This window comes from Nerophis lumbriciformis, linkage group LG28, assembly GCF_033978685.3.
Source record: "Nerophis lumbriciformis linkage group LG28, RoL_Nlum_v2.1, whole genome shotgun sequence".
In the NCBI taxonomy this organism is placed as follows: domain Eukaryota; kingdom Metazoa; phylum Chordata; class Actinopteri; order Syngnathiformes; family Syngnathidae; genus Nerophis; species Nerophis lumbriciformis.
This window is the reverse complement of record NC_084575.2, coordinates 15273656-15397456: the sequence shown is the minus strand read 5'-3', so window position 1 is coordinate 15397456 and position 123801 is coordinate 15273656. Positions and strand designations below refer to the sequence as shown.

The following is a 123801-nucleotide window of genomic DNA, read 5'->3' as shown; positions in this document are numbered from 1 at the left end:
GTGTCGATAAAGCCGGATGCATTCGGAGTCCGTTTGAGTCTTTTGCGAGTCAGTAAAAGGTTGAATGGAGGCAATCTCAAGAAGAAGAGGCATTCATGTGTTCATTTCCGGCTTGGAAGAAGCCATCTATGTCAAACTAGAAAGGTATCCTACCAAGTCAGTCCTACACTGTTCCAATGTCCATTTCTCTGGTGATGCAATTGTTGATGACTGAAGTGTTGGGGGGGGGTTTGGTGGTAGCAGGGGGTGTATTTTGTAGCGTCCCGGAAGAGTTAGTGCTGCAAAGGGCTCTGGGTATTTGTTCTGTTGTGTTACGGTGCGTATGTTCTCCCAAAATGTGTTTGTCATTCTTGTTTGGTGTGGATTCACATTGTGTCATATTTCTAACAGTGTTAAAGTTGTTTATACGGCCACCCTCAGTGTAACCTGTATCGCTGTTGATGAAGTATGCGTTGCATTCACGTGTGTGTGTGCGTACAGGTGCCGCTCATATCTTGTGACTGGGCCGGCACGTTGTTAGAATGGATGAAAAGCGGACGTGACGACAGCTCGTAGAGGACGTTAAAGGCAGTGTCTTTAAGGCACGCCCCCAAGACTGTGGTCTACCAGATATAATGACTGATGAACACCTTCGTTCGATAATAAAGGTTGCCTCAGCTCAAAGCCTGAGCCCCGACATTAATGAACTAGCATCCAAGAAAAGATGGCAGGTATCTGGCTTGGGCACATCAGATTAGATAAGTGTGTTGCAAACTGAGCAGTTTAAAGTCCTGAATGGTTGTTTTATTCATTGTTATTTTATTTTCTAATTTATTAGCCTGTGGAAAAAGTTAATGTTGATATTTGCCTCAGAAGGCTGCAAATAGAAAAGAGGCATTCAATTTTTATTTAAATTGTATTTGATATGCCATTGATATTTTGTAATTATTATTATTATTATTATTATTATTATTTCAAACTCGATGTCACTATAAAGTTATATAAGCCTTGCTTGTTCAATATTCAATGCAAAACTTGTTTGGGTCCCTATTAAAAGGTTAATTTGTTCAACATTGGCCCGCGGCTTTGTTCAGTTTTAAATTTTGGGCAACTCTGTATTTGAGTTTGACACCCCTGCTCAAGATTGTCACTGAAGGCATCAAAACTATGAATGAACACATGTGGAGTTTTGTACTTAACAAAAAAAGGTGAAGTAACTGGAAACATGTTTTATATTCTAGTTTCTTCAAAATAGCCACCCTTTGCAACACGGAACGAAACAGGAGGTCCTTCATACCGACAGCCATCAGACTGTATAATGCATATGTTCCTTCCTGACTGCACTTAAATGTAGAATATATGTATACCGTATTTTTCGGACTATAAGTCGCAGTTTTTTTCATAGTTTTTTCATACGACTTATTTTTCAGGTTTATGGTATTTTTAATTTTTATTTATTTTTTTGTCATAAAAAAATACAATCATGTGTGCTTACGGACTGTATCCCTGCAGACTGTATTGATCTATATTGATATATAATGTATATACTGTGTTTTTTATGTTGATTTAATAAATAAAAAACTTAAAACATTTTTTTTATTTTATTTCTTGTGTCCAATCGGTCCACAGTGGTTGGGGACCCCTGATATAACGTACACTTATTCAGCCTGTTGTTCACTATTCGTTATTTATTTTAAATTGCCTTTCAAATGTCTATTCTTGGTGTTGGGTTTTATCAAATAAATTTCCACAAAAAATGCGACTTACACACCAGTGCGACTTATATATGTTTTTTTCTTTCTTTAGTATGCATTTTCGGCCGGTGCGACTTATACTGCAAAAAATAGGGTAATATATTTATATTATTCACATGTGATTAATATTGTATAGTATTTATTGTCTATTGTGAGTGAACTGTGGTGCTGAATTTCCCCCAGGGATCCATAAAGTACTTTCTATTCTATTCTACTGCTCTGATTACTTTTTCGCACACTCTTGGCATTCTCTCGATGAGTCACCTGAAATGGTTTTCACTTCACAGGTGTGCTTGACGCTCATCGAGAGAATGCCAAGAGTGTGCGAAGCAGAAATCAGAGCAAAGGGTGGCTATTTTGAAGAAACTGGAATATAAAACATGTTTTCAGTTATTTCCCCTTTTTTTTTTTTGTTAAGTACATAACTCCACATGTGTTCATTCATAGTTGTGATGCCTTCAGTGACAATCTACAATGTAAATAGTCATGAAAATAAAGAAAACGCCTTGAGTGTCCAAACTTTTTGGCCTGTTTTAATCGGTACAATACCCTTATTCATATTCTTTATCGATACCGGTATTTGTCAGTACTATATGTAATTTGTGGGAATAAAGATGTGAGAAAAAAAGCATTTTAATTAGCATTTCTATTAGCACAAATTAAACCATAAGACCTCCAACAAGATGAACTGTAACATCTCAGAGCAGGGAAGTCTTTGATTAACGCCTGTTTTTTTTAAAGTCTTAAACAAGTCAACAAGGTGAAATGCAGCTAGAAATAATAATAATGTGCAGAGAACATACCTTTTCACATGATACATCATATCAAGTATATGATATAAATCAATACAATGTAATGTGGGTGTGCACTTTGTAACAATAGGAATTGTTATTAGTGTTTATGTTGCACACGGACGTATTTGAGAAGCCATACTGAGTGTAGACAGCTCCCGATGTACGTATGTGTGTGTGTAGTGTGTGTTATGCACATAAAATGACTCAGTAAAAAAGTGTAATGCTCCATCGTCCAGTTTGTAGTCAGAACTAAGGTGTGTTGATTGACAGGCACACGTGGTGCAATGGAGTGACGTCAGATGGCAACCAGACACCTGTCAGTCACAGCGGATGCTACTTTGCTTTAAAGCAGGGGTGTCAAACGTACGAACAGGTTTTATCCGGCCCGCGGGATGAGTTTGCTAAGTATAAAAATGAGCCGAAATTCTTCGAATGAAAGAAACTGCTGTTCTAAATGTGTCCACTGGATGTCACAATAGCAATTCTTTGTATCTTTGTAGAGGATGCTATATATGTCCAAAATAAACCACATGATGTTAGTGCACCAGTCGAGGAAAATTAACAAACTACATAAATAACATCCTGTAATTTGATTTTGATATTCTTTTTTTATCTTGATAGATTGAAAATTAACACCAATGAGTTGACTGATGAATATTATCACATAATTTATTCAGAAAATATAAATAACAACAAATAAAGGTAGAATACTATTAACAGCAATATTTAAGTGTAAAAAAAACCCCAACAACATTATGATTTGTACATTTTCAGAATGTGCTTGTTCTATTTTTAAACAAAGAAAACAATAAGAAGTTGTCTTTATTTTTAAGTTATCGTGCCGTGATTTCACCAGTCCGGCCCACTTGGGAGTAGATTTTTCTCCATGTGGCCCCCCATCTAAAATGAGTTTGACACCCCTGCTTTAAATCAACTTCATGTATTATTATATGACCTCAATTTTTAACTTTTTTGAGTAGATTAATATTGGCCTGTGCATTAATGCATCGCTAGTAGAGATGTCCGATAATGGCTTTTTTGCCGATATTCGATATCCCGATATTGTCCAACTCTTAATTACAGATTCCGATACCAACCGATACCGATATATACAGTCGTGGAATTAACACATTATTATGCCTAATTTTGTTGTGATGCCCCGCAGGATGCATTAAACAATGTAACAAGGTTTTCCAACATAAATCAACTCAAGTTAAGGAAAAAAATGCCAACATGGCACTGCCATATTTATTATTGAAGTCACAAAGTGCATTATTTTTTTAAAACATGCCTCAAAACAGCAGCTTGGAATTTGGGACATGCTCTCCCTGAGAGAGCATGAGGAGGTTGAGGTTGGGGGGGGGGGGGGGGGGGGGTGAGGGGGGTGTATATTGTAGCGTCCCGGAAGAGTTAGTGCTTCAAGGGGTTCTGGGTATTTGTTCTGTTGTGTTTATGTTGTGTTACGGTGCGGATGTTCTCCCGAAATGTGTTTGTCAGTCTTGTTTGGTGTGGGCTCACAGTGTGGCGCATATTTGTAACAGTGTTAAAGTTGTTTATACGGCCACCCTCAGTGTGACCTGTATGACTGTTGACCAAGTATGCGTGGCATTCACTTGTGTGTGTGAAAAGCCGTAGACATTATGTGATTGGGCCGGCACGCAAAGGCAGTGCCTTTAAGGTTTATTGGCGCTCTGTACTTCTCCCTACGTCTGTGTACACAGTGGGGTTTTAAAAAGTCATACATTTTACTTTTTGAAACCGATACCGATCATTTTGAAACTGATACCGATAATTTCTGATATTACATTTTAAAGCATTTATCGACATCCCTAATCCCTAGGAGGACGGCTAACAAAACGCGGTCGTGAGTAAAGTGCGTTCCCTTCAAACTGACTTTGAGGAGGAAACATCGTGGTTACCAACTTGTGTGGTGTTGCTTCCTTATTTGTCATTATTCAAAGCTGATTTTAATGTGTAGCAGCGCCAGCTGAACTGAACGTGACAGCGTGTCATAACTACGTCAGTCAGCTGGATAAAAAAAATACCGATAGCAGTATTGTTAGTCCGGAATCTTCACGGTCCTCATGGACCTGACCTAATAAGGAACTACCAGTACTCGGTACACATCTTGATGAAAGGTAAAACATCTCACAACAAACTAAAAGACTGAAGTTGCCTCAATTCAACCTTTGCTGATTTCCGTGACGTGGATGACTGAGAATCCGCATTATTTTCATCTTTCACTGCAGAAAATAACATCCAGCGCGCGTCACCAGAGCAGCTTTGGTTGCACAAATGAAGGACGCAGCGCAAGGCAGAGTGCAACGAGAACAGGAAGAGAAGCGTAGCGACGGACGGGCTGACAGTCCTGACAATCCTGCAGGACACAACAACACTAGCATGAAACCTTCCTTGCACGGTCACGTGCTGAAAGACACTTTTCCACTGCACACTGATGATGTTTGTGATGTAAACAGAAGCCATATCATGTCCTCCTGAGAACCAGCTCCTGTTTTTTGTCTATTTCTCCTGTCAGAGTAAACATTTTGGATAAACTCTTGTTGTGCAAAACACAAATGTCCACTGCAGAGGACGTTTATGTGTTTTTTTTTTAGGAAGAAAAGACTGCTACTCAGTCACAGCTCAGGACTATTTAGCAAAATAGAAAACAATTGCTGTGTCTTTGCTGTGGACACTGCAGTGTTCAACAACGTCCACTAGGAGTGGGTCAAAATATCACTTAAATTAGTTTAAAATTTTATTTTTATTTTTTTTAAAGTTACATTATTGAAAAACACAAATACACCCAATCAGAGCCGGACTCTAATGTCCATACATCATACATGTATGATATATATTTTTCTCCCACTATATTGATAACAAAATATCTAGTTAGTATATAGTTACTACGCAATTTTCACTCTTTGACACAACAGACCTTTAATTTGCTGCCCTCAATCTCCTTTTGAATAAAACATGTAACACATCAGGGGAAAAAACGTTTTACCCAATGATACGACACAAGTCAATCGTCAATTCCCACCCTGAGAGTCCAATTTGATTCAGCGGCTATTTCTCTTGCTGCCCTCAATCTCCTTTGGAATAAAATGTGTAATGTATCAATCAAAAAACATCCTTGTCAATATTAGAACACAGGTTATTATGCAATCCCCACTCTTCCTGTCCACTCTGTTGCCTTTACCTTCCTGCCCTCAACCTCCTTTTGAATAAAATATGTAATATATCAGCAATAAATTATATTTACCACTAATACCATACAAGTAACGACGTCATTCCCACGATCCGCCCTTTCCATTCCTGCCCTCAACCTCCTTTTGAATAAAATATGTAATATATCAGCAATAAATTATATTTACCACTAATACCATACAAGTAACAACGTCATTCCCACGACCCACCCTTTCTCTTGCTGCCCTCAACCTCCTCAATCTCCTTTTAAATAAAACACATCTTAGCCAATGATACAACACAAGCTAAGATGCAATTCCCAACATGAGTGTCCACTTTGATGTAACGGCCATTTCTCTTGCTGCCCTCAGTCTCCTTTTGAATAAAATGTGTCACAACTCCGACAAATCAGCTTAGCCAATGATACAAGTTCCTATGCAATTCCCACTTTTAGCGTTCACTTTGATGCAGACAGTAGCCCGTGCTCGTGCTGCCCTCAACCTCCCTTTGAATAAAATGCGTATTATATCGATGAGAAATGACTCCCACACTTTATGTCAATTTTGATGCAGTGACCTTTTCTCTTCTGAATAAAACGTGTAATATATCAAGGGGAAAATATATTTGCCACTAATTCAATACAAATTACAACTTGATTCCTGCCCTTAGTGTCTACTTTGTTAGACAGTGGCCCTTTCTCTTTCTGCCCTCAATATCCTATTGAACAATATCTGAAAAATCATCTTAGCCAATAATACAACATAAGTTACAAAGCAATAACCACCCTGAGTGTCCACTTTTATGTAGCGGCCTTTTCTTTTGCTGCCCTCAGTCTCCTTTTGAATAAAGCAAGTAATTTATCAAAGAGGAAAACATGTCAGCCAATGATACATGTTATTATTGAATTACCACCCTCGCTCTCTTTGTTGCCCTCAATCTCCCTCTGAATAAAATGTGTAGTATATCTCTGAGAAGATGTATTTGCAAATGATACAGCACAAGTTACAATGCGATCCCCACCCTTAGTGTCCACAGTGGCCCTTTCAGTTGTAGCCCTCGTCTCTTTTTGAATGAAACATGTAACACGTAAATGAAAAAACATCTTTGCCAATGGTACAATGCAAGTTAGTCTGTGATCCCCACCCCAAGTGTGCACTTTCACTTGCTGCCCACAGTCTCTTTTGCATAAAACAAGTCAATGTTTTAATTAAAAACATACTTGCTTATGATACATGTTTTGCAGCAATTTACTTGTACAAGGATATTTCACATGCCTTTACTGTGTATATAATTGAACTGTGTTTATGTTGTGTATAATTTGTATTTATAATATGTTGTACAAAGGACATTTCATAATTTTCAGAAGTTCGTCTTGTACTTGACATTGTTTATAGGGTTAGGCGCAATACGTGTTCAACTTCAGCCTAAACCCTTTCGGTCTGCAACATTTTCAATCTATGAATGTACAACTGTTTGTTTATTTTGTTGTCGATTGACCGAAGAATAATAAACTATAAACTTGATACAGAGGCCCTTTCTCTTGCTGCCCTCAGTCTCCTTTTGAATAAAACACATACTATGCCAATGATACAAAACAAGTTACTATTATTATCATGCGAGTCCCATCCTCTCTTTGCCCTCAATCTCCTCTGAATAAAAATGTGTCTCCTTCATTGTTTGTCAGTGTTATGTTCAATTTTTTAAAGCTTCCTGTGGTCTTATTTTGAAGGGGCAAACCTAAAATGCAAGTGCAGTGTGCAATGGACAAGCGTCACAAATATCCTCTCTTGTCAGCCATCTTTGTGAAGCCCGCGTGAACTTTAGCGACAACACCTGTGCAGCGTCAGTATGAATGTTGCGCATCAGCACTAAACGATTTGGTTCAGCTTTCCACTTTAAAGGGCTTTTGTTTTTTTTCCCCTCTTTTTTTTTAAATTTTTTTTTTTATACAAAAAGGCTCAACGGCACAACAACATCGATACAAAAAGAGACGCGAGGTTTGGAACGGAGATTGGTGCGAATCAAAACAAGAGAAAAGCCTACAAACTAGCATCTACAGCTATTTCTCCACAGCTTCTACGTCATCTACTTCAAAGGCAATCCAAAAATAAAGCAAGGTAGCTTAAAAAAAAAGGCTTTCAAGTGACAGCAAAAAAGGAAAAACTTTATACAAAAAAGAAAAAAAATCGATGACTTAAACTCAGGTGACAACAACAGCATTGAGAAAGACTTCCAGCGACTCCAAAAAGAACGTTTAAGTCTTCCATGTGACTTCCCTCATGTCTTTGCTAGCTCCGTGTGCTGAGTGGCTGTGTCTCAATTGGCGCACTCCTGTACTTACACTTTTGAGTGCACACTGAGCAGTGCACTTGATGTTGCGCACTAAACGATCATAATGTTCAGTGCACCATCTATGCTATTTTGTCCAGAATTGGGGGTAAAAAATGGCGATCCATATGTTGACAATAACGCTGCATCAAGTGGTTGTAATTCACCTTTAAATAGGAAATAAGATGAGGAAACGGGTAAATATTCTGATTGTCATACCCGGTAAGTGCTTAACGACTGTATTGGATTTGGGACCAAACTACATTGTCAAAGATTCACGCACTCAGGACCTAAGTATACTTACTGAAGTGTACTGGTGAAAGCGATCCATCTGAGACACAGCCAATGCATTCATTTCACTGATCCAGGTCGATCGAAATTATACCAGAAAAGTTGCTTCAACAAAACCGCCTAAAACCACTTCTCAACATGGCGACTGGGAGCGTGAAAAGTGTCCGTTTGATTTACGTCACATTGACACCCGTCATTCTCCTGTCGTCCAATCGTAACAATAAAAATAATATCAATAGACCCTTTTCACATTTCATCTCTTTCGCTACTCGTTTTTGCTCATGTTTATTTTATTTACATAGCGCCAGTTCCCCCCCCAAAAAATGTTAGCTCAAGGCACTGGAACAACACACCTTACACTCTACGTTAAAGAGAACGGAAGCAAACATTGTGGCGACGATGGAAAACCACTAATAGATAATAGAATAGTGGAATGAGTCTGTGTGTAGGTAAATAAACAAAAATATCAGTTTTATGTGATTACCGTAAATTCCAGATTATAACTTGCTACTGTTTTCCTACAGTTTGACGGTGCGGCTAATTTTTGTATTTTCTTCGCTGACGGCCATAATAAAAATTGTTAAAAAACAAAAAAGGAAATACATTGAAAAGTTGTTTTATTGTTTGTGCTATAGCGCTATCAGATGCTGCAGTGTCCTTCCATTTAGTGCCTTCAACCGGAAGTGGCGTGCCATTCAGAATTCAAGCCGTTCATCGTTTCTACTCATATGGATTCTTCATTCATAACTCCAAGCAACGTTTGTAAGTTTTACAATATAACTACAACGGTTTGTACTTACTAAACCGTCCAATGTGTGATGTCCGTAGGAGTGTTTTCATGCATATTTGTACGTGCTATCGTAATGTAATGACGCTAGCGTCGTTAGCATTAGCTAATATGTTAACACATTCATGAGTGTCTGTGGTGGTATTAATAACTTACGACGACATTGTTTTTGTATATTTTTACAAATTTCTCAGTAAATTCACCAAGACGTCACTGTAGATTTATCGAGTCTGTTTAGCTGATTGGAGAGCTAGCTTCCGCAGCTAGTGTGTCCACGACAATGACTTCTGTTTTGTTTGATCAGCCGTTTAACTGCAGTGTTAAAGGCACCGTATGGAAACAATTAAGGTATGTAAATAAAAATGTCCAGAATATTTCTGTTTAAATACCTCATTTTGCAACGCATATATCTGCAGCTAATACATGTTCTCAAAAATTTAGTGGGTGCTATACAGTCCGGAAAATACGGTATATCTTCCTGAAGAAAACTTTAATTCGCCAAACTTTCTTTGCTCTAAAACTTAAAGACATCATATGAGTACTTCACCCACATGTGGCGTGACTACAACTTTCCTCAACTATTTAGCTTGTTAGCCTCCTTCGCCGCGAGCATACGATGGTCATTAATCAAATCAAAACTTTATTTATAAAGCGCTTTTTATACATTAGGGAGAAAATGGGAGTGTATTGCAGCTGGAACTAATGAATAATTTTCAACAGTCACTTTTATTGCAAATGTTGATCTGAAATCAGAGAAGGAATTATTAATGCGTTAAACTGCTGCATTGCGGCCATCTTTGTGTCTAAATATTTACTGCATTGTGAATAATAAAACAATTATTAATGTAGTCACTTATAAGTTAACTTTTAGGAAATGCAGGCAGAGTATAAAAAGAGTGTGAAAAGGGTCTATTTTACACGTCCCAAATATCAGCTTATTACTGTGTGGCTTCTTTATCATCTTAACAGACTCCACTGTTAAATAACTTCTTTTTTAATTATAAATGTATGTGTTAATGGTCTAAAAACTCCGGAAAAATAGAAAAATAAGTCAAATATAAATAGAAATAATTGATTGTCTTTTGTTCACTTAATTCACAATTGGAAAAAAAACATAAATAAAAGTTTCTATCATGTGTGCATGAATAGAAATATCTGCAGCAGTTAAGAGGAAGAAGTAGCTTTAAACGGCGCGGTTGACTTGACAAGTCCAGCAAGTGTTTTTCTTTTCATTTTTTTTCCCTAACCTGTACAAAGTGTTGTCCCACTGCTGCAAATAGAATGTCAAACAACAGACATCAGGAAAGTAAAAACATTTGCATATTTCACGGACACACAAACAAACAACTAAAAGACACATTGTGTTTCAACTCTTTCAACTTGAGTCACTCTGAAACATCCAGAATGCAATTTTCATTAAAAAATAAGGATTTGTTATATAACGTGCATAAAAATAACGCTCTGGTCTTTTCCTCCTTAGTAATTTGATTTTTTTTTTTTTTTTTTTTACATATATGTGTTGTTGTGTTCCTTGGTTTGAGTTATCAAAATAGATGAGATCTTCTCTGGGGAAGATTACCTCCTTTGGTAGTTTGGTAACAGAACAATCCAATGACGTAAGTGTTGTCCTGGTTCTTTACAACTGAAACACACATGCACGCACACACTTTCTCTCACACACGCATACGTTCCTTTTGTCATCCATGTTCAAGTCCGGCTGCTTGGTGACGGTACGAAGCAAGGTTTTCTTTTAGCTGAACCCTGACTGGTTGGATTCATCACATGGCCTCAGCCCCGCTCCCATGGAGCTGGAAGACATGACCCAGAAGTGTGGCATGACTGCAAGAGTTACGAGTGAATAGGATCTACTTTTTGTTGTTCACACGCACACTGATATTCTCAAGAATGCAATATTTCCCACACTGGTGTTAAAATAATTTTTGGGGCAAAAAACAGTGTCAGTTCTACTTTCAATAGCGGCTTAGGCCATTTGAACACCCCAGATTGAGTGAGCAACCTTCTAACAACCTTTCTAGCTGTTCAATTTACTTTTTTGCTTCCTGTGACGCGGCGCTGCTTTTATGTGTTGTGTTAGACTTTTATCATGTCCGACTGTGTACAGACAGTAATATGATGAGAATATTGTTTACAAGAACGAAAACCTACATTTGCATGTGGATGAAATGCAAAAACGCATATTTTTTATGCTTTTAAAAGATATATGTATCTGTGGTTACCGGTGTAATTCATTAAAGTATATACAGTATTAGTGAAACCCAGTGAAAGATCATCAAGTGTGCTGTAGGAAATTATTTAATGTCACGTAATTGGCGGAACAATTATTAATTGACAACAAATAGTGTAAAAACAATGTGTATCAGGGAGTGAGTAGAACAGTTATTTGATCCGATATGTAATTAACCTGAGCATCCATCTGCTGCAATTCATACAACATAACTTTTTCTGATATTTCACTTTTTTATATTAATTTGATATTTTTCCTAAAGTAAAGTACAATGGCACTTCAACTCAATAGTGCCCCAATTTAAGAGTGTTTTGAGATAAGAGCTGTCTCTCGGCTAGTTGTTATGCTGTAGAGGTGTCATATTACGATTTTTTTCTACATTTAATACACTTCCTTGTAGTCTACATAACATATAAAGGTAATTCTTTGGTCAACATTTTGCATGGATTATGTTTTACAGACTGTTTTTAAGTCTCTCCAGGATGCACCGTTTTGTGGTTATATGGCTCCACTTCGACAGCGTCTTCTCCCCGTCAGTCATGTTGTAGTTGTAGTGCTTCCATATGGAGTCTACTGACAGATATAAGTTGGAACTATACGCTACTTTGTATTACAAAAGGCAAACGCAGAGGAAGCATGTGCAAGTACGAGCCAGTCTGCCCCACAACAAGAGGATAGCAAAAAAGAAAAAGCCTATTGACGACAGTGTAAACTAAAATGGCGGACTCACACTGAGCTCTCTGGGTAAAACGTTACCATATATGGATATGTCCGCAGGAGATAGGGCAGAAAATGTTACAAATTGGATATATTCCAAACGGCTCGTTTGTGGGAAGGATGAAAGAAAGCAAGATTGTTTTACAAATATATCTGCAATGCCTCCATGGTTTGATTTAACATTTTTGGGACTTATGGGGATCCAAGTACACATAAGCAAGTACCATCAGGATAGAAAAGTTGGTTTTGCATAATAAGTCCACTTTAAGTTGCAAGCAAAATTAGAATTCAGCATCCCAAAATAACTGGCCTCGCCAGCATTATATGTAATTTTGTCATGCTCTTATGTTTATTGAGAATAAAGTGTTCTATTATATAGCTCAAGAACAGCATAACTTTAAGGTTAACTTAAGGTTTACTGTAGTTGTTTGTAGAACATTCTTTTGTATTATTTTTGACGTTTTATACAGTAATTGTTATCTCAAAGTTGGGTTTTTCTTTCTACAAGGCATGTTACCGTACATGTTAAAATGTTGCTGTTATTGAGAGGCAAGCACCAATTAAATCAATTTCAATGGGAGACGCTGATTTGAGACACAAGTGTTTTGAGTCAAGAACACGTCACAGAACCAACTGAACTCATAAATTGAGGTATGACTGTATGTGCCTTGTGCGTTACCATATATACTTATTTTTGCTGCACCGTTTCTAACTTTTTTGGGCCACTTTGGAGCAGCAGATCAAGTCGTTATCATGTTTCCATCATCTATCATGTTGACATACCTTACCTTCACTTGGTGTGTTGGTACGAGTAGTTGGTGTGTTCTGCGGGGGTTTCCATGGCAACCTGTTGCTGTTGACCACCGTTCTCCTGACAAAAGGACATAATAAGGAAATAATTCTCTACTTGTAATGTCACAATATTTATTCACAGTCATCTGAATCTGTGGGACAGAGTGTCTTCTCATTCATAAATGCTCATTGACTGTGTTGCACATCCTGCAGGCTGCCACCAGTAAGCAAACCATGAATTAGATCAGAGACAACACCCCCCGGGAACGTACTGCTGCCTGCAAAATGCTTTGCCAGGATACTTTGAACTCCTTTATAAAATGTTCTATTACAATCTTTTAAGAAATACACATATCTTAATAAATGTGTTGAAAGTTGTTAAGGGGGTAGAAACTCAGTCACAATACAGAAATCTAATGTGCTACATGACTACAATTTACATTTTAGTTCCCCATGAAACCAGTTTTCGTTTTTTTATAGCTGATATTAAGTTGTTGTTCTTTACTTTACAAACTAGTTGGGACTGAATGAAGAGCGCCTCTGCTGGTTACAATTGGGTTTGCGCGATATAAATGATATAAATTTGGGCAACGACAGAGCTTTTAATCCGATCGTTACATCATGACAATGCATGTTGATATCACATTCTAGCTGTGTCCCGCAAATTTTACAGCGACAAGAGAACAAACGTGTCCTCAACGCAATGTAGCCTCGTCACTAGGAGGCTGTACACTATACACCGTAGGAGGATATGCTAACTGCTAAGCTAGAGCCCTTAAGTCTAAATAGAGGTGGGCGGAACGATACAAAGTAACGATACCAGGTACAATACCAGCGGTATATGCTCGATACTGCAGTGATTAGATCCATCCATCCATTTTCTACCGCTTATTCCCTTCGGGGTCGCGGGGGGCGCTGGAGCCTATCTCAGCTACAATCGATATTTTCTATTATCACAAAATATTTTGTCACTTTTGTTATTGCTTACAATCTCAGAAAATAAGTCCCTGGACACAGGAGGGCTTTAATGGTAAAAACCAAATAATTAAAATCAGAGCCAATAGTAGGAAATAATTGTAATATTTAATTGATATTCTTACACCGACATCCTGTGTTTTTGTCTGATTATAATTGTGATTAAAAATGTACAGGTAATCATTTAAGGATCTTGACAATTTGAAGTATCAGCATCAGCATAGGTATAATAAAAATAATGCCCCAGTAACTACTTGGTATTGGATCGATACCCAAATTTGTAGTATCACCCCAAACTCATGTAAAGTATCCAAACAACAGAAGCATAAGGGCTAATTACATTTTAACAGAAGTGTAGATACCATGGTACAACAGAAAGTAACCAGAATAATAGTTTTGACAAAATAATACAACCGGAAATGACACAATATGTTACCCCATATGTCAGCAACCAAAATTAGCAGTCTTTGTAACCCATTATAAAATTATTGTATTATCATTTATATGTATATATATTAGGGGTGTAACGGTACACAAACATTTCGGTTCGGTACGTACCTCGGTTTGGAGGTCACGGTTCGGTTCATTTTCGGTACAGTAAGAAAACAACAAAATATAAATTTTGGGGTTATTTATTTACCAAATTTGCAAAATCTTTCACCAAAAATATTTTTTTTAGTGGAATATTTGATGTGAAGTAATCGGAAAATTGGATAGGTCAATAATTAATAACAACATTGATTTTGATTCAATATTATGTTTTGAGCAATGACAGTTTGAAAGAAAAAAAAAAACAGCTTTGTTTTATTAGTCATCATTGCAACTTTTCCTAAATTACATTTAACCTTTAAGCTTTTCTATTTCACTTTTGTTATGTTTTTGTTTATTTTAATAGTATTTTTAGAATGTGCCGTGGGCCTTTAAAACATTAGCTGCGGGCCGCAAATGGCCTCAGGGGCACACTTTTGACACCCTTGCTATAGATAATAAAAAATAAAATCTGATAAATCTATGGATAAAAAGCAGAGCCTGGCGACGCATGCGCGTTTATCATAACTCTCTTGCTCTCTCTGTCTCTGCCCCTCAACGTGTGTTACGCTACTTAATATGTCCGTGTGAAAACTCGTTCGGTACACCTCCGAACCGAACGGGACCCCCGTACCGAAACGGTTCAATACAAATACACGTACCGTTACACCCCTAATATATATACCAAATAATATATTGTGATATACTGTATATACATACAGTATATATATTAATATTAATATATATATATATATCGTTATTGCAGGAGGCTGCAATTTTTATCGTGATATAGATTTTAGGCCGTATCGCCCACCTCTAGTTGCAAATAAGTAGCGTACCTCAATTTGCCTCAATTTATTGTAAAACATCAAATTGATAACGATAACTATGCCAATTCTTAACTATCTGATGTACATGAATGTAGATGAGAATGACAAATTGCACACCTCTACTTGGACACTGGAGGGAGGCACTGGGGTGTATTGGGGGATGTATGTCCCCTGCATAGTTGTGTTGGCCGGAATATACTGTGGGAAAGAGGAGAGGAGTACACAACTTTGTGTTACTACTTATCAGTACAATGTGCAGCGTCATAAAAGCCATCTTAAGCGTGCACTGACTGTGCCCGTGCTGCCCAGGGACAGGTGGCTTAGCTGCTGGGCGAGAGGTCCCATCATGGACGTGGGCTGGATGGACATGGCGTGATCCATTGTTGGAGTAAGAACTGTACCCTGCGGATACATTAAAACAGAACCTGATCCCTGGTGACGCTTAACAGAACCCACACAAGCCCACATGAATGAACATTGGCAGGTAAAGGACAGCTACTCACAGCTGGCTGCATGAGGTATGACTGATGGTGCATCCAGGACGGGCTGTGTACCTTTACGTCACACAGTGTATTACACATTAGTGCAATATATCTCTGAGTAGTATAGTGTGCATTTTAGTTATCAGAATCATTTTGTCCATTTAGTAAAATACATTACCTGGTAGGACGAGACAGGAGAATGCATGTAAGGGGACAAAGACGTCTGGGCGATCATTCTGTTTGGAGCCAGACTGTACGGCGAGGAGTAGAAGCTGCCAAATATACAGAAGCCAACAAATCAACACCATTTATGTAAGTCAGGGGACTTCAAAGTGAGCTTGTTTCTTGGCACACTCCACAAATATAAGGACGAAAATACAGCAAAAAGAGAAAAAAAAAGCCAAGAAAAAGTTTAAACGTTGATACTATTAACACGTGTCATATGGCGGTATTCTCTATGAGGCGCCACACATATGAGGGGGAAAAATTGCTTCATATTTAATATTCATATTTATTAACTACACAAAGTATATTAAAAAAAACGTAAAAAATTTAAAAACAGCAAAAGGTAAAAAAAAATTAAAAAAAGGTCATACTAATACTACTTCACCAATAGTATAAAACTGAGATGCAAGCATTTTATATAACTTCTTAGCATATGTTGGATTAGCCTTTTTAGATCTTATCCAGAAGCCTCGGTGTCCTTTATTCACATATTACGTACAGTAATAAGTCTTATGCATCTGTACCAAACACATTTTAAATGTATATTTATTTCAATATTACAGAATATCACAACTGTTTTACAGATATAACAATGTATATATTACTGATGATCGGGGTACCATATTTAATTCGTAATTTTCTTCAATGTATTTATTATCTATTACATATACATCAACACAGCCAAAAAGGTCCTGGTCTGAGATCTGACAATCAATATATTTATTATTTAAAATGTGTTTTTGACGGATTAACAATATGTATTATTTACTATAATTTGCACATACTTTATTATTGAATATTGCTCAAATTCTGGTATCGTGATAACCCTATTACTATTGTAAACTCAATCCAAATATTTTTTTAAAAACCTATTTTCCTTTATTTTATTTAAAATATATGCAATATTTATTGTTTCATTTTCATTGCTTTTATTTTAATTTTATGTATGTAGCTTCACCTATTTCTTTAAGTATCCTTTAATATTGTCAATGTATTAAGAACTAAAACCAGGCAAAAACTAACCCGACCTCATCATAACAGGACTATCCAGGAGAGGGCAGCCTTCAACCAGAGTTACTACTACTACTTTCTATTCCCTGTGCTGGGACTGTTTTCATGCATACCACTCACCCATTTTGTAAGGCTGTGGGGTCATAGGCAAGCGTCATTCCTCCCTGAAAAAACAATACAGGATTCATAACCAGTGAGGTCATGCAAACAGCGCCGCATTCAGCTCACAAACGCACAAGCTTTCTAGTTAAGGCGGGGGAAGGGAGTTACTTACAGTCTCTCCGTCTCTCGCCCAGGGCCTTCCGTTGGGGAGGTACTTCCCCTGGTTCTGCCTCTTTTTCTGACCTCCGTCTGCAAACTTACATAATAAGGGCTCTGTGGGCACTGGGAAAGCAGAAGATCAAATAGGAAAAGAGAATTTAGCGATCACTGTGATCCAAAGTACATGTGAATGACAATACCGAGGTCCTGTAATACAAAAACAAACATTCCACACACCTGGCACTCCCGGTGGAGTCTTGATGAATTTGCCATTGAAATGCTGAATTATGGCCTCGCACTTCTCTGTAGACTCCATCCTGGAATGAATAAAACTTTGGCTTATGCTCTGCTTCAACCGAAACACATTGGTTAAGAGCAAATTTCGGCTTTAGAGTTTTTTTCCCTCCTACCTGGCAAATCCCACGCCGCGGCTGGTCCCGTTGGCATCTCGCAGAATGCGCGTAGAAATGACCTGGCCGAAGGACTTTAGCATGCTTTCCAGTTCCTGCTCGTCCATGGACACTGGCAGGTTGGAGATGTACAGGTTGGTGGGGTCCTGTTCTTGTTGCTATGCAGAAATGGGGGTTTAAAAGAATCACATTGAGTTCACATGCTTCAGAAGTGTCCTTAAAAATTCACCCTAAAACTCCATTCCAAACGTTGACTGTCAACAAAAGTGATGTGCGTTCATTTGTTTAATCATATGTTAGTAGGCTACTTCCTGGTTTATGGATAATAACACAAACATGACAATACCACCAAAATATGAATTTCTTATATAAAAGTGAAAAAATGTGGAGAACTGTTGTTGGGTTTGTACTGTTTTCTGTTGAGTAAGCAGGCTACTCTCTGGTTTGTGAAGAATAACGTTAATATGCAGAGGTGGGTAGAGTAGCCAGAAATTGTACTCAAGTAAGAGTACTGTTACTTTAGAGATTTATTACTCAAGTAAAAGTAATGAGTAGTCACCCAAATATTTACTTGAGTAAAAGTAAAAAGTATGTTGTGAAAAAACTACTCAAGTACTGAGTAACTGATGAGTAACATACACACACATATCATATATATATATATATATATATATATATATACACATATATATATATATATACATATATACACATACATTGATATATACAGTATATCATTTATATTTATTTATTTTGCCGTTTTTGTTTACATGTTAAAGGTGTTTTAATGAATATACATGCATGTTTAACACATATAGATTCCTTTCTTTCATGTTGACAAGAATATAAGTTGGTGTATTACCTGATTCTGATGACTTGCATTGATTGTAATCAGACAGCAGTGCTTAACGTCCACGTTTTCAAATGCAGTAGAAAAAAAGTTCCTCCTTTCTGTCTAATACCACATGAAAGTGGTTGGTTTTTGGTATCTTATTTGTCCAGCTTCCATATTCGTTTTCACACACTTTACAAGAAATACATTGGCGGCAAATTCCGTAGCTTGCTAGCTTGTTTGCGCTGGCTTTCGGAGACTCTTATTTTGAAAGCGCAGGCGCGATGGAGCAGCACTTTTATTGTGAAGACAGGAACTGTGCAGTCAGTCTTTAGGCTTGTGACGGGATGTACGTTTGAAATAAAAAAGTGCCTTTTTTCCTTCACACTTTTGATTGATTGATTGAAACTTGTATTAGTAGATTGCACAGTACAGTACATATTCTGTACAATTGACCACTAAATGGTAACACCCCAATAAGTTTTTCAACTTGTTTAAGTCAGGTCATGTGACTGCCTGGCTCTGTTTGATTGGTCCAACGTCACCAGTGACTGCATCTGATTGGTGGAACGGAGTCAAACGTCACTAGTGACTGCATTTTATTGGTGGAACGGAGTGAAACGTCACCAGTAACGCAGGCACTTTGAAGGTCTGTCTGACAGACCAAAACAAACAAAGCGTGCATTAACAGATCGATAAAAATTAGTAGCGAGCTGAATGTAGATAAAAGTAGCGGAGTAAAAGTAGCGTTTCTTCTCTATAAATATACTCAAGTAAAAGTAAAAGTATGTTGCATTAAAACTACTCTTAAAAGTACAATTTATCCCAAAAGTTACTCAAGTAGATGTAACGGAGTAAATGTAGCGTGTTACTACCCACCTCTGTTAATATGCGAGATTATATGACAAACTAACAGGAGTCTAAATATCGCATTCGAGAACGGAAGTGACTCAAACCACAAATGAAAATAAATACCTATTTCAACAATTTCATCCAGATTTTCCCAAATGTAATGAGCCATTATTTCACCAGGTTTTGAGAAAATTGGTTCAGTAGTTTTGTTAGTTAGCTAACAGTGAGGCAATGTTTTGATCACTGTTAGCTAGCTAGATAACACAGTGATCCAAACTTGCTCTTCTGTATGTCTGATGTAGTTAATGACATTGATTGCAACTGCTTTGCTAACAAGGCATCCAATCAGACAGTAATGTCAATAACGATACAAACCAGTGCTATTTCAAACCGTGGTCACAATTCTGGGACAGAATCTAGCAGCCCTAAAATTAGCAAATTTGTCAAATTACTGAAGTCACTAGTAACTCTTGTTAGTGTTAAAAGACGACATTACACGTGTTACATTTATTAGACAGTACTTTAATAGTCTGGTAACAAATGAATTTGGCTTGTTTAGATCAATTAACGCCAAGTTTGTATTTGTGATATCTAAATGCCAAAATATCTTCAGTATGTCACATTTTAGCAAGTATTATTTTGACAGAACATTTTTCCAGGGGGACAATATTAAAGGAGGGAATCTTTGGGGACCTCATGATTCGATTATGATTACGGCGCTACGACTCAATTACACTTAGACATACTTTTTAATGATCCACAAGGGAAATTGTTATTATAAATTCTTAATTATAAATCGGTTATTAATGCATCTATAATATTATACAGTATATTGTTATTATATTGCATATAGTTGATATATTGTTTATTATTATATATTCTTAATAAATTACATCTAATGAATAATAATAATCATTTGTCGACAAGATTCCTCCTTTGTCTACTGATGTTTGAGTAATGTGTCATTTCCGGTTTTTTTTATGTAGTGCGCGCAGCATGAATATGAAAGACTAAAATACGTGAGACCTGCAGTAACGTGGTAATTTAAAATATAAATAAAATACCCTAAAGGCAAGCAGGCATCCTTGATTTAATTGTTGTGCTTTTAAAACCACAGAATGTTCAGACACTCTGGCCTCAGTCGCCATAAACCTGCGGCTCAAAGACGTGTTTCGTCTAATGTATGGTATGTATTGTTATTATTGTCTTTACTGACTTATTAAACTACTTGCCAATGTTCTCTTTTTGTCTGGTTACTCTCTGCTGTAACGTAGTTCCTATAAGCCTTCTACTGAAGTGTACAACGCATGCATTCTTGATTCACTACTTCACATTCAAGATAGCTTTAGCGCCGCGGCTAGCATAGCTTGTCCACTCTCCTCCGTGTGTGTCTGCACTAACTCAGTGAACACATCCTGTTAAAATAATGTTAGCTAATAGTTCTCCCATGGTTAGACCTAGAACTAACGTTTAGAGCAGTGTTTTTCAACCTTTTTTGAGCCAAGGCACATTTTTTCCGTTGAAAAAATCCGGAGGCACACCACCAGCAGAAATCATTAAAAAACAAAACTCAGTTGACAGTAAAAAGTCGTTGTCACAATTGTTGGATATGACTTTAAACCATAACCAACCATGCATCACTGTAGCTCTTGTCTCAAAGTAGGTGTACTGTCACGACCTGTCACATCGCACCGTGACTTATTTGGAGTTTTTTTTGTGTTTTCCTGTGTGTAGTGTTTTAGTTCTTGTCTTGCGCTCTTATTTTGGTGGCTTTTTCTCTTTTTTTGGTATTTTCCTGCAGCAGTTTCATGTCTTACTTTGAGCGATATGTCCCACATCTACTTTGTTTTAGCAATCAGGAATATTTCAGTTGTTTTTATCATTCTTTGTGGGGACATTGTTGATTGTCATGTCATGTTCGGATGTACATTGTGGACACCGTCTTTGCTCCACAGTAAGTCTTTGCTGTCGTCCAGCATTCTGATTTTGTTTACTTAGTAGCCAGTTCAGTTTTTGGCAAGATAAATCTAGAACAATAGCAACCTTCCTCTGGAACACTATCAGTCGGGGCACGAACAGTCTTTAGCTTCGGATTTAAAACTTCTTTCATCAATCCACAGAGCCTTTTGAATGAAGACATTCAAACGTTTTGTTTCCAGAATTTTGGTCCAAAAATGTATTTGAAAAAAACTCTTCTGCCGCCTTTCTTGCATCCGACCCAATACATTCTTGGTAGTAGCGTCATGACTGTAGTGCAATCCAAGATAATTTCTTGATGATGTCTGCTAATTAACATCAGCATAGCCATTAAAGACGTAATATTTGTAATCTGTCCCAATATTACAGCGGATATCAGTGAAAACAAGTTGCAAGGATCCGCAAATTCGAGTGTGACGTCATAGGTCAACCGGTAAAGTATTTCAGTTATCCGCGCTAAAATTAAATAAGCGCTCCCCAGTGAACGGGAGGCACATAGCGTATGACCAACAGTCGTGTTTGAGAGTGTACATGGACTTCACACGTCGGTGGGAAAATACAGAAAAACAAACTATTTGAGAAATCAGACTAATTTGGTGCATGGAAACGTAGTGACTAATCACGGCACCCACACACCACCGCTCTTGTGTGCGTATATTGCGGCAGCCATGTAGAAACTATGTCCGCATTTTTTAATTTCCTGGCACTCCACGCTGTCCGGTTTTTCTCAATTTTAATAGTTACACTCATTAAAAGATTAATCGAAGCAACAGATAATAAATCAAAGTTTTTTCTAAACAAATAATCAATTAGTCAATTACTCGGTGCAGCCCTACTGGCAACTAAATTGATTAGCGAGATAATTGTGTCTTGCCAACAGTCAAGCATAGTGTTGGGTTGCATGAGTGCCGTCGGGGAGATGCGGTTCATTGAAAGAAACATGAATTCTATAGTATTGTTACTCCAGATGATATAACAAAAATGCTTACTGGAAAGTGAATGGCGTTGTGAGACATTATTTGTAGCACCCTTATTTCCATCAGGGTGCTTACTGTCAAGTCATATTAAAACTTTGCCCTATCAAGCTTATTTAGCAATAAAACCCAAAATGCAACAACATTTATCAGCATTCTGTGTTTGATAAAAAACCGAGAATAATTTGTCACTCATGTTAGTGCTGCCTCACTGTCTTGACTTAGGCCGTCTGTCACTTTGAAAACTCCACACTCATTAATGTACTCACACATGCAAATAAGAATCTGTCAAGTTGCACACTGCGGAAAAACCTTATCTAATTATGAAATCTTGACAGCTTCGTGCGCATTAAAGCGCGGCGATTATCCGCAGCCGCGCAAGTTTTGAGACTTAATTTTTGTTGTGCTCGTCTTGAAAAGTGAAACCGTGTGAGACGGCAGAGGCAGACAGGAAGTCAGGCATGAAGTTAAAGAGTTCACGGAGCAGCAACAGAAGCCTGGCAAGCGGGAGCAAAGAGGCTGGGCTAAAAAGGAGGAAGGGAAAACATGCAGAGAGGAAGGAGGAGGGAGGGATGAATGAGGTGGCTTCCAATGATATCTTGCACTGGAGGAGGAAATGACAGGAGGGGAAGCAGTGGGAGTCTTGACTAATGTCAAAGCAGGATAACAGAAAGGAGGATAAATGAGTCTGCTGATTAACCAGCTCTTCTCCATCATCCAAATATATTATTTATCTTGTCATTCCCATCCGCCTAATGACTACGCCTATTATGTAAAGCTGTGAATCACACAAAACATCATGTTTCTAATCACCATGTCAGATTAATACATTTACAAAACTAAGTCACTCTTGTCCAGGCACCAAAACCCAAGAGAGCACAGCAGCTACTCAGATGTTTTTTAAATTTGATTTAACGTTTGTACTTTCTCATTAATTAGATCCTAGGCCAACAATTGGTTTCTCAATGCTACATGCTAGTGGCTAACGGTTACTGGTAAAAGCCACCTGGTCAAATGGATAACTTCCTGCATGTGTATTTAAATGATATCTGCTTCGGCTCTAGTGGTTATGCTGATTCGGCGTACGACAGTGCATGACAATATGTAGGCCTCTTAGTAGCTCCTTCAGCAACAGACTCTTACATCCACTGTGCAGGAAGGTGCACGACAGTACTGCCATACCATACTTTATAACACACAATCGTAAATACAGTGGTACAGTGGTACCTCGGGTTAGGAGTACCACAGCTTACGGATTTTCCCGATACAAGCGATTTCTCGTCTAATTGTATTCTGTCACGTTACTTCTTCCCGGAAGAGAAAACCAGTGGAGGTCAACAAAGCCAACATGGCTGTTGTACAGCAAACAGCACGCAAACTCAAAAAGAGGCTTAACGCTTCCTAAAAAAAAGCAGATAACGTATGAGCAAAACAATCCAATTATGCAATGGAAAAGATCCCTATACTTTGTCAAAAAAAGATTTGTCGAGTGATATCAAGGATTATACGTCGGTCGCATTCCCAGACATGTCAAACTATCGTGTGCTCCCGACGCCATTCTACACAACAAAACAAATGAAAACGTATAAAAGCACGGAGGCCTAAAACTTCTTTGTGTGTGGCGGGGTCAAGGGAATTGAGATCAAGACTCTCCCGTATAAATATGGATCGTTTTTGCTCAGGTAAGGTTGCATTTCATGATTTAACTTTGCGTCAACAGCCATGTTTGTTGTTGCTATTGCACGCGCCGTTCACAAGTATGTGTGATTTTTTTATTTAAACTTGCCGAGTTGGTGCTTTACGGAACACTCGTAGCAAAAATGTGTCCTAAGAAATACAAATAATATCAAGATAACATTTAAATGGGAAACACTCAACATTAAAAGTATATCAAACAAACCTTTAACGGAGTGGTCACTGCAAACTTTTTGCATTCTTAGACTCTGCTCCCTTGGACTGGAGTATGAGCTGCTTTTTCTTGTTGTTGTTTCGTAAAATCTTGCACTCTTCCGCCTTTTTTGATTACATCCCGAGAAACCCTGAAGAAACGTTTATCCTTTTTCTGATTTGAACGATTCGTACATCCCAAAACAACACAAGCATATGGCAGTTTTTCTTTGAAAATGGCTAAATGGCGCCTAGTAGCCATTGAGAACAGAGCTAGCTTGACCACCACGCATATTTAATCTGCGGGACGTGAGCCGGACGCGACATCAGTAAAATCCAAGCAATTGTTATGCTTCAATTAGGCATTAAACGAAATAACGGAAGAAATTACCAACGCAATAGATCAGTGGTTCTCGCACTTTTTTCACTAAGCACCACCTCAGAAAAAACTTGGCTCTCCAAATACCACCATGATGACCAAAAAAAAGAATATTTAATATGTTTTGCCACTGTAACATTACACACAGTTTGAACAGTAACACTGTGTTTGAGTATAGGAATATAAACCACTGTACTTTAATTTAGTGATTATTTGGCGTACCACTAGATGGCGCCTGTGTACCACAGTTTGAGAATCGCTGCAATAAATGGTAAACAGTGTGCAGGAGCAGAAGTGTTTATGGATCTAAAAAAATCATTTGACACAATTAATTTTAATATCGTAATTAACAAATTAGTACGGTATTGCTTCAGAGGGTTAGTCCTGATATGGGTGAGAAGTAGGGCTGCAACAACTAATCGATTGAATTGATTATAAAAATAGTTGGCGATTAATTTAGTCATTGATTCGTTGAATCTATGCTATGCGCATGTGCAGAGGCTACTTTTTTATTTATTTATTTTAATTTTTTCTAAACCTTTATTTATAAACTGCAACATTTACAAACAGCTGAGAAACAATAATCAAAATAAGTATGGTGCCAGTATGCTGGGGTTTTTTTTCAATAAAATACTGGAAAGGATAGAAATGTAGTTTGTCTCTTTTATCCGATTATTAATCGATTAATCGAAGTTATAATCAACAGATTAATCGATTATCAAATTAGTTGTTGGTTGCAGCCTTAGTGAGAAGCTATTTAACTAACAGGAAGCAATACGTGAAGCTAGGCGAACATTTGCTAAATATATCTTGTGGCGTACTCCAGGGATCAATACTGTGACCAAATTTGTTCAATCTCTATATAAATGACATTTGTAAAGTTACAAAGTTACTCAGGCTGCGTTTTGTTCAGGAGAAAACACCAAGGGGCTACCGGTTATAGAAATAGTAACAGAAGAAATGAACAAATTGAAAAAATGGTTTGACAAAAACGGACCATCTTTGAATCTCAAAAAAAATGCTATTTGGTAACAGTGAAAGAGAAAGTCAAACACAAATACAACAAGACGGAGTAGATGTTGACATAGTGAAAGAAACCACATTTGTTGGTGTTATGATAGACAATAAAATTAACTGGAAATCTTATATAAAGTATACAATATAAAGTAAGAAGAAAATATTGCGCGCACCCACACTGGAGGAAAATGATGTAAACCTTTGTAAGTCCAAAAATTATTTATTAGCGCCCACTTTCATGTTTCTGGCCGACGTCAAAAGTTTGTTTCAGTTTCGGTTTTGTCGACAACCTATTATGTGGACACAGCCAGTCAGAGGTGTGTTGACTCAATATAACAGCTACAAGGTTTACATGGATGATCTTGCTATCAAAGTCAAGCAGACATTTGGTGGCATTCAAATGTTATTTACATTTCTATGCTGCTGGGTGAGTGTAATGTTTTAGCAGTTTTACCGGTTTAGGAACAATACTCGTGGCAATGCATGGGCTAAGTGTTAGCTTTCAAACGGTGACAAAAAAAACAAAACGTGTTATCAGTTATTGTGACCTATAATGCTGATAAGGGAAGCGTCTGATCTCTGCCGAGAGACACCTGGCAGAGAACAGGCATATTTTCTCCCGGTGATTCTCTTCACATTGCGGGCGCGGCTATAAGCAGATTACCTAACGCGCGGTGGCAGACTGCTGGAGGTCATTGGCAAAGTTTCATTTTTTTGAAGGCTGTGTGAGGAGCATAACAAACAAAGATCACTTCTATTTTCATATTATATTTACTCATGGGCTGAGCGAATGTCAGGCGCACAAATATTGAACCTGATGCAGACAATGCGGTTGGCGCCGTTCCAATTTTCGTGTGAATGCGGGTTTGTGTAGGAGTGACAGGTGAGTGCGAGTGTCTGCTAGGGTGTGTCGCTTTGTGGTTGGCTTATTTGTGTGTGTGTGTGCGTGTGTGTGTGTGTGTGTCGAGTCACTTGTGGCCTGAGTTAGAGCAGGGAGGAGCAAGGAAGTAAGTAGGCTTTCATTTTTAATTGTGCCATTGTTGCCGTGGGTCTAAGCACGTGTCTCACCCGAGAGGCAACGGAAAGCCATTAGGGGACTGAGTGCAGGACATTTAGTCTAAGGTGTGGTCTATTATCCGACACAACAAGCCACAGTGAAGTTTAAAATGCATCTGTAAGGATTCACAGAGTTTTTAAATATTTTTCTGTTAGAGATCTATTGAAAAATGTCATTATTTTTCCCCCCTTAAAATTCCGTAAACAATACCCAATAATGACAACATTTCTTACAAAAAACCCTAAGGAATCCACATCTAGTCATCTGTTCCTCAGCTAACGCCAGGTGTAAGGCGGGGTACACCCTGGACTGGTCACATATTATAAACAACCATTTACACTCACATTCATAGCAATGGACAATTTAGTGTTTCCAACTAACCGAAACTTAACCCAGTGGTTCTCAATTATTTTCTGTCTTATAGTCAACTTTTGGTAAATCCCGTTGCCTGGATATGATTTGAAAGAATACACACCTGTCTCCAGTATACTCGTATTCATTACAACCTGTTCTTATGACCTGAAGTAACCCCTTCGCTCGGCGCCAGCTGGGTATATTTAGGCTTTCATTGTGGTTATTGACACCACTGACTGAGTGCAGGCAGTCTGGGTGAGTCACAACGTGGTGTCCTGTTGCACTCGTCTGGTATCGAGATGCACAACATAGCGTGCTGAAGGTGCAGTGAAGTCAGGGTTTGGTTGCAGTGATGGATCGGTTACAGTTTTCTGGGGCAGAGCGGAGGGATACCCTGGTGTTACATTGCAGCGGACTCACAGTGAGGGGAGGGACTGCGGGGTGAAGTGCATTAAGTGCGGGTGCCAGCCCCAGGCCTTGGGCCCAGACGATGGACAATGCCAAGCCATTGTATGTGCCCTATTGACAGTGCGTGTAGTGGCACCCTCCTCTGGGCTCGCTCAATGGGGAGCCCGAGAGCCAGGGGGATCAGCTTAATGGGCCGACAAGAGCTGCTTTGACTGCAGACGCCCGCACAAAGAGCTCTGAACAAGCACAACAACAGCAGCAGGTTAGCAACGTACACGAGCAAAGCGGGGAAACGAGAGAGGAGGTTGTGAGGATGCAAATGAAGACAACCAATCCTGCACCTTTGACATGGCAGCAAGGGGCGTGTGCTACCGTAAAATACCACACTGGTGTTAGCGTGTACATTTTGAAGATACAGTCCCAACATTCGTAAAGTATGTTTTAAAGTGGTGGTGGAATTGTTTTGTTTTTTTTAAATAAAAAGCAAATGAAATCTTACTTTGGCCATCTGTGCCTGGACGCCACTCGATTTCAGAGCTGTAACAGCTTTCTGAGCTGCTGACGGACTGTCAAAGTCCACAAAGCCATAGCCTGTCAAAAACACACAAATATATTAACAGATCACTTCCATATTCTTCTTCATACTTCAAGTATGGTTGCAGCTCAATAGCATCAAGACTGCAGCCAGAGATGCAACAAATCTAAACCAAACATGTTTACTTATTCTGGAGATGGGACTCATTAATCACTTACAAATAATTGAACCTAAGAATGTTATAGCTTATGTAGTTAGCATGAGATGAGGTTATGCTGTCCATTAAGCTACTTCAATGTAGGCTAAAAGTCTAAACGGGCTTAACTTAAAAAAACTAAACTTGAAAAAAGGTGGCAGTGTCTCTCAAACGTGAGTACAGGTTTCACATTTCAGCAACCATTTTTGTGAAAGTATGAGGTCTGTCAGAAAAGTTCCAGGACGTTGATCGCATTCTTCGATGTGAGGGACATCGAGTTATTGCCACAGGGCCTGAGGATTAACAGACACATGGACAAAGAAAGTTTGCGGTGTTTGTTTCAATAAGCGCGCAAGAAGAGGCGAGACTTGTGGCAGACCATTTTGTGGCTGCTCACAATGCTTAGAGCATCCAAAAGTTCCTGGCTGAGAGGAACATTGGCGTGACGGAGCAACCTACAGTACTTACACAACTTGGCTCTGAGTGGTTGCTTTCTCCAATACAAAGCTGAAAGTAGTGATGGTCACTACACGATCAGTCCATGCATGCGCAAAGACTATGCGACTTCCTGTGCTCGCAATTTTTGCGACGGAGCTTCTGCAACATCATGTGGTGTGAGATTTCAAGGTTTTAGTGAACAATAACATGAACATGCACAAGGTGTAGATTTAGAATGAAAACCCTAACGTAATTCCAACAAGTAAATTTGTATATATTTTTCAAATTACTGAAACTTACTGAAAATCTAAATCTGTGGCCTAACACAAAAATAAAAATTTTCAATTAACAGTATTGTGAATTGGTGTATTTGATGTAAATAAAGAAGATCTATCACTTTTTTAATGTGTTGAATAATACTTTCCTTACGTATTTGGCTGCTAGTGACAGTTGGTTGTCACCATTGTGACATTGTCCTTTATGGGATACTGTAATCTTGACATATGTTTGTTTTGTATGTAATAATTTATATTATAATGTTATTGAAATAAAAATGAAATAAATAAAACCGTTTGACTGCCATAAAATAAGCCGACAGGAAGATATACCGGTAATAAAAATGGTAGCAGAAATGGTAGCAGAAATGTAAGAGACTTTTATGAGATATTGGATTGGATTATCATATTTTAGCTAGACTCCTAAAAAATAGATAGAGTAAGGTTCCCCAAACAGCAAATTTAGCGCATCAATTACTTTGCATCTGTTTATGTAACTTAAGAGCTGCTGTTTGAAAGTCACTAGGCTATGTTCACATTCTTTCAATTCCTTAAAATGACGATCCTCCCTTGACTTGAAGTGTCTGTAATGTGCAAAATGCTGAAACTTGCCAGAAGCTGAGAAAGTAAAGCATCAAAGTAAATGCACTTTGTCAACTCACTCACCTTTACATTTGTTGGTGGTTTTATCCAAGATGGCTTTGGTTGACACAATCTTGCCATACCTTTGAGGAGAACAAAAAAAACCTCCTGTCAGTGACAGATGAAAAGGAATCTGCTCCTTCCACATGCGTTGCACACTTCTTCACACTACAAGCACATACCATCAGTCTTTACGTCACGGACAATATGTCTATCCCCACCCTTCCTCATGGAGGAGGATTTTTCTGTTTTTTGACAAGTGACAATTTGTTTGATGTATTTGTGTTTGACACACACATTTCACTAAGACTATGTCAACACAAACATGTATATTTTGAAAAATACACACTTTTTACACAAACACTGAAGTTTTTAAAAACCCTATCCGGAGTTTGCCAAACGCTTGGTTTTTACGGACAAAACCAATGCTTGTGGAGGAAAAGCAGGGCAAAAAGCATAGAGAAATATGCCTCTAAAAATATTTGTGTTTGTGCAGTCATGGCCTTAGAGACAGCTTTGCTCGTAGGTATTGTCACCATCAGACTGAACTCTCAAGTGACCTTTTTAAATCAACACAATAGCAATTAGATAGAACAGGTAATTTCTTGGTTCAGGCATTCCCCTGAATGTAATTGATGGTGGCGCACCGCCACGGTAAAACACATGCTGCCACACCTATACACTGAAACATTCATTCAGGTGCCGCTGCAAAGCATAAAAAAAGACACGGCAAAATAGCCAATCGGAGTCGACCTTTTACCGCCCCTCTTCCGGGTACGAGGAAGTACACTGAATCATAGATTTACGTTTGATCGGATGGAATCAATGTTTGCTAAAAACAGAATCTAAATGCGGAATGTTGCGTAAATTGTCGTAATGTGACTGAGATGCCGAGAGGAAAACGGGAAACATATTTACAGTGTACTTGACAAACACTCACATACATGCAGCTGTGCCAGCCAAGGGGCACAGCCCCTGCGGGCCTTTTCTGTGCTGGCCTCCAGGACACACCGCCACCTCAAAGTACCAAACTAACTCTAAAATACAGAGCCAAACATTTCCCAAATGACTTCTACGTGTCAGGGGATTTATGTTTATTTTGCAAATATGATGACTAATTAAAACCCATTTTTATTCACTGGCTTTTAACCCAGCATGAGACTTTAAACTGTTTTTAGCTTTTAACTTTTTTTAAATTTTTAAACTGTTTTTTATCTAACAAATTGTTCTTAGGGTAATTTGCATTTGCTTTTTCAATGTGTATTTTTATTTCTGTTTTAAATGTTATTTTTTAGTCTGTCCTTTGCCTCTATTTCTTTGTGGTGTACAGCCCTTTGTTCTTCAACTGTGCTTGTTTTTAAAGGGCTACTGCAGCCAGTTGTGGACGTGACCACCGATTAAAAATTCATCATTGGTAAGTTGACGATAACTTGATAACTTCTAGTACTCTTGTTGGTCCATGAGTGTTGAAATAACTGATGCATCCTTATTTTACTTGGAAATTACTTTTACATGTAAACTCTATTTTATTGGTACATTCACTATGTTTCCATGCACTAAATTACCGGTAGTCTGATTTCTCAAATAGTTTTTTTTTTTTTGTATTTTAACACCTACATGTGAAGTCCAAGTCTATGCGCTCTCTTTAATGCGACTTTTGGTCATATGCCGTGTGCCTCCCGTATTGTATGTGATGTCCACTGTAATATTGACGCAGATTACAAATATGTACGTAAAAAAATAATCTTGGATTGCGCTACGAACATGACCTTACTACCATGAATGTAACAGAGCAGATGCAGGTCCGAAGCAAAGAAAGAAAGGCAGGAACGTTTTTTCAAATACATTTTCGAACGGAGAATCATGGAAACTTTTGAATGTCTCGGAGCCCATTCATAAGGCTCTGTAGATTGACGGAAAGAGTTTTAAATCCGAAGGAGTTTGTACCCCGGCAGATACTGTTTAGATAAAGGTTGCTATTGTTCTGGACAAACTCGCCAGTTGTGCGGAATACAGAGTTATTGCGAATCAGTTTGGAGTGCACAAATGCAGCTTGAAACATTTTGTGTACTTTTTATTATCTGCCTTTAATATACCTGCTTCATTCTCTTTCATCTCATTCATATTTTGTTCGGGGGTTCGAATGACTAAATTACAGTTTGTACATTACCTTAGCTACCTTCTTAAATAAATCTTTTTTTCTTTTTTCGATTCACTTTAAAATGTTCAGTTCTATTAATTTGTAAAGCAAATAAACAGTCCATGGATTGATCCTTGTGGTACTCCACAACTAATATTATGTAAGGCATACTTCCAATTGTTAACTTCCACAAACTGTTTTCTGTCCTTCAAGTAACTTTTGACCCACTCATGAGGCACTCCTCTTATTTCATCTTTGTACAGTTTGTCCAATAATCACTTATGATCGAGCGTATCAAACGCTTTTTGAAGGTCTACAAAAATATTTACTAAATATTGTTGAAATATCTATTGCAGTTGAAATGTCTTCTACCAAATCAATTGTTGCTGTTTTTGTTGAGTGATTGGGATGAAACCCATATTGACTTTTACTTCAAATATATCTATTAATAAATGTATTCAACCTGAAAGCAAACAATTTATCTTAAGATCTTTGAGAACTGTGGCAGCAGTGATATTGGTCTGTAATTTGAGTGCTCATGTTTGTTTTCACCTTTGTAAAGTGATATGACTTTAGCAATTTTCATATGGTCTGGAAAAATCACTTTTATGAATGATAAATTACAAATGTATATAAATGGTCCAATACATAAATCTATGATACTCTTTATAAATGTCATATTCATGTCTACATAATTGTTTGATGTCTTATTGAGACACTGCTTCACAGTTTGTAATATTTCAATCTTGTCTACTTTATCAAGAAAAATACTGTTCATATCATCTATTATAGATTCTCCAATTTCATTATCAACTTAAACTTTTGGTATTCGTTTAGCCAAGGTAGGGCCGATGTCTAAAAACTATGCTAACAGCTGATCGTCGTGATCAAACTCAAAGTAAACGTGATCAACGATCACGATCACGATCATATAACCCAGCTCTACCTCAAGTTATTTTTTCATTTTTAATGCAAAGGTCTGTTTACGGTGTATATTTGGCAAACTAAATTGCAACATTCAAGGAGGGCAAAATATAGTGTAGTCTGTGTTACATTTTACAATAAGTAGCAACAATTGAAATTACATTAAAGAAAAAGAGCACAGTCTACCAAGTCAAATTCCTTATGTGTTAAACATACCTGGCCAATAAAGCTGATTCTGATAATATAAGAAACAATATGTTATTATTAATAACTAATAACACATATTTTTTAAATATTCATAAAACATTTGTTTAGCCTTTTTAAAGAAAATATATGCATCATTGCAAATCTAAATTCTCATGACGTCATATATATGATGTCATTGACCACGCTCCTACCGCCGCATATATAATGGAAATTTAGTAGTTAAAAATGACACAGTACACTGACAAGCATCGTTCATATTTCTCACAATGAAATCATAACATTAAGAAATAAGGAGGCTAAGAAAGAGTGCATCCACACTACAGGATAATAGATTTTCCCTCACTGATGTATTTAGCCGAAACAGGAGGCTTGGTCTTTCCTCTGTTTGGGCGACATGGCGTCTGGGCGGATTGTAACCTGATGCTTCACCCCTCTAGTTGGCCTTCCTTCCCACCACATCCCTCTGGTTTTTTTTCCACCCTCACATCACATTGCACCGCTGGGTCTTACATGCCCGCCTCATTTTGGGAGAGGGATGATTTGGATGTGACTCGTGACACCTCAGTATGGCATGTTTGTGTAATACTCTCATGGGTCTGTCGCAAGGGGACGACGGAATGGCACAAAATCTTGCAATTTGGCCAAAAACAGTAAATTTGCTCCGCTTCTTCATACTCCTTCTCGGCCATGTCCGAGTGTTAATCTGTGATGTACTTCAATAAAACGTTAAGCTTGTTGGGAATAAACTGTGCCAAACAACAATAATAAACAATACAGACTTTCCCTAATGTTAGAACACAAAAGAAACATGGAGGCATTGCAGCAAGTTTATGTGAATTAGACATGTTAAAAAATAAAATAAAATCATATCACAGTTATTGTGACCAAAATATCACGTTTATCATAAATTATCACGAAATTGTCAAATGTGCTAAAAAATAACTAATACCTTGAAATATTTTAACAAAGTGTTATTTAAAATAAATAAATGTATAAAAAATTAGCAACACACCTATATAATATATTTTCCTGAGCAGAACAAACATTATAAATATTGTTCTACTATTATTTGAGTTTTAAAATATGTTTTCTTTATCTGTTTTAATTTGTAAAGGTTTTGGAGTGTTTATTGTTAAAGGCAAAACGGGTGTTGTTTGTAAGACATTAATGTGTTTTGTATTCCTGATGGATTCCTGAAGCGAGCTAATAGCTAACTAACTACAGTGAGATGATGTTGAGTAAAAAAAAAGCTTTTAGTCAAAGTCTGCCAGCTAATTTTGTCTATATACATATGTGCGGCTTTCTTAACACATCATCATCAAAAAAATAAAACTTTAGTGTTGTTTTGTTTGTATTTATTGCTGCTATTTTGACTGTCCTCTGTTTACATACACATTGATTACTGTTTTTTTATTAGCACTTTGCCTGTCCTTTCTATAAAATGGACAAAACTTTAATAGAGTTATTAGTATTCATGTAACAGCGTAATGAACAGCACATTTACGGTATGAATAAATATTTCTGAACAAAGTTGCCATCTTTATTGTTAGTTGGCACTGGGGATGTAACAATAAAGGATATAATTAATAACCAGGGTAAAACTTCCAATGGTTAGTATTACCGTTTTAAATGAAAATTATTAAAAAAAAACATGATTGATAACTGCACTTTGATAAACTCACGTAATGACTGGTGCCAGCACACTACCTGAAATGCTAACATGAAAACAAGACACATTAACGTCTTTATCCATAAAGAAACAACATACCCCAATCTATAATTATACAAACACATTGCTGTCTAAGCAATTAAGCTACTTAATTGTGCACATTGACCCTACAAACTGTGCTCTCTTGGAATAGAAGGAATATTCTATATTAGAAGAAGTGGTTTTACGGTGCGTTCAAGGACCGCTGAACGGAGTAGAATGCCACAACGTCCGCCAGAAATAATGAATAATAATAGATTGCATTTGTCATACATTTCTCATTTAAATGCATTTTAAAGTGTTACAGTACAAACCAATATCTAAAACAATAAAAGCTTAGCCATTAAAACAAATAAAATACTAAATCTGCATCAGTGAAGCATAAGGAACACAAAACATGCAAAATACTGGGTTTTTATTTATTTCATTATTTAAAAGATTGTTCAAAAGATTTCAGTGTGTGTATAAGTACTTTTTACGCACAATCAACAATACAGCGATAATAATGATAAATGTGATCATTTTGGTCACCATAACTATTATATGAAATTGCCATATTGTTAGATCCCTACTTAGCACATGCCTAAAAATATCTCAAGCTGAATTAGTGCCACTGAAAAGGTGTATGTTTCATAATTTGATTATTCGACTAAGATTGTTGATGACTAGTCAACTATCGATATAGTAGTTAGTTGCAGCCCTAAAGTTAAGTGGAAAAAGATGATCCCCAACAAATAGACAGCATCTGATAACTGTCTTTGTTTGAGGTACGACAAAGAAAAACAAAAGCAGTGTGTTCATGTATTATGTTTGCCCCGTCGGGGACAGCATGCATCAGTTCAAAGGTCTAAAGGCAGCGCTTGTGTGACCTCCCACTTACCTCAGCGCCTCTACAAAAGCCCTAAAACCCTGTTGAGGCCACACACACACTTAAAAGTCAGCCATGACACACATACAGCTGCTTGACATTCTTTCCCAGCAGGCGATGCTACTCTTTTCCAACTCATTCATGTTTCGCCTTCAAGAGAAGCCCTCCCACTCGCGTCCGTCCCTCTCTCCACATCTCTGACGCCACACAATGGCTCCTCTGTCAACCGACTGCTTTTACAATCAAGTTCCTGTGTTTCACATACCAACCCCAGATTTCTGCTCGGCTTTGATTGCTACGGCTTTGACAACACAGTGCGCACATGCTGCGTTTAAAATGGCTCGCAGGATTGGAGGCCTTCTTTGTGAAGCACTGGCGCGTCAAAATCAGGTAGACTGTGGCACTGAGGTATTAGTTGTTATAAGACAATAGCATAATAGAATTGTGGAAGTCTGTCAATGTGATGGACCCATGCATTACAGGTATATTAAACAGATTTCTGAAATAATTTGGTTTCTTCTATTTTCACTTGTGATGTCCCAATTTTCATACTTTCTCTAATTCGACTGTTGGGTGCCCACGTGCGCTCAGGGGCAACTATGGTTCTTTCAGCTCGTTTAGCGGCGTGGGATTGTGGGTAAAGGGAGAGAATGCTATGTGCTCACATCATAGAGATTGTAGTTGTCACTAGCAGGAACTCTCAGATCTAACAGATAACAATAACTTTCCACAGCAATTTTGTGTTGTTAGTAATGTTTTCATGTGTTTGAATTAGGGCTGCAACAACTAATCGATTAAATCGATTAAAAATGATTATAAAAATAGTTGGCGATTAATTTAGTCATCGATTCGTTGGATCTATGCTATGCGCAGAGGCTACTTTTTATTTTTTATAAACCTTTATTTATAAATTGCAGCATTTACAAACAGCTGAGAAACAATAATCAAAATAAGTATGGTGCCAGTATGCTGTTTTTTCCCCAAATAAAATACTGGAAAGGATAGAAATGTAGTTTGTCTCTTTTATCTGATTATTAATTGATTAATCGAAGTAATAATCGACAGATTAATCAATTATCAAATTAGTTGTTAGTTGCAGCCCTAGTTTGAATGATATATGCTTTGGTTCTTGTGGTTATGGTGACCATCAGAGACATAACAAAAGATTGCTTTGACTAGGGCTGGGCGATATGGACGAAAAAGTATATCTCGATATATTTTTACTTAAACTCGATATTCGATATATATCTCAATATATTTTCTGGTGAAAGTATACATACAAAGATATTCAATTTTTTAGCGTCATTCACTGAAATTGAAGTGAATGATAACTGTACTGTAAACAGTCAGTGGCACTTTTATTAACCCGGTAAGTCAATTAAGACGGGTATAAACAGCACAGAAAATAAACAGTTTAAGTAGCACAGAATTACATAACATAAATAAAATACAAAAATATTATTTCTACGTAAAATAAATAACATAGCTGTGCAAATAATACATTTTTGTCAGCATTTCTCGTGCGAAATATGCTCGGCTTGGCAACTCGAGAACAGTTTTGATTTGGGCTTACATGGTAAACAACTCAAATGAATGATATATCCAGACCAAATGTGGGTTTCCTGGACGTGGTCTACATTGCTAAAAGAAAAATCTAAAGAAGAGAATCCCTCTGCCATCTTCCACTAGTTTTTTAATATATAAATCGCTCTTCTCTTCTACAACTCTCTCGCCGTCATTTGGGATGTCTGTTGTGATTTCCCTTCCTGGTTCGATGACCCACCCTATCTTGCCTCTGATTGGCCTAATCTCAACCAATCGTGACTCATTTCATTCATTTTCATTTTTCATTTATTTATTTATTTCAGGCAATGACATAAAAAAAAAGTACAACGTTGACAACACATAATAATATAAATTAATATAGTGCAAAAGGTAATGTACAGTATGTAAGCATGATTGTCCAGTTTTGCCTGAAAGGGAGTGGGAAGAAGATAATTCATTTAATCCCACCCCCAGTTCTCCATTCAGTGATTATTCCATTGAGTTTCACTGTTACTTTATTTAAGGATTATAATACAAATGTTGTATCATAGTAAAAAAACAACCAATCATGGATATTCTTATACATGCAAGCACGTCTTGGAAGGAGGAAGGGGAGGGGTTTAGTAGCCCATGAGAGGGAGTGAGGAGCGGTGTAGAACAAGGAACAAAACAAATAAATGGCGTTTGGTCATTTTAACGTGAAATAAATTATATCGATATTACGATATTTTCTTAATTCATATCTTGTTTTAAAATATATCGATATATCTTACAAACTTGATATATCGCCCAGCCCTAGCTTTGACTATATAAATACAAACTACGCAGTGAATTATTTTACATTTCAATGATGCTGTTGGCTATGTAGATAAATGATTACATTTGTTTACAATTATAATCAGAAAAAAACAGGAAGACGGAGTAACAATATTCATCCATCCATTTTCTACCGCTTGTCCGTCTCGGGATTGCGGGGGGCTGAATGCAATCACATTGAATCTTAAAATGATTTATTTCTATTGGCTCCAATGTTGTAATTTCCTTGGTTTTTGCCCTTAAAGTTCTCCTGTGTCCAGGGACTTAACTCCTGAGTTTGTAAACAGGTCAAAATATGTTTTTGATAATAAAAAATAGTGATTTAACCACAGTTAAATAGACCATATACTGTTATTATACTTGGTGCGTCATTACTGTCTATATTTGTATCTATCTGCCAACATTTGTTTACATTAAAGAGCTCTTGCTTGTGGTTTGCGGTTAGCATATCCTGCGACAGTGTGTAGTGTAGCATGTTTAGCTAATCCTCATCCTCAAATGATAATGATATTTTTAAGAAACGTTGTTTATTTGCCACCATGGACTTAGAAGTGGCTTTGCACTGTGAAGGGACATTAGCAGCTAGTGAGAATGTTACAGTACGTTAAGGATGTGTTCGTTCACTTGCCGCTGTTAAATTTGCGGGACAAGGTTAGAATGTGTCATCAACATGCATTTTCATAATATAACGATAATATTGACAGTTCTATTGTCGGCCAAATTGATATCATTTATATATAAATATCGTCTATATCATGCAACCCTAGTTCCTACCCATCAGGATGTGCTCAGGTGTCACTTATTAAAACTTATTTGAAACAATGACACTATTTGAAGACACCCATGTCACATGTATGTATATATGCTCACATATTTGTCAAGTCATTTTGAGCACAACCCATATGGGGTCCCACAAATGTCATTTACAATGATGGGAAATATATATTGTCAGGTACAACTTTACAGCCATTTTGTGCAAAAGTTTAGTTGCAACGAAACAAGTTTAACCAACAACAGCAAAGGACACCAGGGTCCCCTGAATTTTATTCGAGAGGAGACTGAGGGCAGCAAGACTCATGAGCAGTCAACGTGATCCATGTTATTTTGACTCGGCATGGCTTGGGTCATATGCTTTTGACAATGGAAAAGCACCAGTAGCGAGTCGAGCAGTGTTGCGTTACCAAGACATTAAGGACCAGTATACTTTATACTCTTCCCCAGTGCACAATGCAACATTTATAGAGGTATGCTTGGATGATATTGACGTAGAATAACTTGGGCAACCCTATCACATTTGGAATAAACTAGTTAGTGACCTCTGACCAGAAAAAAAACTCACACACCAAGGAGGGAACAATTCCACATCCACCTACCCATTAGGAATCTTCTTGCTAACTAACCACTGGAACACTTTGCTGCTCACCATGTTTATTGTCCTAGTACTTTTGCTCATATGGTGTGCAAGATTCAGTATGTGCTAAGAGCCATTTGACGCAATTACAGTCAATTAGTCAGAGTTGATTGGGTGCACTAAGTAAGAATTGGGGTTTCATCATTTATCACTGTATATTGATCAAATCATAGTTGACAACACATGATAAAATCTTGCAAAATGCATCCAATTTTCTGTAGACAGAAAATCTGGACTAAAAGGCATGCAGAGAGAAGATGTCTTGTGAGTTGATAACTCACGCCCTGTTCTTTATCTGTTGAGCACATGCAATTCAGCTGTTTAGGGCCATACTTTTAGTTTGAGAAAATGATTAAAAACAAATAAAGCCGGTTTGATTAAGTCTTAACAATAACAGCAACTCAATGGATTGACTGTAAAGTGTTAGATTTTCAGTGTTAAGAACAGGAAGGAGTGAACTTAAGTCTTATAAAGTCAGGAAGAAAAGGGAAACAGGGTTGAAAAAGCAGAGCAGGAGGCCTCTGAAGGGTACGGCATGTTGCCGACTGTCCTCAACTAACCCTCCACTTTCTGTAAGATTGGACTGGCTCAGTGGCAATGAACTGGAACACAAATGAATGGGAGGTATAACAAATACACACACTTTGTCATACGGTCAGATAGTACTACACAACAAAAAAAGATTTCCAAAAAATAAAACAATATTACGCAAATATGCGATCTGATTTTGCATATGAAAACTAACTGTTTAAATTTTACTTAATGAGCTGCAACACAAGCAAATGCGGCCACTGCACTCCAGGACTCAATAGCCTGAATGTCAACACATCTTCCTCACTTTGGAAGCCTCGGCGCCCAGGGTGAAAAGGGTCTTCTTCAACTTGTTGCCAAAAATTGGAAGCATATAATTCAGGGTTTCTGCAGGTATCATCAAATCTAATGTAATAGTTTTTAATGCCATTTTTAATGCCACTTGGGAAAAAAATTAATGCCCACGTCCGACTGCATATGGTTATTATATAAAGTCAGTAATAATGTGTGAATATATATTTACACTATATATCTTCATTTATTTATGTTTCTGTAGTAGCATCCAGTATTCTGACTTTGTGTACTAGCCGTAGACAATAGCCATTTAAAAGGTTCTGTCTGTCAACCATCACACTGTACCTTTAATCACAATTATTAAAGGTAAACTGCACTTAAGCTGCACTATTTATATAAACATCCAATTCTTAATTAGTTGATCAATATAATAAACCCAGTAGTTATTTAAAAATGTTATCTGTTTAAAACGTGCTGTAAAATTGCAGATCCTTTGAAAATATGCCTAAGTTATAATATCCTAAAACTGGAGGATACGTTTTTTTAATCAGAACACAATTAAAAAAAATAGTTAAACGGTTTTATGGAATAATTTTGGACTATAAGGCGCACTTAAAATCCTTTCATTTTCTCAAAAATCGACAGTGCGCCTTACAACCCTGTGTGCCTAATGTACGGAATAATTCTGGTTGTGCTTTCCGACCTCAAAGCAATTTTATTGGGTAAATGGTGTAATAAGTGTGACCAGTAGACGGCGATCACACATGAGAGATATGTGTAGACTGCAATATGACGGCAGTAAACAACACCAAACTTTAAATGTTCTATTGAGAATATAAAACATTACACACGGCACTCATAAATCGGACAAAATGTTTTAGTACGACTTTGGTAAACTATGAAGCCGCATTGCTTGGTGGATTGTCGAAGCATTACGACTACCGTAGTCAGACGTACTGTGCTTCAACCTACGGGTATTATTATGATGTGTGTATAAGAACCGCAAAATGAAAACTATTAGCAGGCATATTACCTGGCGGTTTGTTTCGCAATATTATGCAAAACTAACTTTTCTTACTGTCTGGTACCTGCTGATGTGTATTTGGGATCTGCATAAGTCCTGAAAATTTGCGCACATCTGCCATTGTAGTCCGTGTCGACACCGTAGTCGATAAGCTTCTTCTTTTTCTCTATTCTTTTGTTATGGGGCATTCATCCTTCGCTGTTGCCATTTCTAATATAAAGTAGCGTAAAGTTCCAACTTATATATGTCAGTAGACTCGCTATGGAAGCGCTAAAAACTACCGGTGTAGTGGGTTTACATAATTCACACACAAAACTTTACTTATTAGAGCTTTCCGGTCATACGTTTTTTTACGGGACACATTTCCGTCGTTGTTGTTGCACGAGTGAGGAGATGCTGCTCCGTTGTTGATTTAAGTAAAGTCTAAATGTCATTAAAACAGTTAGCTCCATCTTCTTCGACTGCCGTCCTTGCACGCTAAACCGGTACAACAAAAATGACGGGGAAAAGATAACGTCGAAGTGGAGCCGCGCATACGTCACATACTGTCACGCGTGTAACGTCATACGCCCTCGCCCGGCAGAGAGGTAGCAGCATGGCTAACGTTAGCTGAGGCAGGTGGTACAAGCGGAGCGGTGCGAGTGACAATACAAGAGAAGGTGCAAAACTGATCACAAATGGAGGAAGAACAATTAATGCCCAAAAATACAGCACGGGGTCCATCATCTGGCGGTAGTTTGGCTTCAAGCGGGAAGATATTCAGCAGACAACAGTAATATGCAAAGTATGCAGCAGAAGCGTTGCTACAAAAGGTAGCAGCCAACGTTCCCTCGAAGATGCGCGCCTGCGCAATTGCGCACTGCTCAAGTGTCCTCTGCGCACAGCAAATATATGCCGCGCACCAAATCAAATCCCGTCTGAATTGTAAACAAAAATAAACACATTTATTCTGTATAATTTTGCAATGCAACTCTGAGTGACAGTGACAACAAGCGGCCCTAACGGTGTTCGTCAACACCGTTCAATTATTGTAACGTCTATCGAGATGCTTCGAGGACAGGGATTATATCGATCACTTTATTGAGCAAAACTGTTTATATTGGGCCATAACCACACCAAAAACATGAGTAAAAACTTATATCTCGAAAAACTAGTCATTTTCTGCCGTACAAACCAGGCCAAAACCAACTTGTCATCTGTCACCAACACGCATACCACTAAGCCACTGGTGCGTTTTTGGCCACACAAAAAGTCGGACAACTCAAACCACACAAAGTTACACTATGACTCTTCAGTCATACGTGTGCTTATTCTACTGCCATTTATTATTAATGTTAATTTATTTATATTAATCATGGAATGCTGTTACTAGAGAAAGTTACAAGAATGCACACTTCATCTTATGCTTACATTTCATTGTGCAACATGAGGATGTTTAAGGGGAACTAAATGTGATCTCTGAAAGGGGTACAAATGATTTCCAAAGCAGGACCCCCACCCAGACATATTGTACAATACTAATCCATAGCTTGTGAAAAACAAGATTTCTTTTATTTTCATTACAAGTGGGCCAAATCACTAATATTACAAAATAATCTCATGAAAATGACTCCTCTCATTTGAGTGTTATTATAAAAGAGTTGTTTGAGACAGGTGTGCTGCTCGTATTGCCACGTGTGATGTTGCTCATATGTGCTCCACTAAATGCTCAGGGAGTTTTTGTGTTTGCTCACACACATGAACAATTAGAGGGAACATTGGTAGCAGCACTACTAATTTGTTCTTTCATTTAAAAAGTCACCCGCGAGAGAATGAAGAGTGCTTGAAACTCCGCACGTTAACATCTCCGGCCGGTGCCACACCCAAAAAAAATGCCGAAAGAACCTGCACTGACAAATGAGCCTGACGTCTTCCATTTACAGATCAACACCATATGAAAAATATAGTCACAAACACAAGGAGATAACGTCCGCAGTAACTTATTACATAGCGAAGGACTTGGCCCCATAAACATCATCTATGCAACATTTTGACCAGAGAACCACCATTACATGTTATGTAGACAACAAGGAAGTGTTTTCAATTTAGAAAAATAATAATAATATGACTCCTTTAATGCACACTATTATATGCATCAAGTGTTCATTCAAGGCTAAGGCAAAATATCGAGATATACATCGTATATCGCGATATGGCCTAAAAATATTGAGATATTAATAAAAGCCAATATCGCCCAGCCCTACGTTGACATATTCATTTGCTTAGCTGGAACAGTAATCAACTGCTTCATATTGTAGCGTTGCTACATTGTTAAAGACTTCCCATTAGGGCTGGGCGATATATCGATATACTCGATATATCGCGGGTTTGTCTCTGTGCGATATAGAAAATGACTATATCGTGATATTCGAGTATACGTTCTCACGCAGTTGCTTTTAGCTGCGGGCATTACACTGCATGCATTTCCCACTCTTTCTTGTCTCTCCTTCTCACAGAGACTTAAAACAAGCGCACCTTCTTACACACGTCACGTGTGCAACGTCACACGCTCCCGCGGAGCAGACAGGTAGCGACTTGGTAACGTTAGCTGTGATGCTAACGGTGCGGTGCGGGTGGTAATACGAGAGAGAGAAGGTGCGAATCTGGTAACAAACGAAAGAAGAATTAATTCCCAAGAAAAACAGCACGGAGTCCATCGTCTGGCGGTGGTTTGGCTTCAAGCGGGAAGATGTTGAACAATTATGCGGCAAAAGCGTTGCTACATAAAGTAGCACCACTGCTAATGTAGCATCATTTGAAAAGTCACTCGCGAGAGTGCCACACCCACAAAATGCAGAAGCAACCATTTCCACATCAACACCGTATGAAAAAAAATAGTCAACAGAAGGAGATAACGTCCGCAGGAACCTACCGCATAGCGAAGGACATACACTATTTGATTTCCTATTATGCAGCTCATGACTTCATGCACTTTATTTGTTTTAAACTATTGTAGTAGCGTTCTGTACAAAAAGTGCACTTTAATTTAGTGTTGTTTTGATATGTCATCTTAGTGACATCATGCACAAAAGTGCACTAATAGCTTGTTTTAAAATGTCTCTGACAATCTTGCACTTCCTGTTTTGGAAATGACATGAATGTTTGTGCCACTGCTTAATAACTGTTTAATAACTACAGTTTTGGTAAATTGACTTAGTTGTGATTTCCCTCTCTGCATGAAAGTTTAAAATAAGCATATATTAATGTAGTATGAACAAGAATGTTTTAATGTAGACACATAGAATCATCATACTGCTGTGATTATATGCATCAAGTGTTCATTCAAGGCTAAATCAAATCAAATCAAATCAACTTTATTTATAAAGCACATTTAAAATTTACCACAGGGGTAGCCAAAGTGCTGTACAATGGACAGGTTAAAAGATAAAACGCGTACCGAGCAAACACAACACAACACAAACAGAACACGATAAAAAATAAATAAATAAAATAGAATAAATAAAAACATAAAAACAGGTTCACAGCAGGTGTATTATGGGGCGCCATTGCAGGATGGATATCACTCAGTGTTAAAAGCCATGGAATAAAAGTATGTTTTTAAGAGAGATTTAAAAACAGGAAGAGAGGAGGCTTGTCTAACACTCAGGGGTAGGTCGTTCCAGAGCTTGGGAGCAGCAACGGCGAAAGCTCTGTCACCTCTAAGCTTCAGCCTTGTGTCAGGGACCGTCAGTAGCAGCTGATCGGCTGATCTTAAGGATCGGGTGGGGCAGTAAGGCTGAAGGAGGTCTGAGAGATAGGTTGGCGCGAGGTTGTTTAGACATTTAAAAACAAATAAAAGGAGTTTAAAATGTATTCGATAACGCACAGGGAGCCAGTGAAGGGACGCTAAAATAGGGGTGATGTGCTCACGTCTGCGGGTCTGTGTTAGCAGACGAGCAGCAGAGTTCTGCACGAGCTGCAGGCGGGCGAGGGAGGCCTGGCTAATGCCTACATACAGGGCATTACAGTAGTCAAAACGAGTCGAGATAAAGGCGTGGATTAATTTCTCAAGATCATGTCCTGATAGAAGCGGTTTCACTTTCGCTATTTGGCGTAATTGATAAAAGCTTTTTTGTACGACGCTGCTGATTTGTTTTTAAGGCAAAATGTCGAGATATATATCATGTATCGTGACATGGCCCAAAAATATTGAGATATTAATAAAAGGCAGTGTTTCCCACACATTCATTTATTTGTAACGGCCCGCCACGAAAGAATTACGTCCGCCACAAATGGATTTTTCGGCTTTTGACTCGCTCGACCGCTCATAAAAGCAATGGGACTCTGTCTGTGAATGTTGCTTGTAGTTACAACTCCGGTGCAGTAGGTGGCGGTAGCCTACTATGCATTGTAACCCCGCCAATAGCACTTAATTCACCTGGTGGGCCGGAAGAAGAAAAAGAAGAAGAAGAAGAAGAAGACGAAGACGAAGACGAAGACGGACGGACGGACGGGATCAAAATAGGAGGGTAATATAGGTTATAGGTAGATAGGTTATAGCTGCATCGCTCGCGGTTCGTCATATATTTAACGTTAATCCGCGATTTCACCGAGCGTTTCACTGGCGGTGAGCAGCCTGACGCTGCTTCATTAACACCGCCGCTGTTTGACTCGGGGGCCGGGCAGACGCACGTAGTAACAGTCACCTGTTGCCATACCGATGAGCTAACGTGTCCAGGTTATAACCCTGTTGTCAATAAACACACATGGACTGAAGCTAAATTGTCCACTGTCCACTGCAGCATGTGAATGCAATGAAAAGAATAAAATCTGTGCCAACCAGCTGTTAAAATGTTGTCCAGGTTAATGTTTTGGCCATTAAAGGCCCTTCATTTCAAGATTTGAACTGTGATCGGGCTTTAAACAGGTGGCTGACCTGTTCAGATGAGTGTAACTGTGTCATGTCTGTATTATCATGTTTTGTTTTAAGTCATGTTTTGTTTAGTTTCTGTCTTTTTCACTCCCTTGTCTGGTCACCATAGCAACCATTAGTTTTCACCTGTCACGTCACGCACCTGTTTCACGTTTTGACTCACACACACCTGTCACCAATCATGTCACTGTTATTTAAGCATACCTTGTTCATCACTCGTCCTGCCTGCATTGTCGTTATGTCACTCCGGTTCAGGTCTCGTTTTGACAAAGTAAGTTCCCATGTCCATGTCCTAGTTTTTGTTTAAGATTAGCCTCACTTGCGTTTTAGGCACGCTTGCCTCTTTTTTTTGTTGTTGTTGTTGTATTGTTTATGTTCGCGGTAGAGCGTGATTTATGTTAAATAAATCCTAGCCTACCTTCACGCTGTTGTCCGGAGCCGTCTATCTTGCGTTGGAAGAACAACCCCGCAGCAAGCTGCGACCCCCACGTGACAGAATGCAGGCAGCCGACGTTCTTCCGCAGACCGGCCACGAGGAGGTGATGGAGACGCGCTGGCAAAGCTGGAAGCCAACCAGAAAGGCTTTTTCTCGCCAGCATGATGCGTCGTTCCCCCAAAACCCTCCCACGGACAACAAGATTCCTCAACCAGCCCATTCTTCCTTCCCGCCGCAGGAGACCCGTGCTGATGACGTCATCCCGCCCACTGGTGATGACGTCAGAAACCAAGTTTTTTTTTTGGAGTCTATTTACACCCTCTGTCAGCCGCCCACTATGGACTTTGTTTCAAAGAAAAATCCTTTTGAGAAAATTGTCTCTAAATTTAGATTTTTTCAGACCCAGTCTAAAGTGGGGGTAGGGAATAGACAATTTGGACAATTTAATGGGGAAGTTTCTGCCCTCCTCCGCCCACCCCTACAGAGAGTTCCAGACCGCAGGGAGCGCGTCTGGTATCCGCCCCTTGAGGGGGGGGCTGGGGTCGGGAGCTGTGTTGGTGGGGTGACTCAGCTTAACCATGTCAAGCCACAGCCTCCCTCACGGCCGCCACCACCAGTCTTTTACCATGCCAAGCAGCAACCCCCAGCTAGACCACCTCCACCTGCACCAGTAGCTCCACGACGCCAAGCTCCGGTACCAGCTCCACGACGCCAAGCTCCGGTACCAGCTCCACGACGCCAAGCTCCGGTACCAGCTCCACGACGCCAAGCTCCGGTACCAGCTCAACGACGCCAAGCTCCGGTACCAGCTCCACGACGCCAAGCTCCGGTACCAGCTCCACGACGCCAAGCTCCGGTACCAGCTCAACAAGTCCAAGACCAAGACCCTCCACGCCAAGACCAAGACCCGCCATGCGAAGACCAAGACCAAGACCCGCCATGCCAAGACCAAGACCAAGACCCGCCATGCCAAGACCAAGACCAAGACCCGCCATGCCAAGACCAAGACCAAGACCCGCCATGCCAAGACCTAGACCAAGACCAAGACCCGCCATGCCAAGACCTAGACCCGCCATGCCAAGACCAAGACCCGCCATGCCAAGACCAAGACCCACGCCAAGACCAAGACCTATACCAAGACCCACACCAAGACCAAGACCCGCCATGCCAAGACCAAGACCAAGACCCGCCATGCCAAGACCAAGACCAAGACCCGCCATGCCAAGACCAAGACCCGCCATGCCAAGACCTAGACCAAGACCAAGACCCGCCATGCCAAGACCAAGACCCGCCATGCCAAGACCAAGACCTGCCATGCCAAGACCAAGACCCACGCCAAGACCAAGACCTATACCAAGACCCACGCCGAGCTTCGCCGCCTGACGCGCCACGCCGAGCTTCGCCGCCTGACGCGCCACGCCGAGCTTCGCCGCCTGACTCACCACGCCAAGCCACACCTGCCACGATGACGACGCGCCTGCCTCCTCGTCGGCCACGGATATGGCCGCTACCTGGTCGCCCGCCACGCCAAGTGCGCCCACCTCCCAGTCGGCCACGAATGTGGCCAATCCCTGGGCGCCCGCCTCGCCTGCTGCAGCGGCGTTCCACTCGCCGCCGCCACTTGCCGCCGCCACTTGACTTTGCCTCGGTGGATTCGGGGCCACTTGGGCTGGCGACCCACCGCCATGTCCCCCTCCCGCCCTCCCATGACTTTTGTTAAGTTTTTTTCTTGGACATCTGGTATCTGTCCTTAAGGGAGGGGCTCTGTCATGTCTGTATTATCATGTTTTGTTTTAAGTCATGTTTTGTTTAGTTTCTGTCTTTTTCACTCCCTTGTCTGGTCACCATAGCAACCATTAGTTTTCACCTGTCACGTCACGCACCTGTTTCACGTTTTGACTCACACACACCTGTCACCAATCATGTCACTGTTATTTAAGCATACCTTGTTCATCACTCGTCCTGCCTGCATTGTCGTTATGTCACTCCGGTTCAGGTCTCGTTTTGACAAAGTAAGTTCCCATGTCCATGTCCTAGTTTTTGTTTAAGATTAGCCTCACTTGCGTTTTAGGCACGCTTGCCTCTTTTTTTTGTTGTTGTTGTTGTATTGTTTATGTTCGCGGTAGTGCGTGATTTATGTTAAATAAATCCTAGCCTACCTTCACGCTGTTGTCCGGAGCCGTCTATCTTGCGTTGGAAGAACAACCCCGCAGCAAGCTGCGACCCCCACGTGACAAATTGCTACTGGTCAAATAATGTGAAATAGCATTTAATTGTATATGTATGCAATGCCATTTAAATGTAATTATAGATAATAATAATAATAATAATAATAATAATAAATACTGTGTAGTGTTGTAAATAGTCAACGGGAAGGATTTTAGTAAGATATAAGCCATGAGCACTACACAGCCAGAAAAAAACCTAGGCAGGACAAGTAAAAATATTGGGGCAAGTAGATTTGAGAAGTCGGGCAAGTAGAAAAAAAACCTTAACGTTGAACCCTGCATGTGTTGAGCTGCTGCCGCTTAAGGTTAGACGGCACTGTACATAGAGCGGTTCTGCTCGTTAGTAATAAATTCTAATGTTGGATGTTCACTCCTTCATACAGATGAGTATAGAAAAATATTTTCAACGGCCGAAAAGGGCTCGACTTGGAGAGGAGGTAGGCCTACAGTCCGGACCACAGGTGCGACCTGTTCAGCAGCAGCAGGAGGAGGAGGAGGAGGAGGTTGACTGACTGTGGCAGGACACCTCTGCCTCTGTTTCACTTCATGTTGCTGGTAAATAATATGGTTGTAGTAGTAGGCTAAAGTTAAATTATTTAGTATTCACTAATTAAAGGGGCAGAGCTTTAAGAGACATTTTAGCTTTTATATTTTATAAGATATATTTTTTGTAAGAACCACAATTAATAAATATATTTCAGTGAATCACTAATTGTTCAAATCTGTATATAAATATGTACATAAAATGTTGTAATTATATTCCAACTCCGCGTTCTTCTTGGTCATCGCCGCTGCCGCCGCCACCCCCCGACCACACCACCACAAATAGATGCCTGTCCTGTGGGAAACACTGAAAGGCCATATCGCACAACCCTACTTCCCATCATGCCTTGTGGCACTTTCTTCATAAATAGTTGTTGTTTACGAATCCTTATAGTAGTAGTAATTGCCGTTTGTGTGTGTTTAGATGCCTGTTGTGCTAAGGTAGTGCTTCTCAAATATTTTCTATCACGCCCCCCCTTAAAAGAAGAAAATATTTTGGGCCTGCCCCCCACTCTCCAGCATAACTCTATAAATAGTATAATTAGCCTTTAAAATTGTTATAACTATAACCCTGCATAACATTGTAAGCTTATTAACATTAAAGGAAACAACACACTGGCCTTTCCTCGTCTCCCACCGTGGTTACAGTGAAGCCAAGTGCTACATGCGCTTCTTCATATTCTGGTACGGCAAAAAAAGCATGTTCCCCGAGGTCACACCCATGGCATCGACCCAACTATTTGAAAAGGACTTCAGCTAAGGAATGTAACGATTACCGGCACCAATGATAAACCGGGTTAAAACTTCTGACGGTTAGTATTACTTTCTAAAATTAAATGATCGGAATTCTGTGATAGCTTACAGTACTTTGATAAACTCACTACTCCTTTACTGGAGAAGCAATAGTAAGCATGCTTACGACTGGCTAGCTTAAATGCTAACGTAAATACAAGCGACATTAGCGTCTTTCCCAATTACAAACATCATACCCCAATCTAAACTTGTATAAACGCTTGCTTAAGCAAAGCTTTAATTCCTCTGACAATCTCTTGGTTGTTCAAAATTGCCAAAATATAGACTGTGCAGCGATCAACATTAAATTATTTCTTGAAACTATATGTTGTTACACCTGTTTCCCAACAGATGTAAAAGAAAGGGCATCTCTATCCTCCTTCAAAACCTCACTAAAAGAACACCTCCAGGCAACTACAACCCTAAACTAACACCCTCCTTTCCACATAATACCTCTTCGGATAGTAAATAATCAAATGTAAACAATCAAACAATCAAATGTAGACACTTTTTCTTATACTTTCTGATCCCTCTCTCTATGTCCACTACTTGCTGTACATATCCTACCAAGTCAGTCCTACACTGTTTCTATATCCATTTCTCTGATGATGCAATTGTTGATGCTGATTGTTGATCACTGAAGTGTTGATACCAACCAAACCGAACCCCCCGCATATCCCACACCCCGTATTGTAAATAATGTAAATAATTCAACGGATATACTCTGATGATGATTATCTTGTGTGATGACTGTATTATGATGTTAGTATATATTTGATAGTATATATCTGTATCATGTATCAATTTAAGTGGACCCAGGCTTAAAAAAGTTGAAAAACTTATTCGGGTGCTACCATTTAGTGGTCAATTGCACGGAATATGTACTTCACTGTGCAATCTACTAATAAAAGTTTCAATCAATCAATCAAAAAAGAAACTCACGGTTGGCAGAGCTTGACCAGGTCTTGGTCCATAGTCCCAGGATGAAGGCCACGGATATACAGGTTCGTTTTACTCAGCTGTTCACCTCCACTGCTGCTGTTGCTGCTACTGTTGTTGTTGGGACTGGGGGGAGCCATCTGGTGGCCGGAGGACACATAGGCCTGCTGTGACAAAACAGAAATGTCAGAATTAGCACCAGTACAGCAAAGACGTTCTGACAAGAGGTGGGAATCTTTGGGCACCTCACAATTTCATTACGATTCAGCAGCTACTATTCGATTAAAAATCGATTATTGGATGCCTGTCTTGGTTGGGGCCTGCTGGGTCTAGTCCCTGCATCTATCGTGGCAGCTCAGTGCACTGCAGGGGTGCAAGGCGGCCAAACTGCAGGGTAGTGACCTTGTGTGTCAGCGTGTCTGTGATGTCTTTTTTATTTTTTCTATTTTGTCTCTTTCCCTTCCCTCAGTTCCTGGATGTTACGTATCCATCGTTGGGGTCCCTGCAGGTGCGGTGGGTGGTTTCCATGGCCCCCTGGCGGGGCAGTCTTCCCGTCCCTGCTGCAGGGAGGCTTTGGGCCCCTCAGGGCGGGGTGTTTCGTCTTTCTGCCTGCATTGGGTGTGGTCTCTTGCTAGCTTGGGGGATGGCTGTCCCCTGCCTTGTCCTCTGCTGGGCGCGTCTGTCTGTGGCCTGCCGCTGGCCCTGCTGGGCGGCACCGTGGCCCGGCTCTAGGGTTCCTGTCGCTGGCCGGACTGGCTGCAAGTTCCCTGGGCACCGCACCTGCTGTTTTGGGTTGGGCTCTCTGGGTGGCTGGGGCTGTACTTTGGCTCCCGCACACAATGGTAAACAAATATATTGTACATACAAATTCACATACATACAAATATTCATACATATATACACACATTCGTACATTCATTCATTAATACATACATATGCGCACACATTGGAACTTACCCACATACATAGGTACATACTCTCGCACATACACAAATACAGTACTAACATACACACACACACAGTACATACATCCGCACGCACATTCCCTGTACAAACATACATATACTGTACATATACAAGCACATAAGCATACATACACTCATGCATGTAATCAAGTTTCATCAAACATATATTAACATATATATTTCCACTGACAAAGCTTAACCTAAAGTTACTATAACAATCTACAAGGTTAATACATTTCGCTTCTCTTTCTTCCCCTCCATTTATCTGCTATCTTTTGTACTAAAGTTATCATTACATATATGTACCGTTGCATTTAAAACATCTGTATTGCTGATAATAGAGGTAATTATTGTTATTATTTATTATCAATAGTGCTATTTCAGTTGCTATTTTTATTGCTCCATTTGTAGTGCAATAATGTTCATTGTCATTTATGTGTTATTAATATTTACTTCACTAACTGCTTATTTTGCATCATATTTGTACATATTGTATTTGCTGATGCTGTTCTGCTGTTGTTGTGGTTGTTATTGCTGTTGTCTCTCTGTCTTATGCCCCTGTTGTCCCTGTAATTTCCCCTCCGTGTTCCTTTTTTTCTCTTTCTATCCCCTCCTGCTCCGATCCGGCTTCGCCAAACATGAATATAAATCCTAATATAAAGTAAAATACAAATAAGGAAACAAGAGAAGTATCCCACACTTCTCTTTTGTAAAGTAAATCTGTGCAGCAAATATGGGCATCTACATCAACAATATTATTCGCCTAAGTAGCTGGACAGGACAAAAAAAGAAAAAAAAAGATTATTGATGCATCTTTAATTTATGTATATTATTGCAGTTTTACTAACTTGCAACTTTTAGAAACAGGGCTTTTGTAATAAGAAACAAGTAAATGAATTCCCATCACATTTATTAAAGTTATGGAAATGTGTGCAAAACTGGAACATAAGTGCCCTATAATGAAGGAGCTGGTTGGATCTCTCGGTGAGGTGGCTCGCTGCAGTCAGTTAAAGTTTGGAACCGTCTACATTACTTTATTTACAATAAATAAATCGATTATCGATTATTGACGTTTACTAAACATTTTTTGTAATGTTTAGTTTTTAATCGTCCATGTCCAAATTGCAATGCATCTAAAAATTGATTATTCCCCCCTGTCGTGCCAACGTGCCAACTCTAGTTCTGACAAACAGATCTCGGTTCTGCTTTGACAAATGCTACTTTTACATGTTGTTTAGTTAATTAATTCAAAACAAACAAGAAAAATCTACCTCTTAGCTAATCTGCCACCAGTTGTTATAGTTTAATTTGTTTTGCAACAGAAAACCCTGATTGAGGTACATAGAAAAAACTAAAGTTTGCTGAAAATACATAGAACTACCCTAAATTTAAGTTAAGGTTTACTAGCTTGCTAACCACGCATTTATCTGAATGGAAAAGTCATAAAGTGCGATAAACATGTCATTTCCTGTTGTATAATGTATGTGTTTGGTATATTCTCCCTTATCCTCTGCATTATCTTGCACAATTTCTGCCAGAAAGGGCTACTGTGACAAAGAATAACTGCTTTCGTGTGCAAAAATAATCAGTCTATTTGTTTCTATCACTTGAAGACACGGCATTAAGAAAAATAGAGAGAGACCATTTTAAAATGCAACAAAATACCAACATTATCTCAAAACAACAAATAAAAACACCAAACGAGCCCGGCAGACTTATTGTCCAAAGGCACGGTCTATGACAAACAGCCGCAGATGTTAAGAAATTCATGTCATGCCATCTCTAATTGTGTAGACATGACCTAGTACACACTGCCGAAAAGAAGGGCTGGTACTAAAAATACTTTGTATTGTTTTTTTTTATAGTCTTGTGTTTGTTATACAAACCCCAAAACCAGTGAAGTTGGCACGTTGTGTAAATTGTAAATAAAAAGAGAATACAATGATTTGCAAATCCAACCTATATTCAATTGAATAGACTGCAAAGACAAGATACTGAAATTTTCGAACTGGAAAACTTTGTTATTTTTTGCAAATATTAGCTCATTTGAAATTTGATGTCTGCAACATGTTTAAAAAAAGCTGGCACAAGTGGCAAAAAGGACTGAGAAAGTTGAGGAATGCTCATCAAACACTTATTTGGAACATCCCACAGGTGAACAGGTTAATTGGGAACAGGTGGGTGCCATGATTGGGTATAAAAGCAGCTTCCATGAAATGCTCAGTCATTCACAAACAAGGATGGGGCGAGGGTCACCACTTTGTGAACAAATGTGTGAGCAAATTGCCGTACAGTTTAAGAACAACATTTCTCAACAAGCTATTGCAAGGAATTTAGGGATTTTACCATCCAAGGTCTGTAATATCATCAAAAGGTTCAGAGAATCTGGAGAAAAATCACTGCACATAACATTGAATACTGCATCAAAAACCAACATCAGTGTGTAAAGGATATCACCACATGGCCGTAGGAACACTTCAGAAAACCACTGTCAGTAACTACAGTTGGTCGCTACATCTGTAAGTGCGAGTTAAAACTGTACTATGCAAAGCGAAAGCCTTTTATCAACAACACCCAGAAACGCCGCCGGCTTCGCTTGGCCCGAGCTCATCTAAGATGGACTGATGCTAAGTGTAAACGTGTTCTGTGGTCTGACGAGTCCACATTTAAAATTGTTTTTGGAAACTGTGGACGTTGTGTCCTCCGGAACAAAGAGGAAAAGAACCATGTGGATTGTTATAGGCGCAAAGTTCAAAAAGCCAGCATCTGTGATGGTATGGGGGTGTATTAGTGCACAAGGCATGGGTAACTTACACATCTGTGAAGGCACCATTAATGCTGAAAGGTACATACAGGTTTTGAAGCAACATATGTTGCTATCCAAGCAACGTTATCATGGACGCTCCTGCTTATTTCAGCAAGACAATGCCAAGCCACGTGTTACATCAACGTAGCTTCATAGTAAAAGAGTGCTGGTACTAGACTGGCCTGCCTGTAGTCCAGACCTGTCTCCCATTGAAAATGTATGGCGCATTATGAAGCCTAAAATACCACAACGGAGACCCTGGACTGTTGAACAACTTAAGCTGTACATCAAGCAAGAATGGGAAAGAATTCCACCTGAAAAGCTTCACAAATTGGTCTCCTCAGTTCCCAAACGTTAACTGAATGTTGTTAAAAGGAAAGGCCATGTAACACAGTGGTAAAAATGCACCTGTGCCAACTTTTTTGCAATGTGTTGCTGTCATTAAATTCTAAGTTAATGATTATTTGCAAAAAAAAATGTACGTTTCTCAGTTTAAACATTAAGTATCTTGTCTTTGCAGTCTATTCAATTGAATATAAGTTGAAAAGGATTTGCAAATCATTGTATTCTGTTTTTATTTACAATTTACAAAACGTGCCAACTTCACTGGTTTTGGGTTTCGTATACAAAAATATGTGTTTCATAAATAAAATGAGAAAAAATAGGCAAAAGTGGCATTTATTATATGTGTGCATATGTAATTAAAAAAAATAATTCTTACTGCACTACCTGAGTTACACAAAACGTCATGTCTGGTCGCAAACATGGCATCAGTTTAAGCCCTTGGCAGGCAAACAGGCGTATTCGTAATGGACTGTCTCTACATTTCAACAAAGCAAAGCACGCCTGATTGAAAGCACTCAAAGGTAAGGCTCCTCCTTTCAAGCGAGTTAGCTCATTTACATGGTACTGATATGAATTGGCAGTTCCAACACCTCCAAAACTGAACTAAGAGCAATGTTACAATCAAACAGCTGAGTACAATACTTACTGTACAAACACTTTGTAGAGCTCAGCAAGACAAGACGGGCACATTTAACCTAATGGCGAAAGAATACTTTCTGACTACGGCAACAAACGGAAATTAATACATACTTTCAAATGAAACTCAGGAGTGTAAGAAACTGGACAGCACCGTTATCATTATCAGCTCTGTGTTAAATAATGATAAAGAAATAATTGTATTTTATTATTAGACAAATGGTCATTTATTACCACATGAACACACACAAAAGCACCAAAAATGTATCCCATTGAGTACGGGTACTGATTCCAGGTACCGGGAATATTTCTCAGTACAAATCAAATCAGTTCAAATGTGAAAGGTACCCATCCCTACTGGTATGTTCCATTTTCTTGCAATTCCATTATAACACGGAAGACAGAACTCTTACTAGACAACTAATTACTAACAGCCCCTTTCTGCACTAGCCTGCCAACCTTGTTCCAACAAGTACCTGAGCAACTCTAACAAAAAAAATATGTATGACTTTTTTGACACACATATATCAAACAAAAATGTGGGCATTACCAATGCCAAAGCATACAGTGAGAACAAGGGAAAGTGCTTTTATGGAGGATATAAAAAGTGAGTCTGTGGGAGACGAACGTGGACGCACCTCAGTGAAAAATAATATCACACAGCGCCCGTGTCAACACTCACCAATAATGCTCTCTGAGGGGAATGCTGGGCCTCTTGGCCGCCTGCTCCATATAGGGGGGAAAGGGGCCTCTTTGGCTTTCTCCATGTTGGGTAACTTCTTTTTCACTTTTGCAACCGCAAAAAATATCTTGCGGTGCATACCAAAACCAGAAACTGGTTGACCGAAGACAAACATTTGGGTAGGTCGACTGTGCAGAATTAAATAATACCTTTAGTGGTGCGTCCTTTCTCATCTTTTGATTTTTTTAAAAAGATCATAACTGTTTAATTTTTCTCTTGTGTCTCTTCTACTCCTAAATATGCTTCATGAGAGCAGGAACACATTTAAAGAGATTGAAATCTCGAGTACACACCAGGGATTCATTGTGGCGACCATCTGTAAAGGCCTGATCAATCCTTCCTGTTGTTCCTAACAACATACGCCACCACAACTGACATTAATGTCGCTAGTTACGAACTACAGCAGCCGACTCGTCGTGAGTCATTGCTAGGAATGTGATGGGCTATTACGCAACAATCAGTGAATCATGGATTGTGGTTCTCCATGGAGACATTACTCCATATTCCGTACTAAGATTGTGCAATCATTCAGCCAAATCTATTGAGGTGAGTAAGGTTTCATAATCCCTGTCGAGAAGCTGAGAAAAATGTTCTGCCTCTCGAGGAATAGATCTATTGACGCTTTTATGACTGGAGCAATAAAAAGAAACAAGAGGGCTCACCACAACTGGCAAATATTTATACAAGCCAAATATATGAATATATATAAGTTGGTGTGGTAGGTAACAATTGTGGTTTCTTACTGTGCTCGCTGTGGGGTGCAGAGAGATTTGTGCCTTGTTTGCGAGACCAATTGGACGTTGGCGACAAGACAACAATGGGTTCATTTTAGAGGAGTGAACGGGTCACTGATTAAATTGTCATTCTTTAGGAAAAGCCCAGCAGGGTGGCGTAGTAACACCAGCTACATCGACCAATCACGCTAATTTGATGATCCAAAAGGCACTACAGCCCTTGAAGATGACCACCTCTGCCAACCTTTGCTTAACAAGCCGCAAGGTTAGGGAAAAAGCCCTAATCTTGGCAAATAAAATGTCTGAGTATAACGTCTTCATTAAAACTATTTATACTATGATGCACTGTTTGTTATATTATCTAGCGTATTAAAAGGTATATCCTACATTTAAACCTTAGTCTCTCCATTAGTTGCAGGCTAAAGAGGAGTAAAACCAAAACAGTTATCCGCTAAAGGGTCAGTATTTCTGTTTCAACATTACGCTTGCTGCTACCGAGTTCTAGCATCTGAGAGTCTAGTGTGCGACCAACAAAGACAACAAGAGAGCACAACAAAGAAGAAGCAGCACCAAAATCAAACAATGTCATGCAGATCAAAATATTTTTGCACCAACATAAAGTGCTGAGTGAAGTGTGCCCATATTTAAAGTTTTTTCAGTGTGTCGATAGAAATTTTACTCGGGAGGAATTCCATGACTGCAAACAACTGTCAAGTAGCTAAGAAACATATACTTTATATTATACTTTATATACCTTTTTGCAACCTACCTATTGTTATTTCACTGATATTGAAAACACAGTAAAAAAAAATATGGTTTGTCTTTTTGTTTGGAAAAATCTGTTATTAAAAACAGTTCTTGAAAAAGAGGGGGTCGTCTTATATTTGTGTCAACATGGGATATGTTATGGGGGCTTCACTTTCTAATCTCTTAAACAAAAACAAATCAAAATGTATTTCAATTTCCATTAACTCAGAAAGCTTCATTAAGTAAAACTAATCCATCAAATGAGATAGGTGATATTTTTTTGAAGATGTGAAATAAAAAAATGTAGCCAATAGTCGAGTGGAAAAAAAAAACTGTCAATATAATTCGATTACAATTTACGCATCTTTATAGTCTGCTGTAAAGACATTCCAGTTAAGACTTCAATTGAAATGTACAACGCACCTGTTTTGTTGTTTCACGACTTCACATTTAAGCTCGCTTAGCAATTAGCAGGACTTTACCCCTCTTTTTGCCTGTGTTTTGCGCTCTGTGTGTCTGTGCTGGTTCCACATTTTAGAAGCAACCGTCTGTATTACTTGATATAAAATGCTTAAATAATTGATATTTGAAAGTTTGTCGATGATTCATATCGCTCAAGTCCAAATCGTGATGCATCCAGGATTTAATAAATTATTTCACCTCTATTGGTCAACATAAACATACTTTGGTTATTTTATATTGCTTTTTACTTTTAAAGCACCAATGTACTTAGAAGTTCTGAAAGTAAAATTAGATGTGAAAGAAAAGAAAATCGAAAGCTCTCGATGCTTCAAAATAATTGTTTAGTTCAGCCTATTATCTTCTTCGGCTCGAAGGCTGGCAAATGACAGAGAAGTCGCTCAAAATATCCTGTGCATATTTTTAGGATTCAGCTAAAGATAAAAACTCAACACCATTTCCATAAATAAAAAGCCTTAACAGTATCTTGGTGCAAGTGTTGTCCTTATCAAACATCAATACTCATCAGAGTTAGTCCATCATCCACACATACAAAAATATGCATGCTCATCGGCCAAAACAATGAGCTTAACCAGAGATATAATAAACATACTGCTTTTCCAATGAAAACAAATACAGTGATACCTCAATTTACGAGCTTAATTGGTTATGTGTGTGTGTGTGTATGTATATATATATATATATATATATATATATATATAATGTAGGTATGTATCCATCATCCATCCATATATAAACCATCCATATAAAAACCCCGGCTGATATTTTTCAATTACTTTTTTTTTTCCTGCCTGGGATCGCTGCGATTAATTGATTTATATTATTCTCAATGTTGAGAATAATTGAAATTAAATTAAATTAAATGAGCTCCGTGACATATATATATATATATATATATATATATATATATATATATATATATATATATATATATATATATATATATATTACGTGTATTTGTATTGAACCATTTCAGTACGGGGGTTTCGGTTCGGTTCGGAGGTGTACCGAACGAGTTTCCACACGAACATATTAAGTAGCCGCCTAAGCTAAAGTCTTAACAAGCTGCTCTGCTTCGTTCTGCCTCTTCTCTGTCAGTACTCTACACAGCACCCAGCATTGTCCCACCCGCACAACCATCTGATTGGTTACACGCAGAGCGGTAACAGCCAATCAGCAGTGCGTATTCAGAGTGCATGGTGTCAGTGCTCGTGATGAGCAGGTAGGTGTTTAGCAGGTAAGCATTAGGCAGCGGACTCTCCCCAAATTATAATAAACACCTCCCAGTCAACTACTAGTAACATCACTATGAGCCCGTTCACGTTCTAGAAACATAAACGGCAGCAGAGTTTGCTCGCAGTCCTGGCTTGAGGTGAAGGCTAATTAGCTTTTAGCGTAACGTTACCTAATTTTGCGGCGTGTGTGTGTGTGTGTGTGTGTGTGTGTGTGTGTGTGAGTGTGGTACGGACAGCAAAGCCCTGTCTGTCTGTTATTTCCCTTTACCTTTTTCTGTGTTGATTGAGCTGTGTTGAAGCAGCAAAAAAGACATTATGTTAAATGAAGAGTTTTTGTCTCTGATAGTTGATATAATAATGTAAGTGCATCATTAAGCCTACATGAACTCCATGGTGTTCATGGATGAATAGTCTCTCCTATTGCTATTGTACTATTTTTTCAGCTATATTTACATTAATCATTAGTAATGGAGCAGCCTAGTTTTGAATGGCAGGGTCCCTGCTATCACATGTTGATAAAAATATAACATTTACATACAAAAAATCAACTTCAGGCTTCCCAAATGCTGTAATAAATTAAGCATGATGAGTTGACTTGAAACTGTTTAATGTGTAGAAGAAAAGTTTTGTCATTTTATTTAATCTGAGCAACAACTTGAGGCAGTTTAATGTTGATAAACGTGGGCAGAATTATTATAGTGTTCCCAATGTTAAAAGGATAAAGACATTGTTTACAAATTTGGTAAATAAATAACCAAAAAATGTATATTTTGTTGTTTTCTTACTGTACCGAAAATGAACCGAACCGTGACCTCTAAACCGAGGTACGTACCGAAGCGAAATTTTTGTGTACCGTTACACCCCTAACATATATATATATATATATATATATATATATATATATATATATATATATATATATATATATATATATATATATATATATATATATATATACATGCACCTGGGGATAGGTTGATTGGCAACACTAAATTAGCCCTAGTGTGTGAATGTGAGTGTGAATGTTGTCTGTCTATCTGTGTTGGCCCTGCGATGAGGTGGCGACTTGTCCATGGTGTAACCCGCCTTCCGCCCGATTGTAGCTGAGATAGGCTCCAGCGCCCCCCGCGACCCCAAAGGGAATAAGCGGTAGAAAATGGATGGATGGATGGATATATATATATATATATATATATATATATATATATATATATATATATATATATATATATATATATATATATATATATATATATATATATATTAGGGCTGCAACAACTAATCGATTAAAATCGATTATAAAAATAGTTGACGATTAATTTAGTCATCGATTCGTTGGAACTATGCTATGCGCATGCGGAGTTTTTTTTGTTGTTTTTTTTAAATAAAACTTTATTTTTAAACTGCAACATTTACAAACAGCTGAGAAACAGGAATCAAAATCAGTACAAAAACAGTACAAAACAGCGCCAGGGCGGCGCTGAGGCTACGCCTCATGAGGTGGAGGTAAGCTAGCCAATAATGTGTCATGTGCAGCTCACGTGACGACGCCGTCTCCTTTGCTGGAACATTCGAAAAATGGCGCAGGAAAACAGTACCGATAGTTCAGCGGAAAAACATCTTGAGGTTATTGCTTCAATGGAGATTATTGCTTCAATGGAGAAAAGTGTACGACCTAAGTCATCAAATGTGTGGGAACACTTTACTTTAAAGACTTCAAAGAAGACCGTTTCCTGCAAAATGGCACAGAAGTACAACATTGCTTCAGGAGCACCTGAAGAGGAAACATGTTGGAGCCATGGATGAAGGGAAGAACTCACGCTACGTAACTTTTTAAGTCCATAGTGGCAACAGACATTCATGAGTTCAGCTTTTTTGTGAGTAACGTTAATGTTATGCCTTTGTTGCAACGCGGGGCTGATAATGTGTCTCTGGCACATTTGACTCCGTTTTGAGAGAGAAAACGCACGGTTACCAATTTCTAAATAAACGTAACGGACAGAAATATCTCAGGTTGGTTTCATAATGGATCAATGTAGCTGGGGCCGATAAAGCTATATAAATATATTTAGATTTGAGTGACGCTTTACTATAACTAAACGTTATGAAGGTGCTGGAAAATTTCATGCTATTATTCAGAGGCAGCCTAAAATGAATCCTTTATTATTCACAATAGAAACATGTACAATATCTGATTCAGTTCTGATGAGTTACATTTCTGTGTTATTATTAGTGTATGCTGCATCCCCAATGTCCAGAACATGGTGCCAGTATGCTGGTTTTTTTCAATAAAATACTGGAAAGGATAGAAATGTAGTTTGTCTCTTTTATCCGATTATTAATCAATTAATCGAAGTAATAATCGACAGATTAATCAATTATCAAATTAATCGTTAGTTGCAGCCCTAATATATATATATATATATTAGGGGTGTAACGGTACACAAAAATGTTGCTTCGGTACGTACCTCGGTTTATATATATATATATATATGTATATATATATATATATATATATATATATATATATATATATACACACACAAAATTTTGGTGTACCGTTACACCCCTTTTAGCAAATGGCTCACATGAGATCATGCAAGTGTACCCAATGAAGTGTCCAGTAAGTTTACCACAGCACTGTTAAGGTTGTTTCAGGCTTTCTATGTGTTTGAATTCACCTCCCAGAGCGGCTTCCACGGTTGACCCTGGCTCGACCCTCACAATTTCATGGTTTTCCTGGCTGTTGGGGAGTTTTCCCGCCCTCCCATGTCATAGTTTCTTCCTCCTAAAGGGACTGCTTGTCTTATCCTCAGGAAGTAAAATACTTTGACTCTCTTACCGGCTGGCTGACTGACGTACATGCTGATGCACAGATTTATAGTCTGTGTGAAAGAGGACCACAGAGGAGAGATACAGAAATGCTATATTTAAGATCCAGTGAGGAAAATTCCATTGACCAGCCTATAAATGAACGATTTGATTGCAGTCTAATATATCTACAGGCACTCTTCTGCTTTGCTAGTGCAAACTAGAACAATGTAGCTTTGCAGGATTTTATTATCACACACCTCTCTTAATTGCTGACCACATTCCCTGTACAATAAAGACAATTAGCATGCCAATTACGAGGACATAAATTACTAGATATTCCTGACACTGCAAAATACAGTTTTAATATGTCGCTAGTAAAGCTGAAGTATGGAGGACGACAGGAAATCCTGTATGTCTGTTCCTGATCTTATCACGCTGCAATTTGTACGAGGCTCTCTGCATTCCAAACAGGTGACAGGGACACGGAACGTGCATCCAGAACGGTTTCTAAATCCTCCTCCCCCCTCCTTTTGCTTTTACAGGCAATGCAGTGCACATATCACTCTTCAATCTGTCTCTTAACGTCGATGGCACCTTGATGCACGTGTGCTTTCAAGTCGTGTCGGGTGGCACAGGCTTAGGAGCTTTGAAACGTATACACCCACAAAAACACTGGCCCGCCGCCCGGATATAGATCCAACAGAGTGAGAGGCAAACAGTGTCTGGCATCGTCGCCGCACTATTTTAGACAACTGGGCTCTATCCCCATCTGGCCCTCGCCTGTGCTTGCTCACCTTGGCTTGATCATTCAGTGGGCATTTTGGACCGGTCCAAAACATCTGACACATTAAACAGAGAAACAGATACACATATACTCGGGCCAGAAGAACAAAGGTGACAGTGCAGGCAAGTCTAGTGAGGGTACAGTCATTTTAGAAACGTAAAGTAGTCCAGCAGACATTAAATTTTATGTAAGCTATTTCCTGTCGTGGATACTTAATATCCATCATGCACTTTTAGAGCAGAGACACAGAACTATGAAAATTGGCTCCCTCAATTGATTTCTTTTCAATGTGCATATGATACAGGTGAGCTATGCTAAAACTCCCATCCACCCACTTTAGGTCTGTCAAGCCGGCTTAAAGGCTCGGTTGTGCTAAAAATGGCCCAAGTGATGTACCGCGTAACTAGATTGGAGGGGACATACATTAAAGAAAGCTATCGAAAAGTGGGTTTGTCACAGACATTTGAAACGCTGCATTTAAAAAGTGACCTACTGTTGTTGTGCAGCATTGTGTGACAGAAAATGTAACATTGTCACCGCTTACGAATGACTATTCAACTTTTACTTCCCTTGGGAAAGATTTAATCCACGCCTTGAACCGGCTTTGAAAGCAGAGCTCAGGATTGCTAAAAATGGGCATAATAAGCACATTTTGTGTCAGGCTCTCTAGAAAAGAACGTATAGAGTTGTAGAGATTGTGCACACATGTTACAGACAAGAATGCAACCTCTGGCAAGATGGAAAATAAACAATCTCAATGGATTTCTGTAACATGTACATAAATTATAGTTGCGGTCAGAAAGTTTACATATACTGCAATGGATTGGATGTCTTAATAATACAAGACTTAGAAAATTGGTTGTGCAAGTATGTATGACGATGCAGTATTTTGATGATCCTATAAATTTACACAGTACTTTTTCATCTCCCCCAGCCGCTTTTTGTAGGCATATATAAGCCTCCAGCATATTACATACTACCTTTGATATAACTCGCAGAGTGCAGACATAGCTACAGATTGTCCTCTAAAACGGAATATCTAAATTACAAGTAAATACTAACAGTGCTCCATTTTCAACTGATATTGATCTGCAAGGGTGACTCGTAAACAGCTGTTTATGTGATGAGGTCGTTTAAGTCTGTTGATTATTTTAAAGGACAGCAAACACCAAAAATGACGCAGAACACCGTGTGTAGATCAATGACAGAGAAAAATAAGCAGACAGCTGCCAAAACATGTCCTAATATGACTTTCGACCTCAGCTTCCGGCAACACCTTAGATAAGATAAGAACAGTTGGTATCTTGCTAGAAAACAGAAACACATTAAAATAATAAAAGATCCATCCATCCATCCATTTTCTACCGCTTATTCCCTTTTTGGGGTCGCGGGGGGCGTTGGAGCCTATCTCAGCTACAATCGGGCGGAAGGCGGGGTACACCCTGGACAAGTCGCCACCTCATCGCAGGGCATAATAAAAGATTTACTTTTATAAGACAACACGCACAAAACATTCAGATGCAATAGAAAAATCAATAGATTTTAATGTTATTTTTATGCATTTGTAAATAATGTTGAATTAAAAAAAGCAAATCCATTTTGGAAAAAATAAGGGACGCCCAATATTTTTTTTCAAGCTGAGAGAAATACAGATAACTTCCTGCTTCTTTTGGCTGATACGATAACCTATTTATATCAGTTTTTGTATTTTTGTTTTGTGTCAACTGTTGTTTGCGCACACCTCAAAGTATGAAAGACTCAAACAAAGGTGGATTTAAAGGGGAACATTATCACAATTTCAGAATGGTTAAAACCATTAAAAATCAGTTCCCAGTGGCTTATTATATTTTTCGAAGTTTTTTTCAAAATTTTACCCATCACGCAATATCCCTAAAAAAAGCTTCTAAGTGCCTGATTTTAACCATCGTTATAAACACCCGTCCATTTTCCTGTGACGTCACATAGTGAAGCCAACACAAACAAACATGGCGGAAAGAACAGCAAGCTATAGCGACATTAGCTCGGATTCAGACTCGGAATTCAGCGGCTTAAGCGATTCAACAGATTACGAATGTATTGAAACGGATGGTTGTAGTGTGGAGGCAGGTAGCGAAAACGAAATTGAAGAAGAAACTGAAGCTATTGAGCCATATCGGTTTGAACCGTATGCAAGCGAAACCGACGAAAATGACACGACAGCCAGCGACACGGGAGAAAGCGAGGACGAATTTGGCGATCGCCTTCTAACCAACGATTGGTATGTGTTTGTTTGGGATTAAAGGAAACCAACAACTATGAACTAGGTTTACAGCATATGAAATACATTTGGCAACAACATGCACTTTGACAGTGCAGACAGCCCAATTTTCATCAATTAATATATTCTGTAGACATACCCTCATCCGCTCTCTTTTCCTGAAAGCTGATCTGTCCAGTTTTGGAGTTGATGTCAGCAGGCCAGGGAAGCTAGGGTTGATATTCTTCTCTTGATCATCTTCGGTGGCATAAGGGACGGTGTGAGCCAAGACATCCAGTGGGTTTAGCTCGCTCGTCTGCGGGAACAAACTGCCGCCATTGCTTGCCGTGTTACCGAGGTCCTTTGTCCCTGAATTGCTCACACACTCCGGCAGATTCAATGGGGGTCTGGCGGCAGATTTCTTTGACTTTATCGTTGGAAATGCATCTGCTTTGAGTGTCGCAGGATATCCACACATTCTTGCCATCTCTGTCGTAGCATAGCTTTCGTCGGTAAAGTGTGCGGAAAAAACGTCCAATTTCTTGCCCCTTTCGCATCTTTGGGCCACTGGTGCAACTTGAATCCGTCCCTGTTCGTGTTGTTACACCCTCCGACAACACACCGACGAGGCATGATGTCTCCAAGGTACGGAAAACAGTCGAAAAAATGGAAAATAACAGAGCTGATTTGACTCGGTGTTTGAGAAAATGGCGAATTGCTTCCCGATGTGACGTCATCGCTCCGAGAGCGAATATTAGAAAGGCGTTTAATTCGCCAAAATTCACCCATTTAGAGTTCGGAAATCGGTTAAAAAAATATATGGTCTTTTTTCTGCAACATCAAGGTATATATTGACGCTTGCATAGGTCTGGTGATAATGTTCCCCTTTAACAAACTGAACCAGTACATTTGTCCAAACAATAGCCAGTATCTTCAAAGATAGTACATTGATGGTCCTTCAGAACAATAATTTCCATGATGAAATCACAGATCGCTTTAACCCTCCTATCATCTCTGGCAAACTTTTTGCACAATTACGCAGCGAAAAGAGCGACTGACTTTGGGGTAGCTTTTTAAGCAGCAAGCGTCTTCATAGGCTTTCAAAACATTGTCATAGTTACAGTATGTGTTGAAAGGCAATGTTTTTTTAATTTTGCAGAATATTCGGCGCAAATAGCATGCAAAAATTATTCCTTTGAAATAGTGAAGATGTCCCACCGATTGATGCCATGTGTCAAAACTTGGACTATGGTGTGGTTTGTTCTCCCGAGGTGCAAGTGAATTGGACTGGTCACGGCATGAAGGTAAATACATAATTTAATAATAACACTCAAACGAACAAAAGGCGCGCTCAAGGCGGATGTACAAACTTGACTAATGAAAACAAAAGACTTGCACGGGGGCAAAAAAAAACTATGAACAAATAAACAAAACACTAACTGTGGCATGAATCGAAACAAAACTTACTTGGCATGGACATGAAGTGCGCAGCGGAGGACAGAGTGTGACAGGGGGCATAAATGCGGGGTGCGGTATGGGGTGCGAGGTCGTCAGAAAAACAAACTGAAAAACACTGAACTTAAATACTATGGACATGATTAGTGAAAGCAGGTGCGTGACTCAAAACGTGAAACAGGTGCGTGACGTGACAGGTGAAAACTAATGGTTGCTATGGTGACCAGACAAGGGAGTGAAAAGACAGAAACTAAACAAAACATGACTTAAAACAAAACATGATAATACAGACATGACAGAACTCCCCCCTTACGGACAGATCCCAGATGTCCAAGAAAAAACTTAACAAGAGTCATGGGAGGGCGGGAGGGGGACATGGCGGTGGGTCGCCAGCCCAAGTGGCCCCGAATCCATCGAGGCATAGTCATGTGGCGGCGGCGAGTGGAACGCCGCTGCAGCAGGCGAGGTGGGCGACCCGGGACAGGCCACATCCGTGGCCGACTGGGAGGTGGGCGCACTTGGCGTGGCGGGCGACCAGGTAGCGGCCATATCCGTGGCCGACGAGGAGGCAGGCGCGTCGTCAACTTGGCAGGCGTGGCAGCTCGGCGTGGCAAGTCAGGCGGCGAAGCTCGGCGTGGCACGTCAGGCGGCGAAGCTCGGCGTGGGTCTTGGTCTTGGCATGGCGGGTCTTGGTCTTGGCATGGCGGGTCTTGGCATGGCGGGTCTTGGTCTTGGCATGGCGTGTCTTGGTCTTGGCATGGCGTGTCTTGGTCTTGGCATGGCGTGTCTTGGTCTTGGCATGGCGTGTCTTGGTCTTGGCATGGCGTGTCTTGGTCTTGGTCTTGGCATGGCGGGTCTTGGTCTTGGTCTTGGCATGGCGGGTGTTGGTCTTGGTCTTGGCCTGGTGGGTCTTGGCATGGCGGGTCTTGGTCTTGGTCTTGGCATGGCGGGTCTTGGTCTTGGTCTTGGCATGGCGGGTCTTGGTCTTGGCATGGCGGGTCTTGGTCTTGGTCTTGGCATGGCGGGTCTTGGCGTCGTGAAGCTGCGACTGGCGGCACTTGGCGTCGTGGAGCTGCGACTGGCGGCACTTGGCGTCGTGGAGCTGCGACTGGCGGCACTTGGCGTCGTGGAGCTGCGACTGGCGGCACTTGGCGTCGTGGAGCTGCGACTGGCGGCACTTGGCGTCGTGGAGCTGCGACTGGCGGCACTTGGCGTCGTGGAGCTGCGACTGGCGGCACTTGGCGTCGTGGAGCTGCGACTGGCGGCACTTGGCGTCGTGGAGCTGCGACTGGCGGCACTTGGCGTCGTGGAGCTGCGACTGGCGGCACTTGGCGTCGTGGAGCTGCGACTGGCGGCACTTGGCGTCGTGGAGCTGCGACTGGCAGTACTTGGCGTCGTGGAGCTGGTACCGGAGCTTGGCGTCGTGGAGCTGGTACCGGAGCTTGGCGTCGTGGAGCTGGTACCGGAGCTTGGCGAGGAACTTGGTATGGTGGAGCTGGTGCGGCAACAGGTGCTAGCCTTGGTGCAGGTGGAGGTGGCCTAGCTGGGGGTTGCGGCTTGGCAGGTCGGAAGACTGGTGAGGGCGGTCGTGCTGGAGGCTGTGGCTTGACAGGTCGGTATACTGGTGGTGGCGGCCGTGAGGGAGGCTGTGGCTTGGCATGGTGATGCCGAGCCACCCCACCAACACAGCTCCCGACCCCAGCCCCCCCCTCAAGGGGCGGATACCAGACGCGCTCCCTGCGGTCTGGAACTCTCTGTAGGGGTGGGCGGGGGAGGGCAGAAATGTCCCCTTTATTTTGGCCAAATTGTTTTGGTTTTTTATCCCCCACCTGGGGTTGTGTGGGCGGTAAAAAAGAAAAAAATTGTGACGGGGGCGGGACTTGAGTCTTGGGGGGCGGGGCATGAGTCTTGGGGGGCGGGGCATGAAATTGGGATGGCTGTGACTGACTAGACCTGATCTCTAAAAACATGTTTTGATAATGATTTATCAAAGTCATGCCATTAGTGTCTTTTGTTGGAGGCGGGTGTTCAAAAGAAAAAGAGTTGGAAAAAAAATCCTGGGCTGTGATGTCATCCGGGCGAAGCCGGGCTGGCTGCTGCTTGCTTCCGCCCGGAGGGGGAGGGGCTTGTGGGAGCGGCGTGTCCTGCTGGCTCGCGGAAGTTCTTCCTGAAGTCCTTCGTCGGGAGCGGCGCTTCCGGCACTGCGGCGCTGCGTCCTCCCATTCCTGGGACCAAATGGAGTTTCTGTACTCCACGGAGGAGTAGCGCCGAGTTTCCTCCTCCATCGCGCACAGGACCGCCCAAGAAGCCTCGTCCGCATTGTCCAACTCGGCCAACTTCCTTGCGGAAAAGCGGGTCTGCTGACGACCTCTGTCAAAACTTGGACTATGGTGTGGTTTGTTCTCCCGAGGTGCAAGTGAATTGGACTGGTCACGGCATGAAGGTAAATACATAATTTAATAATAACACTCAAACGAACAAAAGGCGCGCTCAAGGCGGATGTACAAACTTGACTAATGAAAACAAAAGACTTGCACGGGGGCAAAAAAAAACTATGAACAAATAAACAAAACACTAACTGTGGCATGAATCGAAACAAAACTTACTTGGCATGGACATGAAGTGCGCAGCGGAGGACAGAGTGTGACAGGGGGCATAAATGCGGGGTGCGGTATGGGGTGCGAGGTCGTCAGAAAAACAAACTGAAAAACACTGAACTTAAATACTATGGACATGATTAGTGAAAGCAGGTGCGTGACTCAAAACGTGAAACAGGTGCGTGACGTGACAGGTGAAAACTAATGGTTGCTATGGTGACCAGACAAGGGAGTGAAAAGACAGAAACTAAACAAAACATGACTTAAAACAAAACATGATAATACAGACATGACACCATGTTTATTTCCAGTGAGCTCAAGGGAAGTTTATGAGACCTTAAAGCACACACGCAAGAGAAAGGGAAAGCTTGATTCGCTCACCTTAATTCACCCAACAACAGCACAATACGATAATCTCGTCTCATTGCAGCGATTTCATAAATCCTTATATTGGACCGATTTTGATCATGCACCCCTAGAAACAATGTGGTTTGATTTGTTTAACCATTTTATGATATCCATTTACGTTATTGGGGCAGCTAAAAAAAACGTACCTAGGCCAAGGAAGATAATGTGGAGACAAGAAAGAAAACTTCCACCAAAATTATGACAGCCCTTCTAGTCGTTTCCAGGCTGGCTGGCGTGTTGTGTGCGACGGAGAAGCTAGTTTTTGTGTCATTATGGAATCAAGTTAAAATGTACTTTTTAGAGCTTTCTTCAATGGCAGTGAAGACGTTGTTGCCATTCCCGTCCAAAAACTAAGACTGGATTTCTGGCTCTGACCATGACCAAAACAAAACTCAGCATATCAAACAACGCTGTTATCGCCGTCTTTCTGCATAACAAACTGATAGTAACTCGGTGATTTGTGCTTTGCTTTAATTTGACATGTTCATTTTCTTTGTTTTATACATAGGAAAATGACAATAGCATTTTAACACTATGAGATCTGGAGCGTAAGGCTGTGACTCTTTTTGTCACTACTCCCTCCACGGGCTCAATAAGTTAGGGCATCACTGCTGTACAGTAGAAAGCTGACCCTTATGTAGTAGGAACAATGACTCTGCAACTTGAAACATGTCCAACTGGTAATTGGATTAGTATATCACATCCATATTAAATGCATTCTTGTTGCACAGATTGAGAGACTGAAAATGACAATGTTTCAGGGCGGTGGGTAGTTATCTGATAGAGAATAGTACTGAACAGCTGTTTGGTCAGCGCTTTGACTCTGGCTGACTGAACTGTCTCGCAGACAAAGAAAGGAAGCATTTCTACTCGGAGAGAACAAACAGCTCCTGTGTGCCATTCTGAAATCTGATCCAGCAAGGACTAGATAGCATGATATGGCACAACCCTCCTCACCCCTTCATGCATTTATACATATACTCATCAGAATAGGTCACAAGATTCTGGGGGAAGACTTAATCAAATCATGATTTTCTTGCTCAAAATTGAGATTTTGATTCTCTCGGCCAAATTTAAAGTTTCATAAATAGATAGAAGCACATAAAAATATTAAAAAGCCTTGAAAATAATGTAGGATGTTCTTCAATCTTCTTTAAAACAAACCCTTAGCTATGAAGAAATCCACAGCTGATAACAAAACCACAAAAGAACAAAATATAAAATAAAGTCCCTGGTTTAGAAAAAATGTTAAACATCAGCAGCAACTTAAAAATAATTTACCTTTAACAATAGTGTTTTTTAACTCAACATTTTTAGAAGACCCTTGTTCCCTCACAAATTTAAGACAGAAACATCAAGCTGTCAATTGCAGGATGCTGCGTGGCAGCTGACAATATTACCACAGCAGCTAAACTCAGTTTAGCTTGTTTTTTTTTTTACTTGTAGCACCGGTTCTACTAAATAAATAAAAATTTGGAATAAAGAACATTCTTTGTCGCACAGAGTTGTATTTGTAGCAATATGAGATGTCTTGAATATTACACTTTCCTTATTAACACTCAAACAACGTACACATGTGCAGTTGTAGACTTAGAATTTGAATTTTACAGTACAGATAAGAACGAAATTTCTTTGCATTAGCTCGTTGTAGTGCAGGATAAAAGAGCAATAAGGTGCAGTTGTGCACTCATACACATAAACACAATGCGATGTAACGCTCAATTAAACAAAGAGAACATCCCTAAACTGTGCCAGCACTGTTGCTAACACGAGTGTAGGGCTGGGTGATATGGACCTATCAAATCAAATCAAATCAACTTTATTTATAGAGCACATTTAAAATTTACCACAGGGGTAGAAACTCATATCCCGATATAGTTCGGCCCATAAACTAACCCACACATGTAAATATCCGTTGACGTAACTAAATATCTCCACCATGCCTTAATTTAAAATTTTCAGGAATGATAACAATCCCAAATACACAAAAACAGGTATGTAAGAAAAGTAGGTTTTGTATAATAGGATTCAAAATTAAGAGGTGTTTTTATAAGAAAAATTTTTAATCCTTGAAAATAATATAAGAAAAGTCAAATATAATCTCCAATCTACTTTAAAAAAAACAAAAACGTTTAGCTGTGCTCGATTATTCAGCTAACAAAAACACAAATGAACAAAAACTTTAAAAAAAAAAAAAGTGCCCTGTTTAAACGTCAGCAGCAACATGAAAATAATTTACCTTTAATAATGGTGTTTTTATAGGTAAAAAATATTATAGGACATACACACAAAGATCTTATTCAGGAACACCAACCTGCCAACTGCTTCATGTTGCTGTTTGACAGGCTGTGTTCTGAAAATTACTTTTTAAAGGGCATTAATTATAGTTACTTGTTACTTTACCAAAAAAGTGATTGAATTACTAACGGAATTACTCTTTAATAAATGTAATTAATTACTAAGGAAAGTAATTATTATGTTACTTAAAAAAAAACTTCAAATACCTGGCATAATGCAGTTGAGCTAAGTGTCGTGTGTGTGGGTGCCTTTTAAAAGGCGGTTCCTGTTGCCTAGTGACGTGAGACTCAGCGAGTCCAGCTTGAGATGTTTTTGTTAGCTTCGCAGGCTAGCAGTGGCAGTGTGTCGGCTCTGAAGGCAGCTCTTTTGAATCTGTCACTAGTTTGTGTTACTGCTGCTTAGTAAATAGATTGAATGTGCTTGCATGGTTGTATGTTCTTGTCAACAAACGGGGTGTTATTAGAACGTCAAGTCTGTCACTTTAAACATTGATTTGTTGTTCAATATTCCTTCGGCAGGGGTGTCAAACGTACGGGCCGTATCAGGCCTGCAAACAGGTTTGATCTGGCCCGCGGGACGCAAGATGAGTTTGCTAAAAATAAAAATGAGCTGCATTTTTTAAACAAAAAAACTGCTGTTCTAAATGTGTCCACTGGATGTCGCAATAGCAATTCAAGTCTAACCCACATGACTGTGTTTAAAGATGACGTGTCAGCCGACTTTAAGCGCCCTCCAATCAGCGTAGGTGCAAGCAATCAGCTGCTCCTGTTGTGGCTGGCGGCAGATGACAGCAATATCAACGCACAATACCTTCTTTCATTGTACATTTTTTACTCAACGGGTAAAATAACGAAATGGTAAGATGCAAAGACTTAAATCAACTTGATCATCATCTTTTTAGTTAGAGTTCCACGCAGTGCTTGCAATTGGTTGAATGCACGATGCGCGAGCCCATTGCAAAGGAGTCTGTTTCTAAATTTGTTGTGTTTGGTCTATTTTATTTTATGCTTAAATCTACTATGTTTACATTGGTTAAGTTCGTAGTCATGGTACCTTGATTTTGGCTATGGTGTAATTTTGATCATTGTTTTGTTTATATTATAATTATTATTTTTGAATGATAATAAATGAATGTGTTTTGGCAGTTGCAGATTTCACTAATGCGGTGGTTTAAGGAAACACTCAATTGCTTTTCCAAAGGTTTTTAATGGTGAACTGCTTACATTAGAATCCTAAACAGGAAGAGCTTAAAGTTTAATGGTTTTGTAAAAACACTAAGACAAAGTCTAAGTTAATTGTGTTCTTCATTGTGTTTTTGAAACTGCATCAATTTTTCCTCAGAATTTTCAACTAACTTGAGGTGTTTTGCTATGAGAATTATTTGTAATATGTACATTTTCAGAATATGCTTGTTCTATTTTTGGCCAAAGAAAGTCAAAGAAAACAATCTGAAATGTCTTTATTTTGAAGTTATTATGCTGTGATTTTACCAGTCCGGCCCGTGCGGGAATATTTTCCTCCATGCGGCCTCTGGGCTGTAATGAGTGTGATACCTCTGACCTACGTAGTTACTAGCCCGCAGTGAAGTTTGTTTGTGTCAAGTTTTAAGGTGGTGAAAAAAAAAGGTTTTTTTCAACCTGTGTGTGTGAACTAGGAGGAGTGATCAGTACTTCCGCGTCAATCACTTGTCTATTTGGTTATGGTTATGAGTTTATTTCAAACATGCTATACAGGTGGGCAAAATAGGGTTAGAATCTCTATTTGCACATATGCGACATGGTCCATTTTTAGTTGCATTTGCGAATAAATTTGTCGCACCGCATAGCCCTGAGCCTAACACCCTTTCAGATTGTGTATACGTTTATTGTGGCAGTGCTTCTTGAGCAAAGTAGTTGTGACTGGGGAGCTCATACAATGACTTAATTATTTCTGTGAGCTTTTTATATCTGTTTTTTTCCATACCGTTGCAACTGGGAACATATCTATCGTTTTCAAGTGCATCCATCTCTTTTGCATTGTTGATTTGATATAATTATGTAAATTGCAACTCGCCACGTTGCTGTCATGAACACGTGTTGCCGCGAGTAATGCCGAGTGTTGCAGAGGCTTGAGTCAAACGGACCCGATCGCTGGCAGTTAGGCCTGGCCGATATATCGATTTAATCGATAAATTTGAGTTTTTTGTTGCAGACGATTTAAAAAGTAATTTTCTAAAATTTTTTTCCTCTTGCTCTGGCATACTTTTTGCCCCCTGGAGCTTACGTAGCCCGCTCCCGCTCCCTTACTTCCTTAGCAAAGATTCAAAACACAGATAATGCTAACGCTAACGAGACATTTGTTTTAAAGAAAATAAAAGTGTTGTCAGTACTTTGGTTTTGCGGCAACAGGCGTAGAATAAATGACTGCACACTGCAAAGTGTTAAAAAAGGCAGCAGCACAAAAAGACAGCCGAGTGCGGGAATCACAACTACCTTACAACACCGCAACTCCAGCTAAAAAGCAGCGTATTGTGGTGAAATCATTAACACAAGGTATGTATGATGATCGGTGTTTTGATGTAATGTAGCACGCTACTGTTGATGTGGTTTTATGTAGACATGTCAGCGTCAAAAGCACAGCAAGTTCAGTGCAGAAAATATGCTTATTCTATTGACATTAACAAACCAGAACTGAACACAAAAATGAATTGATATCAAATAGAAAGAGGCACTATCAAACACACACACACATACTATTAACTACGAGGGAACAAATCAATGATAGAAGTGAAAAACTTCAGCTTGCAATCCAAACAATACCATCTTTGTGGAACAGAGGGTATGGCAGCCATGGAAGTACATTCAATCTCTTTATGAACCAGAAGTAACACAATCCAGTAAAAACATTCAATAGAACTGCTGGAACTGCCAAGTGCCGACAAACTGCTACTGCTAAGCTAACACACACAAGTGTGCTGCTGCTCTCTGGGCGCTGACGTCCCATGTAAGGCAACAGGCACTGCCTTTTAAAGACACACTCATGCACACATCCCAAATAAGATAGCTATTTCAATTGCACTAGCCAGATATTTGATTTTTTTAAGTAACGCATTAATTGCTTTCCCTAGTAATTCATTTCGATTAATGAAAGAGTAATTCCCTCAGTAATTCAAGTAAAAAGAAACTATAATTAATTACTTTTTAAAAGTAATTTTTTACCACTAAGATGGGTGAATGAGAAAAAAGCCTGCGTTTATCCACTTGACTTACTGAAACAATAGAATTCTCTATTTTTTACTTGATTATTTATACATTTTATTCATAGAGATATTCAATTTTAGACAGAGGTTTTAAGTTTTCACTATTAATCTCAATGTTGGAGATAATGATTTATTTGCATGCAATATGCAATGTTAAATTTGTGTTAACAGAAGTGTTTTATTCAAGACGGTTAATTTAGTTTTATGAAAATGATTCCATAAAAAGTACATGTGGAGGGGGGCGTGGTCGGCGCGCTGGCTGCAGGAGCGGGGTGTGCCAGAACACAGCTGACAGGTGATTAGATTGCCCAGCTGTGGCTAGTTGTCTAATCACCTGTTGTCTTTATCAGTAGCGGTCGGGAGCGGAAGGAGGAGGAGGGCTTGGAGAGAAGGAAGAGACAAATATTTGATGAGGCGGACTGAAAAGTCAAGAGTCGTGTTACGAACATTAATGAGCAATAAAGCTTTGTGGAACTCTGAACGCTGAACTCAAGTGAAAGTGTGTGATCAACAGCACCCACTAGGAGGCAACCTCCACAGTACAATTTATATCTGTCCTCGAACGAACAACATTATTCAAATTACAATTATGCTAAGAGTAAGATGCAATGTATGCAATGTAATTTCAATATAATAGTTTTTGATCAAATAAAATAAAAACCTGCTTTGAAATAGCCGTCAATTGTATTCAATGGGTTCTTTAAAAAGTATGGGGAAAAAAATCAGAAACAATTGTAAATCAAATTTATTGTGAAATATTTTTTATTTTTAGGCCATAACGCCCAGGCCTACTGGCAATAATGCGGAGGATTCTTTTTTTCATTAAGAGTGAAATACAGGGGGGAAAAAACGGACCGGCAGGACAAAATATGTGATTTCCTGACAAAAACTGGAAAGTTGACAGGTATGCTTCAAACACTCAGCACACTTCCGCATCAAGACATTAAGGATTGCATATATCGGTATGGTTGCATTGTCTCAGTATACCAGTATACCAGTATAACACATATTACCGGTATACCACTCAGCCCTACAAATAAAGTGCACTGCCATTTCATTCAGTTTGTTTTAATGCACTAAAAGTAAGTCTGATTTCTCAAATAATTCCGCTCTAAATGAGATTCATAAAACACATGTCAACACCTTAATCTCGGAACTGGGAACGTTTACACCAACAAGCATACACATTTAAGAGGACACTTAAAATATGTGACTTTATGTGAACACATCCCGGTGGACAGAAACCAATACTTAGCCATATTTTGATACTGAAACATTTTTGTATACGCAATGAAATGATGGAGTAAAAATAATATGTATGTTTCGTTAGTCAGTACCGTATTTTTCGGACTATAAAGCACACTTAAAATCCTTTCATTTTCCCAAAAATCGACAGTGCGCCTTATAACTCCGTGCGCCTAATGTACGAAATAATTCTGGTTGTGCTTACCGATCTCGAAGCAATTTTATTTGGTACATCAAAAATCAGAAGAAAAAAAAGAGATATGTTTAGACTGCAATATGACGCCAGTAGACAACACCAAAATGTTAAATGTTCCATTGAAAATAAAGAACATCACACACGGCACTCAAAAATCTGTCAAAATGTTTTAGTATGACTTTGAAGCCGCATCGCTTGATGGATTGTCGGCCCATTACGGCTACCGTAGTCAGAGATACAAGTATTACAATGGTGTGTGTATAAGGACCGCATAATGGCACCCATTAGCAGACATATTATCTGGCGTTTTGTTTCACAATAGTATGCAAAACCAACTTTTCTTACCTTCTGGTACCTGCTGATGTGTATTTGAGATCTGCATAAGTCCTGAAAATTTGCGTATGTCCACCACTGTATTCTGTGCCGATGCCGTAGTCGATAAGCTTTTTCTTTTTCCACTACCTTCTTGTTATGGGGCATTCACCCTCTGCTGTTGCCATTTATAATATAAAGTAGCGTAAAGATCTAACTTATACCTCGCTATGGAAGCGCTAAAAACTACCGGTGTAGTGGGTTTACATAATTCATCCACGAAACTTTAGTTATTAAAGAGTTCCGGTCGGACGGTTTTTCACGGGGTTGTTGCACGAGTGAGCCACGGATGAGAAGATGCTGCTCCGTTGTTGATTTAAGTAAAGTCTGAATGTCATTAAAACAGTTAACTTCATCTTTTGACACTTCTTCAACTCTCGTCCTTGCACGCTACACCGCTACAACAAAAATGACGGTGAGAAGACGCTGTCGAAGGTGAGCCACGTAAATAAGACCGCCCACAAAACGGCACATCCTGAAACGACTGTCAGAAAGCGACTTGAAGATGGTCTGTAAAACACAATCTATGCAACATTTTGACCAAGGAACCACCATTACATGTTATGTAGACCACAAGGAAAATGTTTTAAATGTACAAAAAAGTCATAATATGACCACTTTAATGTGCATTATAATCCGGTGCGCCTTTTGTACGAAAAAAGACCTGAATAGACCCACTCATCGACAGTGCGCCTTATAATCCGGTGCGCCCTATGGTCCAGAAAATACGGTAGATAACAAAATAAATAGTGGTAGATCTCTGCCTCGATCTAATTAATTCAAAACATCCGCATAAGCAAACAGTATTCATATTTTACTTAGCAATATATCAGAATTAAATGCCCATACACAACAATGTATACAAGGTTATTGACATGTTAACCCGTAATTAAAAATGATTCATTGCGTATGTTGCATACACGTTTGTGTTTACAGTAAATAGTCAACCCAGTCCAACACAAATAATGATCTTTTTCTAAATCTTTGAATATCATCATAACTACAATAACCAAAGCAAGTGTCATTTAAACGCATTAAAACATTACCAACAACACCAAATAGTGGTAGAAAGTTAGTTACCGGTTAGATCCGGAGCTTGACAGCTACTCACTCTATCGTATTAGCAACCTCTTCCTCTATTTACATTTCAACATAGCTAAACAGTCAACAACCAGCATACGAGGCACAGAGTGTATGGAAGATAAAAGAAACCAAATTATTTTAGAAATCGGACTAATTTAGTGCATGGAAATGTACTGACTTTAAGTGCCTTGACTTGAGAAACAGCATAAAATGTACACATTGTAGAACATTTTAAAATAAATCCCATTCACTTTTATTTTTACAACCAGTTCCATTAACTATTATTACAACGGAGCAATCTTTTATTGTGAAATTATGTTTTGACTTTAAAACCAGAAGTGCCTCATGTTCGTGAATTACCAATTAGCGCTAATAACCATTTGTTTCTAAAACTCAGATTTCAAACATTACTCTGAGTACGCCATGGACTAATTGAATTTAGCCAACCTCAGTAAGACCCTCATGCTACAAGCTATGTCGTCAACAGTTACAACTAGCATGGCTAACTTATGTTAGCCGCTAGGTAACTGTGCATTTAATAAAAGATTCCTCGAGGCTGAAAAAAATCCTGGATCGATTTTTGTAATCGAGGTTCTCAACTTACTCGAGGTTGACCATAGGGCTGGGCGATATATCGATATACTCTATATATCGCGGGTTTGTCTATAGAAAATGACTATATCGTGATATTCGAGTATACGTTCTCACGCAGTTGCTTTTAGCTGCGGGCATTACACTACAGGCTCTTCTCACTCTTTGTTGTCTCTGCTTCTCACAGAGACGTAAAACAAGCGCACCTTCTTACATATGTCACATATGTATACGCCCTCGCGGAGCAGAGCAGTAGCAGCATGGGTAACGTTAGCTGTGATGCGAGTGGTAATACGAGAGAAAGAAGGTGCGAATCTGGTAACAAATGAAGGAAGAATTAATTCCCAAGAAAAACAACACGGGGTCCATCGTCTGGCGGTGGTTTGGCTTCAAGCGGGAATATGTCGAACAGACAACCGTAATTTGTCAAGTGTGGGGCAAAAGCGTTGCTACAAAAAAGTAGCATTACTGCTAATATGTAGCATCATTTGAAAAGTCACCCGCTAGAGAATGAAGAGTGCTTGAAACTCTGCATGTCAACAGCTCTGTTCGGTGCCACACCAACAAAATGCTGAGGCAACCATTTCCACATCAACACTGTATGAAACAAAAAGTCAACAACAGAATGGGATAACGTCCGCAGGAACCTACCACACAGTGAAGGACATACACTATTTGATTTACTATTATGCAGCTCATTTTTATTTGACAATTATTGAAATATCTTGTGTGACATGATGCACGAAAAGTGCACTTTATTTGTTTTAAACTATTGTAGTGGCGTTCTGTACAAAAAGTACACTTTAATTTAGTGTTGTTTTGATAAGTCATCTTAGTGACATCATGCACAAAAGTGCACTCATAGCTTGTTTTAAAATGTCTCTGACAATCTTGCACTTTCTGCTTTGAAATGACATGAATGTTTGTGCCACTGCTTAATAACTGTTTAATAAATACAGTTTTGGTAAATGGACTTGGTTGTGATTTTCCTGTCTGCATGAAAGTTTAAAATAAGCATATATTAATGCAGTATGAACAAGAATGTTTTAATGTAGACACATACAATCATCATACTGGTGTGATTACATGCATCAAGTGTTCATTCAAGGCTAAGGCAAAATATCGAGATATATATCGTGTATCGTGACATGGCCTAAAAATATCAAGAGATTAAAAAAAGACCATATCGCCCAGCCCTAGTTGACCATCTCTTTCAGTGACAACTTTATTTTCTTGATTGTGAATTATGTTCATGTGTCTACTGGTTCAGAGTGGTTTCAAATACTTCTTTGAATGCAGAGCATTCCAAAAAACATACCAGTACATCAAGATATAATGCTTGAGTTGTATAAATTTAACTCCAGCATTTATCCCTCGGGGGCTTCAAGATTGCACATCACAGTTGTGCGTGTTGGACCAGAAGTAGCTTCCCAAATATTTGTAATGTCACAAATCATGTCCAAGCCTGCCGCCTAAAATTAGATTTTCAATGAGCACAGACAGCATTCGCACTTTGATCAATGAGCGTGGAAGCAGCTTTAAAGTGTCATGATGAAAGTGCAAAGTGCAAATACATCACCCTGCTCAACTGAGGCAACAAGAAGAACAAGAGATGGGGGGGCGCTCTTTAATCTTGGCTTAATGGATGGTTTAGGTGGAATGTTAATGAGGTGTAATGAGAGAGTAGAGTCAAACTCTAAATATTTAAATGGGTAACGCTGGCATTGTATATACATGCATGTACTGTATGTAAGGGATGTTTTAACAATAAAATAAACTATGCTTTTAAAGTCTCAAAGGGGATTTTTTTTTTTTTTTTAAACAATAGTTTTACATTTTCCATCGACACGCTAAACGCTCAAATTAACCTAAATAACTGGCAGGGAGAAATGGCATTAGTCATTCTAAGACATTCTATAAGTAAAGTTTAACTTCGATTTACGAACCCCTCTATTTGCACACTTTTTGGTTCACAAACTTTAGATCGCGCCAAATATGCCTCGTGTCCATGACCAGGTGTACGGACGCTTCATTTATTCATTAATTTTGTGTGCTGCTGTAAACCCTAGGGCCATTTGGGAGTAGCAGAGCCCCCTACGTCACATCCTGTTTACACAGTACTCAGTCGCCACTTCTCAGTGCAACAGCGTGTTTCTTTTCTCCCCATTCACCAAGTTTTGTCTATTTTGATTACTCAATATCATACTAAGAACAACGCAATGTCCATTGTACAAAAAACATACATCTGACCGACTCAATTGACAAGAAAGTGTACATCTAAATATAAAATACAGTGGTACCTCTGTGAACAAGCGCTCCAGCTCACACGTTTTTTTACGAGCTGTCTCTCCGCAAATTGTAATGCTTTAACTTGGGAACAAAAATTCGGCATAGTGAATGTCAGTGAACCCCTTAAGATTCAAACAGAACATCCAGTCTTACTCACTAGCATTAGCTTATAGTTAGAGATTGACAAAACCTTTTTTTCCTTTCTGGGGAGGAATAAAGTGAGTGTGTAGGGCAGTGGTAAGAAGAAAATGCAGATGATATGTATTGAAGACAGAGTGTGACAAAGCATTTGGAGCGTAGCACTGCTAGCCTGCACCATACCTGAAGCAGAAGAAGTTGATGACGCCAGCCAAGTGCGTTAAATAATTTCTAGACGGCAGACATTTATCCATGAAACTATAGAGAAACTGTTGATGGTGTGTTTGACTGAGAAGCAGCTCACAGGAGATACTGTAGAAGTCCATTCTCCAAGGTAAATGCTGTAGATTATTATTGCATTACTTTATACTAGAGATGGACCGATTAACGTATCGGCGCCGATATTTAGCATTTTGACGTATATCGGTATCTGCCTTTTTTTTAAAGAAAATATTAATTATTGATAGTGAATACTAGTAATAGCTAGGGATGATGTTCGAAACTGGTTCTCCCGGTTGTTCGATAAGAAAAGAACCGATTCCATGGACTCGAATACCTTTTTGAGAACCGGTTCCCGTTATCGAGGCCACTATAGTAAAGAAAAAGAGTTGGTTCTTTATTCGAATCCCTGGGAACGAATCCCGTCCCACAAGAAATGCCCTGTGGGACATCACAGGAAATAACGTCGCTCAGTCTAATGACTGAGCTACGTCATTTCCTGTGATGTCCAATGACTGAGCTACGTCATTTCCTGTGATGTCACACAAGCAGCAAAAATAATGGACCAGAAAAAACGCCTCAAGGCATGGCTATTCACCTGTAGTGATCACAGAGACAGGTTTGTTTTTGTGTTACTGTATATATTTGTTTTTCTGAAAAATCCCACTTAATATACTTTGGGTAACAACAGTCAATATTAATTTATTTTATTTTTTTAGGGGGGTAAAAGTCAATATTTATTTGTTTATTTTATTTTTTTCTTATAAAATAAAAGTGAGCTTTTGTAAAACCAAATATTGTGTTTTTTCCATATACAACAACCTATCTGGATTCGATAAGAGAATCGATAAGGAATCGGTTCGATAAGAGGATTCGATAATGAGCTCGAACTGGATAATTTCTTATCAAACATCATCACTAGTAATAGCTACCTTAATAACCATTACTATCATTTAATATGTAACAATCGTCAAACAAATACATTTTTTAATCCGACGAGCCTATTTAAAACAAGTTGTTTTGGCTCAGGTGCAGCCGCGCCTCTTTCTCCAGCATTGTCCCGCCTAAGGTGCCATCTGATTTGTTACGCAAACCACTCACTTGTAAGAGGCAGAGCCGAAGTCTTTTGCAGGCTTCTCATTCTCAAACACAGAGCGGAGAGGAAAGTGTAGAGATTAACGCCGGTGGGTGTACGAATATGTCGAAGGTACGTGAGCACATAAATCTCTCACGGATTTGTAATAAACATCCAGGTCCTCTACATGTCACAACTAATAGTAACGTTACTATGAGCAGAATACCATAATTACTTCATAAACATAAGCGGCAGCTGCTAGCTCGTAGTACCGTATTTTTTGGACTATAAGTCGCAGTTTTTTTCATAGTTTGGCCGGGGGTGCGACATATACTCAGGAGCGACTTATGTGTGAAATTATTAACACATTATCGTAAAATATCAAATAATATTATTTAGCTCATTCACGTAAGAGACTAGACGTATAAGATTTCATCGGATTAGCGATTAGGAGTGACAGATTGTTTGGTAAATGTATAGCATGTTCTATATGTTATAGTTATTTGAATGACTCTTACCATAATATGTTACGTTAACATACCAGGCACGTTCTCAGTTGGTTATTTATGCGTCATATAACGTACACTTATTCAGCCTGTTGTTCACTATTCTTTATTTATTTTAAATTGCCTTTCAAATGTCTATTCTTGGTGTTGGGTTTTATCAAATAAATTTCCCCCAAAAATGCGACTTATACTCCAGTGCGACTTATATATGTTTTTTTCCTTCTTTATTATGCATTTTCGGCCGGTGCGACTTATACTCCGGAGCGACTTATACTCCAAAAAATACGGTACCTCATGACATATCCAATATGGAAACAGTCCGTTAGGGTAGGAGCATGTTTGTGTGTTTGAGAGAGGGATTAAAATACTCAAGACTAAATTCAGTTTAGTTGTATTGCAGGGACATACAAAAAGTATAGAGAATAGTGTGTGCGTATGTGCGTTTGTGTAGGCAATACAACATGTGGATTGTTACAATCATGCTTTGATAAAGATGTTAATAATGTAAGTATGATATTTCTACCTAAATAATGCTTTTGTTGATGTGTACATTATGTTTTGTTCTTTGTCGCTGCATGACAATGTCTTAAAAAACTTTTTCCATTTTGTAAAAAAAAGGTTAATATTGCTAGATTATCAGCCTGCCAACGGTCTGTCAATATCAACATTTGTGAATTCGGAATTATTTATTCAATCACAGTTGACGTAATTAAGGGATGCATATTAGTTCAGCCTGTCTGTGTGGCAGGGATACCAATTATTTCAAGAATACAAAACTTTAGGGAGCTATTTATTTATTCAAATGTTTATTGAACTTTATAGGAGATGCTGCTGTGCCAATTAACTCCCTGCACTTTTTGTTTTAATTTGTTTTCAAATAAACATGCTTCAGGCATCTTAACAAAGTTAAGTGTTGAAGTTTGTAATAGTATTACTATAAATTTTGACGCCAATATGTCACTTTTAATGTGAACTAATAACGGCTCCAAAGATCCTCATTCACTACTAATAATCAGTATCAGCCCTGAAAAAAACATATGGGTCAATCTCTACTTCATAAAACTACTCTAGTTGTTTGTAGTAAATTATATTGTATTGTTTGTGATACAATATTGTTATCTAAATGTTTGTTTTGTTTATCAAATAGCATGTTAAATGTTGATTGGCAACACTAAAATTGTCTCTAGTGTGTAAATGGGAGTGTGAATGCTTGTCTGTCTATGTGTGCTGGCCCTGTGATGAGGTTGTGACTTGTCCAGGATGTACCCCGCGTTCCGCCCAAATGCAGCTGGGATAGGCTCCAGCCCCCCGGGACTCCAAAAGGGACAAGCGGTAAAAAATGGATGGACGGATGAATATTAAAATTGTGCTGTTGTAGGGAGGGCCCAGAAACTTGAATGTTAATTCATTTCAGTGGGGAACACTTTCAGATTAGAGTTATTTAGAGTATTTTGGGTTACAAGCTCTATCAATGGATGAATGGGTTCTTTGATAACTAATTAAACTACATAGCACTGTACAATCTTTGATTTAAAGGAGACCTATTATGAAAAACAACTTTTCTTACTAATTCGTACGTGTTTTTGGGTATTTAGATTTGCATAAGCCCCGTAAATTTGAAATCACACCATGGAGGCATGGCAGAGATGTTTATAAAACAATCTTGCCTTCCTTCTTACTTCCTCCAAACTGGCCGTTTGGAATTTGCCCAATTTGTGAAATTTTTCCCATTGTTGACGTCAGAAGATCTCTCCATATATATGGTAAAGTTTTACCCAAAGAGCGTTGCACGAGTGTGCCATTGTAGTCCGACATTGTAGTCAGTAAGTTCCTTATTTTTCTCTATGCTCTTGTTGTGGGGCAGACTGGCTCGTACATGCGCGTGCATCTTCCACTGTTGTCATTTCTAATACAAAATAGCGTATAGTTCTAATTTCTGTCAGTGGTCTCGATCACGGCTGCACAATTAATCAAAATGGAATCGACATCGAGCTTTTAATTAGTTTCAATTAATTTTTTCTCCACAGTTGACCGGCATTTCAGTGACAGACATGTTCGCCAATCAGAATTGCTGAGCCTTGCATTTGTTCGTCTCTTGCTTCAAACAGAGAGAAAGATGTCTTACTTTGTGCATCGCTCTCAGCACCTGAGTGCGTGGAAATAACTGAACAGAGTGAACCCTTTTTTCAGTCATTCACAATTTGTCTCGGCAGAGACTAGACCGGGGCGCCGCCGCCAACATACTCACAATACAGAGAGCCTTGCAACTCGCCAGTGAGAAGTGCCACAAAGTAAGACAAATTAGGAGAAAAACAATTATTACAAAGCCAAATGTCCAGTTGTGGAAATATTTCAGCTTTAAATTGTATGGGCAATAGGAACCCATCAACACGGACGAACGAGCGAAAATGGCATCATGATCACGTGATAGCAATATATAAAAAGACGACATCCAACCTAATTTTTCCAACTTGAAAAAAAACTGCACTTTAAAGATGTTCAATATCTATTTAGGTAAATATTTTGCTAACAGAAATTGTTTTTTGTTTATGATAACGAAGGTATTTACCTTCCAATTGCAGTACAATGGTAAAAAATTCTACACTAATGACAAATAATTGTATATCTTTTTAAATAGTTATTTGCATTATTATTATATATTATGATTGCATTACATTATAAGCACTGTTTAGTTTTTTATCAATTATTTCTTCAGTTAAAGAGCATGATTTAGACAAAAGCTCCGAGTCCGTCTGCATAGAGCCAAATATTTTTAAGTAAATTATTGCATATTGTTTTAATGTGTGGCTCCTTGAGACAAGTATATGTTGATTCACAGTCAAATGTCTTCCTTCACTCATTATTTTCGCAGTTGTATGCAATTTGTATGTATAAAATATAAAAATCGCAAATCAAACTTGCAATCGCAATTTTGGAGAAAAAATTTGCAATTAGGTTTTTTCTCAAAGTTGTGCAGCCCTGGTTTCGAAATGGGAATGCAAAACAATACAACATAGCTGACGGGCAGAAGACACTCTCAAAGTGGAGGCGCGGAAATAAGACCTCCCACAAAATAGCGCATGCTGGAGAGACGGTCAGAATTCGGCTTGAAGATGGTCTGTAAAACATAATCTATGCAAAATTTTGACCAAAGAACCACCATTACATCTTGTGCAGACCACAATTTTTTTAATGTAGAAAAAAAATTAAGATATGACCCCTTTAAGATGAAATGCCCACGTGTTTATAAGAGGACTCTATTGATTATCTATTTCGTCCTAGTGCAGGGGTTAAGAGACATAGAATATTTTAAAAGCCAAGGAGGGGCAGCTTTTTTAATACACTAAGTCTACGCTTTTTAGAGAGCGGTACAATTAAATTAAAAGGTGTTTCACATGTGAAAAGGTCCTCATAAAAGTGTGTGCCTGCAGAAAAGAGGTGCACAGATTGAAAAGATTTATTTTATTACAGGGTGGAGTATAAGAACTAAGAAGGTGGTCAGATTTGACAACCAATCCTTAAAAGTTCCAAGTTAAAAAGCTCTGCACCGTGCTGAATCTCTTTAAGTCATCCTCATGTCTGTTTTATCATTCTATTTATTTCTTTACTGGTTGTGTTGTGGCACCGAGTGTGTGTATTGGCTCAGCCGAAGAATTAAGTCACCGGATTAAGGTGACATTTTTTCCCGATGAGCTCACGTCGAGATGAGAGTGAACGTCTGACTGCAAAGAACATAAACAAGCCATTGGATGAGGCCCAGTGCGAGACCCACGATACCTTGAGAGGCGACAGGCCGTCTCCTGTTATTTTTCCTCTCAGGAAGCCCTAGACGGAAAATGAGCAAATTTAATTTGAGAACATTAATTCTATTTATTCGAGGGAGGAAATGAGGTGCTGAGTCAAGGGAGGAGCCACGGGCATTCGGCCCAACAGCAACCAAACACCTTCGAGCCGCCGGCTCTGTAATCACCACATAACACAAAGAGCTTTTCTCACCCCTCACCGTGTTTATTTTGTGTTCAGACATTTATTTTGTGTAATCGTGCGACTCAAGATACGGCAGAATGTGAGCAACGGAGGCAAAGACTGAGAATCTGGTGGGAGGAGGAAACATTTACACAGCCGCCTGACCTCACGGTGAACTTTTTCTTCACTAAGTATGTCAAAGACGCTTTGGAGATTTTAACAATACTCTAATTTTCAAGCTTCTAAATCATTCATATTTGTCATACAGTAAAGAGGTTTATTAATGCATTCGACTACTTGAGATAACAGGCCCTTTAAAGATAGAACAGCTCCTGATATAACAACAACACAACAACAAGGTCCAACTTTAACAAGAACTTTGGCAATGGAGGAAAGAAAAAACGTACTCTATTGAAGAAACTTTGACAGAACCGAGACTCAGTTTTAGGCACACGTTTGTTTAAGGGACACGGGTACCATCCTTATTTCTGTTGCATAAACCAACATCTCCTGCAGTGGGCATTTTTTGGTCCAATTTCTGTAAAACAAATAACCCTGTTATGCAAAACACAAATGTCCCCTGCAGAGGATGCTGGTTCTCAGGAGGCTATAACAGGTACAACTTTAGAATTCAGTAGCTTTCTAATGCCGATGTTCCACTGCATCGTAAAGACTCGGCTCTACTTGCCTTGGCTTTCTAAAATATGCATGTTGGCCCTTTTAGAAATGATGTCAGCTTGCGGGACACATTTGCCCATCGTAAAGTTAGTGCTGTTGGGCACAGTGATATCACAATCATTGTAAAATAAAACAAAATAAACAAAAGATGATCTATAGGTTGACAGTGGACATTTGGAGGAAATACACAAATGTGTATTTATGAGAATGTATTATGGAAATGAATGGATTGCATATTTCATTCAAAGCTGTATTAAAGGGCTACATTTAGCTGACATTAGAAAAGCAGTAAAGAGATTCAGGTTTGATCATTTTTCCCAATTGTATTTTATTTTAAAGCATCTTTAATGTAACCAAAAATATATACCAAAAGGTCCATTACAATAATTTACAATAATTCTCATGAGAACCGGTTGCCTGAGTCAGCAGGTTTTAAATAGGAAATTCAAGATTTTTACGGTTAGGGATGGGTATTGAATTCGGTACTTTTATAGGTACCAACCAAATTCTGTCGGTACTACCCTGTACTAATTCATAGGGTACCATATTTCGACATCTTTGTTGCACGTGACGTCACGTCCGATTGCAGACTCTGCACCTGCTCAAGCACTTGTGGGGCAAACAGGCATATTCTTAGCCAACTTTCTCTTATGGCTAGGCCGATAAAACAATATCAATATATATTAAAGTTAAAGTACCAATGATTGTCACACACGCACTAGGTGTGGCGAAATTATTCTCTGCATTTGACCCATCACCCTTGATCACCCCCTGGGAGGTGAGGGGAGCAGTGGGCAGCAGCGGTGGCCGCGCCCGGGAATCATTTTGGTGATTTAACCCCCAATTTCAACCCTTGATGGTGAGTGCCAAGCAGGGAGGTAATGGGTCCCATTTTTATAGTCTTTGGCATGACTCGGCCACTATCACGATAGACACTTAATTGATGTCAATATAAAATGTTATATATATATATATTTTAACACACACATACAGTATATATATAAATATATAACAAACAAAGGCACGTGCGCCCAGTAAAACAGGAAGTGATCACTGAGCTATGGGAGGGACACGCTAACAGCCAATCGGGTAACGGTCTCCACTATCATGTTTGGTTGCACCATCTTGTTGTCTCGCTGTTTATTCTATGCATGGAGTGAAAGGAGAAACTGTGTTATCTTGATCAACTCAAAAACTAGGGATGATGTTCGAAAACCGTTTCTCCCGATGCTTCAAAAGGAAAGAACCGATTCCATGGATTCGAATCCCTTTTTGAGAAGCCACTATACCATATTTTCGCGACCATAGGGCGCACCGTATTAAAAGGCGCTGTGTCAGTTACGCTAGCTTAAAACATACGCTAGCATGCATGGACGCTGTTTTAAAAAGGCAGCAGTAGCAAAGCTGAGTTGGGTTGTACTTTATTGAAGTATTTATCGATGTACTCACATTATTTTTTGATTAATCCTCATCCACAAATCCATCAAAGTCCTCATCTTCTGTGTCCGAAATGAACAGCTGGTCAAGTTCTGCATCAAACACGCCAGATTCCCTCTCCTCATTTCCAAAGTCAGTCTCGTTGCCCATTAGCATAGCAAGCTAGCACAACAGTAAAAGCCGACTTCTCTTGCCCCGTCGTGCGCATCGATTCGCTACCGTGCTGGTCCCCTTCTTCTCCACAGTGTGCTTCACCGGAATGTCGAAAGTGAGCGGCACCTCGTCCATGTTGGTGATGTGTTTGTCGGCTATTTTTTTCATTTACAACGCACATAGCAGTACTCTATGCTCACTGGGGGCGTGCCTTTAGCGTCCTCTCTCACCTGAAACCTTCACCCGCATACTGTCCTCGGTCACGTCCGCTTTTCCTCCATATAAACAGCGTGCCGGCCCAGTCACATAACATCTACGGCTTTTGGAACTCAGTGCACACACAACAACCTATCTGGATTCGATAAGGAATCGGTTCGATAAGAGGATTCGATAATGGCATCGACATCGATAATTTCTTAACGAACATCATCCCTATCAAAAACATCCATCCATCCGTTTTCTACCGCTTATTCCCAGAAACTTGACAAAGTTTTGTTGGTTTTAATGCAGACGATGCGCCAACATCCTGACACTTCTAATGTCTTGGTTTAACTCGGGGATCGGCAACCCGTGTGGCTCTTTAGCACCGCCCTAGTGGCTCCCTGGACCTTTTCAGCCTTTTGAAACATTTGTGATTAAGAGCTATATAAGTATACTTTGATTGATTGATTGATATAAGGCTTTTATTTCTTTGTGGCTCCAAAAATATTTGTTTTTGTATTTTTGGTCCAATATGGCACTTTCAACATTTTGGGTTGCCAACCCCTGGTCTAACAAGTTGCTTCCCCAACTACGCTGTGTAGTAAGGCTGCAGCTAACGATTATTTTTCTATCGATTAATCTATAGATTATTTTTTTTCGATTAATCGGTTAATCTATAGATTATTTTTTCGATTAATCTATAGATTATTTTTCCTTTTACCGATTATTTTTTTATTTAAAATGAAGATGAAAAAATAAATGTAGGCCAGTTTTTTCAAAAGGCATGGCTTTTATTTACAAAAAAAAAAGTATGGCCACTCAGTCAACATTGACAACAACATGACAAAATATTCTGTAACAATGTAAACATTTAAAACTTTTAACATTTAACAAAATTAAAAGTAGCTTATTTGCTTTTTAATGTGCAAATATAAAAGTAAACATCCAGTGCAATCTTAATATTCTGCAATAGTATAAGCATTTCAAAAGTAAAAGTATTGCTTATTTGCTAAAATGTGCAAAAATAAAGATAAACATCCAATACAAAAAAGTGCAAAACAAAATATTCTGTAACAGTGTAAACATTTCAACAAAAGTAAAAGTATTGCTTATTTTGCTTAATAACACAACAATGATAGTATGATTAAAGTGAAAGTTAATTGTTGGTTTGTACATAGTATATGTAACTGTTAATGTTGTAAAAGGTATTTGCATAACTAATTAACGTTAGCGTTAAAGAGGAGCGCATCTTTGTAAACACTGAACAGGCACGCCAAACGCGCCTCTCAGAGCGAAACAGTGTTTTAGTTTATGAATTTACAACGCAGATACAAATGACACATTCATGTTTTTGTGTAATGATGACAACGTATACTCACGCGGACGATTGACTAGTTGATGGTGATGGCAAGAACGCTGTCGGGTGTTTTCTTTTCAAATGTTCGTTTATAGCCGTTGTGCATACAACAACATTATTAGCAGAGGTGGGTAGAGTAGCCAGAAATTGTACTCAAGTAAGAGTACTGTTACTTTAGAGATTTATTACTCAAGTAAAAGTAAGGAGTAGTCACCCAAATATTTACTTGAGTAAAAGTAAAAAGTATATTGTGAAAAAACTACTCAAGTACTGAGTAACTGATGAGAAACATACACACATATATATATATATATATATACACACACACACACACACACACACATATATATATATATACATATATATATATATATATATACACACACACACACACACACACACACACATATATATATATATACACATATATATACATACATTGATATATACAGTATATAATTTATATTTATTTATTTTGCCGTTTTTGTTTACATGTTAAAGGTGTTTTAATGAATATACATGCATGTTTAACACATATATATTCCTTTCTTTCATGAAGACAAGAATATAAGTTGGTGTATTACCTGATTCTGATGACTTGCATTGATTGTAAACAGACAGTATTGCTTATAACGTCCACGTTTTCAAATGGAGGAGAAAAAAAGTTCCTCCTTTCTGTCTAATACCACATGAAAGTGGTTGGTTTTTGGTATCTTATTTGTCCATCTTCCATATTCGTTTTTATACACTTTACAAGAAATAAATTGGCGGCAAACTCCGTAGCTTGCTAGCTTGTTTGCGCTGGCTTTCGGAGACTCTTATTTTGAAAGCGCGGCGCGATGGAGCGGCACTTTTATTGTGAAGACAGGAACTGTGCGGATGTACGGTTGAAATAAAAAGTAGTCTTTTTTCCTTCACACTTTTGATTGATTGATTGAAACTTTTATTAGTAGATTGCACAATACAGTACATATTCCGTACAATTGACCACTAAATGGCAACACCCCAATACGTTTTTCAACTTGTTTAAGTCAGGTCATGTGACCGCCTGGCTCTGTTTGATTGGTCCAACGTCACCAGTGACTGCATCTGATTGGTGGAACGGAGTGAAACGTCACCAGTAAGGCAGGCACTTTGAAGGTCTGTCTGACAGACCAAAACAAACAAAGCGTGCATTAACAGATCGATAAAAATTAGTAGCGAGTAGCGAGCTGAATGTAGATAAAAGTAGCGGAGTAAAAGTAGCGTTTCTTCTTAGGCCGTTTATTGAAATACTCCCACACTTTTGACGACTTTTGGCGTGCTTTTTTCCCCTCGCTCGCACCGCTCGCATCGTCTGCTTTGCGCTCCGCCATGACGGTAGTGTGACGTAAATATGCGACGCGTCGAAGCACAAAAACGGCATCGACGTATTTACGTAATCGATGACGTCGACTACGTCGACGCGTCGTTTCAGCCCTACTGTGTAGTGTTCATTGGTTTATAAACTACTGCCATCTAGTGTCTCAAAACTGCAATTACCTTAAAGTCTACTATACAACAGAAGCTAAAAATGAGTGCTGCAGAGAACGACAAAATTGTCAACAAAACTGAGAAAGTCACCTTAACTTATGGGCAGTTTTTTTTAAATGGACTATAGTCAGACCAATGTGATCTGCAAATTATGCAAGGCGCTCGCCCACCTAGAGAAGTAAGACAACAAATCTACTTTACCACCTTAGCTGTGCTCATCCTAGCAGGCTACCAGAAACATTATCCACTGATAAATAGCACCCTTGGTAAATTGGACATTGTATTACTGTATTTATTGGCAGTTTTAGATAAGTCTCATAAAAATATCAATAATTATTCATATAGATCAATAAAAAAACAACTTATATTGTGATACAGTTTACAACCATATCGCCCAGCCATACTTCCATTTTGAAAATGTTATTGCCAACAAGCAGCAAGCATGCCTGATAGAAACCCATCAAAGTAAAAATATGCTAGCCCAAGGCTAATTTACATTGGACATGCCATATACATGCTACTGATCAATGAATAGCATTAATGATTTTATATAGCGATTTCAACACCTTCAAATTTGGTAATCAAAACTACAACGAAGATGCATTTTCTAAACATTTTAATGAACAAATGCCCAATGTTTGACAATTGTTTGCGTTGATCATCGTTTGACTCAACAGTCCCGAGGATTATTTCTCTTTCTATTTATAAGAATACTCTTGCTTTGCCTCTGGCGCAACTGGATTATTACCCTTCTCCTTTTCACATTGTTGCACATATACAGGCTCTGCCATTTTGTATGCCAGGGGCAGCTTTGCTGAATGTAAAAGAAAACATTCATTATAACCTTTTCTATTTCCTGTGCAGCAACGCATATGTGCTTGGGGTATTTTACACACCCACCATTGTTTTAGTCCCATTGCTTCAGGTCTCAACAGTGGCCACGCTGATATGCACCTCCATACTGTATCCAGTGGCCCATGCATGTAAATAAAGGCATGCTAGTTCCCCCGCAAAGATTATCATCTTCCCAACTAAGCAATATTCAAAGTGAGACAACCTTTAAAACAGACTGATGCTACTCTGTGCAACACCATACAATAATTAAGGAGAGTGAGTAGGGGAAGCCACACAGACACCAACTTTGTATTTTGCTACCAGTTATTTTTTAAATTTGATGTTGATAACTTTCTTTAACAATGTGCTGGAACTCGCAACTTTTTTGGGCCCAATGATGGGTTACGTACTTGGCAATCACACCCAAGACAAATGTGTGTGGGATTTCTTATTTGGGCACTATATTCCACAGAATGATACTTAAACAGACTAATTTGTTACACGCAATGTTTGGCCGTACGAAAACTGAGAATGTACACAAAAACCAGGGCCAAATTCTGACAACATTTTTTCGTATACCGGCATTAATGAAGTACCATGATACTAATGAAGTAAAAAAAGATACTATGCCGTCTTTGAAAAATACCGGTATTGGTGACATGGCTTATCTGAGGCACATGTCAGTCAACACACACTTACAAGCAGAAACACAATGGAGACAGAAGAGAGAATGGACGTATTTTGGCTTGAAAACGAATGATAAAGGTGCAGCAATGCATTGCAGAGTCCTCACTAGCTGAGTTGCTTGCGGCTACCAAATCTAGACTCCAAACATCCCAGAACAAGCTAGTCAGATTACTTCTAGACCTTCACCCCAGATCCCACCTCACTCTTACCCACTTCTCCAAAGTGGGCTGGCTCAGGGTGGAGGACAGAGTAAAACAACTTGCACTGAGCCTAGTCTATAAAATCCGCTACACCTCCCTGATACCGAAGTACATGTCAAACTACTTCCTTAACGTAAATGACCGCCATAACCACAACACCAGGGGGAGCTCTACTAACCACGTTAAACCCAGATTCCGATCAAACAAAGGTCTTAACTCATTCTCTTTCTATGCCACATCAATGTGGAATGCGCTCCCAACAGGTATAAAAGAAAGGGCATCTCTATCCTCCTTCAAAACCGCAATAAAAGTACACCTCCAGGCAACTTCAACCCTAAACTAACACCCTCCCCGGATTGTTGTTAATAATCAAAATGTAAACAATCAAATGCAGATATTTTTCTTATGCCTTCTGATCTCTCTCTCTCTCTCTCTATGTCCACTACTTGCTGTACATATCCTACCAAGTCAGACCTACACTGTTTCAATATCCATTTCTCTGTTCTCAATTGTTGATGACTGATGATAACAACCAAACCTACCCCCCCCCCCCCACACACACACACCCCGAATTGTAAATAATGTAAATAATTCAATGTATACACCCTGATGATTATCTTGTGTGATGACTGTATTATGATGATAGTATATATGATAGTATATATCTGTATCATGAATCAATTAAGTGGAGCCCGACTTAAACAAGTTGAAAAACTTATTCGGGTGTTACTATTTAGTGGTCAATTGTACGGAATATGTACTTCACTGTGCAACCTACTAATAAAAGTCTCAATCAATCAATCAATCAATCAAAAACCGTTCCTCCACAGTGTTTTAGCTGCTTCTAAATCACTTGTCCTCGCCGCCATGGCAACAAATAAACTATGTTTCTGGAATCCCTGCTGGATGAGGAATAGATAAACAATTGCTTCACTAAACACCATAGGAGGACACAATAGCTAACCGCTAACAGCAAGCTAGCGCTCCTGTATGTAAACAAATGGGTGAATATATACAAATATTGACTGTTAAAATACCAAGCACAAGAGCCATATATAGTTGATACTACAATGATTGCATCAAAATGTGTTATTATCACAAAATCTTATGTCATTTTTGTTTTTGTTCATAAACTCAGGAAACACAGGAGGATTTTTAAGTTAGGGCTGGGCGGTACACAGTTATACCGGTATATTTTAGAAAGACGTATGTATTTGAGACAATATTGCCATACTGATATATCAGTGTTTCCCACACATTCATTTATTTGTGGCGGCCCGCCACGAAAGAATTACGTCCGCCACAAATGGATTTTTCGGCTTTTGACTCGCTTGACCGCTCATAAAAGCAATGGGACTCTGTCTGTGAATGTACCTTGTAGTTACAACTCCGGTGCAGTAGGTGGCGGTAGCCTACTATGCATTGTAACTCCGCCAATAGCACTTAATTCACCTGGTGGACCAGAAGAAGAAGAAGAAGACGAAGACGAAGACGAAGAAGACGAAGACGGACGGGATCAAAATACGAGGGTAATATAGCTTATAGGTAGATAGGTTATAGCTGCATCGCTCGCGGTTCGTCATATATTTAACGTTAATCCGCGATTTCACCGAGCGTTTCACTGTCGGTGAGCAGCCTGACGCTGCTTCATTAACACCGCCGCTGTTTGACTTGGAGTCTGGGGCAGACGCACGTAATAACAATCACCTGTTTTCATACCGACGAGCTAACGTGTCCAGGTTATAACCCTGTTGTCGAGAAACACACGTGGAGACGGTGCTTCAGATACTACATTAATACTCAAGCTAAAATGTCCACTGTCCACTGCAGCATGTGAATGCAATGAAAAGAATAAAATCTGAGCCAACCAGCTGTTAAAATGTTGTCCAGGTTAATGTTTTGGCCATTAAAGGCCCTTCATTTCAAGATTTCAACTGTGATCGGGCTTTAAACAGGTGGCTGACCTGTTCAGATGGGTGTAACTGCTACTGGTCAAATAATGTGAAATAGCATTTAATTTTACATGTATGCAATGCCATTTAAATGTAATTATAGATAATAATAATAATAAATACTGTGTAGTGTTGTAAATAGTCAACGGGAAGGATTTTAGTAAGATATAAGACATGAGCACTACACAGCCAGAAAAAAACCTAGGCAGGACAAGTAAAAATATTGGGGCAAGTAGATTTGAGAAGTTGGGCAAGTAGAAAAATTAGGGCGGAGGGAACTGGTGAGACTCAGCAAACACTGAAAAATAAAGCAGGGTCAGATCAGAAATGCACTTTTCTCATGAAAAGAGTCCTAATTTATATTCCACACCACGACAAAACATACACCTCTGCCTCTGTTTCACTTTATGTTGCTGGTAAATAATATGGTTGTAGTAGTAGGCTAAAGTTAAATTATTTAGTATGCATTAATTAAAGGGGCAGAGCTTTAAGAGACATTTTAGCTTTTATATTTTATAAGATATATTTTTTGTAAGAACCACAATTAATAAATATATTTCAGTGAATAACTAATTGTTCAAATCTGTATATAAATATGTACATAAAGTGTTGTAATTATATTCCAACTCCGCGTTCTTCTTGGTCATCGCCGCTGCCGCCACCCCCCACCCCCCGACCACACCACCACAAATAGATGCCTGCCCTGTGGGAAACACTGTATATAATATATTTTGATACTGCCTTCGATAGTTACTACAGCTGTTTACCTGCGCGTCATTGAATTTTTTTCACTTTGACATTTGCACAGGCTAGAAATTACATCCCATCAACACGCGTCGCGGGCATTCACAATGCTTTGTTTTAATAATAATCTAAAGGGTCCGGCGCGCGGGAAGGGTCTGGGGCACGTCCGGAGTCGCTACCGCGCATTGCAGACACTTACCTCCCGCCAGATTCGCCTTTGCACACAGCCGACGTGCCCGCAACATACTGTAGCTCTGGCGGCTTGTGGGGCCAGGCCGTCCTCTTTATTAACCATAGGTAACACATTTCAGTGAAAAGATTCAACAGAACAGCCATCATAAACTGCAGCTGGTAACTACTAAAGCTAACAAATACATCCCAGCTAAATCCCTCACTGACGTCACACATCACTTGGCAACAGACACCGCCTTTCAAGGGCACACCCATGCCCACACACTGTGCTCTCATATGAAACTTTTCTCAACTGCACATGACATATATTTGAAGTGTTTTTCTTTTAGTAACGCATGAATTTCTTTCCCTTGTAATTAGTTACATTTATTAAAGAGTAATTCCATTAGTAATTAAATTGCTTGTTTGGTTATGTAACAAGTAACTAAAATTAATTACTTTTAAAAGTAATTTTCAGAACACCGATAGTAACAGTAATGTGGTGTTGAGTTTAAACTTAACACTTTGCATGATTTATTTAAAATATCGATATGTATCGTGTATATCCATTCTGCCTAAAAATACGGGGATATCAGTTTTGGTCCATATCGCCCAGCCCTACTTTAAGTATGAGTCTGATCAATTTATGACCCTGTAACTACTTGGTATTGGATAGATACCCAGATTTGTGGTATTACCCAAACTAATTTAAAGTTTTCAAACAAAAAAAAGTGCTTATTACATGTTAACAGAAGTGTAGATAGAACATGTTACAACATAAAGTACCAGCCATTAACAGTAACTGAACGAGTAGATTAATAATCCATCCATCCATCCATTTTCTACCATTTGTCCCTCATAATTGTGACAAAATAATACAATTAGAAATTACACAATATTTTACTGCCGACGTCAACAGCCAAATTAAGAGCCTTTTTAGCCTGTGTGCTTACTTACTACTAAAAGAGAAGTTGTCTAATATGTTCACTGTGTCATTTAATGCCATTTCATTTTAATGTTTTAAAATTGTTGTATGAGTGCAACAAGAAACATAAACAAACTTAATGTGTCATAAGATGTTCTGTTAAAATAGAGTCAATCGTGACATTGGTCAACCTCTTCCAATCGTGCCAAAAAAGGGTAAGTGAACACTCGCCACAAAGTGCCAAACTTTAAAAAGAAGTAGGCCCAAGCACGGTACGATTAGCCTAGTTTGAGTACATCCTAAATAAAATGAAACAAACGTATTCTGTACAGGGTCTGATGATGACAAAGTACCTTTCAGCCTCTTTTACACAGAGGTTGCTCAACATTGTCTTCAAAGCAAGTCCACAAAACAATCCTTTGTTTACACAGAATCTTATCTAAGCCCACAAACTGCGGCCCCTTTTATACAGTATTTTCTTTCAAAACATGTGTGCCAACAACATCTGTGTTATGAGTACTTGTGTTTTTGCTGTCCAATGTGCGATGTGCTGACCAAATCGACATCAAGGCCTAACAATGGAGCTAAAATAACTCTAAATTACTCCAGTGCAGTGTTACATTCTGGGGACTCATCAATTCTTTGTTAAAATGTCAAATAGTCTAACATTGGTATTGTTATAGGTGCTGATGGTTGATGGGTTGACTCGCCAGACGTGGGTTCAGTCCCCACTTTGTGTGTAAAACATTGTCTATACAGTGGTACCTCAACCTACGAGTACCTTAAAATGCGATCCGTGTCTTGGTTTTTTTTTTGATTGACTTGGGAGTATAAGTTAAGTTCCGAGCTTCCACACCGCTAAGGAGCGTAGTCAAAGTAAAATAAACCCAGGAAGAGCCTCCTTAAAACATTTGGTCTCCTCACTAGCATTAGCTTACAGCTACAGATCAACATATTTCAGTTCTCCATCCATGGGAACTGAGAATGATAGTATGACGGACAAGGCTAAGAAAAAGAAGCAAATCATATTCATTGAGTTTAAGAAAAAAATATTATCATGATCGACGGGCGGCCAACTTTGCAAGGCAAATCGAGACTAGCAATGCTAGTCCGCAGAATGAAAAAATGTTTCTTATCTAAATGTTTGTTTTATCTTTTTAAAAGCCATGTCACTTGTTACAATTGTGGTGTTTTGAGGGGCCAAGCATGGATTGAATTAATTTTAATCCATTTCATTGGGTGGGTCTGCTTTAAAGCCCCACTCAAGAACCTTCAGTTTTGGTTGATTTTGGCGGTGCCAGTAGACCACAGCGGTAGTGTTTTGCCTGAAGGAAGACCACATTTCCCATGAAAACTAGCGCATGTCGCGTCAAACTGACACGATAATACCACACTGATTCAGAATGACTGATCTTTCCACAGTAGGAACCTCTATATTTTATTTAAACTTTATATTTGCAGTTTGCAGTCATTGCATTGTTTTTTTCTTTATACAGTACTTTTGAGTTTGTTGCATGGCTGATCGTGTCAGTCACTACGTTTCCATGTTTCAAATTAGTCTGATTTTTCAAATAGTTAATTTTTTTGCATTTTAATATCTACGTTTGAAGACCAAGTTTCTATGCACTTTCTCTAATGAGACTTTTGGTCATTTCCAGTGTGCCTCCCATACACTGGGGGGCGCTTATTTCCTTTTAGTGCGGTTAATTTCTTCATTTTTCGGTTGACCTATATGACATCACAATAGGCGTCTGTGGCTTCTAACAAGTTAAGAGCCTAGCTATGTTGTGATGTCCGCCGTAATATTGACACAGATTAGAAATATTACGTCTCTAATGGCTATGCTGATGTGAAATAGCAAAGAGCATCAAGAAATTATCTTATATTGCGCTACGAACATTAGGCTACTACCAAGAATGTATCGGAGCGGAGGCAGGTCCGAAGTAAGTAAGACCGACGGCAGAGAGTTTTTCAAATTAATTGTTGGACCGAGAATCATGAAAACAAAACTTATGAATGTCTCGGAGTTCACTCATAAAGCAGCAAAGGCTCTGTGGATTGATGGAAGGAATTTTAAATCCAAAATAAAAGACAGTTCGTGTCCAGCCTGGATACTGTTCCTTGTAATTTGTAATACGTGCTTTATTCTCTTTCATATTTTGTTTGGGAGTCTGCATTAAGCCGGCAATCCACGTTACCTTATCAAATAAATCTCAGTTTTTACCATTGATGCACTTGAAAATGTTCCGTTCGTTTAATTTGAGAAACAAATAAACAGTCTCCTCTTCATTATAATTGTTGTAGTTTTTATTGAATGGTATCTGCTTCCGGGTTATATACCGCACAAACTGCCCTTTGAGATCTGGTTTCCAAGTGCATAATCCAGGTGTGTTAGTCCGACTTTTCAAAAACTGAACACGATCAAATTAATGTGTTTCCATTGGCTGTAGGAGGCTCATTTAGAGCCGAGCTATTCGGGAAATGGACTAATTTAGTGCATGAACCCGTACTGAAAATGGAACTGCAAAATATCAAGCTGGTGGCTATTTATTGCTACCATGTAAATTTAGCTGACATTAGCATCATTTTGATTTGAGCTTCGAAAGTTACTTACAAGTACAGCAGGAACAGAGCCAATCAATCGGAAATCCCTCCTCATCTATAAGCTCACGCCAGCGAGTGAAAGCCAAGCCAATGTTGATCCTTGATTGCCTTTTTATCTGGGTAGCCACCCTTTTTGTTATTTTGGTCTCCTCAGGCAAAAATTCTCGTTTCTTCAATTGTTTAACAGCTTCTGCCATGGTATCAGTAATTGCACGCAAGCATTCTTCTTCTTCTTTTAGTTTTCTGGCGACACACAGGCGTTTGCATTGATTTCCGTCTTTTTAACGAATGGGAAAGGGAGAGTGACGTATGCTGTAAAGCAAGTCAGCATATTTGTAGTTTTTTGTGTGGCAGGGTTACTGCCACCCTTCTTCTCCTGCTAAGTGCCAGTGAGAGTGATACAGACCCCCTCAGACCATAACAGGGGTGTCATTCAACTAGTTGTAAGTCAACGTATCATCCCAAAAGTTATGAAAATATTTTATAAAGGTTGAAAAGTTACTTTGTGCTGCTTTAAAAGACGAGTATTCCAACTTACGAGCTTGGTCGTGGACAGCAATGTGTTTGTAGGTTGAGGTACAACCGTATGATTGACTGGCAACCAGTCCAGAGTGTAATCTGCCTTTCATCAACTGGGATAGGCTACAGCTCATAACAACCTTCACCAAGATAAGTGGTTAAAAAAATGTATTGATAGATGGCATTGATATAGAGTGACAACAAGCAAAACACCACAGTTAATATGTCACGGAGCAATAGTTCTAGTAGGATATGCTGCAAACGTGTTTGGTGAGTTATTTTCCTAGAAACTGCCAGTTTTTTACTATTTTTACTCCAATATGTCTATTTTTAAATAGTGACAAAGAACAACTTGGCGTGCCCAAAATAATTCACTTTGATTATGTATGGAAGGAAGAGTTACTCAAGTGTTGTCAGTGCCCTTGCATAACCACATGTGTTTCTTTTTCAAAGAACAGAAAATGGAAACCTAATGCGTCTCCTCACGCAGACACAAATGAGATCTGGGAGGTTCAGCAGCCAGGCCCAGGCCTCCATCGCAAGAAGACGAAATGACACTTTACATTGCAAATGTCACCTGAAAGTTCACAGACTCAACGCATGCATGTATTGGAGAGAGACAGGCTGTGATCCGTGAAAGGCCTCGTTTTGAGTGAAGAAGTGCATGTAAAATGTCAATTAATGAATGACAGAGTGCCTTATATGAAATTTTACCCCAGATGTATTCCTAGTTTTTTCCTGCTACGTAACTGATAATAATAATATGACACATATTTTCAGGCATTTAAATGTCTCCTGTGGCGCACAGCATTGGTGCTTGTCTTGTAAGACAATAGTACTGAGTTGGTGTCCCGTTCAGAGTTAAGGTTAGCAAATTCATGTTTTATGATTAATGTACTATTTTGCACACAAAATGTTATGAAATATTTATTTCGTATACATTTCTTTTAGTACAATACATGCATCCAGTTACATGCATTCAAGTTTAATTACAAAATAAAAAAATCATTTCACATAAAATAAAGTGTAAAAAATGTTGTAATGGGGTGGGGGGCTCCAAATAAAATTCTTCTTAGGATTCCAATTTTAGCAGAGGCAGCCCTGCGCTGCAGCTTGAGAGTAATTGAGAAAAATATATACCTTTTAATCTGCTAAACTAAGGTAACTTCAGTTATGTCAGAATCAAAATAAATAATTTTTTCACTCTGGGCCATCCGCACCTTGCAGGACTTGGACTGAGCATTCATGCTTCGGGCGATTTGCTTGTCATGTCACTTCTACACAGCCACATTACTGCAATTTTGCTGAATTGCTGGATTATTTCCACTCTTACATTCCAGTCTTCCTTAAATGACATACCTTTATAACGCACACAAATGTAGTCATCACGGGTGAGCAGAGCTTGGCTTTTAGAATATTTAGATTCTTTGTATTTTAGCAATATTATCAAATGTCTCGGCTATCCTTAGGAACTTGTGAGGAACAATCGCTATATTACGACATGTGCATGCAAATTTGCTGTGTCCTCGCCAATCGTGCCAAACTTGAGCATGGTCACAGAATTGTTACTAACCAAACATGCAAGAAACCGTGTGATCGAGCTGTAAGCATTATATCCTGCCCTATTCTTGGTCGCACCATGTGATCTACGCCCCATTAATAAAATGTTATGTTACAAAAGCAGTGTTTGGAAAAGCGTATGATTTCACTTCAATATTGCAACCTTCAAAATATCCGTTTTGAACGTCAGTCATCTTGATTTACCGAAACGGCAATTTTTGCAGATTTGATTTTTAATTAGAGATGTCCCGATCTCGACCCCATGATTGGACGAGGGCCGTTATTTGCCTTATTATCAGATCAGCGGTAGGCTGATACGCAGTGGTGACCCAGTGTTTTCATTGCTAAAGATTGGTCTCACGTGATGTATTCCTCCAAAAAGGGATGCACGCTTAGGGAGACACAGTTACATTTCCATATTCCTTGTTACACACATGCAGGAGTCGTATAAATTCCAGGGAGGTGATAGTCTTGCCAGAACTCCCGCTCGAATTTGAGAGCAAGAACGCATCTATCCAGAGTGCAAAACCACTTCTAGATACTAATCCCCAACACGATGGCGGGATTTTTTTTCCAAGTATAGGAGGACTAATATAATAAATGGTCTGTAAATATATAGCGCTTTACTAGGGGTGTAACGGTATTATAAATGTTGTATTTCGGTTCAAAGTCTTCTCAATAATACCGTGATTTGTGACAGTATCAAACAAAAACTTGGTTGATTGTAGTTTGTTTCTGGCGTCTTAGCGTTGGCCTTGTCTGTGAATAAACTACATCTCCCAGAATCCTCTGCGCAGGTGGGGCGTTGAACGCCATAAGCAGGAAGTGAAGTGTGTTCGTACTCGTCGTAGACAAAAGGAATAGTTTTTTTGACATATCTGTCTATAACCGGTCAAGTTATGTTGCTAACAAACAGACAAACAAACCCTGGAGAAAACATAACCTCTTTGGTGGAGGTAAGAAAGTCTGCGTTCTGCAAAGCTAAGCGCCACTTTCGTTTCAAGCGTTTCCAAAAAAACACAGAGCCCGCCGGCTTAGTCACACCGCAGAGTGGGAAATCACCCCCAAAAAATGTTCAACACGGGACATACAAGTAATCTAAAAAGTTATCTGATCTCAATCCATCCATTTTTATAGCGCTTGTCTCTCCATGCCGCAGGGGAGGGGGGGCTGAAGCCTATTCCACAAGTCGCCAATTCATAAACCGTCACACAGAAAATATATTTTAAGCCAGCGAAGCCAAACATCTGTTTGTGGGGTATTTCCATTATTAAAAGCTATATTGTTAGTTTACTTTTCTAAGAAAAAACTTTTTCCAGACTGAAAATAAAAAATGACCACTGTAGAACACACTGCTTCCATAATATAAAAGTTGAAAGACACTAAATTGTACATCCTATGATGAGGTGGTGACTTGTCCAGGGTGTACCCCACCTTCCACCCGAATGCAGCTTGGATAGGCTCCAGCACCCCTGTCACCCCGAGAGGGACAAGCGGTAGGAAATGGATGGATGGATGTACTTGTTACACTGGATGTTTTACATTGTTACTTTAAAGACATCAACTTTAAGTTATTATTTTAATATTTGCTCGAAACAGTCAATGTTCCTGCACAATTATTTGCACTTCGAAATACTTGTTTTTAGTAATAAATATGACTAAAACATTTTAACATTATGTTTGTGTTTAATTACAGAAAGTCTGTTTATCCTAAACATTCCAGACGCTTCATTTTAGACACTATGACATATACCGCAATAATATCGTACCATGGCCTTAGTACTGTGATAATATCAAACAGTGAGATTTGATACCGTTACATCCCTACGCTTTACTCTACCTGGAATTAGGGCTGCAACAACTAATCGATTAAATCGATTATAAAAATAGTTGGCGATTAATTTAGTCATCGATTCGTTGGATCTATGCTATGCGCATGCACAGAGGCAATTTTTTTAATTTATTTTTATTTTTTATTTTTTTATAAACATTTATTTATAAACTGCAACATGTACAAAAAGCTTAGAAACAATAATCAAAATAAGTATGGTGCCAGTATGCTGTTTTTTTTTCAATAAAATACTGGAAAGGATAGAAATGTAGTTTGTCTCTTATATCCGATTATTAATCGATTAGTAATAATCGACAGATTAATCGATTATCAAATTAATTGTTAGTTGCAGCCCTACCTGGAATGATACTCAAAGCGCTTTACATTATACGTCACATTCACCCATTCACACACTGATGGCAGAAGCTGCCATGAAAGGCGCAAACCACGACCCATTTAGAGCAAGGGTGAAGTGTCTTGCCCAAGGACACAACGGCCGTGACTCGGATGGCGGAAGCTGGAATCGATCCTGGAACCCTCAAATTGCTGGCACGGCCACTCTACCATCTGTGCCACGCCGCCCCCAACTAGACTAGAGGAAAAGGAATGGCTAAGCATGCTACACTACACACACACGGAGCAGGACGACACAAGAAGCTAACCGCTAAAGCTTCAATGTAAAGTAGGGGTGACTGATTCAGATGTTGACACTATCGATACCTAGTTAAGAACAGAATTAATATATAAACTATACTAAAGTGATTCGATCGATATTTTTCTAATTCTGATTTTTACAAAATCATTGTTTTGTTGTTTTTATTATTGTTTACAAGCTCAGTGAGTAAGTCTCTGGATACAGGAAGGCTCTGAGGGCAAAATGGGAGCAAGTAGTAGTTTTTGCTTTTATTTAGTTATTGTCAATTTGCCATTTTATTTTGTTAAAAACATTAATTCAATACCAAAACTTTAATAAATCATCTGATTTATAACAATACTAGCGCACTTTAAATTCAATAAGATAAGCTTTATAAAAAATGTTGTGTTTACTTAAGTTACATGCTCTAAAACATTTTCAGATCTATAAGGACTCGAAATCGGATCGGATCTGAGGCCAAAAAAACGTAAAAACGTTTATCGGGACATCCTTAGCTCTAATTGTGATAAATATAGGCTTTATTTGGTTAACTATGTTCTTTTAAACCACAATAGGTAACATATGCTAGCCCTTGGTGGTCTTTAATGTTTTGGGTTAGACCGTTTTAATTCAAAACCAGCTTTAAGTGGGCACAAGCATGGTACAATTGTTGAGTAGGCCTATACTTTCTGCAGTGAGTGCCACAAAATATGCTCCAAAGGATTGTTTTTTTTCTGGGGAGTAGCGGAGGCCCCAATTGTATTATATTTTCTAAGGCCCCGTTAACACTAAGGCCATGTCTACACTAAGGCCAAGTCTACACTAAGTCGTTTAACCCCTTAAACCAGGGGGCGGGAACCTTTTTGGCTGAGAGAGCCATGAAAGCCAAATATTTTAAAATGTATTTCCGTGAGAGCCATATAGTATTTTTTTAACACTGAATATAACTAAATGTGTGCATTTTTAAGTAAGACCAACATTTTTAGAGTATAATAAGTCTCTTATTCTTTTTAATAACATTGTTATTCTGAAGTTAACCAATAATAAATAAAATACTTCTTACCATTAATGAACAGGTGCCGAAGAAAATGGATTGATGGATTAAAATGCATGAGAATGTTTTATATTCTGAACGTTATTTTTAACACTGATTACCAGTGGAATTATTAATTACTTATCATGTTAAGCAATGTCAGCTAAGATTTATCTGAGAGCCAGATGCAGACATCAAAAAAGCCACATCTGGCTCTAGAGCCATAGGTTCCCTATCCCTGCCTTAAACGAATAATTATTTAGCCTAAGCCCTGTTTCAGCCTCACTAAACCATCGTTTAAGGTCCCCCTCCTCGGACAAATTTTTACACGGTAAGTCAGCCGTGTATTTCTTGAATCTCCGGCACTGAGCTTTGTATGGACTCATTGATCGTTTACAGAGTGAGTTCGGAGAGGAAGTGACGCCAGAAAGACCGCGCCCACACAGGAAGTGACGCCATAAAAACCGCGCCACAGCGAGCTTCATAACAACCGAAGCTAAAAAGATGAAGGCGAGTCATCCAGGCATGCCGTGTTTCTCCTTCTTCTACATGTACAGACGCTTGTGGAAATCACACATGAACACATTAAGTGAAGGAAACGCGCGATTGCAGCTTTTTCGGATACAACACTTCTCAGACGACAAGAGAACTTTCGCAGCTGTGATTCCATTTACCGAAAAACTTCGTCCCTTCCTCCCGTGGATGTGATACAGGCAGTGTGTGACTAACAATATTGCTTTATGGATGTGACTGTGAAATGGCCAGGCAGCGTGCGTGATGCCCGCATCTTCGCTAACTCCGCCATTAGCGTACTACTTAAAGATGGAACTATCCCCTCCTGTCCCAAACAACTGCTGGAAGATGAAGATCCGGTCCCTTTTTTTTTTTATTTTGGGTGACCCAGCTTATCACCTGACGCCATATCTCACAAAAGAATACCCCAACGGCGTAGTCAACCCACAACAATGTTTATATATATTAGGGATGTCCCGATCCAGGTTTTTGCACTTCCGATCCGATACCGATATTGTTTTTGCACTTCCGATCCGATACCGATACTGACCGATACTGGCCTATCCGAGCATGTATTAAAGTTTAAAGTTATTTAGCCTACTTAGTTGTCAGAATCATGTTGAAAAGGGTTTTAGTACTCTTGATAACAACTAGCCATCTGAATTAGGGGAGTTTGAATAATACACAATGGTTGGTAACAAGAAACTGACCTGTTTATTCAAGGATAAACACAAAATAGACAAAATGATACATGACAAACAGAAATGGCATCATTGAAACTAGGGCTGGGCGATATGGCCTTTTTTTAATATTGCGATATTTTAAGGCCATTTTGCGATACACGATATACAGTATATCTCGATATTTTGCCTTAGCCTTAAATGAACACTTGATGCATATAATCACAGCAGTATGATGATTCTATGTGTTTTGATTGATTGATTGAGACTTTTATTAGTAGGTTGCACAGTGAAGTACATATTCCGTACAATTGACCACTAAATGGTAACACCCGAATACGTTTTTCAACTTCTTTAAGTCGGGGTCCACTTAAATTGATTCATGATATAGATATATACCATCAGATATATACAATCATCGTAATACAGTCATCACACAAGATAATCACATTGAATTATTTACATTATTTATAATCCAGGGTGTGGAGGGGGGCGCTGGATGTAAGTGTCAAAAAGACAGCCAAAAGAGTTTGATATGAGAATAAATCTAAAGTTAAAATATAGGGTAGAAATGCACCCATTTGCAGGAAAAGTAGTCTTGATTTTCAAAATGTTCTTTCAAGTCTTGCATGTCTACATTAAAACATTCTTCTTCATACTGCATTAATATATGCTACTTTTAAACTTTCATGCAGAGAAGGAAATCACAACTAAAAAAATCACTATTTTTTTCATATGGTGTTGATGTGGAAATGTTTGCCTCGGCATTTTGATGGTGTGGGCGTGTGGCACCGAATAGAGATAAGCGTCTCGACAGACGTTACAATATTTGAACAATGATGACGAAAACTGTTTTCTCTGTCGTGTCGGTGTGTCGAAAATTGTTATGCGCTTATTTTTTTATTAGATTTTGTGCGTGGCATATAATTGCCATGCGCAGAGGACGCTTAAACAGTGCGCAATTGCACAGGCGCGCACCTTAGAGGGAGCGTTGGTCACACGGCTGCGCTAGCATCACAGCTAACGTTAGCCATGCTGCTACCTCTCTGCTGGGAGAGGACGTATACGTATGTGACGTATGACGTGACAGTATGTGACGTGTGTAAGAAGGTGCGCTTGCTGTCTGTGAGAAGGAGACACAGAAAAGAGTGAGAAGAGCCTGTCGTGTAATGCCAGCAGCTAAAAGCAACTGCGTGAGAATCCACAGACCTGTGGATGTGTTGAAGGTGTGCTGAAAATGCGGAACGGAAATTAGGGAGCAGCAGAAAAGTGGAATGTATTATTTAAATCGGTGCGTTGGAAAACACGGACCAGAGGTTTTTTTTTAAACTGGATCTGGATCGGCATTTTCCCATGCCTTGCCGATACGCATTTTTTGGCAAATATCGGCGGCCGATCCGATCCAAATATCGGATCGGGACATCCCTAATATACAGGTAAAAGCCAGTAAATTAGAATATTTTGAAAAACTTGATTTATTTCAGTAATTGCATTCAAAAGGTGTAACTTGTACATTATATTTATTCATTGCACACAGACTGATGCATTCAAATGTTTATTTCATTTAATTTTGATGATTTGAAGTGGCAACAAATGAAAATCCAAAATTCCGTGTGTCACAAAATTAGAATATTACTTAAGGCTAATACAAAAAAGGGATTTTTAGAAATGTTGGCCAACTGAAAAGTATGAAAATGAAAAATATGAGCATGTACAATACTCAATACTTGGTTGGAGCTCCTTTTGCCTCAATTACTGCGTTAATGCGGCGTGGCATGGAGTCGATGAGTTTCTGGCACTGCTCAGGTGTTATGAGAGCCCAGGTTGCTCTGATAGTGGCCTTCAACTCTTCTGCGTTTTTGGGTCTGGCATTCTGCATCTTCCTTTTCACAATATCCCACAGATTTTCTATGGGGCTAAGGTCAGGGGAGTTGGCGGGCCAATTTAGAACAGAAATACCATGGTCCGTAAACCAGGCACGGGTAGATTTTGCACTGTGTGCAGGCGCCAAGTCCTGTTGGAACTTGAAATCTCCATCTCCATAGAGTAGGTCAGCAGCAGGAAGCATGAAGTGCTCTAAAACTTGCTGGTAGACGGCTGCGTTGACCCTGGATCTCAGGAAACAGAGTGGACCGACACCAGCAGATGACATGGCACCCCAAACCATCACTGATGGTGGAAACTTTACACTAGACTTCAGGCAACGTGGATCCTGTGCCTCTCCTGTCTTCCTCCAGACTCTGGGACCTCGATTTCCAAAGGAAATGCAAAATTTGCATGGTTGGGTGATGGTTTGGGGTGCCATGTCATCTGCTGGTGTCGGTCCACTCTGTTTCCTGAGATCCAGGGTCAACGCAGCCGTCTACCAGCAAGTTTTAGAGCACTTCATGCTTCCTGCTGCTGACCTGCTCTATGGAGATGGAGATTTCAAGTTCCAACAGGACTTGGCGCCTGCACACAGTGCAAAATCTACCCGTGCCTGGTTTACGGACCATGGTATTTCTGTTCTAAATTGGCCCGCCAACTCCCCTGACCTTAGCCCCATAGAAAATCTGTGGGGTATTGTGAAAAGGAAGATGCAGAATGCCAGACCCAAAAACGCAGAAGAGTTGAAGGCCACTATCAGAGCAACCTGGGCTCTCATAACACCTGAGCAGTGCCAGAAACTCATCGACTCCATGCCACGCCGCATTAACGCAGTAATTGAGGCAAAAGGAGCTCCAACCAAGTATTGAGTATTGTACATGCTCATATTTTTCATTTTCATACTTTTCAGTTGGCCAACATTTCTAAAAATCCCTTTTTTGTATTAGCCTTAAGTAATATTCTAATTTTGTGACATACGGAATTTTGGATTTTCATTTGTTGCCACTTCAAATCATCAAAATTAAATTAAATAAACATTTGAATGCATCAGTCTGTGTGCAATGAATAAATATAATGTACATGTTACACCTTTTGAATGCAATTACTGAAATGAATCAAGTTTTTCAAAATATTCTAATTTACTGGCTTTTACCTGTATATATTTAGATCTCTAGATTAATTGTTGTAATTGTTGTAAAATGTTCTTTATCGCATTGTCTACTTTCTCATGTCGATTAAAGATTTTAGTAATTTTTGATGGCTCAGGTGTGGTTCACTACAATAGGGCCCAACAACACACTGGAGTCCAGTTCATTGAAATACCACAACACTGGATATTGTTCAAAGGAGATACATTGTCATTTAAAAACTTGCACACAAAACACAGCAAACAAATGTAAAATGCACAGCAAACTATTTACAATATAGCTCTTTTAAATAACAACTTCACAGTGAAGTAAAGTCATCTGCTGGAGAGTTTGGAGCAGATGGACGCTCAGGTGGATTTTTTTTATTAAAAAAATTCCGTGCATGCGTACTAGGTCGTGTTGCGCCGGCAGAGGGGAGTGGGGGTCTTAAACGGTGGCATTGTTGTGTGTGGACACGGATAAGGTTAGGTGGGATTTACCCTGGATAACCTTATCAGGGTTATCCAGGGTAAATCCCACCTAACCTTATCCTTGTCCACACCTACCTAATAAGCATGCGCGGAAAATGAGCACGTTATAGTCACCTCCAGTGTTGCTTTGTGTGTAAGTTCTTAAATTGAACTTATCTGAACAATATCCAGTGTTGTGGTATTTCAATTAACTGGAATCCAGTGTGCTGTGGGGCACTGTTGTAGTGAATCACACCTGAGACATCATAAATTAATCAAATCTTTATTGGACACGAAAGTACACAATGTGACAAAGAACATTTGACAATCAATCTAGGGATGTAGATATCTGGTCAGGACACTCATCATTCTTTTGCCTTCACCTTCATTGTCCATTAATTTTTGGTGACTTTATATACTCTGGACCAAGACATTGAGTCTGCGACATGCATGGCGGACAATAACTTTGCCAGTCCAAAAGCATTCGCCGTTTTCTATAGTTAGTCTTCTCTTGATGGCCAGGTAATACAAAGCAAACGCTACCTTTTTTAATCACACCCACGGGAGCCCGCATTTTCGTTGACTCTCCTTCGACAAAAGGACAGTTTTTCGGTAAGTAGAATCACAGCTGACCTGGACATTCGAAAGTTCTCTTGCCGTCTGAGATGTGTTGTATCCGAAATAGCTGCAATCGCTTTCTCTTAAGGTATTCATGTGTGATTTTCACAATCGTCTCTACATGTAGAAGAAGGAGAAATACGGGCATGTCTGGATGACTCGCGTTTATATTTCCAGTGTTTACCTCCGAGTTACGAAACCGCTTTATTATGAAGCTGGCTGTGGCAGAACGTCACTTCCGGTCTGGGGCGCGGTCTTTCTGGCGTCACTTCCTCTCCTAACTCAGTTTGTAAACGATCAATGAGTCCATACAAAGCTAAGAGCTGGAGATTCAAGAAACACATGGCTGTGTAAAAAAATGTCCAAGGAGGGGAACCTTAAACGCTGGTTTAGTGAGGCTGAAACGGGGCTTAGGCTAAATAATTATTCGTTTAAGGGGTTATCCGGCTTAGTGTAGACATAGCCTAAGGGGGGTGCGCACTGCAAACATTTCCCATGGTTACGGTAAAGAGGGGGAAATGCAATCAGACAAACACAATTCTGGGTATAATTACATTTGCATGCTAGAGCGATGACTCTTAGGAGTGTTTATACCGGTTTCAAAGTGTCAATGTAAACAGTATCCACAGGATTCTCAATTCTGGGAATAAAGCTTTTTTGGGAGGGGTGGGGCATATTCCGTTTCCAGAAGAAAAAACGCAACAAAAGCAAACTTTGTAAAAATAAAAGAAGCCAAAAAGGCAGCGACGAGGGGGGGGGGGTTATTTTGTCATTTCCCAACTAGTATTCCCACCCACCCCCCCACTTCGACGCTACAGCACCCGCACACAAGTTGCTCTTCACCGGGGACTTTTTCCAAGAAGAGTCCGTCAAGCCTCGTCCACATCCTGCCTGTGTGTGAAGCGACCGACACACACACACTACAAACACCAACGACCGCCGCTAAACAACCGACCGTTCCGCACCCAGCCATATCCAGACGGACATGGAAGCGGGTTTTAACCCGTGAACAAGTAAAAGTTCAACAGAAGTGGCCTCTCAAGGACACTGCCCTGTCAATCAGCCTCTCCGCGGCGACGCGCTCGGGTCGCTAGCGAGTTAAAATGGTGGGGGGGAGAGGGGAAAAAAAAGCAAGAAAAAAAAGCGGGAAAGACTTTTACCTTTTTGCTGTTTCTGTTGGTAAAGCCGCTGTACGGGTTGATTCCTGCCCTTGGCGGTACGGAGAGCAGCATTTTTCTCGGCGCTATGTCCGGAGCGGCGAGCACTGCCCAGGCTGCCAGCTGACGTCAGCAGCTGGGGAAGTGAGAGCCTGGAGTCCCGCTGCTTGACTGAGAGTGGTGCTGCTGCCACAGCACTCAGGCCGGGAGAGACTGGAGACCGGAGGGGGATGGACTGACGGTGTGGTCGACGCCCCCCCTCTTGGGTCGCCTTCGCACGGCTCCAGGTGCTCTCTGCTTCAGGTAGGAAATACGGTGCGTCCAAATTAAATTGGGGGCCTAAGCAGAATATTATGTGGAGATACATAATTAGTAATAGTAAGTACAAATAAAATATATCTATTGGGGTGCTCAAGAAAATCAATTAACATCCAAATCGCGATTTCTCATTTATTCCAAATAAAAATCGATTTATAACTTTCAAAGAATACATTTGAAAAAAAAAAGTTATTGATATCATTATTATTAATGTTGATACTGTTTCTTTTATAGATTTTTCTTTTTGTAATATAAAAAAATAATGACTTTGTTCTTGATTTAGACCAGTGGTCCCCAAACTACGGCCCACGGGCGGGATCCGGCCCTCTAGCGTTCAAAATCCGGCCCGCGGGAAGTCCGTCCATTTTTTACCGCTTGTCCCTTTTGGGGTGGCAGGGGTGCTGGAGCCTATTTCAGCTGCATTCGGACGGAAGGCGGAGTACACCTTGACAAGTCGCCACCATACTTGCCAACCCTCCTGATTTTCCCGGGAGACTCCCGAATTTCAGTGCCCCTCCCGAAAATCTCCCGCTTCAGGTAGGAAATACGGTGGCCGACCAGGCAAACCAGGGCCGTCCAAACTAAATTGGGGGCCTAAGCAGAATAGTATTTGGAGATAAATAATTAGTAAGTACAAATAAAATATATCTATTGGGGTGCTCAAGAAAATCAAATAACATCCAAATCGCGATTTTCATTTATTCCAAATAAAAATCTATTCATAACTTTCAAAGAATCCATTTGAAAAAATGTTTTTTATTGATATTATTATTATTAATATTGATACCGTTTATTTTATAGATTTTTCTTTTTTTGGTATAAAAAAATAATGACTTTGTTCATGATTTAGACCAAGAGTCCCCAAACTACGGCCCACAGGCAGGATACAGCCCGCTAGCGTCCAAAATCCGGCCAGCGGGAAATCCATCCATTTTCTACCGGTTTTCCCTTTCGGGGTGGCGAGGTGTGCTGGAGCCTATCTCAGCTGCATTCGGACGGAAGGCGGGGTACACCCTGGACAAGTCTCTATTTCATCGCAGATACAGACAACATTCACATTCACACACTAGGGCCAATTTTAGTGTTGCCAATCAATCCTTCCCCAGGTGCATGTTTTTGGTCCAAAGTAAAAAAAAAAAAAGGTGCTCTCTGCTTCAGGTAGGAAATACAGTGGCCGACAGGGCAAACCAGGGCCGTCCAAACTAAATTGGGGGCCTAAGCAGAATAGTCCATCCATCCATCCATTTTCTACCGCTTGTCCCATTCGGGGTCACGGGGGTGTTGGAGCCTATCTCAGCTGCATTCGGGCGGAAGGCGGGATACACCCTGTACAAGTCGCCACCTCATCGCAGGGCCAACACAGATAGACAGACAACTTTCACACTCATGTTCACACACTAGGGCCAATTTAGTGTTGCCAATCAACCTATCCCCAGGTGCATGTGTTTGGAGGTGGGAGGAAGCCAGAGTACCCGGAGAGAACCCACGCAGTCATGGGGAGAACATGCAAACTCCACACAGAAAGATCGCAGGATCGAACCCAGGACCTTCGTATTGTGGGGCAGACGCACTAACCCCTGTTCAACCATAGTATTTGGAGATAAATAATTAGTAAATACAAATAAAATGTATCTATTGGGGTGCTCAAGAAAATCAAATAACATCCAAATCGCGATTTTCATTTATTCCAAATAAAAAGCCTTCATCCGCCCTCACAGTTGCCTGTTCAGCCGTTGAGGTCTTGTTTTCTGTTAGGGTTGTCTCCCTTGTGTAGCTCCTTCTCCCAAACTTTTCATCATGACTATTTTACTCCTGGTAGGTGGGTTTCTTGGGTCCTGGGGGTAGTCATGCTTACAGTTTGGTGTACTGGAACTTGCTAGATGGCCGTTGGCACTCTTGTGCTCATCCGCCCTTTGTCAGATATTGTTTTTGTTCTGCGGGGTGTCTAGCCACCCTCCCCATCAAGTACACTTGATAGGGGAGCCAGTTTAGTCGCCGACGACTCGACCATGGAACAGGTAGTACCAGTTTACATGTCACCAGTAGCACTCTCTTGAGCGACCTGACCAAAAACATGCATAGATTGATTGGCAACACTAAAATTGGCCCGAGTGTGTGAATGTGAGTGTGAATGTTGTCTGTCTATCTGTGTTGGCCCTGCGATGAGGTGGCGACTTGTCCAGGGTCTACCCCGCCCTCCGCCTGAATGCAGCTGAGATAGGCTCCAGCACCCAACCCCCCCCCCTCCCCCCCCCCTCCCCGAGACTCTGAAAGGGACAAGCGGTAGAAAATGGATGTACTTCCCGTGGGCCGGATTTTGGACACTAGCGGGCCGGATCCTTCCTGCAGGCCGTAGTTTGGGGACCCCTGGTCTAAATCAAGAACAAAGTCATTATTTGTTTGTACTCAAAAAAGAAAAAGAAAAATCTATAAGCATCAATATTAATAATAATAATATCAATAAAAACATTTTTTTCAAATGGATTCTTTGAAAGTTATGAAGTTAGAAGTGCCGTTTGTCTTGGTTCTCCATGCCATGGAGTCCACTTCTTAATCTGCCAAGTGCTGTGTGTTTGACGAAGCGCAACTTCAGATACATTAAAAAAAAAATCACGTGCAGGCGTCCATCACCTCATCTCATCTCATTTATGTCATCTACATCATCATACCACACTACAAGTCTGTCGGCAATCAAGGATTGGCAATGGGGGCAGGCTCGTGAGGCTGGGAGCCCCTAGTCAGAAATGACATGTACAGCGGGAACATTTTGCTATAATGTCGTTCTTGCTTCTGGATTCGAAGTGAAGAAGCAAGTTGGTTGGTTCTGACTGAGCAGTCCTATTTAGGATCCACTCTGCTCACCCAATTTTGGGAGGGGGCTAGAAAAGGTGCCCTAAACATAGTTTCACTTCGCCTACTCTGCCTGGGACGCCGCGCCCAGGGGAGCACCACCCAAGCGGTAGGAAAAAGAAGGATATGTACAAAAATATGAAACTTGGAACTTGGAATATACGAACGTTAATGGACAACGAAAAGTCAGACAGACCAGAGAGAAGAACAGATTTTGTGGCAAGAGAACTTCAGAAGTTCAATTTTGTTATTGTTGCTCTCCAAGAGACCAGGAGAGCGGAAGAAGGCCAGTTGAGGGAAGAACAGGGCAACTACACTTTCTTTTGGAAAGGAAAAGCAGCAGACCAACCCAGAACACACGGGGTAGGATTTGCCATTAGAAATTAACTACTTGGTCAACTGACAGAACAGCCCGTGGGTATAAATGAAAGACTTATGACTCTGAGAATCAGCCTAAAACACGACCAACATGCTACTCTCATAAGTGCATATGCCCCAACTCTAGGTGCAGAAGAAGAAACTAAGGAGGCTTTCTATGCAGAGTTTGATGAGCTTATCTCTATAACACCACAACACGATAAACTTATTATTCTTGGTGATTTCAATGCAAGAGTTGGAAAAGATCACAATATATGGGAGGGTGTAATTGGACATAATGGTGTAGGTAAAGCCAATGAAAATGGGGCCTTACTTCTGACCAAATGTGCGGAACACAGTTTGATAATCACCAACACCATCTTTAGACAAAGGAATTCCGTCAAAGTGTCCTGGCAACACCCAAGATCAAAGCACTGGCACTTGATTGACTATGTTATAGTGAGGAAGAGGAACCAACAAGATGTGCTTCGTACCAGAGCTGTAACTGGTGCAGATGAGTGCTGGTCAGATCACAGATTGATTGCATCAGTTATGAGTCTAAAACTAAAGGCTCGAAGAAAATGTCACAACAAACCACACAGCAAACAATACAATGTTGAATGTCTAAAGGAAGATGAGCATGCCATGGAACTACAAAGAAACCTGGAAGAAACAATACCCAACAAATCCCCTACAAACATCACAGAACACTGGGAGCAAATAAAGGTAGCAATCAGAAAAGCATGCGTTAACTCAAATGGGTACAAAACCAGGAAACATGAGGACTGGTTTGATAAAAACAACACAGAACTGCAACAGCTCATGAATAGAAAAAGGGAAGCTTTCATACAACTTAAGAATGACCCTAACTCCATTTTAAAGAAAAATCAGTATCAAGAAATCAAAAGTGATGTACAACGAACGGTGCGAGGCATGAAAAATAAATGGTGGCAGTCAAAGGCTGAAGAACTACAACTCTTAGCTGATAACAACAATTGCAAGGCATTCTTTACAGCGACAAAGGAGATATATGGACCTTCTATACAAGGTCAGGTGCCCCTCAAGAACAAAGACGGGGGTACCATTCTGAAGACCAACAAAGAAATCAATGCACGGTGGCGAGAGCACTTTGAAGAACTGCTGAACCAACAAACTGTCTATAACAGGGATGTCCTCAATGCCATACCCCAACAGACCATCAAAATGGACCTAGGAGACTTACCAACCCTGGAAGAAATGAATAAATTCTTCTTACGAATGAAAGCTGGCAAAGCGGCAGGCCCAGACGGAATTCCAATTGAAATATTTAAGCATGGTGGAAACAAACTACAAGAACATCTATATCAAATTATACTAAAAATTTGGAGCGAGGAAGAAATACCACCAAAGCTAAATAATGCCAACATTGTGATGATATACAAGAGAAAGGGTGATAGAGCTGAATGTGGCAATTACAGAGGCATATCACTACTCAGTACTGTCGGTAAGGTCCTGTCAGGAGTCCTCAACACAAGACTTCAGACCATTGCTGAGGACATACTCCCAGAATCTCAATCCGGCTTTAGACCAAACAGAGGAACAACTGACATGATATTCTCAGTGAGACAACTCAAAGAAAAATGCATTGAACAAAATAGGCCCCTCTATATGGCGTTTATTGACCTCACAAAAGCATTTGACACTGTCTCCAGGGAACTACTTTGGGAAGTACTGGCAAGATCAGGATGTCCTCCAAAATTCATCAGTATAGTCCGATTGATGCATGACAATATGACAGCTACAGTACTGGGGAATGGCCATGATTCTGCTCCTTTTGAAGTAAAAACTGGAGTAAAACAGGGATGTTTGAAAGCCCCGACACTGTTCTCCGTCTTTAACTCTGTTGTGATCCACATTGCATATTCACGAATACCAGCTGAGCTATTTCAAATTGCATTTCGGCTAGATAGAAAACTGTTCAACCTGAGGAAGCTGCAAGCCAGAACAAAAGTTTCAAGTTCCACAGTGGTAGAATTTCAATATGCCGATGATAATGCAATAGCAGCCCAGAGTGCAGAAGATTTGCAAGTAATACTGGATGCATTTAACTATGCATACACACAACTTGGACTTAAAATAAATGCAAATAAAACACAAGTACTCTACCAACCATCGCCTAAGGACATCATCCTGCAACCACCAGCAATAAAGATAGAAGAAGTGGCTCTTGAAAATATTGAAAGCTTCACATACCTTGGTAGTATAATGTCTTCAAAAGCTAACATTGATGCAGAAGTCAATCACAGAATCAGGCAAGCTGCTGCAGCCTTTGGAAAGCTTAAGACTCGAGTGTTCCAAAATCATGACATCAGGCTAGATACAAAAATCAAAGTGTTCAGAGCAATTGTTATAACAACTTTGCTATATGGTTCAGAGGCATGGACAGCACTTGAAAGGTTTCAACAGCGATGTCTACGCCAGATGATGAGTATTAAGTGGCAAGATATGAGAACAAACATCAGTGTACTTGAACAGGCCATGCTCCCCAGTGTAGAGAGTACATTTGTTAAATACCAACTTCGATGGACAGGGCATGTCGTACGGATGAATGACGACAGACTGCCAAAACTTATGTTGTACTGTCAGCTAAATGAAGGGAAAATAAATGTTGGTGGGCAGAGAAAACGCTACAAGGATTGCTTAAAGAAGACTTTGAAACAATGTGAAATAGATAGTACATACTGGGAAGACCTAGCAAAAGACCGAATAACATGGAGAACTGCAGTCAGTGAAGGAGTGACAAAGTATGAGGAGAAAAGAACATCTATGATACTTGAAAAAAGGAGGAGGAGACTGGAAAGAAGAGTCATGCCAAAATGTATATTACCACCTGGTCTGATCTGTCCCATATGCGGCAGAAACTTCAAAAATCGTATTAGCTTGTACAGTCACTACAGAGCACATCATTCTTAGGGACGATGGACCCCTATCTTCTAACAGAAGAGGAGCCAGCAAGCAAGCAAGCATTTTTTTGGTCCAAAGTGAAAAAAAAAAGGTGCTCTCTGCTTCAGGTAGGAAATACGGAGCCAAGGCCGTCCAAACTAAATTGGGGGCCGAAGCAGAATATTGGAGATAAGTAATTAGTAAGTACAAATAAAATGTGTCTGTTCAAAAAACTGAACAGATTTTTACAGCCTTTTCGCTGAATAAAAGAATGTACACAAAAATAAATAATGTGGGATTTGTAATATTAACTATGAACGATAAAACACTGAATATTAACTATGAACGATAAAACACTGAATATTAGGAAGATATGGACGTCTCTTCTCTTTACTTCCCAGATGACCGTCTCGATATCGATCTTTTACAGTAAAGTAAAATGCAACAAATGTGAAACAAACACGGCGAAACATGAACACAAATGACAAAAATCACCCACAGATCACTTTTCTGAGGAACATAACGTTGTTATAGAAATCTTCTTCCGTGTCCCTACCTTGTAGTCACGTCTCAGGCTGGCTGCTGTGAACAAACTCCGCCCACTCTGCTTGCAGCTGCTGTGACGTAGATTAACGTAATAACCCGTATATCACTCAAAAGCGGAGATTCCAACCACTCTCTATAGTTCAAGACGGTAATTTTAAAAATGCCCTGCACATTGTATTGGCGGCTCTAGTTTCGACAGAAATGGTTTAAAAAAATAATTTGCAGACGTCCGGCGGGCCAAGTTAAAAAGCTTAACAGGCCGCATACGGCCCACAGGCTGTGATTTGCCCATGTCTGCTCTAAATAGCTGGCAACATCTCCTAGTGAACATGTCCAAATGGTGTCATTGTGATCACCATTGTTGTTCAGACTGCCTTAATCCTTTTGGCCATGAAACTGAGCAGAGCTGCACAGGTTGTTACTGGTATCCTCTTTCATTCCTCCATGATGACATCACTGGTGGAGCTGCTGCATGTAAGACACCTTGCACTCCTCCACATTCTAGTGGTGTCACAAAAAAAAACATTTTTGAATGAATCGCGACTCTTAGTTGTTACGATTCTTAATCGGAAAATTCAAAAAATTATTCTTACATCTGCGGTCCCTTCCATTGTTGTTATGAGGTTGACTTCTTTCTTGCCCTGATGTGGGATCAGATCTGAGGATGTCGTTGTGGTGTGTGCAGCCCTTTGAGACATTTGTGACTAAGGGCTATTTATATAAACTTTAATTAATTGATTGATACTTGGTGAAATACATTTGAGAACCACTGCTGTAGACGAATAAGTCTTGAGTATCATCATACATGTTGTCACATGTCAAAATAAAAGACGATTGTTTTGTTGTTTTTCATTGTTTGCATACAAAAAAAAACTTCACTATGTTAATGGATTAGATTGGTTTCAACATTAAAGTTTCTATTCCATATGGAGAAAATTAGCATGCACATATATAAATGTATTGTATAAAATGTAATGCCTATTTTACGCCTTCAATGATCATTTAATTGTGTTGTATTTTGCAACGTAGCATGTTTTAATCTTAAAGAAATGGCTAAATAAAGGTTTCAGAAGTGAAATGCGGTGGTGTGAGTGCACCTGGTGCCTGCTCTAATGATGCCCTGCAGTTTTCCAAGAAGGTCACAGCGGAAGGTTGTTAAACACCACACACACTCACACACACACGCATGGATTACTAAACTTTAAAGACTTCACATCAGCACGTGAATGTCCTGTAGTCACCTTCCCCATCTTGTTTTTGTCAGACACTACGTTTCTATGGACTAAATTAGTCTGACTTCTCAAATAGTTCTATCTTTTGTATTTTTACTCGCAGTGTCCATGCACCCTCTCTAATGTGACTATTGGCCATACGCTGTGTGCCTCCCGTACACTGGGGGGCGCTTATTTCCTTTTAGTGCGGTTAAATGTGTTGCTTTTCCGGTTGACCTATGACATCACACCAGGCATCTGCAATTCCATACAAATCAACAGTATAGCTCTGCTGTACCTGATGTCCACTGTAATGTTGGCACAGATTACAAATATTACGTCTCTAATGGCTATGCTGATGTTAAATAGCAGACAGCACCAAACAATTATCTTAAAATTTCGTTGCAAATATGACACTGCTATCAAGAACGTCTTGGACCAGATGTAGGTCTAAAGCAGAGGTGTCAAACTCATTTTAGATGGGGGGCCACATGGAGATAAAATTACTCCCACGTGGGCCGGACTGGTAAAATCAAGGCACGATAACTTAAAAATAAAGACAATTTCAGATTGTTTTCTTTGTTTAAAAATAGAACAAGCACATTCTGAAAATGTACAAATTATAATGTTGTTGGGTTTTTTTACACTTACATGTTGCGGTTAATAGTATTCTATCTTTATTTGTCGTTATTTATACTTTCTGAATAAAATGTTCATCAGTAAACTCATTGGTGTTAATTTTCAATTTATCAAGATAAAAAAAATATGATTTCAAAATCAAATTACAGTATGTTATTTAGGTAGTTTGATCAGTTTCCTCGACTGATGTACTAACATCATGTGGTTAACAAATAATTGCTATTGCGGCATCCAGTGGACACATTTAGAACAACTTTTTCTTTCATTCAAAAATTTCAGGTTCATTTTTATACTTAGCAAACTCATCCCACGGGCCGGATAAAACCTATTCGCGGGCCTGTTCCGGCCCTCGGGCCGTACCTTTGACCCTCCTGGTCTAAAGCAAAGAAAGACCAGCAGGAGAGAGTTTTTTCCGAAGGAATTTTCTGATGGAGAATCATGGAAACCAAACTTTTGAATGTCTCCGAGTTTATTCATAAGGCTCTGTGGATTGATGGAAGGAGTTTTAAATCTGAAGGAAAAGACTGTTCGTGCCCCGGCCGATACTGTTCCAGATGAACGTTGCTATTGTTCTGGACTGTCTTGCCAGTTGTGTGGAAAATTATTCTGAATCAGTTTTGAATGCACAGATGCAACGTGAAGAGGTTTGTGTACGCTTTATTATTTGCCTTGTAATATACCTGCTTCATTCTCATTCATCGGCATTCTACATTTCTTTAGCTACCTTCCTAAATAAATCTCTGTTGGTTTGTTTTCTCCTATTGATGCATTTCATAATGTTCTGTTCTTTTAATTTATAAAGCAAATAAGCAGTCTCCTCTTCATTACAATTCTTGCTATGTTTTTATTGAATGGTATTTGCTTCCGGGTTATATCCCGCACATTGAGACTGGCGCAGGCACATACAAAGGGTTCCCTCTGGCGGCACGCACCCACTCGAGAGATCTGGTTTCCAATCCCGTAAACCATGTGTGTTAGTCCGACTTTTCAAAAACCGAACACAATCGGATTAAGGTGTTTCCATAGATTGTAGGAGGCTTATTTAAAGCCGAATTATTTAAGAAATCGGACTAGTTTAGTGCATGGACACGTACTCAGAGACTCACTGTTATCAGGGTTCGTACGGGTGCTTAAAAGCCTTCAAAATGCTTGGATTTTAATTTTGCGTTTTCAAGGTTTGAAAAATGTTTGAATTTTGGATGAAGGGCTTGGAAATGCTCATATTTTTTGGCAGTCTGACTCAATAGGCTAATTATAAAATGGAAAAAAATAAAAATTAGTTTCCTTAAAAATGAAAACTACACGCTTGATCTGTTGGCTTTGCACGAGCCCTTACATTAGGTTGTTGTCATGCCAGAGCCGTCTCGCCCCCAAGAGGACAGTGGTGCATCGGTCCATCATGCCGGGAGGTTGTCATTTTAATGAACATTGGATGGAAAATTACAAATACAAACTTTGGATAAAACGTGGACTAAATTCACGTGTAGCCTGCTGCAAAGTATGCAAAAAGGAAATCCAGCTTTTCGAAAGTCATATGAAAGGTAAGCCACAGAGTTAACTAACGTTAGCTAAAGTTTTGTTTTCTAACCTTATGGTAACCTGTTAGACCTAAACTGTGGGATCAGTGCTAGATTACATGTTAATTACGGACAGTTATTACGAGCAATGAAAGGAAAAAAGCGAGTGTTTGTCAATGATAAATGATAATGTTAAGCACTTCCCTCAACTAAAAATCTAAGCTCATCTGACGTCAGCGCATAATATGCCTAAGGTAAACACTGAGTGCCATGGCTAGCCTACAGAAAAGAAGTTGACATTTATATTTTCATGTTTAGTCGTCTGATTTTATTTTCATTGGTAACATTTAGATGGAATTAAAACCATAAAAAACTAAAGAGAGAGAAATGCTTAAAAAACAGAAATTTGTAGCCTATCCTTGTATTAATGTGGAATAGTTTTGAGTGAAATTGACATTTTGAGGGTGTGTGTATTTATATCACATTATGCAGTTTACAAGCACAAACACGGTGTGAATCAATCCGTGCTGTTTGATGTCATTGAGTGCTGTAAGTAAGAAAAAGAACAAGACATTTGAAAAACAACACAAATGGAGACACGTTTGCAAACACCAATGACGTTGAAAAGTCTACAGAAACACTGCTTCATTTTCTATGCCCCATTCAGTTAATGATTAACTGCTGGTTCAATGTTAGGCTTAGGTTTTAGCAGATTTTCCGTATTTTTCCTACAGACAGCATTTGGTGACTTAAAACAACAAGGCTATGGATTGATTCACACTGTATTTTTCGCCTTTTGAAGAGTACTGGAAAAACTGGAAAATTGATCTTGAAAGTCCTTAAAAGTGCTTGAATTTGGCCATGGAAAAGGTGTTATACTTTTAGGTCTATATTTGAATGTCTTTTCACTTTCTCCTGTTGCCAGACATCGGGAGATGAATCCCCGGGCAGATGGCATCTGAAACCTGATGCCTTAAAATGCAGTGACATTCAAATGAATCATCTGGTTGCATTGCAAGGCAATTATTGTTGCACTGCA

General features: G+C 39.4%; 1 protein-coding gene across 4 annotated transcripts; it reads right to left on the bottom strand.

Annotated features, from left to right (window-relative positions):
- Positions 1–2507: 2507 nt before the first annotated feature.
- LOC133570889 (RNA-binding motif, single-stranded-interacting protein 2-like) lies at positions 2508–112664 on the bottom strand. Of its 4 annotated transcripts, none has more exons than XM_061923682.1 (14): positions 112406–112664; positions 50743–50906; positions 29446–29504; positions 27835–27926; positions 17599–17756; positions 17426–17505; positions 17202–17311; positions 17048–17091; positions 15870–15963; positions 15713–15805; positions 15501–15611; positions 15327–15407; positions 12868–12955; positions 2508–10930 (listed from the first exon to the last, which is right to left on the bottom strand). In XM_061923682.1, the coding sequence occupies exons 1-13, from the start codon at positions 112475–112477 to the stop codon at positions 12875–12877; spliced, it is 1239 nt and encodes a 412-aa protein (XP_061779666.1). In that variant the 5' UTR covers positions 112478–112664; the 3' UTR covers positions 2508–10930; positions 12868–12874. The 4 variants fall into 4 exon arrangements, with proteins under 4 accessions (XP_061779666.1, XP_061779667.1, XP_061779665.1 ...); XM_061923683.1 differs by having other exon boundaries at positions 12873–12955; positions 50743–50903; XM_061923681.2 differs by having other exon boundaries at positions 12873–12955; positions 112406–112660.
- Between the last annotated feature and the right edge of the window lie 11137 nt (positions 112665–123801).

What these genes read in the sequence shown, in the direction of transcription:
- LOC133570889 (XM_061923682.1), bottom strand. Translation starts at nt 112,477, where the DNA reads ATGCTGCTCTCCGTACCGCCAAGGGCAGGAATCAACCCGTACAGCGGC. An exon ending in AACCACCAACAAATGTAAAG is followed by an intron (nt 27,927 to 29,445) that starts GTGAGTGAGTTG and finishes TGTTTTTGACAG; the next exon opens with GCTATGGCTTTGTGGACTTT. An exon ending in CTCCTGTCTCGTCCTACCAG is followed by an intron (nt 15,806 to 15,869) that starts GTAATGTATTTT and finishes TATACTACTCAG; the next exon opens with AGATATATTGCACTAATGTG.